Source organism: Peromyscus maniculatus, chromosome 20 (assembly GCF_049852395.1).
Source record: "Peromyscus maniculatus bairdii isolate BWxNUB_F1_BW_parent chromosome 20, HU_Pman_BW_mat_3.1, whole genome shotgun sequence".
NCBI lineage: Eukaryota > Metazoa > Chordata > Mammalia > Rodentia > Cricetidae > Peromyscus > Peromyscus maniculatus.
In genome coordinates this window covers 48,917,099-49,025,774 of record NC_134871.1, presented here as the reverse complement: position 1 = coordinate 49,025,774, position 108,676 = coordinate 48,917,099, and the positions used below count along the sequence as shown (strand labels likewise).

The window sequence follows — 108,676 nt, the reverse complement described above, 5'->3', positions numbered from 1 at the left end:
GTAAATTTGGGGAGTCTGAGACAGCAGGCTTGTTCTCGTTTTCAACCAGATACCGCTAAAACTCTGTACAGACACTGCTGGAAGCCTGGTCATAGGTTTGTTGTTATTTTTATTTTATGGGTATGAATGTTTGCCTTTGCACCACCCATATGCAGTGCCTGTGGAGTCCAGGTGGGGTGCTGGAACCCTTTGAGACTAGAGTTACAGATGGTTGATAGCCTCCATTTGGGTGATGGGAATTGAACCCAGATCTTCTGGAAAAGCAGTCAATGATCTTAACCCCTGAGCCATCTCTCCAGAGTCTCAGGCAACCCAGGCTGGCTTTAAAAATCATTATGTCGATGAAGATGTCCTTGAATCCCTGATTTTCCTGTCTCCACCTCCTAGGTGCTGGGAAAGCAGGTGTGCCCCAACAGCAGTGCTGGAGGTGGAACCCCAGAGCTCAGTGGGCAATCACTTCACCAACTGAACTACATCTCCTGCCTGATAAGTTATTTTGTTTTTTATTTTTATTACTTTTTTTATTATCAGCTTGATACAGTACAAATTTGTATCCTAATAGTGAAATGTTTCACTGAAGCTTGCCCAGTGATTGAGTAAAACCAAAACTTATTATAAGCCACAGTCATCCCAGGGTCCCCCCTGCTATGTAGCCTCCCTGGTTCTGTGGGTTGCAGCCGGATTGTGCTTTGCTTTATATCTAGAATCCACTTATGAATGAGTACATACCATGTTTGTCCTTCTGAGTCTGGGTTACCTCACTCAGGATGATATTTTCTAGTTCCATCCATTTGCCTGCAAATTTCATGCTGTCATTGTTTTTCTCTGATGAGTAGTACTCCATTGTGTATATGTACCACATTTTCTTAATCCATTCTTCAGTTGACCGGCATCTAGGTTGTTTCCAGGTTCTGGCTATTACAAATAGTGCTGCTAAGAACATAGTTGAGCATGTAGCTTTGTGGTATGATTGAGCATCTCTTGGTGATATGCCCAAGAGTGGTATCATTGCGTCTTGAGGTAGATCGATTCCCAATTGTTTAGTAATTTGATGTCTAGTTTCTTGAGTTCTTTATATACTTTGGAGATCAGTCCTCTATCATATGTGGGGTTGGTGAAGGTCTTCTGTAGGCTGTCTTTTGGTCTTATTAACTGTGTCTTTTGCCCTACGAAAGCTTCTCAGTTTCAAGAGGTCCCATTTATTAATTGTTGTTCTCAGTGTCTGTGCTGCTGGTGTTATATTTAGGAAGTGATCTCCTGTGCCAGTGCATTCAAGAGTACTTCCTACTTTCTCTTCTATCAAGTTCAGTGTAACTGGATTTATGTTGAGGTCTTTGATCCACTTAGACTTGAGTTTTGTGCATGGTGATAGATATGGATCTATTTGTAATCTTTTACATGTTGACATCCAGTTATGCCAGCACCATTGGTTGAAGATACTTTCTTTTTTCCATTGTATAGTTTTGGCTTCTTTGTCAAAAATCACATGTTCATATATGTGTGGATTAATGTCAGGGTCTTCAATTCTATTCCATTAGTCTGTATGTCGGTTTTTATGCCAGTACCAAGCTATTTTTATTACTATAGCTCTATAGTAGAGCTTGAGGTCAGGGATAGTGATGCCTCCAGAGGTTGCTTTATTATACAGGATTCTTTTAACTATCCTGGGTTTTTTTTTTCCATATGAAGTTGAGTATTGTTCTTTCCAAGTCTGTGAAGAATTGTGTTGGGATTTTGGTGGGAATTGCGTTGAATCTGTAGAATGCTTTTGGTAAGATTGCCATTTTTACTATGCTAATCCTACCTATCCATGAGCATGGGAGATCCTTCCATTTTCTGATATCTTCTTTAATTTTTTTCTTTAGAGAAAGTTCTTATCAACCAGGTCCTTCACTTGTTTAGTTAGTGTTACCCCAAGGTATTGTGTATTATTTTTGGCTATGTTTCTCTGATTTCTTTCTCAACCCTTTTATCATTTCTGTATAGGAGAGCTACTGACTTTTTTTTTTTTTTTTTTTTTTTTTTTTTTTTTTTTGTTTTTCGAGACAGGGTTTCTCTGTGTAGCTTTGCGCCTTTCCTGGAGCTCACTTGGTAGCCCAGGCTGGCCTCGAACTCACAGAGATCCGCCTGCCTCTGCCTCCCGAGTGCTGGGATTAAAGGCGTGCGCCACCAACGCCCGGCGCTACTGACTTTTTTGAGTTGATCTTGTATCCTGCCATTTTACTGAAGGAGTTCTGATAAGTTATTTTTTTTTAAGATTTACTTATTTTTTATGTATACAGAAGAGGATGCCAGATCTCATTACAGATGATTGTGAGCCACCATGTGGGTGCTGGGAATTGAACTCAGGACCTCTGGAAGAGCAGTCAGTGCTCTTAACCTCTGAGCCATCTCTCCAGCCCCTGATAAGTTATTTTGATGCCCCCCTTTTTTCCTGGGTAAATTGCTCATTACTCAGCCTATATACTCTTTTATATGACCCCATGATGTAGTTAAAATATTAAAATTTTGTCGGGCAGTGATGGTGCATGCTTTTAATCCTAGCACTCTGGAGGCAGAGGCAGGCAGATCTCTGTGAATTCAAAGCCAGCCTGGCCTACAGAATGAGTTCTAGGACAGCCAAGGCTACACAGAGAAACTCACTATCAAAAAATCTAAATAAATAAATAAATAAATAATAAATGAAATTTTGATTTCTTAGAAAACCCAGATATCAAGGCATTTTTTTCTTCACTAGCGATTGGGCAATATGAAAGGTATGGTAGGTCTTAGTCTATCTCCTATTAAACAGTTCCTTAAACTATTGGCATCTCCAGAGTGACATTTTCTTTCTGCATACCAGCAGGTCAGTTGGACAGAGAGTTTTCACAGACAGATTAAAATGAAAGATTTAAAAAGAGAGTTTAGTCCCATGACCCACTCTTTGGGGAAAGAAAAGACTGCAGCTTCAGTTAGTCACCCATGGCTAATGATTTCATCTATGATACTTATGTAATGAAACTTCCATAAAATCCCTCCCTGAAACATGGTGTGGTAGTTTGAATGTAATTGGCCCCATAATCTCATAAGGAGTGGCACTATTAGGAGGTATGACTTGGTCGGAGTGGGTATGGCCTTGTTGGAGGAAGTGTGTCACTGTGGGGGCGGGCTTTGAGGTTTCCTATGCTCAGGATACCACCCAGTGTCTCAGTTGACTTCCTGTTGCCTGCAAGATGTAGGATTCTCAGCTACTGCTCCCAGCACCATGTCTGCCTGCACACTGCCATGCTCCCCACCATGATTATAATGGACTGAACCTCTGAAACTGTAAGTGAGCCACCCCAATTAAATATTTTCCTCTTTAAGAGTTGCCATGGGGCTAGAGAGATGGCTTAGCGGTTAAGAGCACTGGCTGCTCTTCCAGAGGACCTGGGTTCACTTCCCAGCACCCAAATGGCAGCTCACAACTGTCTATAACTCCTGTTCCAGGGGATCTGACACTCTGGCACAGACATTTATGCAGGCAAAACACCAATGTACATAAAATAAAAATAAATAAATTATTAAAAAAAAAGATGACTTAAAAAAAGGGGTTGGGGATTTAGCTTAGTGGTAGAGTGCTTGCCTAGCAAGCTCAAGGCCCTGGGTTCGATCCTCAGCTCAAAAAAAAAAAAAAAAAGAGTTGCCATGGTTATGTTGTCTCTTCACAGCAATAGAAACCATAACTAAGACAGGGGGCTGGAGCGATGGTTCAGTGATTAAGAGTACTAGCTGCTGTTCCAGAGGGCAGGGGTTTGGTTCTCAGTACTCACCGGGTTGCTCACAACCATCTATAACTCCAGTTCTGGCATTCTAGGGCACCAGGCATCCCCGTGGCACAAAAACATACATGCAGGCAAAACACCCATACACAAAAATAAAATAAAATAAAAATGACAACCTTCCTCTAAAGGACAAAGTCTAACAGAGAACTGGATACATGAAGGTTGTGTGTGTGTGTGTGTGTGTGTGTGTGTGTGTGTGTGTGTGTGTGTTATGCATGCATGCACATGTGTACTTACATGTGTGGAGGCCAGAAATTCACACTGGGTGTCTCCTCAACCACTCTTCCTTTTTTTTTTTTTTTTTAAGTTACTCATTGTTGTGTGTGTGACGTGTGATGGGCACATACGCCATACACACGTAGCACTTTGAAGACACCTTTGTGGAGGTGGCTCTCTCCTTCCGTCTTTATATAGGTTCTGGTGATCAGACTCAGGTCTTTGTGCTTTCACAGCACACACCTCTACTAGATGAACCATCTTGCCAACCCCATCTCCATCACATATGTATACATGTATATGTATACATGTGTATATATATATATGATATATGTGTGTATATATATCATCATCATCATATGCTCTACTCACAGCTATCCATCTGCCTCTGTCTCCCGAAGGCATGGATCATCATGCCACTGTTAAAAAGATTTATTTTTATTTTATGTATATGACTGTTTTGCCTGTTTATGTATGTGCACCACGTGCATGCCTGGTGCCCACAGATGCTGAAAGAGGACATCAGATCCCCTGGAACTGGAGCTGCAGGTGGCTGTGAGTGCCATGTGGGAGCTAAGAACTCTGAAAGAGCATCGTGCTCTTAACTGTTGGACAATCTCTCCAGGCCCTTCTGTCTTATTTTTGAGACAAGTCTTTCATCTTACTGATTTGACTAGACTAGCTGCCCAGGAAACCCTAAGGATCTTCCTGCCTCTGCTTCTCCTGAGATGACAAGGCATATACCCTCCTGCCTGGCTTTTTATGTGGGTGCTGGAGAGCCAAACTCAGGTCCTCACTTACTCTGTGAGCAATTCAGTGACTGAATCGATTCTCAAGCCCTAAGAAGGCATGGAAGCCCCCTTCCTACATACTTTACTGTATGTCTGTCTCATTTGACTGTTCTTCTGTACACTTGGTGTTATTCTTTGTAATAAACTGGTAAATGTGAGTATAGTGCATCCCTGGGTTGAGTGAGCTATTGTAGCAGATTAAGTTGGATCAAGGAAGGGCCATGAGAATGTTTATAGAGTAGGTAGGCCAGAAATTCCAGCGGTTGAGACTCCTAAGTGGCATCTGAAGTGAGAGGCAGCCTTGTAGACCTTATTTGTGGGTTCTGACAGTATCTCCAGGTATTCAGAATTCAATTGGTGGTTGCTCACTGCTTGTCTGAGGGTGTGAGCAGAGGTGTCACTTGTATTAACTCTATTGCTTTGGTTAATATTTAGCATCTTATGACCAGGAAAAGGTTAGTTTCAGAATACCTTGGTGCCTGACTGGAAAAAAAAAAATGTCCTTTTCACTATAGGATTTTGCGTAGAAATGATACATGGAACACTCACTTTTTGAATTGAAAGTGAGAATAAGTGTAAAAAGTGACACTTTAGAGGTAATTCCCTATCCATCTTTAGGTTCTCTTTCTGACAGTTTAGCCCAAGTTCAAACCCTTAATTCACTACAGATACAGTGATTTCAAACAACTTGATCAGCTTCTTTGTGCATCGAAGAGAGAAATGCCTGATATGACACTTGGCAGCAAACAAGTTAATTCATATATGTAAAGTGTTTACAATAATGCTGGCGGCACAGCAAGTCCCTAGGAGCTAAATCCTAGGTAAATACACTGTAACTGTTTGGTGTTACAAATCACACAAACCTTGAAGATAGTTCAAAAGTAGTCTAGGTAGAGTCAGAGGACTCCCTGCCTCGTGGCAATCAGTCAGGAGTGTTGCATAACACTGTGGATTGGAATAGTCTTGAGGATTGGAGGAACCACTGCTTTGAAAGTGTGAATCTGTTGCTTTCCAAACCAAAATCCGAAAGGAAGGGGAGCTAGAGACAATGACAATTTAAATCCACGGGAAACTTCAAATTGTCTGCCTTTTGACATAATGTACTCAGCTCTAAACTCAGAAAATAGGGAGCCCTAGTTGATAAGAGTACCAGGCCCTGCACAAACTAGTCATTCTTGATTATTTAATGAGTTCGAGGCCAGCTGGGCTAGAGAGAGAGAGAGACTAAAAGGAGGACGGGAAGGAAAAAAGAAAACACAGAAAGGAAGACCAAGTGACAGCCACCAAGAGGAGGTCGCAGAGCAAAAGGGCAGTGGTTTGTGTGGCGTGAACGTGAATACGACACCACCAAGGATCTGAAACAGAACTCTCCTTTCCATTTGAAATATGACTCCCGGCGAGGCTCCTGCCCTCAGCGCTCCTAGAAAACAGGAGGCGGTCGGGTTCACCAACCCAGAACTGTGCCCGACCGCCGCGTTGGTAGAGTGTTTGGAAATCTGGTGAGCAGAAGTGGGCCCGGGGCGGCAGCAGCCGCCGCTGCGATCCAGGCTCCAGAAAGAAAGCACTCCGCCCCGAGGAGGGAGCCGGCGCCGGGGCGGAGCTGCGGAGACGCTACCGATCGGCCTTGCCCGGCTACTGCGGGTCTCCGCAGCCCCGCCGGTCCGCTCCCCGAACTACTAAGCCCCGCGGAGATTTCCCCGTTTCCCTCCCCGCCCCGTTCTGCGGGCGCAGACGGCTTCACACGGACGTCAGGGGCGACGCGGGGTTAGCGGGCGGGGTCAGCGCGGGGGCGTGTCCGGGGCGCGCGCCGGGTGAGCGCCGCTGACGTCGGGCTCAGGTGCGCGCGCCCGCCGGCTCTGCCGCCCGCCCGCTCTGCCGCCCGCCCGCCGGCTCTGCCTCCTGCTCGCCCGCGCGCGGCCCAGGTGGTGGCCCGCCCGCTCTCCCGGTGGAGGCCCAGGGGGGCGACGAGCGGTCCCCGCGGGGCTGGCAACGGGAGGGCGCCGGAGCTCGCCTCACGTGACGGCGGGAGGTGGCGGCGGGGACGGCCAGCCGGGTGGGCCAGGGCTGCGCGGGGCGAGGCGGGCGTCCGGCCGCACCCTCGCGGGCCCGGCGGGGACCTCCCTGCGGCGGCGCCCCGGCCGCCGCTCCCCTTCCCCCGGCCGTCCCGCGGCTCCGCCCGCGCCGCCGAGGCCAAGCGTCTCCTCCTCCTCCTCCGCCGCCGGGCCGAGGCCGCCAGCCTGCCGGCGGGCATGGAGGACTGCCCCCGAAGCCCCCGCGCGGCCCGCGACCGCACGCCCGCCGGCCCTCGCTAGCTGTTGGCTTCGGGCGTTTTCTTCTCCCCCAGCAGCCAACCGCGTCTTCGGAGTCCGTGGCGTTGAGATTCGGACGAAATGGAAGAAAAGGAGCGGTGTGACCCCTTCGGCTTTGCCCTCCTGCATTGAGGCCTAGTTGGCATCAGCAGAGAGGAACACACAGCCAGGAAAGCGTGGTTTTTTTTTTCCCCCCCAAAGGGGGTGGGAGGGGAGGTAGTGAAATCTTGTAAATCTTACGTTTTATATGTTCTTTTTAATTCTGCACTTTGAAAGTGGTGGCTAAATAAACTAATCCAAAAGTTATTTTTTTTCTACCGAGAAGACAAGAAGAGGTGGATTTTTTTTTTTTTTTTTGGTCCCTTTTGATTCCAACCTTTTCTCCCAGTGACAAAGCATAAATCATGGACACCAGAGAATAAGGTGAAACCTCAGGAATCTGAAGACAGAGAAGCCTAGACCTTCTGATTCAGGAGGGAAGGAGGTGGGGGTGTTTATCGGCTCTGTCTGGAACCGAAATCGAAAAACATGAGTTGCATGCCATGGAAAGGGGACAAGTCCAAATCTGAATCCTTGGAGCTCCCCCAGGCAGCACCCCCACAAATCTACCATGAGAAGCAACGCAGGGAGCTCTGTGCCCTTCACGCCCTCAACAACGTCTTCCAGGACAGCAACGCCTTCACGCGGGAAACGCTGCAGGAGATTTTCCAGAGGTAAGGCTGTCCTGCTTGGCATCTTGATCCCCACTTCTTGGTATTTCTGAATTTGTGTGGGTGGTGCATCGCCTCAGGCACGTAAACCTTCAAACCTACGTTTGGAATTAGACGCTGTCGGCCGCTATAAGGAGCACAGGAATGGGCGATAACTCGCCATCTCTGGTCCATCTGTTATGGAGTAGCCTCAGTTGTGTTGCTACCACGGATCTGGCCAGACAGGGGACCCCATGTTGCGAGTGTTATTCCCATCTTGTGATGGAGACGGAGCTCTGTAGAGATCCTTAATTTCCTCCAGATAACCCGGCCAGCCATGGACTCAGGGTTGAGTTCAAGTTCGTATCTCCCGGTGGTGGTCACTGCTATAATGGCTCCCTTCCAGACCCTGCCCCGAAGGACTTTACAGTCTAGAAGGGAGACACGATACATCCACTGTCATCTGTCACCAAAGGTGGGACATGATGGGCATCACAAGAAAGGTGTACCCACAATGCTTAGCTTTCCTGAGGCCATGTGCTGGCCACGGTGCTCTTCATACATTGTTTTGTATGGCTCTCTTCACAGTCGTTTTACTGATAGAGCAGGGGACAGAAAGATCAAGTAATTTGTCCAAAGCAGCTTCTGAACAGCAGCACTTTGAGAGGAGCTGACTCCAGACCTCTCCTCCTGCTGCTGTGTGATGGCCTTAGTGAGAAATTCGGCGATGACGCCTTTGCACATTATGCAGGAGGTCCTAGGTACAGTCCCTGGCACTGTCTCCCCAAAAGAAAAGTGATTGCCTTTTGGACCCTTTAGAACAAATCTGTCCCTCCCCAAGTGGTCAGAGTTCAGCTTCAGGCCCATTGCTTCGACTTTTGAAGAGTTGAGTAGTGTCTTGCAGGACCCAGCAGCACGACTGCAGTCCGGAGCAGCTTTGACGGTGAGCTGGGAAAGGTTTGGAATACCCAGACCTCAAGGATAGGATACTCTGAGACCCCAGAGGACCTCTCTGATCTCCCCAGTGGGAGATGAAATAACTGCTGCACAGACAGGAATTGGGGCCAGAATCAGCCTGTTTGGGGTGACTTGTGAAGCAGAGGTGTGGACCACTTATCCTGAAAAGCATTCTAACCGAGTGCTGTTAGTGCTCCACAACGAGAGCAGTGCTTGTTTCCCAGAGTAAGGGGCCAGGCGGTGGTGGCGCACGCCTTTATTCCCAGCACTCGGGAGGCAGAGCCAGGCGGATCTCTGTGAGTTCGAGGCCAGCCTGGGCTACCAAGTGAGCTCCAGGAAAAGGCGCAAAGCTACACAGAGAAACCCTGTCTCGAAAAACAAACAAACAAACAAAAGACCAGAGTAAGGCCTCTACCTCAGCAAGGCAGATGTGCTTTGTGCTCCATGACCACTGTCTACTAGTACAGAGCACGATTCGGAGGTAAGAAATGTGTCTTCGACCACCCAGTCATGTGACAGAAAGGAGGACCCAGCTTCTGAACTTCTTCCTTTTGGGCAACCTTTAATGTTTCTTCTGGGCAGCTCTGAATTGTTTCCTAATCTATAACCAGGGAGAAGGAAGTGACTCACCATGAGTACCTGAGTGTGCTTGGTACTTTGTGGTGTGTGTTAACACTCTCAGAGCAACCTTAGCAATGATCCGGGGAACCAGGACTGAGTTTATGGAGTTTGCCTAGTTTTACCCACCAGTAAGTAAATGTCAGATTATTTACCAGTTAGTTAGTGGTATTATGTAGTTAGTGGTACTCAAGTTGACATTTTGACCTCTATGAGTTTGGCTCCTGGACTGACAGAGGAAGGAGTTAATCATCTTTTTTTTTTTTCATTATTAAGAAATTTTCTACTCACTCCACATGCTATCCACAGACCCCCCTCCCTCCTCCCACCTCCCAAGCCCTCTTTCCTAAGCCACCCCACATCCCCACATCCCCCAAATTGAGGTCTCCCATGGGGAGTCAGCAAAGCCCAGCACACTGAGCCTAGGCAGGTCCAAGCCCCTTCCCACTGCACCAAGGCTGTGCAGGGTGTCACACCACAGGCACCGGATTCCAGAAGCCTACCCATAGACCAGGGACAGATCCCTATCCCCCTGCCTGGGTGCCCCCCAAACGGTTCGAGCCAATCAACCATCTTCTGTATCCAGAGGGCCTAGTCCAGTCCCATGGGGGCGAGTTAATCATCTTGAGACCACTAACAAATCAATACTTTACACCATTCTGAGGGCCTTCTTTGTGCAGGCAGCTGAGTCCTCACACCTAGCTTAGGAGGTAGGCTCTGTTGTTTCTCATTATTCTAGAAGAAGAAACCAGGACATGGAGTTTGTAGTTGCTAATGGTCAGATTTGGGCCCAAGCTTTACAGCTCCAGGGCCTGCCTCCAAAGTTCTCCTCCTGGCTGCTTGCTGTAGACTGGAAAAGCTCACAGAGAAGCAGGAACTTCAGTAGCTGCCTTTCCAGCTAGTAAGTGGGCTGGACTGGGGGTCTGGGCTGTATCATCAAATGGTTGTGGATAACAGTGGATGTCTTTCAGATACCTCTTCCCTGAGTGAAAGATGGTAAATATCTGCTGAGCACCCACAAGGGACCAGTGCTGTGGATATCACTCTATAGCCTGCCACGGCCACACAGTTTATAAGTAATATAAGCGTCTGAGTGATTATTTTATACGTGGATTGTGGGACTGCGGGGCTTGGTGGAACCTGGAGAGAAGCCCTCCAGCAACAGACCAGGGTACTGTTCCTTTTGAAGCTTTTGCAAATTGTGGTATATTTCTGTGTTCACACAATACAGGCTGACCAGTAAGAGAATTCCAGAGAAGGAGTTCTATTACAGAGCATTTTTATCTGTGTGGGTAAGTAGGGACGTCACCCTTCCTACCCCCACGTGTGGAAGGAATCAGAAGAAAATATAAAGGAAAAAGGTGAGAGAAAGACTAGCCACTTGCAGTGCGCCGGGAAGCGTTGTAGAGAAAACAGGCTGAGCAGGGCACATCGGGGCTATTCTCGGGGCAGGTCTAAGAGACTGAGGTGCAGAGAGAGCCGTGCACAGTGGAGCGGTTTAAAAATGAATAGATGGTCTCTTTAGAAACTGGCATTCATGGGGCTCAGCAGTTAAGAACACTGGCTGCTCTTCCAGAGACCTCAAGTTCAATTCCCAGCACCCACGCTGCAGCTTACAATTGTCTGTAACTCCAGTTCCAAGGGATCTGGCAACGTCATACAAATGCATATAGGTAAAAACCACCAATGCACGTGCATGTATGCTCGTGTGTGCTCTCTCTCTCTCTCTCTTAAAAAAAAGAAAAGAAACGTATTCAGAGAGAAGAAAGCTGACGGGATTAATCCATGCTGGTTTAAAAATGTGTCTCATGTGGTGGAAATGGAAGGAAAGTGTTGATAATCAGAGCCATTTGTTGAGAGGAAGTTCATCCTGGCAGTTGACTTTTAGCCAGTTGAAGGAGGAGAAATACAAAAGCAGGGTGGGGTTTTAATAGAGTTGTGGAGATGACGTGACTCATGCTTGGAAGAGAAATGAGTAAGAATTTAGAACAGAGCTAATGCTGATTAGCAGCAGGGTGGGGGGGTGGGGGTCAGGTGTAACTGAGCCTTGATCTGGGAGAAGATACCTCAGACAGCGGGCCCGTGCCATCAGTGTGTATTTCATATGTATATGTCTCCAAACTTTGAAAAAGAAGGGTTCAGAGGTGAACTCATAGGATAGTTTTTATCTTTTGTGGTGTTAGGGATTGAATTTCTGGCCTTATGCGTGCTAGGCCAGTGTTCTGCCACTGTACACATCATCTTGTGGTAGCATTTATTTGATCTTATTCACTGTGTTTTATGTGTGTGGGGGTTTGCCTGCATGAATGTCTTTGCACCACATACATGTGTTGGATTCTCTGAAACTGGAGTTATAGATGGTTGTCAGCAGCCATGTGCGTACTGGGAACCAAACCTGGGTCTTTGGAAGAATAACCAATGCTCTAACCACTGAGCCATCTCTCCAGCCCCTGTAGTAGCTAGGGGTTATTTTTTTTTGGCTCGGCTACTTTAGGCTTAGGCCTAAAATATTTTGTCTGGCCCTTTCTCGATGTTTTAGTGATCAGATGTTCTTGCAACTAGCTCTGCACTCCCTCCTAAATAGAATAGTTATTAAAATCTAATTAGACAGAAACTAGCCCGGTGACAGAGGAACTCTAATGAAAAAAGGAACCGGAAGGTTAGGCGTTGGTGAATGGTCACAAAGGGTAAGTAAGCACTCTAGTGTCTTCACCATTCAGTCATGAGAAATGGGAAGAGCCACATTTAAAAGTCTGAGAAGGTGAGAAACTGAGAAGAGTGCTGAGGTGAGGGTTTTTGTTTGTTTGGTTTGGTTTTTCGGACAGGGTTTCTCTGTGTTGCCCTGGCTGTCATGGAACTTACTCTGTAGATCAGGCTGGCCTCAGACGCAGAGATCTGCCTCCCACTGCCTGGCTAAGGTGCTCAGTATTAGCCTCTAGGGATTGGAGTAGCTTATCCGAACCTGTGATGGGAGGAGCTGTGCTTTATTTAGAAACAAACTAGGAAATTCTGATGAAAGAAAGAATTAAGGGAGAAAAAAGTTGATTAACTCTCTCCCTCCCTCCCTCCCTCTCCCTCTTCATTAAAATCCAAAATCACTACCATTGATGGCATAGTAGTGACTTTGGAGAGGTAACCTGGGCTAGAGCTCACCTTAGAGGTTTTGAATCTTACCCAAGCAGCAGCCGACACCAGAGGTTGGCTGTGAGCCCCAGCATTTCTGTAGAAATCAGCAAGCTGTCCTGGGCAGCAGACACTCTACCCAAGAGCACTGGCGGAGTGCTGCTGGACCATTGTGGGGAAGTGACCGTGGGCAGTTCGGTGTCCTCTTCCGGCTGCTTCCTCCCTCTGCCGCTTACCTGGCAGCTGGGCACGACTGTGCAAGCCACTGTAGCCCTTACACCCAGCTTTCTTATTTACAGTAAAGACTTCTGTAGAAGGATTAAAGGATGACGCCCCATGGAGCAGCTGAGCCAGTGGGCAGTCAGGTATCCTTAAAAGTAAAAGAAAGGACTTTGGGGAGGCAGGGGGAGAACTAGAGGTAGACAATCCCTCTTCTACAGACGACCAGCCCTGTAGAATGGAATGGAAACTGTTAGCATTTCCTATATTGATCAGTTCAGATTTGTCTTTGAAAGGAGATCTCATGTAGCCCAGACTGATCTGGAACTTGTTATATATAAGATGACACTGAGCCTCTGATCCTCCGCCCTCTACCTCCCAAGTGCTAGACGACAGTCCTGTGTCATCGCTCCCTATATTGATCAGTTCGGACATGGTTATTAGATGCCAATGCCTGGCTGAGAGGTAACATTAAAGAGTTCCAGGGACTCATTGTTTGAATGCTTGCCAAATGAATTCTTCAATAAATTAGTATTGATGGTGTTTGGATAAATTTGGTTTATGTGTGATCCTCTGAGTCTCCCTCCCTTTTCAGAGTCTGGAGGGATTCTGTGGAAGAGAGGGGCATGTGAGGTTGAGCCAGAAGAAGCTGTGGGATTTGGTTTGTAGTCAGAAGTAGGATAAAGTACTGAAGGCCACATAGTTTTGGTGCCTGCAGTATACCATGCTCCCTGGAGAGGACGGCAGTGGGTTAGGTAGGATGGGACCCGGAGTTGGCCAACAGGCGGTAGGTAGGCTGTACTGTCAGTCCCAGAAAAGGAGGGGAAATGAGGCCTTGGTGAGTGTGGCAGAAATGTGTGCACTGACCTGTGTGAAGGAGAGTTTGGAGTCAAGGAGATGAGTCTGGGAGTCTTTCAAAAGCCCAGTGTGAGACTAGGGGCCTCCAGTTAGGAAAGAGTAAGAATAGGCAAGAGAGGATCTGAACCTTTTTTTTTTTTTTTTTTTTTTTTTTTTTTTTTGGTTTTTTGACAACACAGGGTTTCTCTGTGTAGTTTTGGTGCCTGTAGACCAGGCTGGCCTCGAACTCACAGAGATCCTCCTGGTTCTGCCTCCCGAGTACTGGGATTAAAGGCCTGTGTTACTGCTGCCCAGCAAGGGTCTGAATCTTAACAAGAGTTTTTAAGAGATGAGAGCAGGACAAGAGATCCTGGGACAGCAGTCTTGAGAAGCGGCCTTCGGAACAGATGTCTGTGTAGTCTGGTGTTGAGGGTTGAAGCACAATGTGTAGTCTCCTCCTGGAGACTCAGGATGAAGACTGTATGCTAGGGACTCCTGGAATTCCTGCAGGAAGCCGCTTTACTTGCTGGCTCATCCTGTTGTTCCTGTATTTTGAAATATTAGATGCCTCTTAGAGCCTCCACTAATGAGCATGGGATTGGGAGGCTCAGGAGAGCACTGCTCTGGGCATGAGCCTGCAGGGAGGTAGCCAGTGGGAGGTTGAGGTCTTAGTGGTCTCCGGTGATGTCTTCTTCCTTGTATTGGTCAGAGACTCTCCAGGAAAGATGGAAGCCACACAATAGGTTCCTGAAGAGTGGGTAGAGGGAACCCAAGCTGCCACCCAAGCTTGGCCTCCTCTCCACTACTCTCTCCCACTGCCAGGAGAGAACCTTTGCCCTAGTGCTCATGTTTCAGCCTCGGGACTCAGGACTCAACAGACCTTTCTGCTCAGCAGCCGGTTACCACCTCCCATCCCACCCTGACTCTTGGGTCTCCACTGTAAGCAGGACAACTGGGTTCTCATGAATCCAGGTTTGAGCTTAGTTCCGTCAACTGTTAGTGTTCATGGACAGTGAAAACCACCTGACTTCATGTGCTGGCATGGCACAAGCCTAGCATTCCCAGAACCTAGGAGTTGGAAGCAGAAGGATTAGGAGTTTGAAGTTATCCTCAGCTACATAGTGACTCTGAAGTTAGCCTAGGCTACACGAGACCTTTTTTTTGGGTGGTTGGAGGGTTCAAAACAGGTTTCTCTGTGTAACAGCTCTGGTTGTCCTGAAACTGGCTCTGTAGCCCAGGCTGGCCTTGGACTCACAGATCCATCTGCCTCTGCCTCCCTGCTAGGATTAAAGGTGTGCATCACCACCACCCATTGATACCTTTCATAAGAAAAGAAAAAAAAATTTTCTAAATCACCTAACTTTAGAATAAAAAAAAATTTTTATTTAAAAATTATCAGAAAAGAAAAGAAAAAGGTACATTAAAAAAAAAAAAAAAGGACCACCCACAGCCATGGCCCAGATTAGGGCTGCTTTCTGCTGCCTAGGTGCCCAATTTCTGGATGCCTATGGGAAGAGCTTTTTGACAAGGCCAACAACCACCACTCTACACAGCCTGGCCCTGTTAAGGGTACCCTATTGCAGAAAGCCCCTGTAGGGGCTAGCTTCTGAAACTACTTTATTCCACACCAGCTTTTACTATCAGGCTGAGTGCAGACAATAGCATCCAGACTGTGGTCCTGTTGGAGGGAGCCTGCTAATCTTAGGCTGGTTTGCCTTGGCTTTTTGAGGTCTCTTGTTTAAGTGCCCAGTCCTGGGCTTTCTGGGTAATTGGGGTTGGGGGCTTGAAAGAAAATGGCATATAAAAACTTATGTATGGCCGGGCGGTGGTGGCGGCGCACGCCTTTAATCCCAGCACTCAGGAGGCAGAGCCAGGTGGATCTCTGTGAGTTCGAGGCCAGTCTGGTCCACAGAGCGAGATCCAGAAAAGGCTCCAAAGCTACACAGAGAAACCCTGTGCAGGTACCCGAGGAACCTAGAGGCATCAGATCCCTAGGAGCTGGACTTGGATGGCTGTGAGCTGCCTGCTGTGGATTTTGGGAACTACTCAGGGCCTCCAGAAGAGCAAACACTCCTAGCCAATGAGCCATCTTTTCAGCTCCACACCTCAGGATTTTTTTTCTTAAATGGAATGAATTCATACCTCCTGGTGTGAGGACTGAAGGGGGCATTTACTAAAGCAGCAGTCCTAGTATTGAGCAGGTGACGAGCATCGGAGTCAACGACATTTGGCCGCAGCATGAGGAATTGGTGCCTTTGCTCTAGAGATGAGCAAGTGAGCCCTTTTCCCCAGAAACTGGAATTCCAGGTTGTTAGGCGCCATTATGTGGGTGCTAGAAATCAAACCTGGGTCTTCTAGAAGAGTAGTCAGTGCCCTTACCCAGGGTTAACTCTCCAGCCCTAAATCCCTGTGATGCCTACCCAGTATGGTGGCACACGCCTTTAATCCCAGCACTTGGGAGGCAGAGGCAGACAGATCTCTGAGTTCAATGCTAACCTGCCCTACCTAGTGAGCTCCAGCTAGTTACATAGCTAGGCTCTGCAACACAAAACAAAGTAAAATAGATCACTGTGACAGGTGAAGCTGTAGAGCCCCAGGATTCCGAGAGAGACTGCTCATATTGCTTGTGTTTGTTTTATGGGTATGGCTATTTTGACTGTATAGATGTTTGTGCCTCACTTGTGTCCATTGCTCATGGAGGCCAGGAAAGGGCTTCAGATCCCCTGGAACTGGAGTTACAGATGTTTTTGAGCCACCATGTGAGGACTGGGTCATCCTCCAGCTACTCCATCCCACTTTAGTTTTTTGAGACGGTGTCTTTCTCATACTGGCCCGGCTGGCCTGGAACTCTCAGCAGTCAGTCCTGCCTCAGACTTGAGATTGTGGGATTACAAGTGTGCACTACCAGCCTCTGCAGTTGGAGAGTTTTAAACAAAGCCAAGGGCATGTTTATTTTTGAAAAATGGGGCTCATGATATAGCTCAGTTGGCAGAGTGTTTGCTTGGCAGGAGTAAGGCTTTCGAACTGCCAACACCCCCCCAAATCAGTATGGATGCTGTGTTTGGAGAAGTTTTTTGTTTTGTTTTAAGCAAGATTTCTTAAAGTTTTAGAATTGACTTCTTTGGCCCAAAGTAGATTTTTTTTTTTTTTTTTTTCCTGGAAGTGACACGGTGCAACCTCTGGGTATCTTCCTTCCTGAAGAACCCACCACATTTTCCTCTCCCTTTATAGGAATGCCAGAGACATATTGACCCATCCTGTGACACAACACCTTTGATCCCAACACTTGGGAGGTAGAGGCAGGCAGATTTCTGTGAGTTACTAGACAGCCAGGGCAATGTACAGAGACCCTGTCCCAAAACAACAACAAAAAATATGTTAACCCTCCAGTCAAGATGGCCTTCCTCATCTCCTGGCTTTTCTAGACTAGGAAAACAAAATACTAAGATGAGAAATGCCTTCCAGTACAAGCCTCAGCTGGAAAATGGAACTGCTAAAAGGAGCAGTAAAAAGAAAGGGCTTGAAATGGGTGGGGCAGTGCATACCTACAATCCTGGCACTTGGGAGCTGAGGCAAGAGGGTCCTGAGTTCAGGGCCAGCCTGAGCTAGTATGGAGACCTTAGTTGAAGGCTGGGTAGGCCACCAGAGCTACAGTTGAGTTTTGTTTATCTGGTATAAGGTTTTTTGTTTGTTTCCAAGACAGGGCTTTTCTGTGTAGCCCTGGCTGTCCTGGAACTCAATCTGTATGTAGATCAGGCTGGCCTCAAACTCAGAGATTCACCTGCCTCTGCCTGTAAGGTTTATTTCTTTTCAATTGATTCTTTGTGCTTTTAATTTTTTTTTCAGGATACACGCAGGCACTCATGCATGGACACACACACACACACACACACACACACACACACACACACACACACACACAGTCTGTAAATGAGTTCTGCGTTCCAGTTTAATATAGACCTCGTTAGTTTTTATGGCCTTTCACTTGGCTCCAGTTCATGCAGTTATGCTGCCTGTCTCAACTACTACACACCTTTGAATATTTAATGATTACTGAAGTACAGGTCTTAAGTAGAGTACTTAAAATGTAAAAGGCAGGAGTAACAGTTACTACCTGTGCCATTTAAAACATCACATATCACTTACTAGTGGTTTTTTTACTTTCATAGCGAAGGTCTCATTATGTCTGACTGGCCTACAACTCACTAAGTAGATGAGGCTGGACTTAAACTCACAGAGACTGTCCTACCTCTGGCTCCTTAGTGCCAGAATTAAAGGTGTGTGCTGCTGCGTCGCCACAGCCACCACGCCCGTGCCCAGCTTTGTTGGTGTTTTTAGAAAGGTTTGTATCCAAGGGAAAGCGCAGCAGTAGGAAGGCCGTGGTGACAGGAGCTCGTAAAGAAGACCAGTGCTTCTGTGGGGCATTTTTGTTTGTTCTGTTTATCGAGACAGGGTCTCTCTGTGTAGCCCTGGCTGTCCTGGATCTCCCTCTGTAGCCCAGGCTGGCCTCGAACTCACAGAGATCCGCCTGCCTCTGCCTCCCGGGTGCCGGCATTGAAGGCGTGGGTTACCACGGCCCGGCCTGCGCATCATTTCTTGTGGTCACCCCCTTCACTCTAACACTCCTCCCCAAAAGGCCAGCGAGGTCCCAGGCTTCCTGAGTTGTTTTGCACTGGGAGAGGCAATCTCGAGGCTAGCCGGAGCCAGCCATGCGACGCTTAGGTAGAAACTTGTGAGACTGTTCTGCCGAGGGAACCAGCTTCCGGGGCAGTGCTGCAAAATGCTTTCTGGTGGTATACGGCTGGGGAGGCTGGGCAGATCAGCGAGCCTAAGCTTTTCCTTTACATCCGTAGGTTGTCTCCAAACACTATGGTGACGCCCCACAAGAAGAGCATGCTGGGAAATGGGAACTATGATGTGAATGTCATCATGGCAGCACTTCAGACCAAAGGCTATGAGGCTGTTTGGTGGGACAAGCGCAGGTAGAGAACCAAACTTGATTTGCCAACAAGGGCCGGTTATGGTGCCAACCCCAAGTGGATGGGGCAGCCATTCAGAGTGGCTGTCCCAGAGCCTGACTCCTTTTCTCTCCTGCAGGGACGTGGGTGTCATTGCTCTCAGTAATGTCATGGGCTTCATCATGAACCTGCCCTCCAGCCTGTGCTGGGGTCCCCTCAAGTTGCCTCTCAAAAGGCAGCACTGGATCTGCGTTCGTGAGGTGGGAGGGGCCTACTACAACCTTGACTCCAAACTCAAGATGCCGGAGTGGATTGGAGGCGAGAGTGAGCTCAGGTGACCCCCAAAGGCTGGGCTTTCAGGCTTTTAGCTTGGGGTTCTGGGAAGTCAAGCTCATGTGATTATCTGATAAAGGGAAATTCCTCTGTCCTTCAATCCTTGACCTGCCTTCTTGGAGTCATAGGGTCTTAGATTGAAGACTCAATTAGGACTCCATCCCTTTGATGAACGGGTTTCACATCCATGATTCTAGCTTTCTGGTCTGGTGGGGCCGACAGCCACCTCTCCATTTAGACAACTGCCAGTTAAGAGAGAGGAAGATGACATAGTTCTCTATGACCTAAAGTTTTTGTTGTTTTGTTTTAGAGAGTCTATGTAGTCCCGGCTGTCCTAGAACTCCTTGTGCAGACTAGGCTGGCCTTGAACTCAGATCTACCTTCTGCCTGCCCTTGCCTCTTGAGTGCTGGGATTAAAGGCATACGCCACCACCACACCCAGCCCTGTAACTGAAGTTTTTCCTTTTATTATTGTGTGTGTGCTCCTGGGCATATATGGAGGCCAGAAGACAATTTTCAGGCGTTAATCTTCTTCCACTGTGGGTTCCTGGGATCTCAGTCGGGTTGTCAGGCCTGCTTGGCAAGTGCTTTACCTTGAGCTGGCCCAGGTTTTATGCTATTTTGTTTGACACTTAGTAACCATTAGAATATGCTGTGTTCTAGAACTCACAGCAGCACACTAATGGCAGTAATATCTGAGAACGAGCAGAAATTGAGACTGGAATTCTAACAGGAATGGAGGAGTAACCAAATATGGACCCTCTAAGTCAGTCACTCCTGGAGTTTTAAGATTGCCATAGGGATAGCCTGGTGGTGGTGGTGGTGGTGGTGGTGGTGGTGGTGGTGGTGGTGGTGGTGGTGCACCCCTTTTATCCCACTCAGGGGGCAGAGGCAGGTGGATCTCTGAATTTGAGGCCACCTTGTCTACAGAGTGAGTTCTAGGACAGCCAGAGCTACACAGAGAAACGATGTCACAAACAAAAGAGGACTGCCATGGGTGTTAACTGGGGAGGTTTCTATTCTGGTGAATGGGTGACCCCAAGACTGCAACCTGCAAATCAGTGGCATCTCATTTCTTGTTGCCTATTCCCTCTTCCGTAGGAAATTTCTAAAATACCATTTGCGAGGAAAAAACTGTGAACTCCTGCTGGTGGTGCCAGAAGAAGTGGAGGCCCATCAGAGCTGGAGGGCGGATGTGTGACAGCTCCCCTGGACCCGCTCTTCGCCTCAGCCCTCCAGCCCTCTTCGATGTGCTGTGGCCTCTACAATGGGTCTGTCCAGCCACCTCCCCAAACATCTCATTGGGTTTCCCCTCAACTTTGCCAGTGCATTAGGACAGGTGTGTGGACTGTCACAGAGCCACCAAGCACTGTCTGTGCCTGGGGAAGAAGGTAGGAGCTCTGAACACTTAGGGCAAGCCATTGAACACCCTTCTCTATCTCAGAGGGAGGGGAAAGGGGTCCCTGGGGGCGCTTGCTTATTTCCCCTTTCTATGAGGACTTGACACAGGTCCTGCTGGTAGTTGTCACTGATGCTTCAGGCTCACAGGGGGGGCGCCTCCTCTTTTTCTCTCCTGTGGCACCAGGGTGTCCAAGTACACAGTACACACGGAGCCCAGTGACCCGCTCAGAGGACCCAGAGCATAAGCGTCTCAGGAAACTGTCAGGCCCCTCGTGGTGGCACCGCATGCCATCTGCATCCACAATGCCACCTCTTACCCCGTTTGTAATCCTAGCCAGCCTTGGAGTTTTATACTGAAAAGTTCTGATATTCCAAAGTAGGTAAAGTGCACGGTATTCCAGCAGGACAGTGGTGAAAAAGACGCCTAGCATTGTGGGGCTGAAGCCATATTAGGACAGTCACGGGGCAGTCACGGGAGCTTTTCACTCCGACTGTGTCCCCATTTCACGACAGTGACTCAGGAAGCTCTGGGGCAGAGACAGTGAAGAGGGACAGCACTCCTGGTTGGCCCATTTCAGCAAAGTCAGAAACACATCTGCCATTGGCATCGAACTCCAAAGTTGGGGACAGAGTTGGGAGGAAACTGCCATGACGGTGAGCCTCACAGTTTGAGTGAGAACTGGTAGGCCCGTCCTGGGCTCCAGCACTGCGGCATGGGAGTCGCAGGTGGCCTGTGTGCGTCATGCTAGGGGCTCTGGGTCTGGCACCTTTGTGTAGTTTCCTTCACCAACTGAGGTTGGCTCGCCCCCACCTCAAGTAGTTCTAGACCATTGTTTCTCCTGTAATTTTGGAAAATAAGTAGAGGAAATAAATATCATACCACACACCAATGTGGCTGTGGTGGCCTTCAAGGCAGGTGGGCAGGCAGGTGACCTGGCCAGCCCTTAGGGAGCCATGGTCTCTGCAGGTCTGAGAGCCGCCCCATGGCCAGGCTTCTCCCTTGGCAGCAGAGCTAGCCTCGGGGCTTGCATGTCGATCCTGAGCAAGCATATTGGGGTGAAGCAGGGCTGTCTCCCCACTGTGACTGGAGTGCATGTTTACACCAGCACTTTTTCTGCACATGTATCTTCAATCCGACAAGGCCGTTTTTTATTCGAGTAGCAGAGGCCCCAGGTGGCTACTGCATTACGCTCAACCACGGTCATCTGTACCATTTTCTACACCGGATCTGCTTGGCACCATGGGGAACTCTGACCCTGCACAATGACATTCCAATCACTACCAGCCAGAAGTTACAGCCGACCTTGCTGATTGTCACAAGCCGGACCTTGGGTCCATTGGCACTGTCAGTGGTCGTAAGCCATTTCCTGGGAGAGGAGACTCCTCCCTCCAGATCTGCCTAGGCCTGTGCAAATGGCGCTGCAAAGGAGTCCCATGCACGTGGAGTCCATGAGCCAGTGGGATGGACAAAGACGCTTAAGCATTTCAGGGCTGGTTCTGTTCATATCCAATTCTGGTGCTTAGGAACAGGGACCCATGTGATGCCCGAGGGCAAAAAGCTCTACTCCTTTTAAGGAAGGGGCATCCTGACCCTGATGCCCAGCAAGGGGCAGCCCTAGGCTTTGTTTTTCTTGCTTTATTCCCTTTTTTTTGTTGGCCTTGTGCTGGGTTTGTTTACAAAGATGTATTTTGTTTAACCAAATATTAAAAATGAAAAATTGAACACAAGTCTACTTGTTGCCTGATTATGTAAACACCTTTGATACGATTCTGACATAAAAGGGATTTTGTCACCACTCCGAGACACTTTGATCAAATCTCTCACCTGAAAAATCAAGATAGAATATTTACTTAGTGGGATTTAGTTCAGAGGTGCCTCCAACTACCCTGTTGTCCTAGCAGTGGGGAGGCTGAGGCAAGATGTATTCAAGGTCAGTCTGGGATCCAGCTAGCTATACCCTGCCTCAAAAACCAAAAATGCCCTTGAGGCATTTGAATTTACTGTAATTTTTAAAATGAGACTTCTTTGGAATTTGTACTTTGTTCACTGTCTTCTATTAGTGCTTCTCTAATTATCAAGTGAAAAGCCAAACTGCTGGCTTCAAGAGCACACAACAGTGGTCTAGTTGGAAGGCTGGCTTTGAATACACACCCTACAGTGACAGGCCTTGTGCAGATTCCTTAACCCATGGGAACAGCACAACCTCCTCAATCAGAGTAGGATTAGAAAACCTGCACAATAAATTAGAGTCAAGCTAGGTATGGTGTCGGACACATTTGATCCACCACTCAGGAGGCAGAGGCAGGCAATCCTGAGTTGAAAGCCAACCTGATCTATATAGACCATTTCAAGAGAAAAACAAAAGACCAACATTGAGTGGAAAAACTGCAAGGTTCAAAGATAGGAAAATATCTGGATCAATTACCAGACTCACTTCAAACAAACAAAAAACTGGGCAGTGGTGGTACACACCTTTAATCACTCCAGGAGGCAGAGGATCTTGAGTTGGAGGCCAGCCTGGTCTACAGAGTGAGTTCCAGAACAGCCAGGAAACCCTTTCTTGAAAATTAAAACAAAAAAATCAGTCTTATCAGGTGTGCATGCCCATAATCCCTCAGCACTCAGGAAGACTGAGTTGAAGGCTAGCGTGGGCTTATGGAGAGACTCTCCCCCCAAGAAAAACAAGAATTAGGTAACAAGCTCTATCTGCAAACTTGCCCTCTCAAGACTAAAAGGCAATACGTACTTTAAACAGTTTATACTGTGTAGACTGCACATCACAGAGCTGGTCCTTCACTTTCCGTGAGGGAGTCCGAAGTGATACTTGGATTCGGGGCAATAATCGATACAACATTCAAAAATAAATGTTCTTCCTTTTTGAAAACTTAACCAAGGAAGTCGGGCAGGCAGTGCCCCTGGCTCTCTAAAATGGCCTAAGTTTAAAATACACAAACACAGCAATGACACTTTCAGTTGGAGTTCTTTTACTATTTAAATACAAAAAGTGAGCAATGACTTCTTTGTTTACACAACACACAGGTCTCTAATTGCCACATGTGCAGAGGAAATGGGCGCCCGCTCTGTTCGTTCTCAGTCCCCGCCTGGCTAAAGCTACAGCCAGCCTCGCTCCTCTCCAATACAGCAATTCCTGGGGACGGTTTTTATCGACAGCTAGAATGGATTTTGTAAGTTTCACATTGTTTACATGTCCCAGACATCTCCATTCTTAAAAAAAAAAAAAAAAAAAAAAAAAAGGCCTTAATGGTCAGGGGTGCTTACTTCTTCCCCACAAGGGGCCTGTGAGAACTTCAATAGGAGCAATTTTCTAAAGGGATAACGTGGAGTAACCTTCCCATGGCTGTACTCTAGCATCAGATTGAGAACAGGAAGTAAGTGAGAGCATTATGAAGGGCACAGGTGCAAGTGGAGTCTCTCCATGAGAAACGGAGAAAGTTCCCACCAGGTTTAAATAGATCGATGTGCCAAAGTTAAAAAAAAAAAAGACTAAAAAGTCCAAACAACCAGCAGTTCAAACACAACTGAATTTCAAAGTTCTCCCACCAGGACAAATACCGAAGTAACAATCTAGATCTTTCCAGGAAGTGGAGGTAGAGCCCCTGGCATTCCTCCTGACAGCCCTGTGTTAGGCCCCAAAAGTATCTGGAAAAGAAAAAAGAGCGTTAAGACGCTTGTGCCGATTCTGTAGGTCTTTTGTCACACATACAAGGTAGACAAGTCCGACGCTGCTGAGCAGTCGGGCACCTACTCCCACTCGGGGTTTGGTGCCAATCTACTCCTGGGGCCTCCACCGCTGGCCCCGAGCCCGGAGCCCGCGCTCACCTGCCGCTGCTGCAGTTGCTGCTGTTGCTCCATTTGCAACTTCTCTGTCTCAAAGACAACAGGAAGAACCAGGATCATAAAGGAAGTGGTTCCAATCCACAAAGCTGCCCTGGAAAACCTGCAGAGGGAGAGTGTGCGAGGTGACATGCCAAGAAAGGCAGGCAACCTAGCCTCTACCGAACCAGTGACAGCTTCCAGTATCCCTCTCCTCGATGTTTCTGCAAGTGTACCCTACCCAATCCTTGCACCAAACTCCTGCAGAGGCAAGACAGTGATTACCTAGTGATGACAGTTAACATTCTTATAGGCCTCTCACACAGAATCCTTAGATAACATGAAAGAATTCCCACACGACCCTGCCAGAAGACGACCCCCAGCCGGGGTATGACAATGAACCCAAGGTCACTCAAGCTCCCGTCTGTGGTTTCCGATGCCCGGTGTCCTTCGACAGCACCAGTCCCTCCATGCACACTCTCGGTATTCCTACATTCGTCCCTCACCTGTACATCTTCTGAGCCACGAAGAGCGAGAGATCAAAGGTGGCTCCGGCGGCCGACCGGACCCTCTCCGGAAACATCTCCGTCAGACCCCAGAGTCTCTCCGACAGGGTCTCATCTAGCTGTGGTGGAGGAGGAGGTGGGGGTCGTTGGCGAAGCGGCAGCAGCACCGGAGCCGCCGATCCCTGGGCCGGGCCCTTCCCTGCCGCGCGGAGCAGCAGCCCTCCCGGCTTGCGGCGCCCACGCCCCGACAGCCCGCTCCCGCCCCGCTCCCCGCAGGCCCAGGCACCTCGTCGTCGTCGTCCTCTTCCAGCTCCTCCTCGGCCTTCTCCGCCTCGGCTTTCGGGAGCAACTCGTCCGGGGACAGAGGCTCCCCAGCACCGGCTGCAGCGACGGCGGCGGCCATGGCTGTAGGACACCGGAAGCGGAAGAGAGCCGGCGAGAGCGGCCCGCCGCTGGGCAGAGCGTCTTCCGGAAGCGAGCGGGGCTGGCTGGAGAGAGAGCCGCGGCGGGTCCCGCCCCCTGGATGTCGCCAGCCGCTTAAGCTATGGAAGAACCCCGAGCTTGTTCGATAGGTGCTTCACAGCTATTTTGTGCAGTTGAGCCTGGGCTGGGCTCCGAAACCTGAATATTTAAAAGAAAAATATTTCTATGGCTTTTAGAGACAGGATTTCTAGAGACAGTACAGCCTTGACTGTCCTGGAACTCGCTTTGTAGACCAAGCTGGTCTTGAACTCAGAGATCCACCTACCTCTGTCTCCTGAGTAGTGGGTTTAAAGACCAGAGCCACTACCGCTGGGTGAACAATACTTCTCTCATAGATAGATTTTACTGCTATGTAGCCCAGGCTGGCTTCAGACTCACAGTAAAGGTGTGCATGGCCACACCCTGCTCTACTTGTCTTATTGAGACAAGGTCATGGCATGGTAGCCTAGGCTTGCCTGAGACTTCTCTTGCCTCAGTCTCCCAAGTGTAGGGATTACAAGTGTGTGCCATTCACTCAACAACAATGAATGCTTCAAGTTTTTTATTTTAAATTATGTGCATGTGCACCAGTGTGGGTACCCTTGGAGGCCAGAGCTGGTGCTACAGGCAGTCATGAGCCACCTGAGTCATGGATACTGGGTCCTGAACCTGAGTCCTTTGGAAGAGCAATAAGTGATCTTAATTGCTAAGCCATCTCTCCAGTCCCAACAACACATAATTGAAAAAACTAAATTAGGGTGATATTTTATTTGTACTGAAATGTGATTTTATTTGTTAATAAATGAAGTTGCCTGGGAGTCAGAGCTAATAGCAAGCCATAGCAGAAGCCGGGCAGTGGTGGTGCACGCCTTTAATCCAGATCACATGACAGACAGATCTCTGTGTGTTCAAGGATACAACCAGCATGGAGAAACATGTCTTTAATCTCAATACCAGCCATAGAAGACCTGGAGGTCTGTATAGACAGGCAGTGACAAGGAGGTCATGTGGTTGGGTTTACAACCAATGAGAAAGCAGAACAGAAGGTCAATAAAAAGACAGATACATAGGAAGTAGGTCTCTTGCTGAAGGGAAGGACAGCAGCGGCAGGAGGGGTAAGAAGGCAGTTGTAAGTCTCAGCTCTCAGCTACTGCTCTGACCCCTTGGGCTTTTAACTCTGCATTTGGCTCTATGTTTCTTATTTAATAATAAGACCGTTACATCTACACTAAACCTTATTTGAAAAAATTACACTTTTGTCTTTTTGTGTGCGCATTGGTGCACATATGCCATGCTGTGCTTATGGAGGTCAGAGGACAACTTACAGGAGCTGATTATATCTGTAGCAGGGCCCCAGACCTTAGTAGGCCCCCGGAATGTAGCACAACTGTCTCCATGATGGAAGTGCCATTCAGCTGCAAAAATCAGCACATAGACAGCACCACCAGGCAAAAATGAAAACAAAGACCTAATCCATCAAAGTCCATAGTTCTTGGGAAAGTCTCTGAATGTACTAACCTTGCTTTTTTTGGCTTCTGTAGTTCTGCTTCTGGCTAACTGTTTTTGTTAATTGAAGTATGCCAACCCAGGACATGGTTTTTGTTCTCAAAAGCTCACCCTGAGAAAAGTTCAGGGCTACATTGGGATCCCAAACACCGAATGTAGTCACCGGCCAGCTAATAAAGATTTCCTATTGGCTTAAACCCATGTCTGAACAGTCTGGTGAATTCACCACAACAGTCTTCTTCCACCATGTGGGTCCTGGGGATCAAATTCAGGCTTAGCAGCAAGCATTTTTACATTATTACTATTATTGTTGTTATTACTATTATTTATTTAGAGATAAGGTCTCTCTATATAGCCCTGGTTTTCCTGGAACTCTCTATGTAGTCCTCCAACTGATAGAAATCCACCTGCTGATAGAATTCTCCCTCAGGTGCTTAGACTAAACACATGCAACATTATATCCAGCTCATGCATGATTTTAAAACAAAGTATGTTGTGTTGGTTTGAAAGAAAATGGCCCCCAAAGGGGAGTGGCACTATTGGGAGGTGTGGCCTTGTTGGAGGAAGCATGTGACTGTGGCGGCGGGCTTTGAGGTCTCTTTTGCTCAAGCTTCCCTCAGTGTGATGGTCAGTCGACTTCCTGTTGCCTCTGAGTCAAGATGTAGGTCTCTCAGCTCCAGCACCACGTCTTCCTGCATGCCTCCATACTCCCTGTCATGATGATAATGGACTGAACCTCTGAGACTGTAAGCAAGCCATCCTCAATTAAATATTTTCTTTAGGGCTGGAGAGATGGCTCAGGGGTTAAGAGCAATGGCTGTTCTTCCAGAAGACCTGGGTTCAATTCCCAGCACCCACATGGCAGCTCACAGCTGTCTGTGACTCCTGTTCCAGAGGATCTGATACCCTCACATAGACATGTGGACAAAACACTGATGTACACAAAATACAAATAATAGTTAAAAATATTTTCTTTATAAGAGTTGCCATGGTCATGGTGTCTTTTCATAGCAATGAAAATCTAAGTAAGACAGAAGTTGGTACCAGGGACTGGGGTATTGCTGTGTCAGACCTGACCATGGTTTGTTTGGAGGAATTTGGACTTTGGTACTTGGGTTGGGAAAACAGTGGGATGCATTACTCTCCTCTTAATGGGCCATACTAGTAGGAACATGGAAGACAGTGTGCTAAGAGTTATTTGGGGTCCTCACTCAAGATGTATCAGAGGAGAAAAATTTTAGTATGCTTCCCAGAAGTTGTTCTTGTGATATTTTGGTGAAGGAAGTGGCTGCCTTTTGACCTTGTCTGAAGAGTCTGAGCTAGAGTGCAGAGTTTAGGATTAATTCCATTGGCAGAAGAAATCTCAAAACAGCCTAGTATAGATTCTGTCATGTGGATTGTTATGCCCAGATCTTGGGGACCCCCAAAAGACCACCACAGAGACCGAATTTCATATGTAAAAGCAAAGAACCTTTATTATCTTCAAGCTCCGGGGCTGGGGCTTGGTCTCTGTCCAATGCAGCAGTGAGAGCAGAGAGCTCTGAGCCCAGGCAGGGTAGAGTTTTTATCATAGCAGTGGTTGGGGTTTTCCAGGGTTCAGGACCCTGATTGGCTGACATTTATCTAGGGGTATCTATGAAACAAAAATAGATGTGTGCTAGACTTAGGGACATCTGGCCACCTTATTTAATGGTTGGAATGTTTGGGATGTCAGGTACTTCCCCTTTGATGTAGACCCTCTCTGGGTAGGGTCAGCTAATAGCTTTTCCTGGATCTGGGTGTTGCCTGCCAGTAAGCCTGTCACAGAAGCTGTGTCTGGGCCTCTAAGCCTGTCATGGCAGCTGCGTGGTCAAGCTGTTTTGGGGCCCCTTCCACATGGATATTAGTGGTAACTCTAGTGAAAATATATAAAGAAAAGGAGCAAGCTGGGTGGCAGTGGCACTTGCCTTTAACCCCAGCACTTGAGAGGCAGAGGCAGGTGGATCTCTGTGAGTTCGAGGCTAGCCTGGTCTAGAGAGATCCAGGACAGATGCAAAGCTACACAGAGAAACCCTGTCCTTGAAAAACAACAAAATGCTCCCTTTCATGATGATAATGGACTGAACCTCTGAAACTGTAAGTGAAGCTAGCAACTGTAAAAGTCAGCCATACCAGCAAACACAAGGGCAGACTTCCTCGGTCATTGCCTCTAATGCTGCCTCACACCCACAGAACCTTCTATTTCAGCTTTAGTGGCAATCCTTCCCTAATCCAACCCAGCACAAATCCTCACCACCTGTGGCCATGATCACAAGAAATAATGTCAGGGGCCAGCACTAGTCAGTTTCCAGTTTGACTAAGAAAGACTTTGAGGGAGAATTTTAGCCAGAACCTGAAGGAGATATCCACCCAAAAAAGGAAACTTTTTTTTTTTTCTCAAGATAGGATTTCTCTGTGTAGCCCTGTCTGTCCTGGAACTTGTTCTGTAGGCCAGGCTGTCCTCAAACTCAGAGATCCACCTGCCTCTGCCTCCCCAGTGCTGGGATTAAAGGTGTGCGCCACCACTGCCCGGCTCCAAAAAGGAAACTCTCAACAACTGGGGCCATGTTGGTGTCTGAGGGCCATACTGCTGCTAGAGCCATGTTGATCTGAGTGGCCTGTGCTGCCACCTGGGGCCTTGCTGACACCCAGCCTGGGCTGCTGCTGAGGACTTTGTTTGGGTCCATGGCCCTACTGCAGCCGGGATCTGTGTTGATGTCTGTGGTCTGTGTTGCCACCAAAGGCCACACAGATGCCCAAGTTCTGGGCCATCCCCTGTGGCCATGGTGGTATCAGGGCCATGCTGCCATCAGGGCCCTGCCGATCTGAGTGGCTTGTGTTGCCATCTGTGGCCATGGTGACAACTGGGCCCGAGCTCCTGCTGAGGACCATGTCTGGGTCCACTGCAGCTGGAGTGTTGGTCTCCATGGCCCATGTTACCACAGGGCACCACAGGAATCATGTGTCCTGAAATCTGAGGGCCGTGCTGGGCAGGCACCACCCTTTGCTGGCCACTGCAGCAAAAGAGCTGGTCCTGCCCCTCATGGGACATGGACCCCATGGCATGGGCATAGAAGAGCTGCCTCCGTCCCTCCACTGAGGAGGGCAGTCCCAGCAGCCTGGAAAGACCAAATCAGCTACCAGCCAGAGCCACGTCTGGAGCTTTGATTTGGCCCACCCCACCATCTACTCCATCTATGACCTGCTGGGGTTTATGAAACCATTGGTCCTGTGGATCCATAGCTGCAGGATCTCCATGACTCCACAGGAGGATTATCAGGGAGGAGTCCTGGTGAGGGTCCAGTATTTATAGTGTAGCAGAAACCAGAGGCCACGAACCAGACCAACTACTCATTGCAATGGACATTTGCAAGCAAAGCTGAGTGGAAAAAAGGGTGCACTGCACGACACACCACAGCTCCCAAGGGCTCTGAGACAAATGAAGAGGTGCTGTGGAAAGGCAGGAAAAATGGAGGAGCCAAGTGGCTTATTTTGAACCATTTCTTTTTTAAATTTTCTTTGGGGGGGGGATGCTACAGGGTGAGGGTTGGATATGGAGGGGGTGGGATTGTGGTGATATTTTGTTTATGCCCTAACAAAGCTTGCCTGGAGATCAGAGTTCGGAGCTAGCCACTAGTTAACCATAGAAGCCAGGCAGTGGTAACACACACACACCTTTAATCTCCCAGTACTAGGGAGGTGGAGACAGGAAGTGATATGGCTGGGCAGAGAGAAGAATAGAAGGCAGGGGGAGACAGGAGCTCGCCCCCACTTTCAGGCTGAGGAGTTGGCGAGGTAAGAGGTGGCTGTGGCTGCTCCTTTGTCTCTGATCTTGCAGCATTACCCCGATATCTGGCTCCGGGCTTTTATTATAGAGACCAATTAGGATTCACACTACAGTGCATGACATGAAATTATCAAAGAATAAAAAAATTATATTAAAAAAAAGTCATGCTGAGTATGGTGGGCCTAGTACACAGGAGGCAGAGGCAGACGGATCTCTGTAAGTTGGAGGTTAGCCTGGTCTATATATCAATTTCTAGGCCAGCCAGGACTACCAGGGATTCTGTCTCAAAACAAAAAACAGCCGGGCGGCGGCGGCGGCGGCGGCGGCGGCGGCGGCGGCGGCGGCGGCGGCGCACGCCTTTAATCCCAGCACTCGGGAGGCAGAGGCAGGCGGATCTCTGTGAGTTCAAGGCCAGCCTGGGCTACCAAGTGAGTCCCAGGAAAGGCGCAAAGCTACACAAAGAAACCCTGTCTCAAAAAACCAAAAACAAACAAACAAACAAACAAACAAAAAAACAACAAATGGAAAAACAAAAGACCCAGGATAGCTAAAAGAATCCTATATGATAAAGCAACCCTTGGAGGCATCACCATCCCGGACCTCAAACTCTACTATAGAGCTATAGTAATAAAAACAGCTTGGTACTGGTATAAAAACCGACATACGGACCAATGGAATCGAATTGAAGACCCTGACATTAATCCATGCACATATGAACACCCGGTTTTTGACAAAGGAGCCAAAACTATACAATGGAACAAAGAAAGTATCTTCAACAAATGGTGCTGGCATAACTGGATGTCAATATGTAAAAGATTACAAATAGATCCATATCTGTCACCATGCACAAAACTCAAGTCCAAGTGGATCAAAGACCTAAACATAAATCCAGTTACACTAAACTTAATAGAAAAGAAGATAGGAAGCACTCTTGAACGCATTGGCACTGGAGACCATTTCCTAAATAAAACACCGACAGCACAGACCCTGAGCACAACCATTAATAAATGGGACCTCTCGAAACTGAGAAGCTTTTGCAGGGCAAAAGACACAGTCAATAAGACAAAAAGACACCCAACAGATTGGGAAAAGATCTTCACCAACCCCACATCTGACAGAGGATTGATCTCCACAATATATAAAGAACTCAAGAAACTAGACATCAAAGCACTGAACAGTCCAATTAAAAAATGGGCTAAAGAGCTAAACAGAGAATTCACAAAACAAGAACTACAAATGGCTGAAAGACATTTAAAGAAATGCTCAACATCCTTAATCATCAGAGAAATGCAAATCAAAACGACTCTGAGATACCACCTTACACCTGTTAGAATGGCTAAGATCAAAAACACCAATGACAACCAATGTTGGAGAGGATGTGGAGCAAAGGGAACACTCCTCCACTGTTGGTGGGAATGTAAACTTGTACAACCACTGTGGAAATCAGTATGGCGGTTTCTCAGAAAATTAGGAATCGAACTACCTCAAGACCCAACCATCCCACTCTTGGGCATATACCCAAAGAATGCGGATACATACCATAAAGATACATGCTCAGTTATGTTCATAGCAGCACTATTTGTAATAGCCAGAACCTGGAAACAACCTAGATGCCCATCAACAGAAGAATGGATGAAAAAAATGTGGTACATATACACAATGGAGTACTACTCAGCAGAGAAAAACAATGAAAGCATGAAATTTGCAGGCAAATGGATGGAACTAGAAAAAATCATCCTGAGTGAGGTAACCCAAACCCAGAAAGACAGTTATGGTATGTACTCACTCATTGGTGGATTCTAGATATAAAATGAACAATCAGACCACAACCCATAGAACCATAGAGGCTATATATATAGCATGGAGGTCCCTAGGACGACTGTGGCATATAATAAATTTCAGTTTTACTCAATTATTGAAAAAAAAATAGCCAAATGAATGGAAACACATGAACTATGAACCAAAGGCTGAGGGGCTCCCAGCTGGATCAGGCCCTCTGAATAGGTGAGACAGTTGATTGGCTTGATCAGTTTGGGAGGCATCTAGGCAGTGGGACCAAGTCCTGTGCTCATTCCATGAGTTGGCTGTTTGAAACCAGGAACTTATGCAGGGACACTTGGCTTAGTCTGGGAGGAAGGGACTGGACCTCCCTGGACTGAGTCTACCAAGTTGATCACAGTCCTCGGGGGAGGACTTGTCCTGGAGGAGGTGGGAATGGAGGGTGGGCTGGGGGCAAGGGGAGGGCGTGGGAGGGGGGAGAATAGGGGAACCCATGGCTGATATGTAGAACTGAATGGTATTGTAAAATAAAAAATATATATCACAAAAAAAAAAACCCAAAAAACAACATGCCTCTAAAGGGAGTAAAGGGAGTGGGGGGAAGCAAAAATAGTCTTCCTAAGGGAAATATGGCTTGGAGTGAGGGCTGTGTTTTGTTTTTTTCTAGATATTTTTGTTAACAAGGGTCATCCATGGCTCCTTCCTACCATGACTTTCCAAAAAAAAAAAAGCCTGGTGAGCCCCATGTGCAAGTCCTGTGACACTAACATCAATTCTGTTGATGTATGTCACTCACTGTGTGGTGGGAACAGCCCAGTCCCTTCAACCTGTTCTTCCTACACAGTAACCAGGACGATGGCAGCCTTCTGCTCAAAGTACTCACTGCACCTCTGCCTTACATCACACTGGCTCCAGCACCCTGCCTAAGGTACCAGTGGTGGCCGAGGGACTCACGTCATTGGGACATCCAACTGTACCCTGCTGTGGACTATTTGAACTAGGTAAAGACATGTTACATTTGCTTATGCTGCAGAACATTACTTGAACTGTGTGAAGGGGTGTTGCTTTTGTTTATGCTGCATTTGTTTAATTATGTAAAGATGTGTTACATCTGTTCATGCTGCATTTGTTTTAATTTCGTAAAGGCATGTTACATTTGTTTATGCTGCATTTGTTTAATTGTGCAAAGACACGTTGCATTTGTTTATGCTGCAGAACATTACTTGAACTGTGTGAAGGTGGGTTACTTTTGTTTATGCTGCCTTTGTCTAATGATGTAAGGATGTGTGTGTGTGATTATGTAAAAATGAGTTACATTTGTTTCACCTTGCCTGCCTAAGGCATCTGATTGGTCTAATAAAGAGCTGAACGGCCAATAGCTAGGCAGGAGAGGGATAGGTGAGGCTGGTGGGCAGAGAGGATAAATAGGAGGAGAAATCTAGGCTCGAGAGAGAAAGAGGAGAAATGAGAGGAGAGAATAAAGAACACGCCCGGGGCAAGAGGCCAAGCAGGCACCAGCCGGCCACGAGAAGCAGTGAAAGTGAGAGACACAGAAGGAAGAGAGGTAATAAGCCCCGAGGCAAAAGGTAGATAAAGAGAAACAGGCTGATTTAAAACAGCAAGCCAGAAGAAATGCACCTAAGCTAGGCCAAGCCCTCAAAACTAATGTCTCTGTGCCATGACTTGGAAGCTGGCTGGTGACAGTATCCCACATGATTCCCAAGACTTCAGCCACAGCTCCTCTTCCAGCCATACCCTCACTGGAATGGTTTCTTCTGAGAAACAGTACGAATGTCATGAGAATTAAAAAATAGATGTCCAGCATCAGTTCTCACTGAATGGTTGCCAAAGAGTGGCCTGGACACAAGCAAACCCCATTGTTCCATAGTCTTTATTTCTGACATATCTGGATGCTTTTAGGATTTCTTCAGTATTAAGCATTCTCTGGGGCTGGCAAGCTGACTCATGAGATAAGGACACAAGCCACCAAGCTTGACAACCTGAGTTGGAGCCTCATGACCCACAGGAGAACTGACTCCTGAAATCTGTCCTCTTACCTCCACATGGAGCAGCGGGACAGATGCAGCCTACCCCATGAAAACAAATAAATAGAACTAAAGGGGAAAAAAGAGCCAGGCGGTGGTGGTGCACGCCTTTAATCCCAGCACTCGGGAGGCAGAGGCAGGCGGATCTCTGTGAGTTCAAGGCCAGCCTGGTCTATAGAGTTCCAGAACAGCCAGGGCTATACAGAGAAGCCCTGTCTGGAAGGAAAAAAAAAAAGCGGGAGGGGGGGCAGAGTAGACGCAAAGTTAGGCACTTGCTTAGGGATCGGAAGTGAGGTTGGAGCTGTACTCCGATATGCCTGTTTCTGTCCATCCCCCTGCAGTGTTCTGCTGGTCATTAGGAGAGACTGTAAGCTACAGCCTCAGTGTAGGTAGTCCCTCCTCTGTCTGTCACTATGGGCCGGGACTCAGAGGCCTCCAGGACTTGCATTATTGTCTAAGGCGGTTTCCAAACTGGCCTCTGAACGTTGTCTCCTGTGTACAATGGGGCATGCTGACAGGGCTGAACTGGGGGGATGAGAGAGCAAGTGCAAAGGACTGAGCACACCGCCAGCCTCCGCACCAGCCCAGGAGGGACCACTGAGGCAGTCCCAGCTCAAAGCCCTGGGCTCCAGGCCTCAACCAGTGCCCCCTGCCTGACTTTCACGAGATTCCCCTCTGGCTAGATCACACTAACTTGGGCCCCGATTCCCATGCCATCCATTCCTCACCAGGTCTGGACCACCCACTGGACCACCAGTGCCACCTCCCTGAATCAGGAGAGCATAGGAATTTGAGCGTGAAATCATTATTTCTCTTCTAGGGTGGTTCCCCACTTCAAGGTGCTCTTTTTTTTTTTTAATTTATTTAACTTATTTATTTATATGAATTGGTGTGAAGGTGTCAGATCTCCTGGAACTGGAGTTACAGACAGTTGTGAGCCATCATGTGGGTACTGGGAATTGAACTCAGGTCCTCTGGAAGAACAGCCAGTGCTCTTAACCACTGAGCCATCTCTCCAGCCCCGGTGCTATTTTCTGAATCCTGAAAATTCTTTTGGGACTTAGAAGCCAGGCTCTGCTTACTTCTTGGGGAACCCACACTGGTTTCGTTTTTGTTTTTCTTTACCTATTTTGCTACACAGAGATTATTGAACACCATTTAATAAAAATAAAAATAGCCAAAACAGGAAAGCAGAGTAAATTACAATGTGCTGTGGAAGGTGGGAGCTTGCTGCTGGGAAGCTGATGCCAGAAGAGGCTGTGGACTTGGGGATGGGGATTCTTTGAAGGCAGAGAGCATGGCTGGAGGGGACAGAGAACCCAGACCCACTTACCCTTCACCCTCACAGGAAGTGCTCTCTGGAACTAGTGCCAAACCCCAGCCACCCGTGTTAAGAGGTGAACTGCCAGTTGTCTGAACCCGGTGACTCTGAGACATGGACAGTTAGTTACACGCTGTCACCTGCACAGCAAGCAAAGGCCGACTGTTTTCTAGACCTTCCTGGGGCCTGCTTTAGATCGACACCATGGGTGGTGTGTCTGGGGCCTCCCAAGCTATGGCCCTGGTTGGGACCTTGGTGTCTTTCATCCCGTGCCACCTCCCTACCCCCAAGTCCAAGGGAGCTAGGGTCTGGTAATGCTCTCTCCTAGGGCAAGTCTATTAGTTTGACTAAAAATCAAAGGGCTCTGCCACATCCCCAGTCAGTGGGACGCTTGCTAATCTCCTAGCCAGCCTTCCCAGGCACGTCACTTCCTCCTGCGGTTGCTAATCTTCAGCTCATCCAATTCTTTGTCCTTCAAGTTGGACTCCGCAGTGGTCTCTGAAAGCTGGAAGGAGAGCATCAGACTGTTACAAAGAGAGCTATGGCCAGGCTAGGCTGCAGGCTTGCACAGCTACTCTGCACCAAGGAAAGGCCTGCCGTCCCTCCCCTCGCTGGCCTCCTCAACAGGAACGCCTGGGCAAAGGGATCACTCATAATTCAAGCCCTCAGCACTTCCCATCATGTACAACTGCATGCCATGCCCTGTGACGGATGACAAGGACAGACACTGGGTACTCTACAGTTAAGGGATTATAAATCATTTGGAGTTGTATAGATCACATAATGGCACTTAGGGAACAACACTGTAAACAAAAAAACAACCCGCTCTAAAAGTAACGTTCCTTTCCTCATCAGGATCTTTGAATGGGCCGTACAGCAGAAGGCAGCTGACATTGAACATGAGGACAGAGGGAGGAAGGGCAGGCGGTCTCTACTTCAGAGCAAGTGTGTGGCTTGTATTAGCTCCATGAAGCAAGAGCTACTGTGATGCCAGCTGTCTTGCCGGAGATGAAGCTGAGTGGTTAGCCAGCGGGGAGAAAAGCTTCCCATTGGTTCGTTCACGTCTGTCACCACCATGCACATGCACCTCCAGGCCCAGAAGACACGGGAGACTGACGTTAATTGGGTATGTGCACTCAGCAGATCTGCACTGGGCACTGATTCAGTCTGTTTGAGACAGGGTACCTCCACACCATCAGCGGACACGCACACCATCTGAGATGCCTTGATCCTAACCTCCATTCCTGCCACTCTCCTGGGGCATTCAGCTCACATACTGCTTCATCCGAGAAGCTCTCTCCACTGTATAGACCTCTTCTGTGCCAATGCCAGCCTCTACTTAGACTAAAGGACACCCTTCCACAGACACAGGAATTGTGGGTATTGTTACACATCCCTGCTCCAGCCTTTGGCCGCAAGGTTGACTTTTATATTCGTGATTGGATACACAGGAAATGTATCTGGCAAATAAGCCCTGGGGAAATCAGTTGGGTGGACTGACTGAAGGGAGGGCTTCCTTGAAGGGGAAACCTAGGCATCAAATCTATGCCTCACCATGTCCAGCAGAATGTCCACTTTGAGCCGCAAGAGATTGTTCTCTTCTTCCAACTGCTGGTTCCGCTTGCGCAGGCGCTGAGTCTCTCGCCGATCCACACCCCCGCTAATCACTGTGTCTAAAGGAAGCACAGAGCAGGGGTGGAAGGGGGTTCCTTCTACCGTCCTGGTTGACAAAGCAGCAGGAAGGGCCACTCACCTGCCACCCACTGGCCATTTTCAAACTTCAGGTTTTGTCCCGCCAGGTTCATGGTGGGGGTTCCATAGTCGAGGCCCAGCTCCAACTCCCGCGTTGACCGATCTAACTGTGGGAAGACACTATGACGACTCAGGAAGCCACAGGACAAGAGCTCACATCCCAGCTTCTCCCACTAGTTCCAAACCCAACAAAACAGATGTCTGTCCTCCCACCAGTACTTAGCACCTTTAGAACCATTTTTTTTTTTTTTTGAGACAGGGTCTCACTATGTAGCCCTGGCTGTCCTAGAACTCATTCTGTAGACCAGGCTGGCCTCAAACTCACAGAGATCCACCTGCCTCTGCCTTCCGAGTGCTGGGATTAGTGTGCTACCATACCTGTCAATATTTGAAATACTTTAAAAGGCTAGACTATCAAATTAATCCAGCAACCATTTAAAGTAGAGGCTAGGAAAATGCCCATGGGTAAGAGTTTGAGTTCCCAGCACCCACATAAAAAGCCAGGTATGCCCACGTGTCTCTAAGTCCCAGTGCAATGTGTGTACCGGGGGAGGTAGATGGGAGATAGGAGAGGCTCAGTGGGTTGCTGGTCACCAGCCTGGGCGAAAATACCCACAATTCCTGTGTCTGTGGAAGGGTGTCCTTTAGTCTAAGTGGAGGCTGGCATTGGTACAGAAGAGGTCTATACAGTGGAGAGAGCTTCTCGGATGAAGCAGTGTGTGAGCTGAATGCCCCAGGAGAGTGGCAGGAATGGAGGTTAGGATAAAGGCATCTCAGATGGTGGGCGTGTCCGCTGATGGCGTGGAGGTACCCAGCCTCAAATAGTAAGTTCCAGGTTCAGAATGAGACCCTGTCTCAAGGGAATAAGGGAGAGTGGTAAAGCAGGCCACCCAATGTCCCCTTCTGGCCTCCATGCATAAGCACTACCCACCCACTCAATTTAAACTATAAGAGGGATGAACTGTTCTGTTTTATACTTTGGATGTTTCCAGAAAGGCTATATAGGCTACAGTTTGTAATTGAATTTTTACATCTATTTTACAGTTCAAAGAATCCATTGTACATTTGTACATGTGTACTGATACTTGGTTTTAATTCATTCTCTTCCCATCACTGTACATTTATAACAAGGAAATCTGTAATTTACTTAATACAGAAGCACACAGTTATGAAGAGGCATAAAATTCTAAGTTCCTGCTAGGGCGTGTTTAATGTGTGACAGTCCAATTTCTGTATTCATCAACAGAGCTCATCAAACACTCCTTAAGTCAGGCCTGGTTCCCGAGCATTCAGAGATGAGTGTGACCAGCTCTGCCAGAGAGGAGCTTTTGCCCCTGTGAGAGGGAGACATGAGCAGCTCAAGAAGCAGGTCCAGGCAATGGGTGCCAGAGCATGCACACCCACACCCACACACAGAGAACACACACAGAGAGAGAACACACACACACACACACACACACACACACACACACACACACACAGAACACAGACACACACACACACAGAACACACACAAAGAGAAGGAAGAAGCCCTTCAGGCCTGTGCTGAAGTGTCAGAACTCCCTTGACCACCCTATTTAAAGTGACAACTCTGTTTCCACGCTACTCTCCTCATTAAGATATCTGTTCACTGCCTCTATTATTTAATTTTTCTATTGGGACTTGAATATTATCATATACGGAGGCTTATTCTTACTTATAAATGCCCAGCCTTAGATTGGTTTGTTTCTTGCCAGCTTTCCTTAACTTAAATTATCCCGTCTACCTTTTGCCTCTGGGCTTTTCCTGTTCTCTTATTTCTGTAAATCTTACTCTTACTCCGTGGCTTACTGTGTAGCTGGGTGGCTGGCCCCTGGAGTCCTCCTCCTTCTCTGGCTACTTTATTTCCTTTCCCCAGTTTTCTCTTTCTATTTATCCTCTCTGCCTGCCAGCCCTGCCCATCCTTTCTCCTCCCTCACTATTGGCTGTTCAGCTCTTTATTAGACCACCAGGTGTTTCATACAGGCACAGTAACCCAGCTTCACAGAGTTAAACAAATGCAACATAAACAAAAGTAACACACCTTAAAATAATATTCTACAACACACCATCCATATTTAAAAAAAAAAAAAAACAATCAGGCCAGGCATGGTGACACACATCTTTAATCCCAGCACTCAGGAGGCGGAGGCAGGTGGATCTCTGTGAGTTCAAGGCCAGGCTTGAATTTGATCTTTAACCATAACTGAAATTAATTTTTGGACAGGTTTTGGAACTCAAATGTAAGTCAGATTGGACATCATCGCCTGGGACCAAAATCAGACTGAGGTGGGCTGTCTTAGTGGGTTCTTGAAAAAACTCTGACAGTAATACCCACACAGGAGTTCCAACTTGAGTACTAACAGAAACTAAAAGGATGTCCTCCCAGTGTCGCCTATCCACCCAGAGACCACTCGTGGCACCCCAATCTCCACTCACAGAATGCAGGTTGGAGAGAGAGGCAGACTTCCGAGGAGGGGTCTTCTTTGGGCTGAATATACTCCCAAAGAGAGGCATTCCTGACTTGATGAGGAAACACGGACACTTCCTTCTCCTAGGGTCAAACAGGTCAGTTACTCTCTTTCTTTTTCTTTTCTTTTTTTTTTTTTTTTTCTGGAGCTGAGGACCGAACCCAGGGCCTTGCGCTTGCTAGGCAAGCGCTTTACCACTGAGCTAAATCCCCAACCCCAGTTATTCTCTTTCATTGTTCCAAAATCATGAAAACATTTCAGTCATTGACGATTACCAATCCTGGCAATGTCTGCTGGGTAGTTGTCCTTTTTGACAGAGCAGCAAAGAAAGGCCTGAGGTCCTAGAAGTCCTGGTAGGAGATCCCATGCACTGGATGCTTCCTGTGTGCCAGGCAGTATGCTAATGCCTTGCATAGTCTCATTTAACTCACAATTGCCCTTTGACAAAGCCCCTCCTATTCACCCCCATTTGATTGGTGACATCCAGAAGGCTAAGGTCTTTAGTGGGAACACACATTTGAACCAGTCTGTGTGGCTTCACAGTTAGCCTCAGGCAAACCTGTCCCAAGTTGGCATCATCATCAGCATTAGAGTGTGAACCAAGGGGTGAAATTTCTATCCCCTGGAGCCAGTAAGAGCAGCACCACGCCATTCTGAAGCCTCAAAGCTACTCTGGCATTTCATTCCCAGAATGACAGTGGTGCTGTCACTTGGTCCGTGTGTCAAGTCACCTGGCCTGTTAGGAGAGGGAAGGTGTCTCGAGAGAAGGAGAGAGCCAGAACATGGAGAACTGACAACGACACTGTCACCATCGCACCAGCTTTGATCACAACCTCCTGCAATGCTCATAAATCACTAACATCATTTAGGCTCAGGGAAGAGGTCAACTTTTTTATTTTTGGCTTTTCAAGACAGTGTTTCTCTGTGTAACAGCCCAGGCTGTCTTAGAACTCTCTTTGTAGACCAGGCTGGCCTCGAGCCCAGACATCTGCCTGCCTTTGCCTCCCAAGTGCTGGGATTAAAGGTGTGCACCACCACTGCCTGGCATCTTTTTAACTTAAGTATAACAAATAAAGAGACGCTTTAAAACCACAAGGCTTCTTGGGGGCTCAGTGGTTGACAGCACTGGCTGCTCTTCCAGAGGTCCTGAGTTCAATTCCCAGCAACCACATGGTGGCTCACAACCACCTCTAAGGGGATCTGATATTCTCTTCTGGCATAAAGGTGTGCATGCAGACAAAGCACTCATACATAAAGTAAATAAAATTTAAAAAAACCCACAAGGCTTCATGGTAGTTTTTTTTTTAAATATGTTTGTGCTGTATGCATGTGGACCTGCAGAGGTGTGTGTGTGTGTGTGTGTGTGTGTGTGCAGGAACAGAGTCCAGAAGAAGACATCAGGTGTGCTGCTCTATCACTTTCTGTCATTCTCCTTTAGACAGGGTCTTTCCCTGAACCTGGAGTTAGTAGGTGGCCAGCGAGTCCAAGCAGTCCTGTCTCTGCCCCAAACAGTGCTGGGATTACAGGTGTAAAGAGTCCACGGTAGCCGGGCGGTGGTGGCGCACGCCTTTAATCCCAGCACTCGGGAGGCAGAGGCAGGCGGGTCTTTGTGAGTTCGAGGCCAGCCCTACAGAGCGAGATCCAGGAAAGGCGCAAAGCTACACAGAGAAACCCTGTCTCGAAAAACCAAAAAAAAAAAAAAAAAAAAAAAAAAAAAGAGTCCACGGTAGGCTTTTACGGCGGTGTTGGGGACTTGAATTCAGGCCCTTACGCTTGTGCAGCAAGCACTCACACTCACTGAGCCTTTTCCCTAGTCCTACCACAAAATTTTAACATGCACACACATCCTTCTAAGATCAAGGTACAGGCCATATGAGCACCGTGCAAGACTCTGGATGACTTTATAATCAGCTCCGCTGAGATCCTGGTGTTCTATTTTTGTTTTTCCGAGACAAGATTTCTCTGTGTAGCCCTGGCTGTCCTGGAACTCACTCTGTAGACCAGGCTGGCCTTGAACTCACAGAGACACACCAGCCTTTGATTAAACATCTTTAATCCTAGGGTTCTTTAGTGAAGCCTTCTCATAGGGAAGGCTCAGGATCAAGAAAGTTAAGGGACTATACTTGGCTTCCAACCAACACCACTGCTCACCCTCAATGGGATCCCAGCATTTTATCCCCCAAGGGCCTCAGGTGCTTTATCTGCTGTTATTGTTTCAATGTGTATGGGTGTTTTGCCTGCGTCTAAGTCTGTGTACCGTGTGCCTTGGGTTCGCAGATTCCTGGAACTGGAGTTACAGGCGGTCATGAGCTGGGAATTGAATCGGGATTCTCTGCAATAGCATCCAGTGCTCTCAGACGTCCAGCCATCTCTCCAGCCCTCGAGTCTCTTATTTATAGCCAGGAATAATAACAGCATCCAGTATGTAGGTGAGGAGTGCTTTCGTGTTTACAAGTTCTTGGGGCGTTTGATGCTCACCATAACCCTGGGAAGCAAATCAAGCTGTGCCCCTCTCTCTACAGGGAACCGTACTTAATAATGTGCGAAGCTTTAAGTTTGCACCAGGCTATAAAACGCATTATCTTCATTCCGACAAGAAAGGAAAGGAAGCATCTTTGGCTTTCACTGGATTCTCAAAAGTGTCTGGAAAGAGTTAAGAGCCAGCCAGTTGCCTGTCTGCAGGCGCACGGACCACAGGACCACAGGAGTTCGGTACCGGTTAGGAGACACCCTTCAGGTGATGGGTCAAAACACGGTCCCGAGCCACCGTCGCAAGATGCGCCCACGGGGCACGCCACCACCCGGCCTGCCCGCCACCCTCTCCAGGGGTCCCGGGGTATCCACCCACCCCGGCCGGCCCGGGCCTTCGCCCAGCGCTCCCAGACGTACCTTGCGCGTCTGCGAAGCCGGAGTGCAGCGCTATCCCCAACCTTCTGCAAGGATCCGCCCATGCCGCGTCAACCGTCGCGACTGCGATTGGCGGGCGCCGGGGACCCATCGCGCGCATGCGCGGCCGCTATGGCCTCTACCACTGAGGACGGAGGGGAAGCCACCTCCCAGACGAGCTTCCGCGCATCAGCGGGGTCCCCCCCGCGGGTTCCCTCCGGTTCACGAGGCGAGGGAACCCTCGGGAACGTCTCCTGGAGCTGCTCACACGCCAAGTGGCACAGTCAAGGGGAGGCGTGTCCCCCCTGCACACATTGGTCCGGCCCCCGGGTAGCGCCGCCGTCGCCATGGCAACCGCGTGTGGCCGCCCCTGGGCCAGCTCATGGCTGCATTGTTGTGGGAAAGGAGTGTGTAGTGACCCAGACTGGACTCACAGTAGCAAAATGGCCTGGTCTCAGGCTCCCCCGCCCCGGCCACAAAGCAAAGCGCGCCCCTTCCCGGTGGTTTGGGGCCGCGGGTGCCGGCGGCCATCCGGAGCTTGGTCGGGTCCCCGGAGGGACCCGTGGTGGAACCCGCCCTGAGGCTTTGCGATTCCGCCGAAACTTTCAGGTAAGACAGACGAACAGACAGAGGACCACTCCTTGCCAAGCAGCAAACTGGCTCCTGCCCGGCCTGCCGCCTCCTCATGCCCACGAGCAAGGGAAACTGAGGTCCAGGAAGGTCGCCCAGTGAACAAGGGGCGGAGGACTGGAGAATCCCCTCCAAAATTCCTCAAGTCCTAACGGCGTGTATTGTGCTCTGTTTGGTAAATGAAGAAACAGGCCATCCTGGAGATGGTTTCCTGGCGGCCTAGTGGGTACATTAGGTGTCATCCCAGCCGAAAGGGACAGAACCAAGCGGTCTCCAAGCAGTTTTCCTCCACCTTTGCCACACTGCATTTCAAGAGAGTGAAAATTTACGTTCAGAATTAACCATCTCTAGCCTAGCACTCACTGGTCAACAGAAACGTAAAGCAGACCACCTTCGTAACTTGCGATCATTCTAGCAGCTTTTTGATGTTGAACCCTGAGTGATCCTTGTGCACGCTGATCTCATGCTTTCCCGATGAGCTATACCTAAAAGCACCTTTCGGGTTTTGTTGTTGTTGTTGTTGTTGTTTGGGTGTTTATTTATTTATTTATTTATTTATTTATTTATTTATTTATTTATTTATTTTGAGATACGGTCTCACTGGGTAGCTCAGACTGCCCTGGGGTTCTCAACTCATCCTGTCTCAGCCTCTCAGTGCTGGGAGTAGACATACACCAAGCCTGGCTTCATCCGATACACTTTTTTTGTTTGTTTGTTTGTTTTTGTTTTGTTTTTTAGATTTGGGTTTTGAGATTGGGGCTCACCATGTAGTTCTGACCGGTCTGGTCTCCAACTCACAGAAATCCCCCTACCTCTGTCTCCAGAGTGCTGCGATTAAAGGCGAGTGCTACCGCACCTGACCCTACGCTGTTAAAAGTAAAATCGAAGCAGATTAAATTAACTCGACTGCTGTTTCATTTAACTCGGTTTGTCCAAAATATCCTTAAAGATAAGTATTTTAAAATTTACCTTGCTTTGGTTTTTAATTTTAAAATAAAATGGACCTTCTTCAGTCCCACTGACTAAATTCCAGACCTTTGTTTCGTGTGTGGCTAGTGGCGGCTGGGATGGGCAGCGTCCATGGAGCCTCCCTCCAGCCTTGTTCTCTCCTCTCCCCTTTAGCCAGTCTCCTCCCGCACTTCTTCAGCGCCGTCACCTCTGTAACTAGTCCAAACAAACTGTCGCAGCACTTGAGAGGCAGAGGCAGGCGGATCTCTGTCCGTTGGAGGCCAACCTGGTCTACATAGGAAGTGCCGGGCCAGCCAGGGCTACACATTGAGACCCTGTCTCAAAATAAACTGAACAAACCACACCACGTCATCTCATCTCCGCCCTGTGAGCCTCTTTGGGAAGCAGTAGTGGGTTTTAATTCGTTACATGCGTAACTTTTATAAATGGATAGTTTTGCACTTATTTTAATTTTGCAAGTCTACCCCGATGTCAGCCCCACTACGGGGTTCATGGATCCAGTCTGGCTTAGCTCACCGTCTTATGCCCAGTTGGAGCACACTCGATGCTCTGTGGGAGGTCCTTAGTAAATAGTCATTGAGTGGCTGAGAGTTGACAGCAAACCCAAGTCTGACTCCACGGTCTGCATTTTTACATGCTATCGAATGTTAACTTTAAGTGGAGATACTCAAATCCCAGCTGCCAGAATGCCCCGAGGGGAAAGGTTCCTCACCTCCCACTCGTCCACCCCCAGCACCTGGCACCGTACTGGGCATAGCTCAACTTTCAATGAAGCTGCCCCCCCCCCCAACTCCTCTTCAAGCAGCGACAGTAAAAACTGACTCTGCTCCTGAGCACACGTGTCCTTAAATGGTGTGAGGAAGGATTCATCCTGGAGCAGTGTGAGTATTTTAAACATCCCTCTTTAGAAACATGCTACTCAATTCTCACATTAGGCATGAGTAATAGCGTTAGGCTAAAGCTGGAAGCTTCCGACAGAGTCATCTGAGCCCAGCTTCTCAGAGAACAGAGTGTAATTTTCCAGCCATTCTGGGGAATGGGTAGGAGGACAACGAGAAGCCTTCAAATGCACCTGCCTCCTCTTACCTCTCCCTGTTTGGCCTGTGAGGCTAAAGACTAGGAGCAGAGGGCAAGAAACAGGACCAACCTGGGCCTGGGTCCGTCTTTCCTTCCATCCAGTGGGCTTGGGCAGGGAGATGGGGTGTTGTGGAGGGATCCCTGCAGCCACCAGGCCAGTGGAATCATGATCGGAGGGAGATAAGAAGGTAGTTCCACGCCTTTAATCCCAGCACTCGGGAGGCAGAGCCAGGCGGATCTCTGTGAGTTCGAGGCCAGCCTGGACTACAGACTGAGTTCCAGGAAAGGCACAAAGCTACACAGAGAAACCCTGTCTCAAAAAAAAAAAAAAAAAAAAAAAAAAGAAAAAGAAAAAAAAAAAAAAAAAGAAGGTAGTTCCATTCAACAGGACTCAGTAGCTGGTGTTAATTCGAACTTTGAGAATCTGACCCTGAGCATGTTTAAGCACAATTAGTGAAAAGTTTCCTGGTGATAATTAACTCAATCCCATGTGCACAACTAAAGCTTAAGCTGGGACTGCATCAACACTGCTTGTAAAGTTAAAGTGCCATCTTCCAGAAAGATGGGTTCTAAAGAAAACGGAGAAAAAAGTTCAAGATAAACAAGCGTGAGAAGGTTTGGAGGACAGCGCTGTAGACAGACGGCTCAAGATAAGGGTCTGCGGATCCGCGTGGCCTGGCCACACAGATAGTCACCAGAAATGGTCACCAGGCTGTTAACTGTGTCAGTGCCTTCTGGGTAGGAAAACGGGTGGTACATCTCTCCCTTTGAAGAGACAGCCCTGTTTTGTTTTTGTTGGTTTGTTTGTTTCTTGGTTTTTCGAGACAGGGTTTCTCTGTGTAGTTTTGGTGCCTGTCCTGGAACTCACTCTGTAGACCAGGCTGGTCTCGAACTCACAGAGATCCACCTGGCTCTGCCATTTGAGTGCTGGGATTAAAGATGTGCACCACTGCTGCCCTGCAGCCCTGTGTGTTTAACCTTCCTGGTTTCCCCTAGTGCTGATCTGTGAGCACAAGGACCTCCATGCCTCCCACAGAGCAGTTAAAAGAGTCATGGTGGTTCTGGTGGCCTGGGATAATTCCAGGTCTTTCTAAAGATGATGTGACACCTGGGGACAAGTCCACAGATGGGACCTCATGTGCAGAGACATAGATGGGGGCATCAAGAGCATGGCACGGCCTGGTTCAGCAGGTGCAGTGCTCATCGCACAAGCCTGATGACCTGAATGCTACCCCTGGAGCCCAGGCGGAAGGGGAGCTGACTCCATGAGGTTGTCTTCCGATCTCCACATGCGCACCATGGGTACGTGTATCCCTGCCCCACTGATAAAGGTATCTATAGCATGATAGGGAACGAGGGAGAGGTCCACGGGCCAGGCCTCTGGGATGCATGGCTGGGGAGAAGAGTGGAGAGGAAGACTGAATTGGGGCAATGGGGTGCAGGAAGGAGTGTGGTAAAGGAGACCCAGGTTAGTTAGTTTCCCCATGACCTTAGCTCCCTCCTCTCATTCTGTATGAGCTGCTTGAGGACAAGATCTAAGACTCTGGCTTCATTATCCCCAGGTCTCTGGATATGGAGGGAGATAGATGGCAGAGGGCTGGGCCCAGGAGACAGGCCAGAGCATCCTAAAGCTCGGGACAAGGAGTGGTGCAGTTTTCTGAGGATACAAAAAGCCCTGGACGGCTTGTGCTGAGGACTATTGTCCTGCGATTACAACTTTCAAGAGGTGCAAAGAGTCCTGGGGTCACATGTGACAGGGCGAGACAGTGCCGAGGTTCCTCCATCTCGTATTCTTGCTGAAGCCATTTCAGGTTTAGCTAGAATTTGATCTCCTTGATAGAGCATCTCGTGGAAAATTACCCAGTCCTGTTTTTGGAACCCAAGGTTGGGATGTCCTAGCTAATTTAGCATCTGTTAAATTGTCTGCCTGTTCGGAACTCCCTCGAACTAACTGCCTACCCTAGCTTCTATTAAAATTGCTTACTTCTGAAAAGCCCCCTACAGCTGCTGGGCGAGATGCCAGGATTCTGCCTTTAAAAACTCCATGTTCTGGACACTCGGGGCCACACCTAGGTCCTTGAATGCCTGGGTGTGGTCCCAACTGGCTGGAATAAAGACATTCAATTGGCTGTAAACTGTGTCTGAGTGGTCCTTTCTGGTGGGCTCCTTGTAACACACCTACTCCAAAGCATCTCTACAACTGAGGCCCAGAAAGGCAAAGAGACTTGGTGTCATATGCTGACTTGCCAAGTAGTCGCATGACAGGGTTTCTCTATGTAGCTTTGGCTATCCTGCAACTCACTCTGTAGACCATGCCGGTCAAGAATTCACAGAGATCCTGTCTCTGCCTCTGAAAACTAAGTCAGGGCTGTCATATGGCTCTGCAGATAATGTGCAGCCAAGATTGATGACTCAGGTTTGGTCTCTGGAGCCTACTCAGTGGAAAGAGACGTGTCTCCCACACATGGTCTTTTGACCTACACACACACACTGGAGCATGTGAACTCATATGCATGAGCACTCACAAGTTTAAAACAAAACAAAAAAAAGCTAAAAGTTTCTATCATGGGTGTGGAGAAGGACAGGCGTCCTCAAGTTAAAAAAGTAAGTACAAAGCCAGGCAGTGGTGGTTCACGCCTTTAATCTTGGCATTCAGGAGGCAGAGGCAGGCAGGTCTCTGTGAGTTCGAGGCCAGCCTGGTCTACAGCAAATTTCAGGATAGCCAGAGCCACACAGAGAGATCCTATCTCGAAAAAAGTACCCGACTGAGGCTGGAGCCCAGTGGTAGGGAGCTTGTTTAGCGTGTCTGAAGCTCTGGGTTACACACCTGCCATGGAGGTGGGGTGGCTGGGGAGTCAGCCTAGTGGGCAGAGTGCTTACTGTGCAGTCATGAGGACCCGAGTCTGGAACCCCCAAAAGTCCAGAACCCCAAATCCATGGAAATAAAGCCAGTCTTGGTGCTGTGCACTTATGTTAGAACATGGTCCAGACATGGAACCGGGGGAGGAGACTTCTGAGAGCTTGAGAGAACACTCCAAGAAAACAAGATGAGGCTTGTCACCTCCGTTTCTTCCAAACAGAACTGTTCTTGGAACGCTTTTTTGTGCTCCTCCCGGGAGCAGTGGATCGTTTATTTCAGGTTCCTCATTATTGCTTGCTGGTGTTATTCAAGTTAATGCCTCTATGGGAAAACATGTTTTTGCCATTTTCAGCTCGGCCTTGGGATTCTACACAGCTTGAACTCATGAGAACTTTAGTCCTGTGTGACCTTTTAAAAAAATTACTTATTTTTATTTGTGTACATTGGTATTCTGCCTGCACATTTGTCTATATGGGTGTCAGATCCCTGGAACTGGAGTTACAGACAGTTGTGAGCTGCCGTGTGGGTGCTGGGAGTTGAACCCAGGTCCTTTGGGAGAGCAGCCAGTGCTCTTAACCACTGAGCCATCTCTCCAGCCCCAAGATTTGTTTTCCCAAAGATTTATTTAATTATTATTTATACAGTGTCCTGCCTACATGCCAGAAGAGGGCACCAGATTGAATTACAGATGGTTGTGGGGAGTTGAACTCGGGACCTCTGGAGGAACAGCCAGTGCTCTTAACCTGTGAACCATCTCTCCAGCCCCATGCTTAGTTGTCTGAAAGACTGATTTTATTTTTAGGTATGTGTGGGCACATGCAGATTGAGAGGAGGCCGGAAGAGGGCATCAAATCATGGGTGTTATCCGTCCAACCTAGTTGCTCAGACACAAAGGCCCTGAGCCGTTTTCCCAGCCCTCTGCTGTTGGTTCAGTTTTTATTTTTTATTTTAATGTAGATTTCTTTAGTCATTGTGATTGGGTGTGTGTACGCCACAGTGCACATATAAAGGCCAAGAACAACTGTGGGAGTCAGGTCTCTCCGCGTACCCTGTGAATCCTAGGAATCAAGGGCAGGTCACCTTTTCCTACTGAGTCATTGCCAGCCCCTGCCTGGTGGCTTGGACAATTGTTTAAGAATAATATTTGTGGGGGTTGGGGATTTCGCTCAGTGGTAGAGTGCTTGCCTAGCAAGCGCAAGACCCTGGGTTTGATCCTCAGCTCCAAAAAAAAAAAGAGTATCTGTGTTTTAAGGGCTTTGTTTGTCTTGGGATATTTTGCTACTGCAGTTGACTGCTTGGAGGAACAAGAAGACTTTTTGTAGTGCTTTGATACTACCTGTTTTACATCCATTGCCTTGATGGCGTTCCTTGTCCAAGCCTGTGGTCACCTGTCCTCCCCAGCTAGGACTTTACAAATAGGATTCATCAATTTAGGCAACACCATACTGCCACTGCTCAGGGAAGGTGATGATGTGGCCACCACAGCTGTTGATTTTTACTCCTCCCTCCCCTTTTTACTGTCTCCTTTCCCCCTCCCCCTCCCCCTTCCCTCCCCCTTTTGGAAATGGCTCGGGAACTGGGCAGTGGAGGCTGAGTAGTTGAGGGGACTAAGTGAGAACATGGAACAGGCCTTTTTTTTTTAATTTATTTATTTATTATGTATACAGAAGAGGGTGCCAGATCTCATTACAGATGGTTGTGAGCCACCATGTGGTTGCTGGGAATTGAACTCAGGACCTCTGGAAGAACAGCCATTGCTCTTAACCTCTGAGCCATCTCTCCAGCCCATTCACTTATCTTCCCCCCAATGCCATTTATTGAAGGAGGGAGGAGGTCTTAAATACAGGCTTACAGCACAATGGGAGAACCCAGGAGGCAGAAGTTTGCAATGTTTTACAGTCTTGCATCTAAGCTGTTAACACGCATTATGCAGGAAACACAGACATTCAGGAGGGTGAAACCCGGGAGGGAATTAGCACAGGGAGGATATCAAGGTCAAGGTCAGCAAGCAAGGCAACAGTTACCCAAAACGGGGGCCAGGGACCTGTCCCCCTTTTACTAATAAATGAGCTTCTGATTTAGGTTGCGTGGGACGTCAGCAGGTCACCTTACCCGCCATGGAGATGCCTGCCCAGGCCACACAGGCGCTCTGTCTTAGGTTGGTGAGTGCCCCCCAGGCATTACCTGTCTCTGAATACTCATTATCATACCGGCGTGATCGTGTGTGAGCTGCCAAAGATCTCAAAGTGGCACTGGGCTTACAATCTGTGTGGAACAGACCTTCTTTATACTGGCTTGCACAGCATGCTGCTGGCACATTCTTTTCCCTTGAATGCATTACATTTATTGGTTTATTTATCTATTGGAATGGAGGAAGTAAGTGTACCACAGCATATATGTCAGGGGGTGAGGGAATGAGTTCTTTGTTTCCACCATTTGGGATCAAGGTTTTGGGGAATCAAACTCTGGTCATCAGACTTGGCAGCAAGTGTCCTATGCCTCTGAACCATCTCCCACCCCACCCACTTTAAAGACAGGGTTTCTCTGTGTATCCCTGGTGGTCCTGGAACTTACTTACTCTATAGCCCAGACTGGCCTTAAACTCAAAGATCCACCCGCCTCTGCCTCTCTCGTGCTGGGGTTAAAGGGGTTCACCACCGCACCTGACCATGTGGAGCAGTCTATCGTGGGAACTGGCATTGTGGGGGTACAGAGGGGAGGAGACACTGGTGTGTCTGCTTAGCAGTTTGTACTCCCAGCCATTGGGGACTCGGCACTGTGCTCATACACTTGTTTTCAGTGACACAGTGACTGCTGAAGCATCATTGTGTTAAATTAATGCTGTCAAATTTGGATATTTTGTTTGATTTTGCGTTCTGGTATCTTAGCTCTTAACCAAATATATGTGTTTTTTTTTTCTTTATGTTTTTAGGTATAGCTGTAAGATATTTGTATATAGGAAATGTGCTGTTCTTGCAGTCTTGATATTCAGGGTAGATTGTAAAATATGAATTTGGCAGACTGGGTGTATAAGAGCAATCACCGTTCTCACAGAGGACTTCACCTCTCCTCACTGGTTAGCCCTCCTGTGCAGACTCAGTCTGCCCTTCTGGCATCCCCCAGGCTCTACCTGGTCCTGTCTTCATCAGTTCTCATCTTGTTGTTGAACTGTATCCCTGTATCACAACCCTGTCTCTGAGGACTTCAGACCCCATCCAACAAATAACCGCAGTTATAACACAGGTTATAAGTAACCCTGGGCTTTCCATGTTATATATAGTTTTAACTTTTTAAGTGATTTTTTTTTTATTTTATATACATTGGTGTTTTGCCTGCATGTATGTCTATGTGAGAGTGTTAGATCCCCTGGAACTGGAATTACAGGCAGTTGTGAGCTGGGAATTGAACCCGGGTCCTTTGGAAGAGCAGTCAACTGCTGCACCATCTCTCCAGCCCCTCCATGTTGTATTTTTAAGCTATGCTTCCACCATGGAAACTACATCTTTCACATGGTGGTTCATAACCACCTGTAGCTCCAGTTCCAGGGGTTCCTGTTCCTGATGCCTCCACAGGGACCAACACTCAATTGCTACACAGACATACATGCAAGAAAATACTCATTTATACAAAATAAAGTAGATCCTTAAAAAAAAAAAAAGCTATACATGGGCCACGCAGTGGTGGCTGTGTGTCAAAAAATAAAATAAAATAAAATAAAATAAAATAAAATAAAATAAAATAAAATAAAAAAGCCATACATGGCCTCCAGTGCCTGTGGCCCTAGCATTTGGGGGCAGAGACAGTGGAACCCAGGAGCTCTTTGGCCAGTCAGACTAGCTAGAAGGTGAGCTTCGGACTGAATAGAAGACCCTGCCTCTAAAAATAGGGTGACAAGTGACCGAAGAGCTCTCCAGTGTCATCTCAGTGTCATTCCACGCGTGCGTCACTTATGCATATTGTTTAAAAAATGGCGACTACAAGGCGGATGTAAAGGAGATGGTTATAGCAAGGCTACTGAGGGGGAGGACAACTGCATAAAACAGATAACTTTGAATAAATATTTTGTATCACTTTAGAAAAGAAAAAAAAAAAAAGGACTTCCCGAACAAAAGCCTTTCTTCCCGATTACTTGTGTGTTACCCGCCTTGTCGTCCCTGCTCAGCGTGGCTGTTGTGTGGGTCTCTGCTTTCCTTTTCTAAGGTGGTTTTATGCCATCTTTTATCCCAGGCTGACTGAATAAAGAACAAGGTTGGAGTGGGAAAAGAGAGGAGACTTTTTGTCTGCCAGTTCACAAAAAATTGGAAAATGGATTTTGTCAAGAGAATGGACGTCATCAATATCACCGCCTTGCCAATGATCCCGTTGGACGAGCGCCTGGTGGTGTCTGCCAATTCGAGGAAAGTGCTGGAGAATGCTTTGAGGAAGCAGCTGCAAGACAATCCACCCAGTATCCTTCCATGTTGTCACCCACAGTCAGACCACGTACCTCTAACTGAGCCTTACCTGTGCTGTGATGAGTGCGTAGGCTCATATATGTTACCTGTTAGCCCACGCTACATACCATGGTCCTGTGTCGCCTCTAAAGGAATGTGATGTTTTGAAGGGTTGTTCAACTTGAGGTTTAATACGTGCGCGAGCGGGCGCGCGCACACACACACACACACACACACACACACACACACGTTTGGTTTTTCGAGACAGGGTTTCTCTGTGTAATAGCCACGGCTGTCCTGGAACTCACTTTGTAGACCAGGCTGGCCTTGAACTTAGATCCTCCTGCCTCTACATCCCAAGTGCTGGGATAAAGGTGTGTGCTACCACTTCCTGGCTGAGGTTTATTTGTTTGTTTATTTATTTATTTATTTATTTATTTTTAAGCATTTATTTATTTGTATTTTATGTACATTGGTGTTCTGCCTGCATGTATGTCTGTGTGAGAGTATTGAATCCCCAGGAACAGGAGTTGTTATAGACAGTTGTGAGCTGCCATATGGGTGCTGGGAATTGAACTCAGGTCCTCTGGAAGAGCAGCCAGTGCTCCTAACCGCTGAGCCATCTCTCCAGCCCCTCTGAGGTTTATTTTTTAAGCAGAAGGAACTCAAAAGACAGATGCCCAGGTTGTATCTGTTGAAAGAGGGAAAAAGTTTTTGATTGGCTCCCCTTACTTCTGCCTTTCTAAGAATTAGGGCTGTGAATATAATCGACAGCAACTAGGAAGTCAGGAGCTAGCCCTCTGTCCCCAGAGAGGTGAGCTCACCACCCAGATTGTTCATTTCCTCTGGTTGACCTCACCTCTCCTCACCTGCTCGCCCTCCTACTCAGGCTCAGTCTGCCCTGCCCCTCTGGCATCCCCCAGGCTCTATCTACCCCTGCTCTCTCCCTGGTCCCACCTTCACTGAACCTCATCTCTCCACTGAACTGTGTCCCTGCATCAGAAAACCCCATCTCAGTCCATCCAGCAAACAGGCCTCTCAAGTTATAAATAACCCCAGGCCTTGCTGCTACCAGGCAAACTGCAGCTTCCACTCTGCCTCTCCCTTTCCACATTCCTCTCCCAAGCCCTTGTCAGGAGAGCAGCTAGAGTGAGCCCATCTGACTCTCTCGATTGAGTCTTACCTTCTTGGGTCTCCTTCTAATGCCCTTCTTAATCCCACACTCAACTTGGCCCAGTCTGCGTCACATGTCCCTCTTGGTGTCTTGGCTTACCAAGTGCCTTCCCCACGGGAAGAACACTTGAGGGTAATGGAAGGGAGAATGAGCCTGCTTCATGGAGAAGGAGTGGAGCGGCAGGATTATGAGGCTTACAGAGGCCACATCCTGGGAGACCCTGAGGCTAAGATGTGAAATGTAAAGGTGAAAGGTAACAGATAGGGTAGGACCGATCAGATTCAAAGAGAGGTTCCCCTGCGAGCTGATGACAGCAGGTGCCCTGTGGCCCCGTCATCCCACACCTGAAAATCTCTCTTAAAGAAATATCCCAGGGGCTGGAGAGATGCCTCCGCTGTCAAAAGTGCTTGATAGTTCAGTTCCGTTACCAGCGCCCACATCAAGCTGTTCCCGCCACCTGTATCTGTCACCCCAGGGGATCCACAGGCACTGGCATTCAAACACAAACATATATGTACAAAATTAAAACATTTCCTTCCCCCAGACGGTTTCTCCGTGTAGTTTTGGAGCCTGTCCTGAAACTCACTCTGTAGCCCAGGCTGGCCTCTAACTCACAGAGATCCGCCTGCCTCTCCCTCCCAAGTTCTGGGATTAAAGGTGTGCGCCACCACTGCCCGACAAAACATCTTTTTTTTTTTTTTTTTTTTTTTTTTTTTTTTTTTTTTTTTTTTTTTTTGTGATATATATTTTTTATTTTACAATACCATTCAGTTCTACATATCAGCCATGGGTTCCCCTATTCTCCCCCCTCCCACGCCCTCCCCTTACCCCCAGCCCACCCTCCATTCCCACCTCCTCCAGGACAAGTCCTCCCCCGAGGACTGTGATCGACTTGGTAAACTCAGTCCAGGGAGGTCCAGTCCCTTCCTCTCAGACTGAGCCAAGTGTCCCTGCATAAGTTCCTGGTTTCAAACAGCCAACTCATGGAATGAGCACAGGACTTGGTCCCACTGCCTAGATGCCTCCCAAACTGATCAAGCCAATCAACTGTCTCACCTATTCAGAGGGCCTGATCCAGCTGGGAGCCCCTCAGTCTTTGGTTCATAGTTCATGTGTTTCCATTCATTTGGCTATTTTTTTTTCAATAATTGAGTAAAACTGAAATTTATTATATGCCACAGTCGTCCTAGGGACCTCCATGCTATATATATAGCCTCTATGGTTCTATGGGTTGTGGTCTGATTGTTCATTTTATATCTAGAATCCACCAATGAGTGAGTACATACCATAACTGTCTTTCTGGGTTTGGGTTACCTCACTCAGGATGATTTTTTCTAGTTCCATCCATTTGCCTGCAAATTTCATGCTTTCATTGTTTTTCTCTGCTGAGTAGTACTCCATTGTGTATATGTACCACATTTTTTTCATCCATTCTTCCGTTGATGGGCATCTAGGTTGTTTCCAGGTTCTGGCTATTACAAATAGTGCTGCTATGAACATAGCTGAGCATGTATCTTTATGGTATGTATCAGCATTCTTTGGGTATATGCCCAAGAGTGGGATGGCTGGGTCTTGAGGTAGTTTGATTCCTAATTTTCTGAGAAACCGCCATACTGATTTCCATAGTGGTTGTACAAGTTTACATTCCCACCAACAGTGGAGGAGTGTTCCCTTTGCTCCACATCCTCTCCAACATTGGTTGTCATTGGTGTTTTTGATCTTAGCCATTCTAACAGGTGTAAGGTGGTATCTCAGAGTCGTGACAAAACATCTTTTAAAAAAATAATAATAAAAGAAAGAAAGAAAGAAAAGAAATAGTCCAAAATGCGAAACTTCCCCGTGGCCATGCTCACTCACCACAGCATTTTTTATCGTCGTGAGAGGCTGTAAGTGGCTTATAGAGCAACAGCCCAGCACTAAAGTATGTGTTCTGAGTGGCTCGTGTGGTGTTACTGAAACGATATTGTAAACATTATCCAGCCATCAGGCAAGTTCTTGTGGAAGAGACATCATGGAGGTGAACCAGGCACCACTGACACTGCAGCTCTGCTTGCACAAAGCACTAGAAGGCAAGCTGGTGCAGGGGCACATGCCTGAGGCAGGAGGATTACTACATAGACATCCTGTCTTCCCCTGTCAAAACCTGAAACAAGGGGATGGGGATTTAGCTCAGTGGTAGAGCGCTTGCCTAGCAAGCGCAAGGCCCTGGGGTTGATCCTCGGCTCCAAAAACAAAAACAAAACAGAACAAAAACCCCTGAAACAAACAATACCCAGAAGGAACGCCCCCCAAGACTCTACCAGAGAGGCTGAGGCAGTGTGGATGCCCTTTCCTTGGTTTGTACTTCCCAAGGTGACTAACACAGGGAACTTGCTTCCACCTCTGCCTCCTCTTTCTCTTCCTTTTTCTTGTCTTTGTTTGTGTGCTTGCTTTTTTCTCTTCTTGTTTTTATTTTTGACAGACTGTACACTCTAGGCTAGCCCAGAGATCACTCTGTAGACCAGGCTGGCCTCAAACTCAAGGCCGTCCTCCTGCCTCAGCCTCCAAAGTGCTGGGATTACGGAGATGAGTGCTCATACCAGTCCGTCTATTTTCATTTATAAAAGCGACTCACTTAAACAAGATGAAGTCATGAATATTGGCAGAGTCATGAATGAGTCAGAGATGGTGCAGCCTGGACCACCCTCCTGGCCGAGACCCTTCTGCTGTGTGCGACTGCCTCCTGGAGAGTTTCCTTAGCAGCTTCCTCCCAGCATGCATTGTTGGCTCCATGAGCCATGTGAACCAGAGGATTACTGAAATAGACCTGGACTCCAGCCTGTTGACCAGCACTTCGGTGAGTTAAAGCAGATGCCGGAGCTGAGGCAAAGGCCTTTAGGAACAAAGGGCCCCAGGAAGGGTCATCAAGGCGTTGCCCTGAGGGCCCTGCATATCTCCCAAGGCATGTTTGTTCAGCTGAGATTTCAAAGTTCACTTTTTAAAAATTAGCGAACTTAAAAAAAAAATGTGTGTGTGTGTCTCTGTATGCCACCTGTGCGTGGGTGCTTTTGGAGGCCAGGAGAGGGCACTGGATCCCCTGGAGCTGGGGTTACAGGTGGTTCTGAGCCAATGTGAAGTATGGGTACTGAGCTCAGGTCCTCTGAAAGAACAGCAAGTGCTCTTAACTGCTTAGCCATCTCTCCAGCTCCAGCAGGCTGCAGCGGGGGTGGCGGCTGCTGCTGCTGCTTCTTCTTCTTCTTCTCTTTTTTTTTTTATTTTTTTAAAAATATTTTTTTAACTTTATTTTATGTGCATTGGTGTGAAGGTGTCAGATGCCCTGGAACTGGAGTTACAGACAGTTGAGAGCTGCCATATGGGTGCTGGGAATTGAACCCGGGTCCTCTGGAAGAGCCTCCAGTGCTCTTAACCTCTGAGCCATCTCTCTAGCCCAGGCTGCTGCTGCTGCTTCTTTTTTTTTTTCCCGAGACAGGGTTTCTCCGTGTAGCTTTGGTGCCTGTCCTGGAACTCACTCTGTAGCCCAGGTTGGCCTCGAACTCACAGAGATCCGCCTGTCTCTGCCTCCCAAGTGCTGGGACTAAAGGCGTGCACCACCACCGCCGCCACCCGGCTAACCCAGTCTGCTTCTTCTTTTTTTTTTTTTTTTTTCTTACAAAGGAAAACATTTAATTGAGGTGGTGGCTTACAGTTTCAGAGGTTCAGTCCATTATCATCCTGGTGAGGAGCATGGTGGTGTACAGGAAGACATAGTGCTGGCTACATCTTGATCAAAAAGCAACAGGAAGTGGACTGACTCACTCGGCATGGCTTGAGCCTATATGAGACCTCAAAGCTCTTCCTCCAACAAAACCACACCTACTCCAACAAGGCTACCCCTCCCATTAGTACTTCTCCCTTTAGGGGTCATTTTCTTTCTTTCTTTCTTTCTTTCTTTCTTTCTTTCTTTCTTTCTTTCTTTCTTTCTTTCTTTCTTTCTTTCTTTCTCTCTCTCTCTCTCTCTCTCTCTCTCTTTCTTTCTTTCTTTTTTTTGATAATTATTATTATTATTTTTTTTTTTTTAGAGAAAATAATTTTTTCCTTTTATTTTATTTTACAATACCATTCAGTTCTACATATCAGCCACGGGTTCCCCTGTTCTCCCCCCTCCCACACCCTCCCCTTCCCCCCAGTCCACCTCCCATTCCCACCTCCTCCAGGGCAAATCCTCCCCCGAGGACTGCGATCAACCTGATAGACTCAGTCCAGGCAGGTCCAGTCCCCTCCTCCCAGACTGAGCCAAGTGTCTCTGCATAAGCTCCAGGTTTCAAACAGCCAACTCATGCAATGAGCACAGGACTCGGTCCCACTGCCTAGTTGCCTCCCAAACAGATCAAGCCAATCAACTGTCTCACCTATTCAGAGGGCCTGATCCAGCTGGGGGCCCCTCAGCCTTTGGTTCATAGTTCATGTGTTTCCATTCATTTGGCTATTTTTTTCCCCAATCATTGAGTAAAACCTAAATTTATTATAAGCCACAGTCGTCCTAGGGACCTCCATGCTATATATATAGCCTCCATGGTTCTATGGGTTGTGGTCTGATTGTTCTTTATTTTATATCTAGAATCCACTTATGAGTGAGTACATACCATGACTGTCTTTCTGGGTTTGGGTTACCTCACTCAGGATGGTTTTTTCTAGTTCCATCCATTTGCCAGACTGCTTCTTAAGAGAAGTTTTAAGTTCACATTGAAATGTATACCATATGCCCAACCCCCACACATGTATAACCTGCCCCATCAACCTCTCTCTCCATACCTCAGTTACAGTTCACAGAGCCACCCTGACACGGCGTGACCGCCAACCTCCGAGTTTATCTCAGGCTTCCCTCCTGATGTGCATGCTGAGTCTGAACAATGCACATGATGTCTGTCTCTGCCGTGCCACGCAGAATCGCTTCACTGCCTCAGCTACTGCACTCTGCCCTGGGTCTCCCTTTACCTCCTAACCTCTGGCTGCCACTCACTACTGTCTGTGTGGTTTCACTCCTAAGGAAAGCCATGACGTTGGAATCATGCAGTGCGGCTTCCGAGGCTTGGCTTAGGATGTGTATTGAAGGTTCTTCCTTGGGCTCCCATGGGCAGTCCGTTCCCTTTCAGCATCTGCTAGGACTCCCATTATCTGAATGTACCACAGTTGGTTGGTCCACTCCCCTCCTCGGGGCATATTGGCCGCTCCTGTGCTCTGGTAACTAAGAATAAAGCCTGGCATCCCTGTGCAAGCTTTTGTGGCCCTGTGAGTTTTCAGGCCTTTTGGGTAAATCCCAAAGAGCACAATATCAAAGCCGCTTCCAAGGTGTTGCCCTTCCACCGGTGAGGTCTGGGGTTCCTGTGCTCGGAATCCCCACCAGCATCTGGTGGTACCAGTGTTCTGAACTTGGCTGTTCCTATGGGTGTGTGGTAGTGTTTCACGTGTTGATTCGACCACACGGGCTATGTGGCATCTTTTCATTGCTTGTTCACCATCTCTGTATCTTCTTCTCCTTCTTTTTGGTTTTTCCAGACAGGGTTTCTCTGTGTAGCCCTGGCTGTCCTGGAACTCTTGCTGTAGACCAGGCTGGCCTTGGACTCAGAGATCCATCTACCTCTGCCTTCAAGAGCGTGCGCCTCCCCTGCCCAACTTGGAGAAACCTTTTGTTGGATGTGCCTTTTGCAGATAATTTACCCCAATCTGAGGCTTTTCAATTCATTGTTTTGACAGTGTCTTTGGAAGAACAGATGTTAAAAATGTTAATGACTTTTCACTTCATCCTTGGTCTTTGGAGTCATGTCGAAAGTCATTGTCCATCCCAGGACCATTTGGGAGCTCTGACTTTACCCGCTATGGTTTTAGAGTTTTACATTTATATTTAGGACGGCCGCCCGTCTCCACTTGGTTTTCGTGACTCCTGCGGTTCCCACCTCTGTTCACCCATGCTGAGCTCCCGGCAGCGCATCAGTAATGGAGTAGGGTCTCGAGTGGCACCCCAGAGTTGCTGCCTCTGGGATCCTGCTTCAGTGAGTTGATCATCTGTCTCTGCCCACCTTTTCAGTTTGGGGCAGCCACCTGCTCCGTGGCTGCAGTTCCCACATTCTGAGAAGAGCTGTTGATGTTTCAGCATGTTCAGACTTACAAGGGCAGAGTGGTGACTGTGGGTCCCTTACTTGACAGCCTGGAAACCAGAAGTCTGCAGATTAATTTGGTTTCATTTTTACCTTTAAATCTTTTTTTTTTTTTTTAAGACTTTATTTTTTTTCCAGAGCTGAGGACCGAACCCAGGGCCTTACGCTTGCTAAATCCCCAACCCCATTTATTTTATTTTATTTTTGGTTTTTCGAGACAGGGTTTCTCTGTGTAGTTTTGCACCTTTCCTGGAACTCACTTTATAGACCAGGCTGGCCTCGAACTCACCGAGATCCGCCTGCCTCTGCCTCCCCAGTGCTGGGATTAAAGGCGTGCGTCACCAACGCCCTGCTTAAATCTAAAGCCCTTCCAAAATTCTCAAACATACAGAGAAACACAGACCCATGGCTTGCTGGTCAGTGCAGGGGCTCTTCTGTTGGCCATTGTCCCAGTTGCTCCCCAGGATTCCTGCACATGTTGTCTTTGCCTGTTTCACTATTTTTTTTTTTGGGGGGGGGGGTTTGTTTTTTTGTTTGTTTGTTTTTTGTTTTTTTCAAGACCGGTTTCTCTGTGTAGCCCTGGCTGTCCTGGAACTGTGTAGATCAGGCTGGCCTCAAACTCACAGAGATCCACCCGCTTCTCCTCCCGAGTGCTGGGATCAAAGGCGTGTATCAACACACCTGGTTCATATTTTAAAAATTTTAACTAGCCAATTAATATATGCTGTTCCATAATATTCAGACTGTCTATAAGTGAAAAGTGAAAGCTACTCTTTTCTTGACAACTTTCCTCCCTTGAGATAGCCATTGCTATTCCTATGCCATGGATTCTTCCAGAACTTTTATAGGTTATTATTTTCACAGGTACTACATTCCTTTGGGTTATTATTTTTTTCTGTCTGTTAAAAATATATATATAAGCAGGAACATGCTGTAAATACTCTCTTACAGCCTGCTTTTGTTTTTACTGATTTATTCATTTATTTATTTATTTTTAGAATAAATACCTTCTTGGGGACTTTTTTTAGTCAGTACTATTGGCTTCATAGTATTCCAAATATTGTATATAGCATAACCAATTTATTTTCTAATGATAAGTATCTCAATGGTATTTTAAAATATTTTTAAAATTATTTATTTATTTAGTTTATGTGCGTTGATGTTTTGCCTGCATATTGTCTGTGTGAGGGTGCCAGATCCTCTGGAACTGGAGTTACAGACAGTTGTGAGCTGCCATGTGGGTGCTGGGAATTGAACCTGAATCCTCTGGAAGAGCAGTCAGTGCTCTTAACCACTGAGCCATCTCTTTATCCCCTAAAATATTTTTATTTATGTGTGTGTGCAGGTGCCCAAGGAGGCTAGAAGAAGACTTGGGACTCTGGAGCTGGAGTTAGAGGCAGCTGGGAGCTGCTGGGATCGAAACTCGGTCCTCTGGAAGGACTCTTAACTGCTGAGCCTTCTCTGCAGCCCCTCTTTGAGCATAGTGAACATTCGACCATAGTGAACATTCGACCATAGTGAACATTCGACCATAGTGAACATTCGACCATAGTGAACATTCGACCATAGTGAACATTCGACCATAGTGAACATTAGAGCACAGTGAACATTAGAGCATAGTGAACATTAGAGCACAGTGAACATTAGAGTATAGTGAACATTAGAGCACAGTGAACATTAGAGTATAGTGAACATTAGAGCACAGTGAACATTAGAGCATAGTGAACATTAGAGCACAGTGAACATTAGAGCAGTGAACATTAGAGCACAGTGAACATTAGAGCATAGTGAACATTAGAGCATAGTGAACATTAGAGCACAGTGAACATTAGAGCAGTGAACATTAGAGCACAGTGAACATTAGAGCATAGTGAACATTAGAGCATAGTGAACATTAGAGCATAGTGAACATTAGAGCAGTGAACATTAGAGCACAGTGAACATTAGAGCACAGTGAACATTAGAGCGTAGTGAACATTAGAGCACAGTGAACATTAGAGCATAGTGAACATCAGAGCACAGTGAACATTAGAGCATAGTGAACATTAGAGCACAGTGAACATTAGAGCACAGTGAACATTAGAGCACAGTGAACATTAGAGCATAGTGAACATTAGAGCACAGTGAACATTAGAGCGTAGTGAACATAGAGAAGGGTTTGTTCTCTCACAGCCTACAGTCTGTCACTGAGGGAAGTCAAGGCAGGATCCTGGAGGCAAGAACTAGAGCTGCCTACTGGCTTGCTTTTCATGGCTCACTCAGCTGCCTGGCTTCCTTCCTTTTAGATTTATTTTATTTTCTATGTATGACTGTTTGCCTGCATGTATGCATGTGTACCATGTGTGCCTGGTGCCATCAGAGGCCAGAAAAGACATTGGATCCCCTGGAACTGGAATTATGGAGGGTTGTGAGCCTCCATGTAGTTGCTGGGAATTGAACCTGGGTCCTCTGAAAGAGCAACAAGTTCTCTAAAGCACTGAGCCATCTCTCCAGCCCCTCGGTTTGCTTTCTTATACAACCCAGAACCCCCTGCCCAGGGGTGCCACTGCCCACATCAGCCATTAGTCAGGAAAATATTCCACACAGATACCCACAGGCCAATCTGATGAGGTCCCTCTTCCCAGATGTCTCTAGTTTGTGTCAAGTTGACCAAAAAAAAAAAAAAGAAAAAAATCACCACAGGGCTCATTTGCATATGTCTGCAGAATACAGTCCTAGAAGTAAAAGTTTTCAGTGGAATAAATATAGTCAAATTCCCTTTAAAAAACTAAATGAGGGGTTGGGAATTAGAGCTCAGTGGTAGAGCGCTTGCCTAGCAAGCCCAAGGCCGTGGGTTCGGCCCTCAGCTCCGGAAAAAAAAAATTAAGTGAGAGAGAGAGAGAGAGAGAGAGAGAGAGAGAGAGAGAGAGAGAGAGAGAGAGAGAGAACGAACGAACATGCGTGCTTGCCATGGCACACATACGGAGGCCAGAGGACGGCTTGTGGGAGTCAGTTCTCTCCTTCCATCCTGTGGGTCCCAGGAACCAACTAAGGTCATCAGGCTCCGTGACAGTCACCTTTATATGCTGAGCCATCTTGCCGGCCCCATTTTCTTTTCATACAAGCGAAGCCATTCTTTATGAATGAGGAGGGGACCACTAGCTTCAGTTCCCGGCCCACCTCTGAGCTGGGATTGGAATTCAGTTGTGAATAGCAGTAGAGAACGTGGACACTCTCCCTGGAATGATTCTGTGCATGGACATATTCATGTGGGGAGGGCACACTAGGTGTGACCTTTCCAGTCAGACTGCTGGTCTAAAAGTCCTGCCAGACTCTTCTCTTGAATTCTGACTGGAAGAAAATGACCCTCAACATCCGGTAAAAGGCCTGACACTATCCACCTGCCTGAGGGCACTCACAGGGATCAGATGAGTTGAAACACATGCCCAGTTAGGGACTTAGAGGGGCTTAGAGGGACACCTGGTGACAGCAGGGGCCGTGTATGTCTGTGAGTGCACATGAAGGGAGTCTGCGTAGGTCTGTCTGTCTACTGTTACCTTTATGTGCCCGACCTGACTGTGAGGTCACTTCTCCCATCCCAGAACCCTGTGTCCCGGGAGACACAGCCAGCATTCCCACAGACAACTCTACCCAAGCCCAGCTAGCCCCTCACGGGCCAGGCGTGCCTCGTGAGGGCCACCAACCGTCACTTTCCCTTCTTTCTCTGAGGTGAGGGTGGGCAGCACCAGAGATCCAGTGGGCTCGGTGAGAGGTCCGGGGTACACTGACTGAAAACAGTGTTAGTCCCCAGTAAGCACCTGTTCCACAGCTCTGTGCTGTTGTGAAAGCGCGCTGGATATTTTCTCTCAGGTCCGTCGAGGGACCATGGAAGGTAGGTATCATTATTACCTTCTTATAGAAAGACTGCACGTGTGTGCCTGTGGGTTACAGTCAGAGCCCTGTCTGCATCCTGTGCTCCTCAGAAGTGGGGCCAGGAGAACAGCATAATGCAAGGTCCAGTGGCACCTGTCAGTGACACCGATGGCCAAGGTCCCTACCACCCAGGGGAAGAGAAGAGGTACTTGGCTCCATTCTCTGTTTCAGGCTTTTGGATGCCAGTAAGGGAAAACCCCTATGCCTGACCCCTGACCTCTTCCCTGGCAGTACCTCAGTCTCTAACGCCCTCCCCCCCTTTTTTTTCTTCTTCTTCTGGTTTTTGAAGGCAATTGAGGAATATGAGTTGGAGAAGAAGTCTTTAAAAGAGAAAACTCACGGCAGCCCGGGAGACAAAGGCAAAAAATCCTTTCTCAGCCTGAAAAGTGTTTTTGTGGGGTTTGATTTTTGATTTTCTTTTAAAGTTTAGATTCTTTTTAGCCTTTTTGTTTTGTGGTGCTAGGCATGGATCCCAGAGCCTGTACATGCCAAGCACACGCTCTGCCACTGAAGTGGACCCCAGGTTTTGGTTTTTAAATCTTTGAAATGCAATTGAGTAGGAGTCCAGAGTTCTACCTGAAGATAGTTTTTTGTCCTCTTCTGTAGTAGCCTTCCATCAAAATGGACATTGGACAAGGGAGGAGGGAGGGATGGGATCACGTGGGACTGACTATCTGCTAGGTGGCACACCGTACCAGGTGCTTCGATCCCTGTCCCTTCATAAAGCCCACCTGGTGGCGCCATCAGGTATATTGGACCCAGGAGAGTCCTGCCAGGAAGAGGAACTTGCCTATGCACAGTGTCCTGTCTTCCGTGCGGCTTCTAAACAGATAGGCCAGGACCTAGCAGTCTGCTGGTCACCAGGCAGCCCTCCCCAGCAGTCTTAGCTCTCAGTAGCAGGTGCGACCACCCCTCCTCATGGCTGCCCTTCTCCTCCATTCTTAGTCAAACAACCGAAGGAAGAGCTGCCGATAACCTGCAAAGGCTCAGAGCTCCGGAATGCCAAGCTGATCCTGTCAAAAAGGGTAAGAGGCCCACGCTGTTGCTTTTCCAGTGGTTTCTGTTATCCACAAAATGGGTTTTATTCCTCAGGAAGGAAGATTTGGCGCCTAGACGGTGATTCATAGAGAAAGCGCAGGGTTCGAGTTTTCAAAGATCTGGGGATACTTTTAACTCTAGAATTGCTGACGTCAGTCTTGAAAGGGCAGAACCGAACCCAGCCTTGGCGACAAGTGTTGCAGAGTCCTGTGTCCTTTACTGTGAGATCTGAGGCTTCTCCGCTTAGAAACAGGGTCCTCCAGCTTCGCTGCGATGGTGCCGCACAACTGTGTGCCCTCTGCACAAGAGGTTCCCATGTCTCCACTCTACTCACGGCGGGTGCTGGTGATCACTGCAGACATGCCAGGAAGCTGAGATGCCGGTCCCGGGACGTGCAGCGTGTCAGAGGAAAGGCATGGCTCTCCCCTCAGTTCTCCAACCCAGGGCCAGCCCCCCTCTATGGCCAGCCAGTCCCCCAAAAGCTGGTTATTTAAACTATATAGATCACTTGTACCCAAAGCCTTAGGAAACAATGCATTATCTTTTCTGAAAAATTGTTACTATATTTATTTTGTGTGTGTGTGGGGGGGGGGGTTTGCACATGCCATGGCACATATGTGGAGGCCTGAGGACGACTTGCAGAAGTCAATTCTCTCTTCTACCTTGTGAGTCCCAGGGCTTGAACTTGGGTCGGCAGACTTGGCAGCTGGCATCTTTACTCACTCACCGGTCTTGATTCCTTCTGTTTCCATTACCTTTTTATAACTTTTAACTTTGTAAATTCCAAAACAGCATGAAGCCTGGTGCAGGACTCTGTAGTGAAATTGCCTCACATGCCACTGATGGGGTCTGGGTGGGTACAAATGCCCTGCCTGAGGTGGCACATGGAGTAAATGGCAGAGTGGCCTCTGATTCAGGATCAGCAGTCATTCAGCAAGCTGCTCTTTCACGGTCCCCTCCCAGAGCCAGCTTATAGAAAGGGAACAACTAGCCCTTCACAGTGTGTCCAGTAGGTGCAGTAGGGGGATGGCAATTGGACCCCTCACTCCACTCTCCTGCATTTTCCTGTATTTTTTTTTTTAACCAGCTGTCATGTTTGAGTTTGGTTATAAAAATTAATTTAATGATGCATACTCAGTAATGAGATATATTGGGACAGTTACATCCGTTGATACAATATTACTGTTTTAAGAAAATCATGCTAGCTGGGTAGTGGTAGCACATGCCTTTAATCCCAGTGGGAGGCAGAGGCAGGCAGGTTTTCTGAGTTTGAGGCCAACCTGGTCTACAGAGTGAGTTCCAGGAGAGCCAGGGATACACAGAGAAACTCTGTCTCAAAAATCATGCTAAATAAATGACGCAAAGGGGAAGGTATGTACTCTAAGATATTAATGACAGTAATATTGAAAGTAATCAGGGAGAAGTCAATTAAACTGTAGCAGTTTAAATTTTTTTTTGGGGGGGGTTTGTTTGTTTTATTTGTTTTTTTGTTTCGAGACAGGGTTTCTCTGTGTAGCTTTGCGCCTTTCCTAGATCTCACTCTGTAGCCCAGGCTGGCCTCGAACTCACAGAGATCCGCATGGCTCTGCCTCCCGAGTGCTGAGATTAAAGGCATGCGCCACCACCTTCTGGTTTAAATGGAAATTTTGAGAACAGTACACGTATACACACACACACACACACACACACACACACACACACACACACACACAGACCCGGGAGTAATCGAGAGTAAAGGTTAGACTGAAGTAGAAGATAAAGTGTGTATGTGTTGGAGAGACAGGTGTGGGGGGGATTAAAATAGCATAAATGTATTTGGAAATCTTTGCTCAGAGCCTTTATGGAAAACAGAGCTGATGTAAGCAGATGTTGGGGGGCGGTGCTGGGGAGGGAAGCCCTTGTTTGCTCCCCGTCTGTGAGTCTGTTGCACATGTTATTGTTTTAAACTGTCAAGATGATGGACCCCATTTCCTTAGTGTGCTCTTCTTCTTCAGAAAACAGCAGATAAGAACCTGCTGGCCGAGCTGCACCAGCACCCCCAGTTTAACGAGACTAGGCCCAACAAGCTTCCCAATGGCGTGGACTTCTGCGACATGGTGGGCAATGTGATCCGGTCTGAGAAAAATCCCCTCAGTGGCAAGGTAAGGAGGAGGGCAGGAAGTCAGCTGTGCCCTGGCTGTGCACGCGTGCGTGTCAAGGTCAGAGGACACTGAGAGGGACGGAGCCCGGCCATCAGTACTGGCAGACATGCTTTTAGCTGCTGAGCCATCCTGCCAGCCCGTGCAGTGTGCCTTGATCATGTGTCCTATTTAAAAACAAACTGGAGCATGTACCCTCACAGATACGTGTCTGTCTGTGGGCCGTCTGCTGCTCTCTCAGCTGCCCTGCGGCACACTGGTAAGCCTGACTTTCTAGTCAGAACAGTTATGCTTCGGTGTGAAGTATCCCCCAACAAGGCTCATGTGCTAACGGCTTGTTCCCACATGTAATGTCCCGAGGGAGGGTTTGGGGAAGTGACTGGCCGTGAGGGCTCTGTCTTCAGCACTGGTGTACTGATGGAGTCCTCTTTTGATGACGTAATGGGGATTCTGTCAGTTGCTTTTCTCACTGCTGTGACGGAATGCCTGATGGAGACGACTTAAGGAAGAAAGCTTTGTTTGTTTGTTTGTTTATTATTTCTATCTTTGAGAACCCATGGTGGGGTGGCAAGGCCGAATGGATCTGTCTCTGTCTATGGCAGTGGGAGGTGGTGGCTGCTTGTTTACATGGCAGTAGATAGGAAACAGAGCAGACAGTAGACTGGAACTAGGCATCTTGAGAGCTGTGCGGGCATAGAGCTTTGGAGGGAAGAGTGATGATGCCCAAAGATGTCACCTGCATGGGTGAGGCAATGTCAGAGGCAGGCGGCAGCTGTGTGGAGGTCTGCAAAGGGAAGACGCTCAGAGCGCTCTTAGTGACCGTGTAGCTGGGTTTCTCTGTGTAGCTTTGGTGCCTGTCCTGGATCTCGCTCTGTAGCCCAGGCTGGCCTCAAACTCACAGAGACTCACAGAGTGCTGGGATTAAAGGCGTGCGCTACCACCGCTGCCGCCACCACCACAGCCCAGCTGGTCTCTTCATCTTTTATGGTTACATAATCCCTGTCCCCAAAACAGCTCTGGTCATTGGTCATTGACCCATTAGCTCTTAACTGGTCAGCCCTCCACTCCTGGGACTCACATGTCAGCTGTACTCACTGCTGCGCACACACATGCGTGTACACACACACACACACACACACACACACAGCCATCTCCCTGTCTCTATCTCTCTTCTTCCCTTCTTTTCTTCTCCTCCCCTCCTCCTCCCCCTCTTCCTGGCTCCTTCCCGCTGCCTGGCTGTGCTGAGTCAGTCCGACCTGAGGGAGATGAAGAGTGAGGTGTGTTAGGCAGTAGCAGACACACAGGAGGCATCATTCCGTAATGTTTATGATATGGTGGGGACAGCACAAGCTGAAGGTTTGCTCCCCTGAGTTTGTGAGTAGTGGTCTTGACTTTTGACTCGTGTGTATTTATTACTGATCAATAGACTCCCGTGGCTCCACCCTTGCATTTGTGGAACAGCCTCACAGGTCCGCAGCTGTTGCTGCCCAGCGGTAAGAGGGAGGGGTACCTGGGGGCCTCCATCTAGAGTTGTGGGTTCCTAGTACTGTCTCTGCCACTCGCTGGTCATATTCCTTTGGGTAAGTCCTTTGAGCTCTGTGGTCCTCAGTGTCCTGAACTGCATGCGGGGCCTCAGTTTCCTAGTCCGTGATAATAATGTGGGCGCCAAGATTCCAGCCAGGTTAAGAGAAAATGTCATGTCACTTGTCATCGGGCCATGAAAATCTTGAGGACTCACTGGAAGCTTAGGGGCTTTTTTTTGTTGGTTTTCATGGTTAGGGATTCAGCCCTCAGGAGGCTGAGGCAGGAGAATCACAAGCTCCAGGCATCTTGAGCAACAATAGCAGTAACAATAACAATGACCACAATACTAACGCGAATTTTGTTTTTTTTCAAGTCTTACTGTTCAGACAGAGAATTAGAGAAGTTTCTGTCTTCTCCCTCCTTCAGCGCCATCTGGCTGGACAGCTTTTGGTGGATATTTCATGAACGGTACCAGGTAAATGTGACTCCGTGTCTCCTCCCTCGCTTACCTTGCTTTCCTGTGGAACAGAGCCCTGTCTGTAGCAGCGTGGGCAACAAGTCCCTCTGTTCCCATGAGTCACCTCCGCAGACAACCTGTCACCTCCCTCCGCAGGCCCCGCCCATGTACCTGAACTTTTGCTGTTACCCAATGCCCTGCAGCTCCCCTGAGCTTGAGCAGACAGTCTCTGCTAAGTAGTGGCTCCAGGACAGGCGTGAAAGGAACCTCCTGGCCCAGAGTTAGGAGTTTTTCTTCCCTGACACTCCATACATGCTTATGTGGACAGCAGGCAAGCAGCTCATTCCTCAAAGCATAGGAAGCTAACTCTCAAGATCAGTGGTTCTCAACCCATGGTTGCGACCCCTTTGGGGAGGGGGGATCAGATGACCTTTCACAGGGGTTGCATATCAGATATTTACATTACAATTCAAAACAGTAGCAAAATTGCAGTTATGAAGTAACAATGAAAATAAGCTTATGGTTGGGGGTCATCACAACATGAGCTACTGGATTAGAGGGTCGCAGCATTAGGTCGAGAACCACTGCTCTGGAGAGTAAGGTTCCTGACCACTGAGGGCAATGCTTTGCCTGAATTGCAGACCCATGCCAGCTGTGGTGGTGCAATTCAAGACCAGCCTGGGGCCACCTGGTGAGGCCATGTCTGCTAAAACAAAGGACAAAAAGCATGGCAGCCCCTTGGCAGCTGCAGCAGGCATGCTGATGTCTGTCTGTCTGTCTCTCTCTCACCTGGCAGCCGAACAAGGAGATCCAGCACAAGCTGTTTGACCGAATAGCCCGAAATTACGCCATCCTGCTGTTCAAAATGGTCCGGACTCACTATGAAGAGGCACTCATAAAAGTGAGTGTCACCTGCCGCTTAGAAAACACTTTGCTGGCAAGAGAATGCTCCAAACAGGCATTTCACAAAGGAGTAATAAGTACCCGTGCCCAAGCTTATAATTAAGCCATTGCAAAGAAGTATGACTGAGTCCTACACTTATTGGGGAAGACGTAATGATATGTTTTGAGTTGGGGGAGGGGAAGCAAATTATTCAATGTTTTAAACTGATGTGAATATAGCAGATGCACATTTTGTAACAGACAATTCAGTTTATCATAGATTGCATCTCTGGCAGTGGCCCCGTGAGTTACTATCACTCAAAGGTGACAAGCCGTTATAATTGTGTACGTACGTACGTATGTATGGTCTGTAGTGTGTATACAATGATGACGTCACCTATTGATGCAGTTCTCCATGTGTTCTCACCATTAGATGGTGACACAACTCTGTGAGTATATGCACACCAAGAATAGAAACAAATCTAGAAAATATCTGCCCAGTTCTTAGCAATGGCGAGTGAGGTACTAAGAGATTTAATTTCTCTATTTTTTTTAAGAATTAAAACCTCTTTATTTATGTATGTGGGTGTTTTGCCTATGTAGCAATGTGTGCCGTGTGCACATAGTGCCAGCAAAGGCCAGAAGGGGGCCTTGGATCCCCTGGAACTGGAGTTACAGTTGTCTGTGAGCTGCCATGTGGGTGCTGGGAATTGAACCTGGGTCCTCTGGAAGAGCAGCCAGTGCTCTTCACTGCTCCACCGTTCTTCTGTCCCCTTTGCTCTTCTATTTCATGTTTCTATAGTATTTGAATGAGCTTGTAATGTTAGAATGAGAAGTGTAAACCCATGTCTACCTTTTCTGTGGATGTGTGTACGACCTAAAGAGATTGTTGGAAGAAATGTGTCAATATTTAGATAATTTGCAGGTGAGGAAGGAGGGTGTAAACATGATCTAGGAGAAGCAGCCATAAAACAAAAGGCTGATAGATTGAACTATGTATCCATACTATATGTATGTGTGTGTATAATTATATATATAGATATATAGGTATATAGATATATAGATATATAGTGAGACAAGGTATCACTCTAACCCAGTCTAGCTTCAAACTGACTATGTAGTCTTGACTAGCCTCAAATTCTCCATCCTCCTGCCTCAATCTCCAAGTGATAGGATTACAAGTCTGTGTCTCTATACCTCTCCCTTGACTGTATAGTTTTTTGGAACTACTACACACAAAATTAAGATGTAAATAACAATCTATACAGAAATACTGGTAGCATTTTTTTAGATTTGTCTTTTAATGTGTATGAGTGTTGTGCCTACATGTATGTCTGTGCACCATGTTCATGACTGGTGCCTGTGGCGGTCAGAAGGTGGCACTGGGTCCCCTGGAACTAAAGTTGCAGATGGCTGTGGGTTGGGTTCTGGGCACTGGAACTGGCCCTTCTGCCAGAGCAGCTGACGTTCTTAATCATTTAATCGCCAACTCTCCAGCACCTGGTGGTGTGTGTCACCCAGCGTAAGGAACTGCTGCAAATCAGTGAGAAGGATTCGGCATCTCGGGACTGGGGAGATGGCTCGGCAGTCAGCAGCCCTTGTTGCTCTTACAAAGATGTGGGTTCAGTTCCCAGCACCCACCTGGTAGCTTATAACCATCTTTAACTGCAGCTCCAGGGGATCCGATATGTTTTCCTGACCTCTGCAGGTACCCAGCATACATGGGCTACATGAACATATATGCAGGCAAAACACTCAAGTCTAAAACAAATTAAAAAAATCGGACATCTCATAGATCCGTGGATAAAAGTACAAAAATGAGAAATTTACCAAGAAAGAAGTATGGATAGGAGAAAAATTTAGCCACAAAACAAAATGGAAATGAAAATAATAATTGAACACCCTTGGAGCTGGGGGAGTAGCCCAGAAACAGAGTACTTCTCAGCATGTGTGAGGTCTTAAGTTCAGTCTCCAGCATGACACAGAGAAGAGAGGAGAGGACCCCCTTTAAACGTTGTATAGTGGTTCACATCTGCAATTAATTCCAGCATTCAGGAGGCTGAGAGAGGATTTTCATAAGTTCTTGGGCTGCATGGTGAGTCCTCATCTCATTATTTTGGGGAGACAGTGATAGGGAGTTGCATGTGTATGTTAGTGTAGACATCTCCATGTCGTGCTGTTTCCTGGCCTGTGCTCTGAGCAGAGTGTAAACGCACAGAGCGGTGGAACACTATGGAGGCATGCCCGGGGAAGAGTCGAGTTCTTCCTGAGGAGCATCCTCAGTGACATCCGGGGATGGGGAGACAGCCCAAGACAGAAAGGAAAGCAGCCTGGCGCTGGGAAGGAATTTGGTCCCAGGTTCTTGGCCCGGCCAGGGCTCTTTTCTGAGAGCAGAGGCACCGGGACTGATGCTGAGCTCTGCTTCTCCCAGAGGCTCCCGTCGCTTCTGAGCAAAGCCCTGTACACCAGCTTCTGCTGCTGCTTCCCCCAGTCCTGGTTCAACACCCACGAGTTCAAGTCGGAGATTTGTAACACGATGGGCCTGTGGATCTCAGGTGAGAGGGGAGGGGCTTCCTACCGACTAGGGGAGGAAGTTAGTTCAAAAACGTTTTCCACCGGAGGCTGGGTGTGTTTTTTGGCTGCCTAACGCTCTGCATCACGACAGCTTTCCTGTTCTCTCCTTGACAGTGAAGAGTCCGAGCTTGGTGCTGCGCGCCGGCATCCCTCGTGTTTGAAAGGCTATAGCAGGGATTTTGTGAGTTCAAGGCCAGCCTGAACTCATGGCAAGACGCTGCCTTAAAAACAAAAACAAACAAACAAACAAAAAAAAAAAAACAAAAAAAAAAAACCACAATGAATATCGCAGTCAAAATGAACTATAAAGAAAGTTAAAGCTGGGCATGGTGGTGCAGTCTCGGCACTTGGGAGGCAGAAGCAGGAAGATTGCTATGAATTTGGGTCAGCCTGGGCTACAGGGCAAGTATCAGGCCAACCAGAGTTACTTAGACTCATCTCAGAACACCAGAGAGGAAGAGAGAGGGAAGGAAGTGGCGAGGGAGGGAGAGAGGGAGGGAGCTGCAGTCCCTAGTCCCCTTTCCTTGTAGACAGTTCTGAGACATGGCTGCCCGAGCGGATCTGTGTTTCACCTCATCTGCAGGGAGCAAGGCGGCAAGTACCGGTTCAGCCCTGTTATCCATGTCCCAGTCACCCCAGAGCAGCGTGACCCAGGTGGCCAGCTCCACGTTGGCTTCCCAGCAACTTCTTTCCTTTCCCCACTTCCTTTCTCAACCTAGAACCTTCCTGAGATGGCTGAATGCTGCTATTTATCCTGAGATTTTTGCTGGCTAGATATTGTACGAAACAGGCGCCTTTGACATTTTATGTTGGGAACAAGAAGGATGAGAAGGTCACTTCCTCATGAGGAGCTTTGTCACCATGGCTAAGCGTTCCCGTGTCCAGTAGGAAGCACAGCTGGATCGTAGAGGAGGAGGAGGAGCAGCGTGCTTTGGAGGATCTCTGTGCAGGCCGCCTAGTGCTCGCTCCCTCCTTACCACAAGGAGTCACACAGAGCCCATTTATCTACCTGCCAGGGAGATGTAGTACGAGTGTGTGATGTCTCTGCCCAGGAGAAGCACATCAGGGATTCAGAGGCCAAGGTGTCATTCAGGGTCCCCTTGGAGATACCTCTGTCCATCTGCTGTCTCAGTCCTGGAGGGCTGGCATTTAGCTCCGTCACATTCTATACCGACAGCCCAGGAACAATAGTCCACCCATTAAAAGTAGTTTTGTGTCAATGCGAGGAACTGTTTGCCGGCTGTGTTCCCAGGCTCTAGCCAAGGCCTAGCCTTGCAGGCCTTTGTAAGACAGGAAGCCTTGGGCCTGCTCTATGAACTCTTCACTGCACACCCTTTCAGCCCTCCGAACATGAAGGGTTAAAGAAATTCAAGAGCAAACAACTGAATGCCATGTTTTAGACCCAGGGTTGTTCCCCTCCAGAGCTAGGTCTTGGGTCACCGTGGCAACCTGTCTCTCTCATTTCCCACCTTCTTCCGGCTGCTCCTTCTCCCTGGTCCTGTTTTCACCTAACTAATCACCAGAAATAAACCTCCCGGCTACTCCTAGTGCACAGTGGCTCAGATTTCCCCACTGACCCTTGGAAGCATCATTTCTGGCGCTCAGTGTAGCCTGAGAGCGTGTTGAAGAAACCTTCACTGAGCACTTATTTACTGCTGCTGGGTCCAGCAGGAGGCCCTGGGGACACAGACATGACCCCCTCCCAGCCCCTGCTCCTGGGGAAGGGGGCTCATTGTCCAGCAAGAACAATGGAAGGCGAGTAAGAAAGTGGGTAACTGTGGCATCTTCATTAACACTTGTCACTGAGTCCCACACCCAGGCGCCAGAAGATGGCAGGGCGGGCAGCATTGTCCCCATTCTGTGGGTGAAGAAACCCTCTAGAGAGGACGAGACAGGAAGACCAGAACAATACTGCCAGCAGATCTCCGGTTCCCTGTAACCAGCAGGAGACTCAAGGCCTCTGCTTCCCTTTGTCCTGCTCCGTTCTCACTGGTGGAAGTGGCCATCACCACTCTTGGCTTCTTTTAGGGACATATCCTTGCCCACAGAGCTATGACAGTTGGGACTACTCAGAACTGGATCCAGAGAGGTTCCGGAGAGAAGAATTGATGTTACAGAGCAGTCGACTTATACGGGGTAAGTTCCCAGCTCTGGCCCTGTCTCTTCCGTTCCCTTACACAACCCAGCCACAATGTAACTGATGTCTCCGCCAGGCTCTCTTCCATAGCCTTCCAAACTCTCTATCAAATGAATAAAATATTGGTGTTTATGAATATGAGGAGTAGAATTTTACATTGGGTAGAAAGGCTGGGTCTCTTCACAGCAATAGGAACGCTAACTAAGACAGTCTCATGTTCTGATATTGTCTATGAGGCCTACATGTTCTGTACTTTATTGGGTCTGTATGTTCTGGTATCATCTATGAGGCCTGTATGTTCTATATGTATGTTCTAGTATCATCCATGAAGCCTGTGTGATCTAGACTCTATTGGGTCTGTATGTTCTAGTGTCATCTATGAGGCCTGTGTGTTCTAGACTCTATCAGATCTATATGTTCTAGTATCATCTATGAGGCCTGTGTGTTCTAGATTCTATCATGTCTGTATGTTCTAGTATCATCTATGAGGCCTGTGTGTTCTGTACTCTATCAGGTCTCTATGTTCTAGTATCATCTGTGAGGCTTGTGTGTTCTATACTCTATCTGTATGTTCTAGTATCGTGTGTGAGGTCTGCATGTTCTATACTCTATTGGGTCTGCATGTTCTTGCATCATCTACGAGGCCTATGTGTTTTGTACTCTATTGGGTCTGTATGTTCTAGTATTGTGTATGAGGCTTGCATGTTCTATACTCTATCCGGTCAATATGTTGTACTATAGAATATGGAAAGCTAGTTAATAGGAACCTAGGAGTTTATTGATGCCTGGGACTTGCTGGAACCTCTGTGTATTGTTTCATCCCCATGACAACCAAATGAACTTAAGGAGACCCTACATGCACGTCACAGATGAGAACACCGATGGTCAGAAGAGTAACTTGCACAATACCAACTTTTTTATTTCCTTCAGCATGTCATGTCATAGACATGTATTGGTGGCACACATCTCTAATCCAAGCACTTAGTAGGCTAAGACAGGAAGCTTTTCTCAAGTTTGAAACCGACCTGGTCTACTACAGAATAGAAAATTGTACTGCTCACATGTCAGCTACACTGTGGAGTACTCTACAGCTCATTGCCATCGCTATTTCACTTTGGCAGCTAGTTTGAGTCTGTGACGTTCATGTCATGTCATACCATGTCATGTCACATCACGTCACGTCACGTCAAGAGCTCCATGAGCCAGGCCCTGGGCTGAGAGTATCATTGGGCATGTGAGCCTTGCCTCTCCTCCCTATCCAAGGGCAATGGGAGGCACTTGAGCTACAGCATGTGGATTGTGCCCACCTTGGGTGGAGACGGTGCAGAGGCCACATGGAGCAGGACCAGGACACCAACAGTGCAGTGCGGAGCATTCACACTGGCATTTGAAGGTCCGTGTTTCAAACAGGTAGAAGCTGTGGAGGTTAGGTCGATTGGAGCCTGCGGCTGATCAAGGCCCCCCCACCTGCAGCCACAGGGAAGCCGAAATATGTTTGGGGTTCCAAGGAAGAGCCTGGCTGTACGCCTTGCAGAGAGCAGGCTGCAGTGTTGGTCTGGAAATTGTAACAGCGCCCCCTATCCCAGGACCAGAGCCTGCCTCTGCTGTCACTGTCCTAAGCAAACAGACATGCTTTCCCTAGCCAGCAGGTACAGATGGGGTTTCTCTGTGTGTCCCTGGTTGGCCTGGGACTCCCTCTGTAGACCAGGGTTTTGTTGTTGTTGTTTTTTTCTAAGTGGGGAGAAAAGAAAGAGAGAGAGAGAGAGAGAGAGAGAGAGAGAGAGAGAGAGAGAGAGAGAGAGAGAAGAAAGAGAGAGAGAGAAAGAAAGAAAGAAAGAAAGAAAGAAAGAAAGAAAGAAGAAAGAAAGAAAGAGAGAAAGAAGGCAGTCCTTTTTATTTATTTATTTATTTATTTATTTATTTTTTATTTATTTATTTATTTTTTTTGGTGTTTCTAGACAGGGTTTCTCTGTGTAGCTTTGCACTTTTCCTGGAACTTGCTTTGTAGACCAGGCTGGCCTCGAACTCACAGAGATCCACCTGCCTCTGCCTCCAGAGCGCTGGGATTAAAGGTGTGCGCCACCACCGTCCAGCAAAACCAGTCCTCAAATTGTCTTTATCCTTGCCTCTAAGGATTAGCTATGCTCAATATTTTTTGTTTTGACGCATCGAAAGTTTCACAACTTGCTATATTATCATATTGATAGTTTTTCTTATTTTTGGTGGTTTCAGGGCTCGCACCCAGAGCCTTAGCACATGCTAATCCTGAACTCCAACACTGCAACGTCCCCGCCCTGGATTTTCTTTTACTTTGGTTGTTGTTTTACATTTTTTTCTGTTTTTTTAGATTTATCTTATGTGTATGAGTGTTTTGCCTGCATGTATGTCTGTGTTCCACATGTGTGTGCTTGGTGCCCACGGAGGCCAGAAGAGGGCGTTGGATTCCCAGGAACTGGAGTTGCATGTTTGTGGCCGCTCTGGGGATGCCGACAATGGCGCCGGGTCCCGCCCCCTGTAAGAGCAGAGTGTGCTTCTCTGCCAAGTCATCTCTGTAGCCCTGGATTTTTCTTTCCAAACTTTTACCCCAGCCAGGCCTGGTGCACACACTTCTAATGCCAGCCCTTGGGAAGCTGAGGCGAGAGGACTGCAAATTAGAGACCAACCTGGTTTCTAGAGAGAGTTCAAGGCCAGCCAGGGCTAGATAGTAAGACCCTGTTTCAAAAGCAAACAACCAAAACACATTTAGGAGGAGTCAGGAGGCCGGACAGCGGTGGCGCACGCCTTTAATCCCAGCACTCGGGAGGCAGAGGCAGGCGGATCTCTGTGAGTTCAAGGCCAGCCTGGTCTATAGCCAGAGTTACAGAGCAGAGAGACCCTGTCTCCAGCAGGCAAGTCAGGACTACACAGAGAAATGCTGTCTGGAAAACAAACCAAGGAACGTTTTACCTGCACTTGGCTCGGTTTTGTGGGAGTCCGGGTTGTTAGTTTTCTGTGGAGCATGGTGGCTTGTTTTGTGGTCCTGTGCACCGCGCCCGCACGTGTGGCCGTGTAGACATCAGTCTGTGCTAGCTCGTCAGCTCTGCCTGTTGAGCAGAGGCCCGTGCTTGCCCGGGGCCACCTCTGCTCCTGTCGATGCTTCCAGGAGGACCGTCTAGGGCTCCTACGCTCTCACCTGCAGTGACCAGACACTACAGAGCAGCTTTTCTCTCTCCTAGGAAGAGAGTTCACCCTCTTCACTTGTATGAGAACCTCCTTCCCAAAGGCGGACCACTACAAAAACAAGAAATTCCATACCCTTCTGGTAAGTGGGGAGCACAGACCTGGACCCTGAACTTCACAACCCCGGGTTTCCTGGAGCACCTGTGGCCTTCTGTGGAAGGCACATCCCTGTCCGGTTCTTGTTTTTTTGTTTTATTTTGTTTTTTGTTTTTCAAGACAGGGTTTCTCTGTGTAGTTTTGGTGCCTGTCCTGGATCTCCCTGTCCTGTTCTACCCCACTTTCTCAGAGAGGGGCTTGTTAGGACCCCGATTATCCATCTATGAAAGGAGCATGGGGACAGCCCCAGGAACTGAGAGGAGCAGACCCAGCCAGGCTTTGAGTCCAGGCTGAGCCCCAGATAGGCAGGCTCGTGGCTCCAGGCTCACATCTGGGGCTCAGTCCTTCTGTCTCTGTATTTCCCCCCACCCTCTTTTTCTCCCCACCTCCCCCACCCCTCCTGAGAGGGCAAACATTCTACTACTTCACTACAGCCGCAGCGTGCAGTGACCCCCTCATGACCCTCTCATGACCCCCTCACCCTCACTCTCAGGGCTGCGTTTCTTGGCCCCGTCTAGAGGATGCTCCTGATGAAGTAAGCCCTATCCCCTTTCTTTCTGAGCATTCCTGCTGACCATGGCCACGTCCACACTGACCTTGAAGCCCTAGGTCAACATGCCTTTTTCTGATGACCGAGTGCCCGTATCTGACATCACTGATGCCATGTTAGATGCCATGTGTTTATCTTGGAGCACTCAGTATGAAGAGGCTGGGCCCCAGCACAGAGATGATGCCACCCACCTCCATGCCCTGTGCCTCTGTAACGGTCTCCCATTCTCACTGAGGGTTTTTTGTTGGTTGGAGTTCTCCCTCGGCTAGTCTGTAAACTCTATGAGAGAGGGGCTGTCTCCTGTCACTGTCTGAACGCCTTCATCTTCAGAGGTAGGCCTGCCACCAAGAAGGCACTCCATAGGGTATCGGGACTTCCTTTGTAAGCTCTAGGCCCTGGGCCTAGCATGAGATGGAGCTCTATAAATATCACTCCTGCCCCAAGCACAGACAGCATGGGCATTGCTGAGGCCAGCTGTCCCTCAGAGATCAGCATCAAAATATTAGTCACTATTTGGGCACTGCCAGCCACAGTGCCCAAAACAAATAGGTTCCTTTGTACCAAAACACAGAAAGCCTTCTGACATTTATTGCAAGAACCCAGCTGAGAGATCCCATCTTCTGTCCTGGAAATAGAATAATCAAAAACTGGCATCTTGAAAGCAGCTGAAATTTGAATGGCAAACCAGGACTGAAGGGGTGTTTGGATGCGCAGGTGATAGAGCCTCTAACCATGAGCAGACAGTCCCCCATCTGCTCAGTGAATGCAGCTGGCTGCATTCAAAACATGCATTTCAGAGGCTGCAGACTATCCGAGAGTCCAGAATTCAGGACACCAGACCGTGGTTTCTCCAAGACCAACCTGCCACCTGCCCTTGTCTTGCTCACGCATTGAGGACCTGTAGTAGATCCGCTTCTTCTGTGACTCAGCTATAAATCAGAGTTCCCAGAAACCTGTCAAAGACTCGGTCAAGTCTTCCATTCCTTCAGTGGGTTTTAAAGAAGGTGGTGGATGGCAGCCTCTATAAGGAGGAATTTGAGTTGGAAGATAGCTCTGTTGATAAAAGCATGAAGACTGAGTTCAGTCCCCAGAACCCATGTGAAAAAGGCTGGGTATGGTGTTGTGTGCCTGTCACCTGACTGCAGGGGAGGCTGAGGCAGGCAGATCCCGGGCCAGCGATCACTGGCCAGTCAGTCGACTCATGGAGTTCTAGGCCACTGAGGGGTTCGGTCTCATAAACAGTGTTCTTGGGGACTGGCCGTCCTGGGTATTCTCTGTGTCCTTCAGGAAGCAGTCGGCCCCTATCAGCAGCCCTCCTGGACATGAGTCCATAACACCAGTTCCTCTCGTGGCTTTTTCTGTCTGTCTCGGGCAGGTGTGGTACATGGGAACGGTTGAAGAAGGAGAGCGGTGTGAGGCTTTTACCCTGGGATGGGGAGAGAAAGAGTGTGCGTGTGACAAATGGTGCTCCCAGAAAGTACCGTGTGAGCTCAGAACCTGAGGAGCTATCGGGAGAATGAATGGGGAGCCTTTTAGGAAGCAGGGACAGCTTGTGCTAAGGCCCTGCGACAGAAGGAAGAGAGGGAGGAAGGGAGGGAGGGAGGGAGATAGAGCTACTCAGGGAACAGAGAGGTGGGGGTGATACAGAGCTTCATTGGTGAGGGAAGTTGAGGCAGGAGTAAAAGCTGAGGACATGGATTGGCCAGTTCCCACAAGTGTGAGGTGAGCTAGATTCTCATGATCTGTTCGTGTGTTGATGGACAGCTGGGCAGCTTCCATCTCCCCGCTGAAGTGAACAGAGCAGCTGCAAACATGTTTGGGTGGTAGGTGTGAGGATATCTGTGCTCGAATGTCTGCCCAGGAGTGAGGGTCATATGGTAGTTTTATCTTGTATAATATTAGAGGACCCAGCCTTAAAATATTATACATCCCAGGGGCTCAGGAGAGAGAACTACTAACGGCGAGGACTATTTTCAGGAAATAGAATCTCAGCACACTGAGCTCCATAGTCCACTTGCTTTAATTCCTCTGGCATAACATCCTTTATACACAGCTTCAGTTCTGTTCTCATGTCTAGCTCCTTTCTTGCCTGATTTCTCTCTATACTTACCTATTGCTCCCTCTAAGTTCTATCTTAATTCTCTCGTATTAATTCTGCCTCATCTAGGTCCTTTTCAGCTTGCTCTTACCCAGCTAATACTTCCCCATATGACTCTTCCTCATCTTCTATCTCGTTCCTCTAGTCCTCTCTTCTAGTCCTTCAATCTAGTTCTTCCCCATCTCAGTTTGTTCCTCTCCAGCTCTTACCCATCTAGTTCTTTCACTCTCTTTTCTCTTCTCTGTCCCTCACGTGTCCTGGAAGTCCTGGTATATATACACTTACAAGCAGTATTCCCTTAGCAGTACAAAGCCAGGCTTCCAGGGTCAAACGGAGGGGTGATAAGAATCACATAGTAACTGTTAATTATCATTTGCAACCCCAAAGGGAAGTGACCAATGGGGAAATGAATTAACTAAAGGCTAAATTCGGGTAATATCTAAGAAGAGGGATCTTATGTGCTCAACTATTAAACTCTTAAACGTGATTAGTAGAAAATGTTAAGAATCTATAAGTTGCTAGGTCAATGGGAGAAAATAAAACTGTCTTTTTTTCCTGTGGCTCCTATCTGTCCAAGCTATCTGCCGTTTTTCTGCAGGGTGGGGGAAAAGTGTGCTCAGTCACTAGGCAACCTGTGTACAGCTAGATGCCTCTGGTGATAGTTAAAGGGAGATCTGGAACTGGAGGTAAGATTTGGGGAAGGAGGAAGTAAGGCTTAATTGGCACATCCGCCAGGCCTTCTCAAACAGGTCGTCTGGATGCGTAAGTCTGTTCTTAGAGAGTACAGAGGTATCTCTGATAAGGTACTTGCCTCCATCTGGGGATGGACCTGGCCGGATGCTGCCAGTGATGGTAATTACAGGGAGGCTTGAACTGGAGTTCTGGCTGAGCATAGCTGTCAGTGCAGAAGGTTATCTAAATATTCCTAGAAGTGGTTAGGTAAGGAGTTAAAGGTCTTATAAAGTTAGTAAGGCTGTAAGAAAGGAGGGTCCGAGCTAAATTGTGTAAAGCGGTTACTGAACATCCACCTGACCTAGGCGGTGTCTCCTTGTGGAATTTATCTTAAATCAGGAGACTTGCATGTGGACTGTTATTACTGCTAGTCCTTGAAAGTGGCCAAGGGAGAATCTGATTCCAGAGAAAGCCTTTCCTGAGGCAGTTCTCCAAACACCTGGAATGTGTATGTCCAGAGAGTGATCAGCCCACACTGTTAGCCCTTCTTAGGGAAAAGTCAATTGGTAAAGCTTTGAAGGCACACATGATTTCATAACAGAAGACAGCTGATATATAACAAGCCAAGTAACACCAAAAACTCCTTGGGATTTGGCTTCCTCTGGAGGAATTCCCTGATCCCTCCAGGTAGTGACTTTGCCATAACCAGCTGGGTTCTTAGGATATCTTCCTGCGGCCCGCAGCAGTTTTAGTTGTTATTTTTTGAAAAACCTCTAAACTGATTTTCATAAAAGTTGTATTAATTTGTACCCCACATCAGGAGCGACTCAGGGCTCCTCGCCCTCAAATCCTCTCCATTATTTGTTGTCACACTTGGGATTTTTTGTTGTTGTACAAGTACATGACCACAGTGAAGATATTTCCTTGACTCTGCCATGTCTGTGCATAGCTGTGTGACTGTGACTGGTCGGTGGAGTCAGTGAGATATGGGGACGGACTATGTGTCAGTTTATGGGATCCTTCCTTCCTTTGAGAGGCTTGTATGGATCCTTCCTAGTCAGCCTCCTGGAGTGTGAATGTGGTGACCGGAGCTCTGGCTGCCATCTTGGTCCCCGGGGACAGTGTCCTTAGAGTGAAACCCGAAGGTGGGAAAAGTCAAGAGTCCTGAGCCTCAGCGTGGTTTCTATGGGAGAGCAGGTCCTAGCTTGAGCCACTGTTATGAAAGCGTCCTGCCAATCTGGGGTGCTTCAAGACAGGGACTAGGTTTCAGTGATTGGCAAGCACCGGATACCACAGCGGTTGCTTAAAGAAACGTTAACGAAGGCCGGGCACTGCCAGACTTAGAAATGACGGCAGTGGGTTTGGATCCATTTCCGGGAGCCACGGTGCACATTGCAAGTTGTGGCGGTTCATCTTTAAGGAAGCCCAGGCAGCAGAGCTATCCCGTGGCTGCTCCAGATCTCTAGCTACTGAGTGACAGCCCACTGCTCCTGGCCCCCACTCCACATCATCCCTTTGTGTCTTCCCCTCTGACCCCCTTCTCTCTGCCACAGTCTTGAAATTGACAGGCTGGTCCAGAAAGCTCTTCTCACACGTTTCTTTACTGAGGATGATGAGGTACAGCTAAGGCACAAGTATCTCTCTCATACCAGTTTTACTAACTTTATTCTTTAAAAAAAAAAAATGCTCCCCTGAAATGTAGCTGGAAGTTTTCCTGTGTTCCACAGCCACTCGGCCCCAAATAAACACACGGGGGCTTATATTAATTACAAACGGTTTGGTATCGCCACTGGTCTCATGACTTTACCTGTGTTCCATTACATCTTGCTCCCCTCTGGCCCTCAGTGTCTCTCAGTGTCTGCCCTTTTTTTCCCCTGTATTCAGTTTGGCTTTCCCACCTAGCTATATTCTGCCCTGCCATAGGCCAGAGCAGCCTTATTCATCAACCAATAAAAGCAACACATATTTGCAGCGTGCAGAAGGACATCCCACATCACTGAAGCAGTCTTCTAGTTTCTCTACAATCCACGAGAGAGGCTTTTCAAGGAAGCTGACCTCAGAGGAAAGCTCACGATGCTACCACACGAAAGGTAAGCAGGCTGCTGTGGAGGGCAAGGCTGGCTTACTTCTCAGTTATTACCCCTACGTTGTATGGGTCCATCTGAACATACTTAGCTATGCCCTTGGGTTTGACCTGGGCCTTGGCACCAAGAAATATGCCTAGGAGAGGGTGCATTTTGTTTCAGTCAATATAAGCACCTCAGTGCACAAGATGTTCTCCTGACAAAGAGCTGTTGTTAGTTGTTTTTGGCTCTTTTGAGGGGCCCGCCCCCCAGCTCCCAAGTAAATTACACTCGGAGGCTTATTCATAATTATGAATGCCTGGTATTAACTTGGCTTGTTTCTTGCCAGCTTTTCTTAACTTTAAATTATCCTGTCTGTCTTCACCTCTAGACTTTTCCCTTTCTTTAATCTCACTTTCACTCTTACTCCATGGCTGGCTGGGTGGCTGGTGGCTGACTCCTGGAGTCCTCCTCCTTCTCTGGCTACTTCTTCTCTCCTCCCAGATTTCTCCTTTTTTTTTTTTTTTTTTCTTTTTGGTTTTTCGAGACACCGTTTCTCTGTGTAGCTTTGCGCCTTTCCTGGAACTCACTTGGTAGCCCAGGCTGGCCTCGAACTCACAAAGATCCGCCTGCCTCTGCCTCCCAAGTGCTGGGATTAAAGGCGTGCGCCACCACCGCCCGGCTGCGGTGAGTGCTCTTAACTGCTGAGTCTTCTCTACAGTCCTGGATTTGTTTTTATATTTATTCAATATTATGTATATATGTGTACATTTTTGTAAGTGTATGCCACAGGCCATCAGATCCCCTGGAGCTGGAGTTAAAGGCCATTGTGAGCTTCCTGATGTGGATGCTAGGAACAGAACTCTGGTCCTCTGGAAGAGTAGCATGTGTTCTCCAGTCTAAGACGTTTTTTCTTCCTTCCTGCTGCTGGGGACTGAACCTATGATCTTGTGCATGTTAGTCAAGTGCTCTACCGCTGAGCTAAATCCCCACCCTGGACTAATGGTGCTGTTTCTCTTGGTGTGTTGGTTCCACTGGTCCCGGCCTTCCAGTGCTCCCATGGAGAGCGCTGCAGCCATGCTAGTGGTCTGTTTTCGGGTGACCCGTTATGTGTTTGCTTGTCTTCAAGCATTCTCTGCTGATCTCCTACAGGAAACCACAGCTCTGTGTAGAAGCTGAACTGCTTTTTTGCCTTGTAGCTACAACACCCATTCTGTTGCTGCATGGCATTTTAAAAAGCTTTGGGTCACCGGGTGGTGGTGACAAATTATAGGGACATGAGAAAGGAGAGGAAGCCGGGCAGTGGTGGCGCACGCCTTTAATCCCAGCACTCGGGAGGCAGAGCCAGGCAGATCTCTGAGTTGAGGCCAGCCTGGTCTACAGATTGAGTTCCAGGACAGCTAAGGCTACACAGAGAAACCCTGTCTCCTCCTATTTATTCTCTGTGCCCACCAGCCCCGCCTATCTCTCTCCTGCCTACCTCCTGGCCATTCAGCTTTTTTTTTTTTTTTTTTTTTTTTTTTGGTTTTTCGAGACAGGGTTTCTCTGTGTAGCTTTGCGCCTTTCCTGGGACTCACTTGGTAGCCCAGGCTGGCCTCGAACTCACCGAGATCCACCTGGCTCTGCCTCCCGAGTGCTGGGATTAAAGGTGTGCGCCACCACCGCCCGGCTCCATTCAGCTTTTTATAAGGAATCCCAGCACTCGGGAGGCAGAGGCAGGTGGATCTCTGTGAGTTCGAGGTTAGCCTGGTCTACAGAGTGAGTTCCAGGACAGGCTCCAAAGCTACACAGAGAAACTCTGTCTCAGGGGGAAAAAAAAGCTTTGGGTCTTTCCTTATTCTGTGACCACGCTGTTCCTGCAGATATTTTATCATGGCACCTGGGTTAGTGTGACACTTACTATTTATGTGTTCTTTCTTTTCTAGCATCCAGCATGAACTTGGTGTGGATTAGATATTCAGTAATTATTTGTGGCATAGAACAAAGGATGGACAGATAGATGGGCCAACATGGCTTATAGCTGTTTGCCTGGCTATAAAGCAAGCGGAGCCAGATGACTCCAGAGGTCTGACATCTTGCACCAATACCAACACACTAGGGCATTTTCACTCTAGCAGGAAGCTGAGACCCACCCCCAAACTCTTCCTTTTCCCTGGGCAAATATCCATGATCACTTTTTTTTTGCTATATCACATTGACAGATCACCCTGTAACAATCCTGTTCTCCAGGAAAGCCACACAGCAAGTCAAGAGGATATCAGAAGCCAGAGCATGCATGAGTTTGTTACTGAAAAAGGTGAGCATAATATTGGAAATTTAAGAACTATTTCATTGTTTTTAATTTGTGTGAGTGCGTACGTGCGTGTGTGTGTGTGTGTGTGTGTGTGTGTGTGTGTGTGTGTGCGCGTGCGCGCGCGCGCTTGTGAGTGCAGGTGTCCTCAGAGGCCAGAAGAGGGTGTCCGAACCCCTGGAGCTGGACTTATAGGCTGTTGAGTCGCCTGACATGGTCACTGGGAGCCAGATTTGTGTCCTCTGGAAGAGTAGCAAACATTTTTAACTGATCAGTGTCTCTGACTTCAGAGCGGAAGTGATTTAAAGGAGATGTGGCCAGAGCATCTTCATCTGATTACAGCCCAGATGATGCCAGCAGGTCTCCTAAGGATGACTCCTGGGTTAAGAAGACACCCACTGTCAGAGTGTTTTGTCTGTATTTGAATTCCCTGCTGCAGCCAGGTGTGGTAGCTCACACCTGTAACATCAGCACTTAGGAGGCTGACGTGGGAGGATTGCTAAGCATTCTAGCCAGCCTGAGCTACATAGCAAGTTCTAGGCTATTCTGGGCTACAGAGTCAGACCTTGTTCTCTGAAGGCATAAATAATATTTCTTCTACTTAAAACTCAGACCCCCATGTGTAACAGGAAGAGAGCTGTGTGAGCCTGCTTCCTTTTCTGCTGTAGAAATAAATACACCTTCTCAGTGGTTCAGATCCCTGTGCTGCCCCTCACCATCTGTGCAAGCCTAAAGCCTTTGTCTGGAAAACAGAAAACCAGCTCCGGCCATCTTTGGTGCTTAGAGCTGCTGGATCTGCTCTGCAGACGGAAGGAAGGAGCGGAGCAATTGTGACCTAATCTGTAGATTGTCTGGGTAGGAGGAGGAGTTAGACTGGATAGTGACAGATTTTAACAGTGATGGCAAACGGGACATCTGAGAACCTGCAGGAGTGATGGGAAGAAGTGCAGAGACCAGCCGGCTCAGCTGAAAGGTCTTGATGGGTAGCTGTGGCCAAAGAGACAAGTGATCTCATCACTTTAAGAAATACAGCGGCTGGTCGTGGTGATGCACACCTTTGATCCCAGCATTCGGGAGGCAGAGGTTGGTGGATCTCTGTGAGTTCGAGGCCAGTATGGTCTACAGAGCAAGTTCCAGGACAGCCGTGGCTACACAGAGAAACCCTGTTTCAAAAAACAAACAAAAAAAAAAAAAAAAAAAAGAAAGAAAGAAAGAAAGAAAGAAAAATGAAATACAGCATTTCCAGACCAGGATGTGACATGACATGGTGGAACACTTGCCTACTGTGAAGAGAGCTGGGTTGTCAAAAGAAGGCAAAAATTGGTAGAATCTGCTGCCATCCAATACCACTACCACTTGCCTTTTGTTTGTTTGTTTTGGTTTTGGTTTTGGTTTTGGTTTTGGTTTTTCCAGACAGGGTTTCTATGTGTATTCCTGGTTGTCCTGAAACTTGCTTTGTAGACCAGACTGGCCTCGAACTCAGAGATCTGCCTGCCTCTGCCTCCCAAGTACTGGGATTAAAGGTGTGCACCACCACCGCCCGGCCTCTTTTTTTTTTTTTTTTTTTTTTTTTCAATTAATACAAGGTCTCACTGTTTTCCAGCCTGACCTTGAACTGCAGATCCCCCTGCCTTAGCCTCCCAACTGCTGACCGTGCACCACTGTAACAAGAATCTTAAAAGGTCTTATTAATAAAAACAAACCCAGAGCCAGGTATTAGGGTGAACACTGAAAGATCAGAGAAACAGAACAAGCCACATCCAACCTCACCTCACCAATTCCTCAGCTGATCTTGTTTCCTCAGACTGGAAGCCTCTGAGTCCTCATCCAAATGGATCTCAGCTGAACTGCTGCTAAAAGCCTAAAAGCTTAAAAGCCTCTAGTTTCTGGTCCTCATGCCTTATATACCTTTCTGCTTCCTGCCATCACTTCCTGAGATTAAAGGTGTGTGTCTTTCCCAAGCAAGACATGAGATCTCAAGTGCTGGGATTAAAGGCATGAGTCACTATGCCTGGCTGTTTCCAGTGTGGCTTTGAACTCACAGAGATCCGGATGGATCTCTGCCTCCCAAATGATAGGATTACAGGCATGTGTGCCACCATTTTCTGACCTCTATGTCTATCTAGTGACTGTTCTGTCCTCTGACCCCAGATAAGTTTATTAGGATGCACAATATATTGGGGGACACAAAATATCACCACACACCACACTCAGCTCCTTTTTCTAACAGCCTGCTTACTAATTAGAATGATAATCTTTGCCCTTGGTGAAAAATTCAAACAGTCTTTAAAGTTTTTGCTAAATTGTGTGTGTGTGTGTGTGTGTGTGTGTGTGTGTGTGTGTGTGTGTGTGTGTGTATTGGTTTACACATGTACAAGTGTACATGGAGAAAAAACTTACTAAAATGGAATTACTAGAGCAGAATACATTTTAGATTGTTCCACAAGAAAATAGTACAAATTGGAATTCACTTTGCCCCTAGGCCTGTGTTGTGCATTGTCCAATTATTTCTTGCCATTTCGATGAGGGGAAGCAGCTATTTGTTATTGCAGTAGCCCACATGTAGAACTTTTCTTTGTTTTGGCCATTCCCTGAGGAAGCATCGTAGAGCTGGAGTTACTGGGTCAGAGGCATGGGTGCTGGAAACATGGAGTGTCGCTTACCTTTCCTACTGCTATGATAAGATGACCTGAGAAGAAAAACCTAAGGGAGAGAGACTTTGTTTGGGTTCATGGTAACAGACCATCAAGGTGGGGACATGCCAGCAGCAGGAGCTTGAGGCACGCGGTCACGTTGTGTCCGCACTCAGGAAGCAGAGAGCCGTAAATGCTGGTTCTGAGCTCGCTCGTGGTCTCCAAGCCAGACAGTCTAGGATCCCTACACCAGAATGGCCCCACCCACAGTGAAGATAGATCTTTAATCAATCAAGGTTAAAGATATATGTATATAACCTCATAGATATGCCCAGAAGCTAAATAATCCCTCACGTGTGTTTGGAGACTTCTTCCTCGAGTGGGTCTAATTCCGGTCCAGTTGACAACATTCATCATCTCACCTGACAACATCTCTTCTTTTTCTTTCTCTCCCCACTTAGTCCCACCCTGCCTGCAGTAGCCCCAAGCTGACTGTAAACCAATTCAACCTCTATGGGAAGAGCCCGCTAATCATGTACTACTTCCTCAACTACTCTAAGCTGCCGCTTAAAGGCCAGGATTTGCTGATCAGCCGGAGAGAAAAGACCAAAATCGTCCCATATCCTTGTCACCAGGCTCCTGCCACCTCTTTGCAGAAGCGGGGCTGGAGGGGAATCATCCAGGCTTTAGTGCATAGCCTGACACACAGTGGGTACTTGGTAGGAGCAGCCGTGGTATGCACCTCAGGGGTACAGTCTTGCTCGTGTGCTAAGGTGAGCCTCAAGTCTAGGCCTTGGGGACTGGCCAGTAGACCCTGAGCATGTGGAAATTGTCCACGTACAGAACCACCTTTTCTCATCTTTCAGCGTGAACGTAGGTACCATAGCCTCCCTGATGCTCACTGGCCCCAGAGTGTATGGACCATCAGTTTTGGTGTCCATGTGAGAATTTCATCTAACCTCCTCTGCCCCAGCTCCATTTGGAGTTGGTAAAAAGCTCAGCTCTTAGGAAACAGGTGCAGCACGTGTTGGTTTCCCGAGCCTTAGCAACGTGCCTTGGGGCTAGAACAGGGGTTCTGCTGGGGGTCAGTTTGCCCTGTTTGTCCAGATAGCTCCAGACTCTGGAACTAATGGCACACTAGCCAGCCAAGTGACTTCGGAAACGTTCCAGTTTCTCTGTAGGCATCACTTCTTTCATCTGTAAAATCAAAATGAGGGTTTCTGCCTCAGGAGTGCTGTTTGCTTGTTTTCTGAGACAAAGTCTGTCTGTGTAGTCCTGGCTGGCCTGTATCTCACTCTGTAGCCCAGGCTGGCCTCGAACTCACAGAGATCTGCCTGCCTCTGCCTCCCGAGTGCTGGGATTTAAGGCATGTGCCACCACTGCCCAGCTTCAGGAGCGCTTTTGCAGACTGATTCCCAGAGCAGTGGAGGGTGCCCAGCACATGCGTGGTACTCCACTGCCTTTGCTGGCTCCTGGGCAGGAGGGCACCAGGAGCCTCCTTTTCTTCTCCTGTCCTTAGAGCCTCATGTCACACATTTCTGAAGGATAATGACAACTGCCACGAGGCAGCGTGGTCCACATTGTCCCGGCATCACCGCATTCTTTACGTCCCCGTGGCTCAGAGGCGGCACCTGGCTGGGATGTACCAACCTTAGCATCCTTACCCTCCGAGCTCCCAAAGTGAAGCTGTCCTGCCCAGCTATGGTGTTGTGACTGGGCGGTGTATGATTGCCACTGTAGGGAGAACCACATTGCTGTGTCACTGTCCCCTAAAGGACGAGCATCTCTTCTTTTCAGGGCAATCCTCCTGCCTCAGCCTCATGAGTGCTGAGATTACAGGTGTAAATCACCAGGCCTAGCTTTTACCCCCTTTCGTAAATAGATAAATGGAGATGCAGAAGGTGACAGAGGAGGTCCCTGACAAGCTGATATTCTTTTTTTTTTTTTTTCTTTTTTAAAGATTTATTTATTTATTATGTATACAGCATATGTGACTGCAGGCCAGAAGAGGGCGCCAGATCTCATTACAGATGGTTGTGAGCCACCATGTGGGTGCTGGGAATTGAACTCAGGACCTCTGGAAGAGCAGCCAGTGCCCTTAACCACTGAGCCATCTCTCCAGCCCCGACAGCTGATATTCTAACCAAGGGTGAGAGGAGAGCAGAAGAGAAAGGTGGTGTTTGTTTGTTTCGGTGTTTTGAGACAGTGTCTCCTGCAGCTCCCTGTGCCCTTGAACTTGATCCTCCTAATTCCATTTCCCAAGTGCCTGGATGGCAGATGTGCATCATCACACCTCACTGAAAGAGGGGCCTTTTCAGTGTTACACTTTTCCCCCCATTGTTATACTTGAAGTGGACCATGAAGCTGAGTGTGCCGGTGTGTACCTATAGTGCCAGCACTCAGGAGGGTGAGGCAGGAGGCTGACTATTAACTTGAGACTACGTTGCTGGATCCTGTTTCAGAAAACCAAATCCCGCTGGGCTTGATGCTCACACCTTGAATCCCAGCACTCGGGAGGCAGAGGCAGGTGGATCTCTGTGAGCTCGAGGCCAGTCTGATCTACACAGTGAGACTGTCTTAAAAAACCAAACCCAGCAAAGCCCAGACACCAAACCAGAAAACAAGAGATGAGTGATCAGGCCTACAAGGAGGAGGGTGTTGGAGTCCCATCCCCTTCCCCATTGTGGGGACAGGCTCCAAGGGCAAACTGTTCAGCTGGTGTGCTGTGGTGATGCCGGAGAACCCTCTGGAAACAGCACTGCCCTGCACTGCACTGCACTGCACTGCACTGCCCTGCCCTGCCCTGCACTGTCCTTCCCTGCCCTGCACTGCCCTGCACTGCCCTGCCCTGCCCTGCACTGTCCTTCCCTGCCCTGCACTGCCCTGCACTGCACTGCACTGCACTGCACTGCCCTGCACTGCCCTGCACTGCACTGCAGCAGATGCTGCCATTTTTCTCCTGCAGACAGTCTAAAGAAGTAGTTTCTGCCTCCCTACTGTGGACAGGGCCAAAGGGGGCTTTAGGACAAGGTGGGCACTGCCAGGCCACAGAGAGGACAACTGTCTCTATTCCAAGGCTAGCCCTAGCCAGCCTCAGAAGCTCACTGTGTGGATTTGGGGTACCTCCTCCAGAACCCCAGAGGACCAAGCATTGTCCTTGTCCAGTCCACGCTCCCCTCCCCTTCCCATGCACAGGGCTCAGCCACTCACAGTGCATGAGGGCAACCCAGCGGGCCTTTCCTTGACCGCAGAATCCACTGACTCTGTCATGACCTATGCTGACATCATCCACCTGGTCACCAAGAACATGGAGACTCGGAGGAAGCGGCTCAGGCAGCTGGACCAGCTGCACGAGAATGAGTGGGCCTATTTTAACAACTATCTAACGGAGCTGCAGGAGAACTTTGAGAGGTAGGAGGGCGGGTGCAGAGCCACGCATGGACACCAGTCCACTGCAGCAGCCAGCAGGGGTGAGCTGGGGTGGGGCGGGGCTGCTAGCTCGCTCTCCACCTTCACTGAGCACTGTCCGCTTTCCTGTGGCCAGATTCGAAACAGCTCATTCACGGAACCTAGCTCCTTTCTTTAGAATGTTTGTTTGTGTGTGTGTGTGTGTGTGTGTGTGTGTGTGTGTGTGTGTGTGTGTGTGTGTTGAATTCCTGGTTCAAGTTATCCTCCCGCATCAGCATGCTGAATAGTTGAGTATGTACTGCCAACCCAGCTTATGGCATCATCTTTTAAAAAAAAAATTATTTTATGTGTGTGAGTGTCTTGCCTGCCTGTATGTATGTATACACCTTAATGCCTGGTGCCTATATAGAAGTCAAAAGAGGTTGTTGAATCTCCTGGAATTGGCATTACAGATGGTTGTGAGCCACCTGCCATGTGGGTGCTGTGGACTGGGCGTGGGTCCTCTCCAGGAGTAGCCAGTGCTCTTAACTGCTGAACCATCAATCTAGCCCCTCATGGCAACATTTTAATTCACACAAACATATATTAATGATCATCTTGTTGACCTCGAATACTCATAACCTGATTCTTCATCAGGTAATTATCTCCTTGCATTCCAAAAGCCAACCGAAGGTTATCCAGTTCAGCAAGCCATTGTGTGTGTACCCTGTGAACACACTCTACCGAAAGCTTCCAGCAGCCCAGCTGCCAACACTTCCTGAGCATTTCCTGTCTACCTGGCACTGTTAAACATTTGACCTACACTAACTCACACCTCACCACAAACCTAGTGACCCATGTGAACACACTAGCACGGAGAAGTGAAGTCATTTTCCCCAGGTCACACAGCAGAGCCCCAGTGGACTCATCTTCCTTCTGAGACTATGCATATACCAGCCCTCTCTTAAGATGGCAGACCCCTCATCTCTCCTGTAGTTCATTTTATGTCTATTCTAAAACCCTAGCAGTCTGCATCTGGGACGTGGTGACTCCTGTGTGGTCAGATGTTTCCTGGCAGGCTGGCAGACTAATGTAGATGTCTGTCTGACAAGATCACAAAAGATCACATTGTGCTGGGCGATGGTGGTGGCGCACGCCTTTAATCCCAGTCCGTGGGATACAGAGGCAGGTGGATCTCTGAGTTCAAGGCCAGCCTGGTCTACAGAGTGAGTTCCAGGACAGCCAGGGCTACACAGAGAAAACCTATGTAAAAAAATAAAAGGAAATAAAAGAAAGAGAGAGAGAGAGAGAGAGAGAGAGAGAGAGAGAGAGAGAGAGAGAGAAAAGATCACGTTGAGGTTTTCATCCTTTTTCAATCCATGTCTTTTGTCATTTTATCCCCCAGGGAGGTGAAGATTATCGATCAAAAAGTAGCAGAAAAAAGAAAGGCCAACCATAACCACGTCTCTTCCTCACTACTGTTTGATGACTTGTTTTTCAAGAAATCCAGAGGAACCCCCCACAAGGAAACAGCTTTTCTCTCAAGGTTTGTTCACACAGAAGCCGTAGAAAATGTCTAGTGTGAATGATGGGAAAATTCTCGCCACGTGGGGAAGGTATGCAGGTGGATGTCAGGGTCCAAAGGACACCCACTGAACTTTCCTCGTTCACACCAAATTTCTGAACTGGTTTCATTGACATCCATTTTGCTTCCCCACAGGAAGAAAAAGAGGGAGATCGAAGAGAAACTGAAGGTTTTCCAGTCCCCTTTCTCCTTACGGAGCCCCATGGACACCTATTCCCTGGGCCTAAAAAGCCCCTACAGAATCGGGTCTCCTTCCAGTAGCAGGTGAGGTGGGCCACCAGGGGGAAGACCGGGAACTAGGAAGCACCGCCCTCCAGCCCAGCTCCCTCAGTTTGCTGGAGAGACCTGGCTGGGGAGCTTTGTACAGGGCCGCTGCGTCTTCTCAGACGTTTACTTCTCGCTATTTGAAGTACTGCCGTAATAGTACTACGTTGTCGTGACAACAATAGCTCCATTTACCAATGGTTTATCCTGTGCTGAACATGAAGAAAATAAGCCCGGCACAAACATGAGCTCATAGCCAAGTGAAGCTTTCCTGAGGGAGGGACTGGACTCAGTAGCCCAAGCATAGACACGGTTACATCCTACTGCCGCGGGCCCCTGTGGGGACGCAGGAGTAGGTGCCCACAGCCCCAGCTGACAAGCAGCCGGTGCCGGGCAGCAAATACATCAGCAAATTAAATGCCCGCAGTACCGGGGACCCTGGGAAGATGGAGCAGGGGTCCAGGAGTGATGTCACTGAGTCTGGCACAGATGACAGTTTCCTGGCAGAAGGAGCGGGAGGGGGGATGTGAAAGAGGCAGCAGCTAGGAGGGCAGAGCCAGGGTGGGAAGAAGCTCAGGTGGTGGGGAGCACCGCATGGGAGGAGGGCTGAGCCAGGGTGGGGAGAAGCTCAGATGGTGGGGAGCACCGCATGGGAGGAGGGCTGAGCCAGGGTGGGGAGAAGATCAGATGGTGGGGAGCACCGCATGGGAGGAGGGCTGAGCCAGGGTGGGGAGAAGCTCAGATGGTGGGGAGCACCGCATGGGAGGAGGGCAGAGCCAGGGGTGAACCCGAAGCCGGGGGAGTGGGGGGAGAGGCCACCACATGGGAGGAGGGCAGGGCAGGGTATGGGCAGGATATGGGGGCGTTGCTCGTAGACTGGACAAACAAGGAGGTTTTTATGAAGCCCTTTGTTTTCTGTTATGGGGACCGCTGGAAGATGGTCGGCAAGGGCATCGACTGATTAGATTTGGCTTTTCAGAAAGCCAATAGCAGGTTTTAGTGTTCATGTCGGCGGGACTTGTAAAGGATCCCACAATTCCTTGTCTGGATCCCACAATTCCTTGTCTGTACTTGGTACCTGTCTATACCTCTCAGTCAGGAATCCCCAGACTGTCTCAATCTTGGCTCAGAAAAATATTTCAGAAACTAGTCCTTAATAACATATTACTAATTAAGAAACCATTTACAAGCAGGAAATGGTGGCATGGGGCTGTAATCGCAGCACTTAGGAGGATGAGGCAAAAGGATTATTTTTTTTTAAGATTTATTTATTATGCATACAGCATATATGCCTGCAGGCCAGAAGAGGGCACCAGATCTCATTACAGATGGTTGTGAGCCACCATGTGGGTGCTGGGAATTGAACTCAGGACCTCTGGAAGAGCAGTCAGTGCTCTTAACCATTGAGTCATCTCTTCAGCCCCTAGCAAAAGGATTTTAAAAGAACAAGTACCTTGGTATCTAACTGGTGAATTAGTTCTTTTTGTTGCCGTAATGAAACATCCAATCGTGAGTGTTCATGACAAAAAGAGATTTATTTAGCTTACAGTTCTGGAGGTCTCAAAACACGTGTGTGTGTGTGTGTGTGTGTGTGTGTGTGTGTGTGTGTGTGTGTGTGTGTGTGTGTGTGTACTATGTGTGCTGTGAAAAATATGGAAAAGAAATCAGAATTCTAAAAGGATCACACGCAGCCAGGTAGTGGTGGTACATGCCTTTAATCCCAGCACTCGGGAAGCAGAGGCAGGCGGATCTCTGTGAGTTTGAGGTCAGCCTGGTCTACAAAGTGAGTTCCAGGAAAGCTACACAGAGAAACCCTGTCTTGAAAAACAAAATAAATAAATAAATAAATAAATAAATAAATAAATAAATAAATAAATAAATAAAATTAAAGGATCACATGCATGCATGTACACACACACACACACACACACACACACACTGGGCCATAGCTCACTGGGTAAAGCCCTTGCCACACAGGTGTGAGGACCTGATGGCTAGGACCCAATGTGACCGTAATGCCAGTATTCCTACAGTGAGAGGGCAGTGGAAGTTGAGACGGGAGAACCCTGCAGGCTGGTGGGCTAGCTAATCTTGTAAACAACAACAACAAAAGGTAGAAACAAGGACACCCAAGGTCGTCCTCTGGTGAACACACATGCGCCATGGTACACATGTGACCCCACAAATATCATACACACGTGCACACACACAAAAGGATGGTATAAACACCTGTGTCAGCTGACTGCTCCCTAGGGGCCCCAGGTAAGGGTTAACCAAGCCAACATGTTCCCTTTTGGTTTACCCCACAGAAAAGGTCAAGGTGTGGAAACTGTAGAAATGTTAGAGAGAACCACAGGTAATCATTAACTTTCATTACGGTTACTTCTGTGGTCCTTACCGCGCCTCTTAAGTCAGGAAGGCTTGGAGCATGCCTGGCTGGGAGTCCTGCCAGGCTCCACCCAAACGGACTCCTTTTTGCTGGGTCCTGCACCTGGGTTAAATTCTCAGAACCCAAAGGATAGCTCACAACCATCTGTAATTCTAGTTCCAGGGGATCTAATGCCCTCTTCTGGCTATATATGTGCCCACAAAACACTCACACACATAAAATAAATAAATCCTAAGAAAAGGAAAATTTAATTGTTATTTTCATTGAAGTAAGGTGAAGCAAAGCAGAGTCACCTCTCTGTCTCTTTGGTTTTTTGACACAGGGCTTCTCTGTGTAGCCCTGACTGCTGGAACTCGCTCTAGAGACCAGGCTGGCCTCGAACTCAGAGATCTGTCTGTCTCTGCCTCCCAAGTGCTGGGATGAAAGGCGTGCGCCACCACGGCCAGGCTTGACATAGTCATCTTGTAAGGGCTGAAGAGAGAGAGACAGCAGTCTCGATCACTGAGCTTTTAACATCAGCTCCCTCAGAACCCCCTGGTTCCGTGGCCTTATGTTGTTCTTATCTTGAGTCTCAGCCTCTTCCTCTGCAAAATGGGAATGATAACAGTGTGTATGGCTTAGGGTTGATGTGCAGAATGACTGGTCAGCTCTTGGTAACACCCACAACACAGTGCCTGATACAAGCAAAGTAGACAGAACAGGGGTGTATCACCATCATCATCGTCATCGTCGTTAACATTACTGTTTGCGACAGGGGCTCACTATGTACCCCAGAGTAGTCTCAAACTGAAGAGCCTGCTGCCTCAGCTTCCTGAGTGCTGGGTTACAGCGTGGGCCACTGCGCCCTGCCCGAGAAGGGCTCCTGAGATGTGAGCAGCCAGTGTTGTACGGAGCTGGCTGTAAGACACCGCTGCGCGGGGCCCCTTGCCCGTGTCCCAGCAGCCCGTTGTACTTCTTCCTCCCTGGAATATCTAAGGTCGGGCCACTGGGGCTGCTTCCGCATCTCTCCAAGCCTGTGGGCTGCTGATCCCATCGCTTCACTGGGCACTAATAGGGTTGTGATTCATTCAACACAATTATCCACGAGCCAGGACTCTGTTCGCTCATCGTTCCCTAGAACACTTAGGTTATGCTGAGAGCTAGCCTAGATGTCTATTTTAATTTGCTTGTTTTCTTGATATTTTCCCCTTGTGTATTTCCTGCTGTCCACCCCAGATTCTTCCTTGGTTGTATACTTCTCTCCTCCTCCTTGAACATTCAGACCCTCCATGTCACCTGTCATTTGCTGGCCTTTTGATCTGCTCCCCTCAGGTGCTCGATTCTAGCCTGCTGACATCTTGGCCATTCAAGATGTCATTTGTCTGTGTCTTTTCATTCCTCCACAGTGAGCTCGTCACCAAGGTTTCCAAAACCACCCAGGACATGCTCTTTAGACTCTCACCGTCTTCCATGGAGTGAACCCGCCCTCGCACAGGCTCGGACTACAGAGGTGGTGCCTGTGTCTGTTGTCCAATGGGATAGAAAATGGAGTCAGCAATGGCAAACGAGAGCACCCCTGCAGCCAGGAACATGCTGAGTCTTCCCCAGTCCACGGGATAAAGACAATTAAAGGTCACATCTACTACGAGCCAAGGTTAGGGCTGAGAGAAGGTGATTCGCCTCATCCATTCAGACATGTAACTTGTTCTTTCATTCCCTTATTAATGATAACAACACAATTCAACACATCCTTACGAAACATAGCAAGACCTTGTTTCAAAAAACAGGCAAGCAGGGAGGGAGCTGAGCCCAGTAGTGGTGGCGCACGCATTTAATCCCAGCACTCAGAAGGCAGAGGCAGGTGGGTCTCTGCATTTGAAGCCACCTTGGTCTACAGAGCAAGTTCCAGGACAGCCAGGGCTACTCAGAGATACCCTGTCTCAAAAACCAAAACCAACCACCTGCGACACCCAGCCTCGTGGACTGAGCATCTTCTGGATTCTTGGACTTCCCATTCATAATTAACCATTGTTGGATTAGTAAGAAAGAGATTCATTCATTCTTTTTTTTTGGGGGGGTGGTGGTTCTGAGACAGGGTTTCTCTGTGTAGCTTTGCGCCTTTCCTGGAACTCACTATGTAGCCCAGGCTGGCCTCAAACTCACAGAGATCTGCCTGCCTCTGCCTCCGAGTGCTGGGACTAAAGGCGTGCGCCACCACTGCCTGGTGAGATTCATTCTATCAGTTCTGTTACTCTGAAGAACCCTGACTAATACATATTTTGGTACCAGAAGTGGTTGTAGAGCAACAGAAATATAAGGATGAACCTTTTTTTTTTTTTAAGATTTATTTATTTATTATGTATACAGCATATATGACTGCAGGCCAGAAGAGGGCACCAGATCTCATTACAGGTGGTTGTGAGCCACCATGTTGTTGCTGGGCAATTGAACTCAGGACCTCTGGAAGAGCAGTCAGTGCTCTTAAACCCTGAGCCATCTCTCCAGCCCCAAGGATGAATCTTTTAAGCATCTGGAATAGGCTTTCCAATTTGCCAATACTTACAAGTACTGAAACCTCTCCAGGGAGCTCAGAGTGTACTAAAAGTCCGTGATGTGAACTATTTCACAAACTTATAGAAATAAATACATTTGATTATTCTGATTCACCTAGCAGACAAATAAACAACAACCCCCCATAGTTCTGACTTCAAACTGAGAACTGAAGGTGAAGTTTATGTTTCCAACAGCCTGCTGAAGACCAGGAGAGGTGGCTAGAACAAGCAGGGGAAGGAGGATGGAGAATTCCACAGCACCAGGGAAACTTAGAGGGTATGTTCACTGTCCTGACAGTGGTAAGAGGTCTACAGCTTCACACGCCCATAATTCGCTTTAAGGGCATGTATGCTCTTGTGTTAACTACACCTCAGGCAGTTGTTTATAAATGCATGCGTTAGCTGGGTATGATGGTAGATGCCTGTAATCCCAGCACCCAGGAGGTGGGATAGAGAAGATCAGGAGTGCAAAGCCAGCCTCCACCACATCCCAAGTTCAAGACCAAGCTGAGCTTTACTAGACCGTGTCTCAAAATAAACAAAACATAAATTATAAACATAGCTATTTCTGAATTCTGCCCACTGAAATAAAATTAGAAATAAAAACTGACAGCAACCCAGGACACCCTGCCCCAGTGGTAGGTAAGTGTTCTACCAGAGCTGCCCCCACCTCTACCTAGGACTGTGGCTTGAGATAACGTTCCCACTAAAAGGACTCGTATGAACACACCAGGCGGGTGTCCAGTGGTTTCCCACACTGATTCAGAGCACATAGACTTGAGCCAGCTGTGAGTCTGGGGCAGCGTGTAGATGGGAGTCACGGCAGACCCTGCCTCACTGTGTCTGTTCCTCATTACTCCACGAAAAGTACTTGGAGCAGCGCCCAGCTCCAGCAGGGGCTGTGCGTGATGCTGTCCTGCTCACTGCACACCACGAACATGTGGCCTCATGGCCTCTTCCCTTTGCACCTGAGACCTGCTTTCTCTCCTGAACCTCACACTGCAGAAGAACCACTGCCCCTCCCTGAAGAAGCCTGGGTGGGTCTGTCTCCCACCCTGTAAGGCAGGCCAGCCCTCAACCATCTTCCTGCTCAATGCAAGGCTTACACCATTAAGGTCTTCCCAGGGACAGCTGTACTTGGGTCCCAGTGGCCCGCCTGATCTTCATATGGCTCTATGTCTCCAGTTCCCTGCAGGACTCTGCTTCTTTAGGGCAGATGTCTGTCTTTATCTCTGTATCCAGCAGAGAGCTGAACTGAGAAGTGTCTGATGAGTGCTGACGCTGTCCATGGTCACAGGTAAGGCTCTGATATCTGTGTGGGAAGGTTAGGTTTGCACCTTGGGAAATGTGAACAAATGAGAAGTTCAAAACAGATGTGTCACTTACATGTATATATTGAATATATCATATGTCTACATTAAAACATTTCCATAGAATTCATTCACTCATGTATGTTAAAATGTACGTGACACACAGTTATTTAGGGCTTGCTCATCTATTATTTATATTGCGTTAGCTCTTAGCACATATCCTAAGTTTACTTACATGTTTTTGGTTTACATTTTTTTTAATTTGTTTGCAGCACTTGCTGTGGACCCTGCCTCTGCTAAGCAGGGACTTGACCAGTAAACCACTCCTTCAGGTTTCAGGGTCTTGCTACATTTTCTGGGCCACCCTTGAGCCTTAGCCACTGGGCCCAGCTGCCTCTGCATGGTTTGGGGGTGGAGGGTGGGAGGCATGATCATGGAAGAAGTTAAACCAAAGGAGTGGGGATATGTCTGCACCCCGATGTCTGCATTCCTGTCCATCCTGCCCCCGTTTGTATTATTTGTCTGAAGTGTGTCATCCCTGCTGGGGGCTGCTGGCCCTCCCAGAGCCGTGAAACAAGACTTCTTTTCTGGTAATGGGAGTTGGTACAAACATTTCCAGGAGCCTAAGATTCTTTTCAAAGTCCCTGGAACTATCTGTGCCTGCCCCATAAGCCAGCCACACTTCTGGAAATCTACCCTAAGGAAAACTCAGAAAAGAAGGCATACAGGAGATGTTTTGTTTGTCATCTCTGGTAAGAGGAGACACTTGTTAATATCGGACATTCCATGGAATTCTGCGTGGCCATTTAAAAGCTAACCCTAGGGGTGTGGCCGAGTGGCAGGGTACTTGTTGAGTATGTCTGTTTCGGTTCTGTTAATGTTTTCAATAAAGATCAATTGTTTTTATTTCGGTTTTGGTTTCTAAAACTTGGAAGATTTTTTCTTTGCCCCTCCCCCCCATTGAAACTATAGGCCGCCCCTAGACGCATGTGCACACATCAGAGAGTGTGTCGGGGTGTGTCCCTGCAGTAGTAAGCAGTGTTTGAAACTGGGCACAAGATGAAGGGAGGCAGAACAAGAGCAGAGGTCGGGTCTGGAGACGGAGCTTGCAGCCCAAGGAGATGCTGTCCTACTGTACCGTAACGTCATACACCGCCCCACAGCAGCGTTTGGCCTCCCATTGTCCTGCCAACCGCTGGGGCTCAGCCTAAATGCCATGTTTCCCCTCCCCCTAAGAAGAGATCAGGTGCCCCGCGTGCATTCCCATACCACCCTGTATTTCTATTATTTTTCAGATTTAGTTTTTATTTTTGTTTATGTGTGTGTGTGTGTGCAGGCCAGAAGAGGGCATTAGATCCCCTGGATTTTAAGGCAGTGTGTACTGTGGAATACTCCTTCTGTACACTGTGAAAAATGTGTTCCTCTCATTGTTAATAAAAAGCTGATTGGTCAGCCGGGTGGTGGTAGGACACACCTTTAATCCCAGCACTCCGAGGCAGAGCCAGGCGGATCTCTGTGAGTTCGAGGCCAGCCTGGTCTACAGAGCAAGATCCAGGAAAGGAGAAAAAAAAAAAGGTTAATTTAAAATGTTTAAAATGTAAAAGCTAGAAACCAGCCTGAGCTATCGGCTGAGCATTTATAATTAATAAGTCTGAATGGTTATTTGGGAGCGGCTGCAGAGACACAGAGAAACTCCGCCTACAGTTGTGAGTCACCTCGTGTGGGTACCAGGAACTGAACTCAGGTCCTCTGGAAAACCCGTGACTCCTAACTGCAGAGCCCCGTGCGTACTCCTGCGAAGGAGAGTAAGACGGCCCGGGTAAGAGCTCCCCGCTATGGACAAACAGCAGGCGCATGCAGGGCTCAGTGCAGGCTGCGTGGACCTTACTTACTCCTCACCTGTTTGCTGATGCTGGGGATCAGTCTCAGGTTCTCAAGTCCAAGTCAAGCCCCTTCCACTGAGCTTCCCCCCAGCCCGTGCCTTACTCTCCAAAGAGCTTGATTCAAAAGTGGAGTTAAAGCAGAAGGACGTGGTTCTCTCTACTTCATCCTGTGAGGGATCACACAACAGTAAGAGAATGACAAAAAGAAGCAAGGTGGCCCACGGGCAGCCTTGGTGCTGAAGGAGGAGCTGAGAGTTCTACATCAGGATCCACAGGCAGCAGGAAGAGAGCCGCGGGGGCTAGCTAGAGCATTTGAAACCCCAAACCACACCCAGTGACACACTTCCTCCAACAAGGCCACTCCTTCTAGCCCCTGTCAAGTAGTGCCACTCTCTAAGGATCAAGCATGCAAATGCACGAGTCTTTGGGGGCCATTCCTGTTCACACCACCACAGGCAGTAATTTGAAAATAGAGTTGGGCATGGTGGTGCAAGCCTGTAATCCTGGCACTCAGGAAAGGGAGGCAGGAGAACTGGAAGTCTGAGCCCAGCCCGGGCTACCTAGTAAGAGCCTGTTTGAAAAGCAACAACAAAAAGTTAGCCTTTAATTCCAGCACTCGGGAGGCAGAGGCAGGCGGATCTCAGAGTTCAAGGCCAGCCTAGGCTAGAGAGTGAGTTCTGGGATAGCCAGGGCTACACAAAGAAACCCTGTCTTGAAACACACACACACCCCCCCCAGAAATATAAAAATGAAAACCCTGAAAAACGTCAGGAGAGATGGCTCAGCAGTCAAGAGTCTTAGTCCTCTCTCAGGAGACAGGAGTGGCTTTCAGCAGCCCCAGACAGGACGGTGTTCAGCTCTGACAGCTCAGACACAGGGATGAGAGGTTCCTCAAGGCTCGGGAAATTGAGAATAAAGTCCATAGACTGGAGAGATGGTTCAGAGGTTAAGAACACTGACTACTCACCTGGCCGTGGTGGCGCACGCCTGTAGCCCCAGCCCTCGAGAGGCAGAGGTAGGTAGATCTCAGTGAGGCCAGTCTGGTGTTACTATTCTGACCCCGCCCCTTGAAATCCCGCCCCTTGGCGCCGCCCTGTGTCCTGACATAAAAGCCTCATTTTAAGAAAAAAACTCCTCCCCTCTCTCTCCTGCTTTTCCTCCCACAAGGTGTGAACCCTTGATCCCCTCTCTCTTCCTCTCTTCCTCTCTTTTTCTCTTTCCCTCTTTCCTATCTTTCTCTTCATCTCTCTATTAAAATAAGCCATTTCCTCTCAGGTGCGGCATCTGGGGTGTGGATTTGACTTGTCCGCCACTGCCCTGCTGCCGTGCCCACATGGCATGGGTCACCCACCAGCCCGGTACTCCACCTGCCCAGCGTGCCAGCATGTTTCCCTGCACACGAGGGATACCCTCAGGGTCCCCTGTGCAATATATCATAACACCTGGTCTACAGAGCGAGTTCCAGGACAGCCAGAGCTGTTACACAGAGAAACCCTGTCTAGAAAAACAAAATAAAACAAGAACATTGACTGCTCTTCCAGAGGACCTGATTTTAATTCCTGACATCCACATGGTGGCTAATAACTCATGTAATGCACAGAAATACAGAGAATACACTCATACACATAAAAATAATCTCTAATTTTTTTTTAAAAAATTGGTTTTTCCAGACAGGGTTTCTCTGTGTAGCCCTAGCTGTCCTGGAATTTGCTCTCAGACTCAGAACTCAGAAATCCGCCTGCCTTTGCACACCAAGGGCTGGGATTAAAGGCATATACCACTATGCCCAGCGCCCCCCCCCCAAATGCCTTAAAAAGGATAAGGCACATATAAATAAGTGTCCCAAATGAGAAAGACACACTGCTGGTGACAGCAGGTCCTGGAATGACACCATCAAGTTTACTGATGGGACTGGAGAGCTGGCTCAGTGAGAGCTGTCCTGGGAGACTTGGGGGTTAAGTGGTACCATCGCCCTCCTGAGCCATCTCATTGAGAACGCTTGCTGCTCTTACAGAGATCCCAGGTTTAGTTCCCAGTACCCACGTGACAACTTACAACCATCCTTAACGCCAATTCTATGGGATCTGACTCCCTCTTCTGGCTCCTCATGCACCAGGCACACATGGTGCACACACAGACATGTAGGAAAGATACATAAGTTTTTGAGACAGTAAAAGATGTGGGGGACCTGCCTCCACTTTACCCTAGGTACTCTTGAGGAGAGAGGGGTAAGAAAACATCAGGGAGAATGATAGGCCTAGCCGATGAGAGGAAAGACAGGATAGTTTCGGGAGGACCTGGGTCAATACCCAACAGCCCAGAACTTTATTCAAAGGGGCTTTTTATAACAATGCCAAGGGGCGAGGCAAAAGACACTGCCCCCCCCCCTGCTAGATACAGGCAAGTGTAGACCCTTCCAAATACCTGGTAACCATGCGCATGGTCAAATCATCCCTTTATGCAGCCCTGCTGGGTAAAGCAAGCTCGGATTCTCTGACCCTGAGTAATTTGGGCCTCTACATAAAGCTGTCTCTGCCTAAGATGCCTTCTGATTGGTTTAATAAAGAGCTAAATAGCCAATAGCTAGGCAGGAGAGATGGCAAGATTTCCAAGATTAGAGAGGAAGAAGAGATAATCAAGGCACGCAAGAGACGCCATCAAGATGTGGAAGGAGTCTGACATGCAGAATGGAAGAGAGGTAAAAGCCACGTGATAAAATATAGATTAATAAAAACATGGGTTAATTTAAGTTATAAGAGCTAGTGGGACAAGCCTAAGCTAATGGCCAAGCTTTTATAATTAATATGCCTGCATGTTGTTATTTGGGGGCAGATGGTCTCAACAAGAAAGCATATTACAGCCGGGCAGTGGTGGCGCACGCCTTTAATCCCAGCACTCAGGAAGCAGAGGCAGGCGGATCTCTGTGAGTTTGAGACCAACCTGGTATACAAAGCCAGTTCCAGGAAAGGCGCAAAGCTACACGGAGAAACCCTGTCTGGAAAAATCCAAAAAAAAAAAGAAAAAGAAAAAGAAAGAAAGCAAGCATATCATAATGTTTCACTATGTAGCTCTGACTGGCCTGGAGCTTGCTGTGTAGATCAGACTGGTCTCAAACTCAAGAGATCCACTTGCTTGAGTACTGGGACTAAAGACATGTACCACTATACTTAGCATTCAACTTTTGGAAAATGTTGGAGGCTGGTGAGCTGGCTCAGCAGGCAAAGGTACATGCTGCCCGGCCTGGTGACCTGGGTTCAACCCCGCGACTCACATGGTGGAAGGAGACCCGACTCCCACAGTTGTCCTCTTTGTGATGTGTTACTTGTGCCTGAATCCCCTCCCCCAACACATGTGCATGTTAAAAATAATGTATCCAATTTATAAGTAAAACACTACTGGAGGCTTAGAGGAAATGTGTCATAAGATAATGTTAATTGGGGAAGGCAGGGGAATTGAAAGCGGGTCTCATGTAGCCCAGGCTATGCAGCTGAGGCTGTTCTTGAACTCTTAATCTTCCTACCTACTCCTCCCAAGTGCTGGTAACATTGTAGGTTTGGTCATCACTCACGACTAAACATTAATTAAATAAACAGTCTAACATGTACATTTTATACTCTAGTGTTTCCATAAAATCTTGTCAGCCTCGAGGGACAGTCTGTGAATAAAGGGGTAGAAGAAAATCTGTTCCCATCAGCCTCTGCAACGCTGTCTAGAGAAATGTACTGTGCACCCGTGAGAAGCAGGAGGATGAGACAGACCCAGAGGCCTGAGGGGGAGTTAGGGAGTATTAGCGAACTTCCAAGGATGGTTTGGAAAGAGTGTGAAGAGTTTTCCAGAATGTACAATATAGGGAGCATGGTGGTGGAGGCCCTTAATACCAGCATCCAGGAGGCAGAGGCCGGCAGATCCGCATGAGTTTAGGACAGCCAAGGCTACCTAAGTGAGACCCTGTCTCAAAAACAAGCAAACAAGCCAAAACATAAAACACACGAAGGGAGGCAAATTATTAATCATGGGGGAGTGTGGGCTGATGGTGGGTGGGTGGGTGGTTGTGTGCACGCACATGTGTGTCTAGAACAGATTGTTACAGAGCAGTGGTTCTCAACCTGTGGGTCGAGACCCCTTTGGCAACCCCCCCATCTTCAAAACTATTTACAGTTTGTAACAGTAGCAAAATTAATTATGAAGTATAGACAAAGATAATTTTATGAAGAGAACTGATAGAGAGTGCTGAGGGCAGGGGCCACAGGGGAACCGGTGAGGGGGCAAGGGCAGAGTCACAAGATGGGAGGGGCCTAAGAGACCAGTAGAATTTGTAAAAAGAAAAAAAAAAGAAAAAGAAAAATTTTATGGTTTTGGGGGGTCACAACATGAGGAGCTGTATGTATTAAAGGGTCACAGGGTTAGGGAAGTTGAGAACCACTGGTCTAGAGCATCTCAGCCCTGGCTCACCATGCCTCAGTCCCTGCTGGGGACAGTAAGGAGTGACTGGTCGCCTGTGTGCTGTTTCTTCTTCTTTTCTTCTTTTTGTTAGTTTATTGAGACAGGGTTTCTCTGTGTAGCCCTGGCTGTCCTAGAACTCACTCTGTAGACCAGGCTGGCCTCGAACTCACAGAGATCCACCTGCCTCTGCCTCCGGAGTGCTGGGGTTAAAGGCGTGCGCCACCACTGCAAGGCTACTTGTACATAGTTTCTACCACTAAAAGAACCTCAAAGCATGAGCCCTGGAGTTCAGATGGCTGAGTCTGCCCCTCCTCCCCTCTGGACAGGAAGGACCCTGACTCTCTTAGGAAGGGAACGAAAGGGTCTTTGCTTTCTCAGTCCTGGAACAGTAAGAGGAGAGTTTTTGATGGCTTTCTGTGTGAGAGCAAATGGCCTCAGAGAAGACACATTTCTAAATTGCTCTCCAAAGTGACTCGATTTCTGGCTTCTAAAAACGCTTTTCAGTCACAAGGTTCACATTCTGCAGAAAGATGAAACTATTCATGGAAAATTATGCAACAGAGAGAGGCAGACGAGGGTTACGTCCTACCGTAGCATCTTGACTGTCTGCGTTCTTTTAGATCGGCCCTCAGTAGCATTGGTACCTTGTCCTTGAATCTCTACCACCGAATATCTAGTGCAGTGTCTGGCACACAATAGGAAATCAATGCCCACTATCTAAATGCATTAAATGTTTAAGGGAAGGCCTGCCTGGTCAGTTATTTGTTTTTTTTTTTTTTTTTTTTTTTTGTGTGTGTGTGTGTGTGTGATGAACCTTCTTTCTTTAGTTCTTTATCAAAGTATTTCTCAAATTTGTGCTCTTGAAACTCCAAGAATATAAATTTACAGACGTGAAGATCCCCTGATTGAAACCACGAGCCTCTATTTGGCTATAAGGTGATTGTCCACAGAGGGGCAGTACAGTGCAATGGTTTGAAACACAGGTCCTGCTCTGAATCCCATTACCTGTTTCCCTATTTCATTATTTCCTCCTCCTCTTTCTCCTCCTCCTCTTTCTCCTCCTCCTCTTTCTCCTCCTTCTCCTCCTCCTCTTTCTCCTCCTTCTCCTCCTCCTCTTTCTCCTCCTCCTCCTTCTCTTCCCCCCTCTCTCTCCCTTTGGTTTTTTGAGACAGGATTTCTCTGTGTAGCCCTGGCTGTCCTGGATCTTACTCAGTAGACCAGGCTGGCCTTGAACTCACAGAGATCTGCCTGCTTCTGCCTCCTGTGTGCTGGGATTAAAGGGTGCGCCACCACTTCCTGGCCATTTCTTTCTTATGAAATACAGTTTTATCAGGAGCTGGAGAGGTGGCTCAGTGCTTAAGAGCACCTCCCAACTACCTGGAACTCTAGTTCTAGGGGATCCGATGCTCTCTTCGGGCCTCAACAGCACTGCTACACACTGGTGCACATACTTACGTGCAGGCGCGCGCGCGTACACACATACACATAAGATAAAATAATCTTTTTTTTTTTTTTTTTTTTTTTTTTGGTTTTTCGAGACAGGGTTTCTCTGCGTAACTTTGCGCCTTTTCTGGAGCTCACTTGGTAGCCCAGGCTGGCCTCGAACTCACAGAGATCCGCTTGGCTCTGCCTCCCAAGTGCTGGGATTAAAGGCGTGCGCCACCACCGCCCAGCAAGATAAAATAATCTTATCAGCCTGCTATGGCTTCTGAGTTTTGTGCTATGCCCTGCTCTCTCAGAGGACCTAGATTTGGTTCTCAGTGCCCACACAGAGGCTCACAGCATGTGTAACTCCAGTTCAGGGGATCCAACACCCTCTTCTTCACTGGCATCGGGCACTCCCGTGGTATACATACATGTAGGCAAAACACTCATGCACATGAAGTAAAATGTTAGATTCATGTAAAAGCCATTTTTCTTATAAACAGCCCATGTTTTCTTCTAGTGCTTTTCTTACAGTCTTCAGTTTGATCCATCTAGAATTTATTTTGGTATAAGGTGTGAAGTGTGGTTCCAATTTTATTTTCTTCCAGATGGTTACCTAGTCATTCCAACACCATTCGCTTAACTCATTTCCTTACCAACTTGAAACTGCTCCTTCACAATACTCAGAATTTTTATAAAATGTGAAAGACACCCCCCCCCCCCCCGATTTAACTGGAAGGTGCACTTTCCCACTCTCTGTGTGCGGCTGTTTTTAAACGTTTAAGAAGTTGCATAGACCCATCAGTATGCAATCCTAACAAGACTTTGTCCTCACTTCATGAATTTGTCATTACCAAGCTCATTTCGGTTTCTTTCTTCGAGTGTGCTGCACACAACCTTCAAATATTATGAACATTTCTCTCTCCCAGCTGTCACTACACCAAACTACATATGTTAGATTTCCCTAAATCGTCTGCTGTCCTCTTTGCAGCTCTCCGGTATACTGTTGATGTCTTCAAACAAGTTGCTCAAAAGTTACTGCATTTTAAGTGGATTCAAAAGGAAAACCTGCCATCATTATCGGGTTCCTTCTCAAACGGACAATTTCCATTCAAGAAGATGAACAGGCAATGAACCTGGGAAAACGAGAATTTTGGAAAGCTGGCTCTTTAAACTATCCACGGGAGAGCAGTGTCCTTCAAAATGCCACTTGTTTTGGTATTTATTCCATCAAAAAGGTTCAAAAGAAAATAGAGGTC

General features: G+C 48.0%; 4 protein-coding genes across 7 annotated transcripts; 2 read left to right on the top strand and 2 right to left on the bottom strand.

The window, feature by feature from the left end:
• The first annotated feature begins 6,967 nt into the window (after positions 1-6,967).
• On the top strand, positions 6,968-21,982 carry Josd1 (Josephin domain containing 1). Of its 2 annotated transcripts, none has more exons than XM_006979158.4 (4): positions 6,968-7,832; positions 18,416-18,544; positions 18,660-18,854; positions 19,955-21,982. In XM_006979158.4, exons 1-4 carry the CDS (start codon positions 7,648-7,650, stop codon positions 20,052-20,054), a joined length of 609 nt encoding a protein of 202 aa, XP_006979220.1. In that variant the 5' UTR covers positions 6,968-7,647; the 3' UTR covers positions 20,055-21,982. The 2 variants fall into 2 exon arrangements, with proteins under 2 accessions (XP_006979220.1, XP_006979221.1); XM_006979159.4 differs by having other exon boundaries at positions 7,172-7,832; positions 18,660-18,844.
• A 1,240-nt stretch (positions 21,983-23,222) lies between these two features.
• On the bottom strand, positions 23,223-25,039 carry Tomm22 (translocase of outer mitochondrial membrane 22). Its single transcript, XM_006979157.4, has 4 exons — positions 24,882-25,039; positions 24,596-24,714; positions 24,096-24,213; positions 23,223-23,915 (listed from the first exon to the last, which is right to left on the bottom strand). The coding sequence occupies exons 1-4, from the start codon at positions 24,996-24,998 to the stop codon at positions 23,841-23,843; spliced, it is 429 nt and encodes a 142-aa protein (XP_006979219.1). The 5' UTR covers positions 24,999-25,039; the 3' UTR covers positions 23,223-23,840.
• Positions 25,040-35,336: 10,297 nt separating this feature from the next.
• On the bottom strand, positions 35,337-42,920 carry Cby1 (chibby 1, beta catenin antagonist). Of its 3 annotated transcripts, none has more exons than XM_006979156.4 (5): positions 42,644-42,920; positions 39,723-39,837; positions 37,267-37,372; positions 37,068-37,186; positions 35,337-36,018 (listed from the first exon to the last, which is right to left on the bottom strand). In XM_006979156.4, exons 1-5 carry the CDS (start codon positions 42,703-42,705, stop codon positions 35,938-35,940), a joined length of 483 nt encoding a protein of 160 aa, XP_006979218.1. In that variant the 5' UTR covers positions 42,706-42,920; the 3' UTR covers positions 35,337-35,937. The 3 variants fall into 3 exon arrangements, with proteins under 3 accessions (XP_006979218.1, XP_076412456.1, XP_076412457.1); XM_076556341.1 differs by lacking the exon at positions 42,644-42,920 and adding an exon at positions 42,012-42,465; XM_076556342.1 differs by lacking the exon at positions 39,723-39,837 and having other exon boundaries at positions 42,644-42,729.
• A 118-nt stretch (positions 42,921-43,038) lies between these two features.
• On the top strand, positions 43,039-97,452 carry Fam227a (family with sequence similarity 227 member A). Its single transcript, XM_015997836.3, has 18 exons — positions 43,039-43,249; positions 52,404-52,623; positions 56,537-56,619; positions 64,119-64,188; positions 64,775-64,854; positions 66,862-67,008; positions 68,903-69,004; positions 69,783-69,887; positions 72,300-72,423; positions 74,471-74,578; positions 77,795-77,880; positions 83,187-83,304; positions 85,479-85,573; positions 88,662-88,819; positions 91,459-91,611; positions 92,993-93,133; positions 93,308-93,436; positions 97,211-97,452. The coding sequence occupies exons 2-18, from the start codon at positions 52,482-52,484 to the stop codon at positions 97,281-97,283; spliced, it is 1,914 nt and encodes a 637-aa protein (XP_015853322.1). The 5' UTR covers positions 43,039-43,249; positions 52,404-52,481; the 3' UTR covers positions 97,284-97,452.
• Positions 97,453-108,676: the final 11,224 nt, after the last annotated feature.

Coding starts and splice junctions, on each gene's coding strand:
- Josd1 (XM_006979158.4), top strand. CDS start 7,648: ATGAGTTGCATGCCATGGAAAGGGGACAAGTCCAAATCTGAATCCTTG. Junction 7,833..18,415: donor CTGCAGGAGATTTTCCAGAG/GTAAGGCTGTCC, acceptor TTACATCCGTAG/GTTGTCTCCAAACACTATGG. Junction 18,545..18,659: donor GTTTGGTGGGACAAGCGCAG/GTAGAGAACCAA, acceptor TCTCTCCTGCAG/GGACGTGGGTGTCATTGCTC.
- Tomm22 (XM_006979157.4), bottom strand. CDS start 24,998: ATGGCCGCCGCCGTCGCTGCAGCCGGTGCTGGGGAGCCTCTGTCCCCG. Junction 24,715..24,881: donor AAGAGGACGACGACGACGAG/GTGCCTGGGCCT, acceptor CCTCCACCACAG/CTAGATGAGACCCTGTCGGA. Junction 24,214..24,595: donor GTGGCTCAGAAGATGTACAG/GTGAGGGACGAA, acceptor CTCCCTCTGCAG/GTTTTCCAGGGCAGCTTTGT.
- Cby1 (XM_076556341.1), bottom strand. CDS start 42,172: ATGCTGTTATTATTCCTGGCTATAAATAAGAGACTCGAGGGCTGGAGA. Junction 39,838..42,011: donor CTGCGAACCCAAGGCACACG/GTACACAGACTT, acceptor GTTTGACCCTAG/GAGAAGGAAGTGTCCGTGTT. Junction 36,019..37,067: donor TGGACATTCTGCTGGACATG/GTGAGGCATAGA, acceptor CTCTCCTTCCAG/CTTTCAGAGACCACTGCGGA.
- Fam227a (XM_015997836.3), top strand. CDS start 52,482: ATGGATTTTGTCAAGAGAATGGACGTCATCAATATCACCGCCTTGCCA. Junction 77,881..83,186: donor AGAAATTCCATACCCTTCTG/GTAAGTGGGGAG, acceptor ACATATTTGCAG/CGTGCAGAAGGACATCCCAC. Junction 93,437..97,210: donor GGGTCTCCTTCCAGTAGCAG/GTGAGGTGGGCC, acceptor ATTCCTCCACAG/TGAGCTCGTCACCAAGGTTT.